General features: G+C 46.2%; 2 protein-coding genes across 2 annotated transcripts in view; one reads left to right on the forward strand and one right to left on the reverse strand.

Annotated features, from left to right (window-relative positions):
• LOC130111531 (BTB/POZ domain-containing protein KCTD12-like) overlaps positions 1-609 on the forward strand; it is a 2,636-nt gene extending 2,027 nt beyond the window's left edge. The window contains exon 1 of the mRNA XM_056278753.1: positions 1-609. This exon is cut by the window's left edge and continues 2,027 nt beyond it. The gene's annotated coding sequence lies outside the window, so the exon portion shown is untranslated.
• Positions 610-37,599: 36,990 nt separating this feature from the next.
• Positions 37,600-92,122, reverse strand: LOC130111601 (LIM domain only protein 7-like). The gene is given in 31 exon segments (XM_056278831.1): positions 37,600-37,731; positions 39,384-39,492; positions 39,877-40,152; positions 41,010-41,181; positions 41,263-41,311; positions 42,151-42,199; positions 42,877-43,086; positions 43,464-43,553; positions 46,950-47,026; positions 47,119-47,144; positions 48,794-48,898; positions 52,783-52,842; positions 52,945-53,029; positions 53,551-53,711; positions 56,385-56,546; positions 57,120-57,234; positions 58,359-58,596; positions 63,574-64,043; positions 66,155-66,158; positions 66,289-66,431; positions 66,592-66,742; positions 71,207-71,235; positions 71,237-71,504; positions 74,703-74,856; positions 75,400-75,547; positions 78,911-79,024; positions 81,317-81,347; positions 85,441-85,547; positions 87,109-87,178; positions 88,822-88,892; positions 92,054-92,122. Coding segments are annotated over 31 exon segments (3,945 nt in total).
• Positions 92,123-144,179: the final 52,057 nt, after the last annotated feature.

The following is a 144,179-nucleotide window of genomic DNA, read 5'->3' on the forward strand; positions in this document are numbered from 1 at the left end:
TCCGGTGACGTCGGCCGCAAGGCGCGGGTTACGGGCCGCCATCCACATTCTTCAGTACTAGCCACCGGTTAAGCGTGCTTGCATCTTTTCTGTTGACATCGGTGTTTAGAGTGGCTTGTTTATCCGACGAGGAAGACTATGAGAAAGGCCACGTGTCAGCTGCAGCCGAAGCAGTGCGGTCGCTGGCCCCTTGTTGTTGTTGTTGTTGTTGTTTTTTTTTTTTAACTGTTATATCACATGCTTTTTAGGCATTACTCTGCAGTGCGGCAAGAGGAGTCGTTGGATGATGATGATGATGATGATGATGAAGATGAGATTGGTTTGCTTGTTTGCCATGATATTATGATTATGAAGACCTGTTAAGTTTTTTGTTATTTTCCCTCAGCTGTAAGTGATATCTGGCTATACTTACGACGTAGCGGACACCTCGGTATTGTACGGTGTAACTTCTACGTGAGGAGGCGAGGCGCCGGGCGGTCTCCGCGCCCTCCCTCCGCTGTGTTGTCATGCTTTTCTATTCAAGCGCTTGCAAATAAAGCACGACAAAGTAGGCTGACACCATTGACCTTAATTAAACTCTGTGCTCGCCCTGAAGCTTGCTGCAGGCCCCGGAGCGCCAGCCACAAACCACAACAGCTTCATACGTGCTCTCTCTCTCTCTCTCTCTCTCTCTCTCTCTCTCTCTCTCTCTCTCTCTCTCTCTCTCTCTCTCATCCAAGTATAATGCATTATAAAGCGTCGTAATAACGCTGAAAACATACACGTCTCTGCTTTCGGGGTCGGTCGTGTCTTCATGGTAGCTTCTCCAAAAACATGGCAGAGAGACTCGGGAGGTCTCCGGCAGCTCGACTTGTGAGATAAAACCAGCTGAGCGTCACTTCCCCCTGTGATCGTTCTCTAAAATAGCTTTATATCCCTCCATCCATCCATCCCTCCATCCATCCATCCATCCAGCCAAACCGCTTATCCTGCTCTCAGGGTGGCGGCGATGCTGGAGCCTATCCCAGCAGTCACTGGGCGGCAGGCGGGGAGACACCCTGGACAGGCCGCCAGGCCATCACACAGGCCCCCCCCCCCCACACACACACACACACACACACACACACACACACACACACACACCAAGGGACAATTGAGTATGGCGGAGTCCCCTGACCTACATGTCCTTGGACTGTGGGAGGCCTGTGGCGACTCCACAGGCATCGGAGGAGGCGAGCGCTAGTGGGACTGTGGGAAACCGGAGCAAACCCCCGCAGACACGGGGAGGACATGCCAACTCCCCGACCCGGGTTCGACCCCCAAGGTTGGACTACCCCCGGGGCTCGAACCCGGGACCTTCTTGCTGTGAGGCGACCGCGCTAACCGCCGCGCCACCGTGCCGCCCAGCATTATATTTACTTTATTATTCATTTTAAAAAAAAATATCTTCCTGTCTGAATCATTTCCCCGGTCATTGTTCTAGCATGTAAGGCCTCACATAGATCAGACCACTTATCGGACCGTCATCCCGCGCGGCAGAGTATCTCCAGCATGGAGGAGGAGGAGGAGGAGGAGGAGGAGGAGGGTAGAGATGTGTCATGTCCGACTCACTGATAAGAAATGTCGGTTTTCTCCTCAACATGCTGAGCAGAAGTTCAGCTAGGGAGGAGCTGGGTGCGAATTCACACGCCGTCTCCTCGCGCCCCTCGCCTCCACAGAGGCGTCGACAAGGCGAACCCGGCCGGTCTCGGAGGTCACGCTGGGACCACCAGGAATTTCACTCGACTCCCTCGCTTCGATGTCGATAACGCCCGAATAACATTTTAATAACAGGAAGTTCATTTCTGAGCAAGTCTGCAAACAGCTGCAGTAGAGCAACACGGCGTTCGGAAAAGAAAGAAAGAAAGAAAAGAAAGAAAGAAAGAAAGAAAGAAAGAAAGAAAGAAAGAAAGAAAGAAAGAAAGAAAGAAAGAAAGAAAGAAAGAAAGAAAAGAAAGAAAGAAAGAAAGAAAGAAAGAAAGAAAGAAAGAAAGAAAGAAAGAAAGAAAGAAAGAACGAATGAACGAAAAGAAAGAAAGAAAGAAAAGAAAGACAGAAAGAAAGACAGAAAGAAAGACAGAAAGAAAAGAAAGAAAGAAAGAAAAGAAAGAACGAATGAACGAAAAGAAAGAAAGAAAAGAAAGAAAGACAGAAAGGAAGAAAGAAAGAAAGAAATAAATAAAGGAAAGAAAGAAAGAAAGAAAGAAAAGAAAGAAAGAAAGAAAGAAAGAAAGAAAGAAAGAAAGAAAGAAAGAAAGAAAGAAAGAAAGAAAGAAAAGAAAGAAAGGAAGGAAGAAAGAAAGAAAAGAAAGAAAGGAAGGAACAAAGAAAGAAAAGAAAGAAAGAAAAGAAAGAAAAGAAAGAAAGAAAGAAAGGAAGAAAGAAAGAAGGAAGGGGAGGCAGAAGGGTTTTCTCCAAAACACAAGGGTACAGATATCCCCTCCGGCTGGGAGGATTACCCTTTGGCTCCACAAGTAGTTATCAGTTGTGTTCCTGTGTGTGTGTGTGTGTGTGTGTGTGTGTGGGGTGGGGGGGGGGGGAGGCGAGGATCAGCAGCAAACCAGGATGTTCCGCGGACGAGTTCCAGCACAAAAACAGCTTTGTGCGTCCCGGGTCGGCTTCTGGGAGCTGCGTGAATGTGCACTTGTTTTTTTTTTTTTCCGCCTCGTGAATAAAACCCAAAAACCAAACCGTGTTTATTTTTTCTTCTTCGGACGTACGTTTGAATCCTACGTTTTGTTGTTACCGATTTGTTTGTCTCGCGCAAACAAACAAACCGACGCATCCTTGGTGGGAGGACTAAGATCTTGCGCAACAGTTTTCCGGTTATACCATGGATTTTCAACGGGGTTTGAACCTGTGTTCTTCATAGGCCGTTGCAGAGTACCGGCCCTCTTTCTTAGCGGTGTCGTCACCGTGGTAGTTTCCGTGGTGCGCTTTGAATCCCGGTTCCTGTTGGAACAGGAAGGCATGCAGGGGCGCCCAACTCCAGGCCCCCGAGGGCCGCGGCGTCTGCAGGTATTTGTTGTAACCGTGCCCTACACCACCCGATTAAACTACTTCCTTTCCCTCCTTGATCCAGGAGGTGGGCTAATTAGTCAAATCAGGTGGTGTAAGTGCACGGTTGCAGCAAATACCTGCAGACACTGCGGCCCTGGAGGGCCTGGAGTTGGGCACCCCTGCCCTAAACCCTGGTCTCTCTTCGTCAGGAGTGCTTCTCCGTTTAACTCCGTCCCCCTTGCCCCTGATGACAACAAGCTTTCCGCCCCCCCCCTCCCCCGGGGGGGGTGGAAAGCGACCACACGGCACGCTCGACCAGGCCGTAACGTAAACCGGGCGCCGGACTGCGTTTCGGCCCGTGCCAGACGAAGCGCTCCGCGCCCGGGCCGAAGGACTCGGCCTCACAAGTCTCATCAGACCGCAAAAATCCTCCCCCACTCGGCCTCGGATTTTGTCACGTGGCTTCCAGCAAAGTCTCCAGACATGACTTGTGTCAGTCTTCCTCAGAAGTGGCTTTCTTTGTCATTCTCCAGAAGAGGCCAGAACTGTGACGAGCAGGCAGCTTTTCTGCTATTCCGGGCAGCTCGGTGAGCTCGGTGACTCCGGGTCTCCCGCTCACCGCTGACGCAACTTCCCCATGGTGTCAAGTTCAGCTTGTTAAACTGGATGCAGCACTGCTTGTAGAGAAGTTTAATAAACCTTTCCTTCCTCCGAACAGTGTCACCGGGAAGTCTCGCAGGCTTTCCTGGTCTTCACGCCGGCAGGGCTGATCCGGTCTGCTGCGACGCCTCACGGAGGCCGCTGTCTGTTCTGCAATTACGCAATTCAACACAAGTCCTTTCAAAATCAACACTGGCGGAACTTCTCAGCGTTTGTGGTGTGAGCTCTCCAGACTACTACACACATCGCATGTGGTGTGAGCTCTCCAGACTACTACACACATCGTATGTGGTGTGAGCTCTCCAGACTACTACACACATCGTATGTGGTGTGAGCTCTCTAGACAACTACACACATCACATGTGGTGTGAGCTCTCTAGACAACTACACACATCACATGTGGTGTGAGCTCTCTAGACAACTACACACATCGTATGTGGTGTGAGCTCTCCAGACTACTACACACATCGTATGTGGTGTGAGCTCTCCAGACTACTACACACATCGTATGTGGTGCGAGCTCTCCAGACTACTACACACATCATATGTGGTGTGAGCTCTCCAGACAACTACACACATTGTATGTGGTGTGAGCTCTCTAGACAACTACACACATTGTATGTGGTGTGAGCTCTCCAGGCTACTACACACATCATATGTGGTGCGAGCTCTCCAGACAACTACACACATTGCATGTGGTGTGAGCTCTCCAGACAACTACACACATCATATGTAGTGCGAGCTCTCCAGACAACTACACACATCATATGTGGTGCGAGCTCTCAGACAGCTACACACATTGCATATGCTGTGAGCTCTCCAGACAGCTACACACATCGCATGTGCTGTGAGCTCTCCAGACAACTACACACATCGTATGTGGTGCGAGCTCTCCAGACAACTACACACATCGTATGTGGTGTGAGCTCTCCAGACAACTACACACATCGTATGTGGTGTGAGCTCTCCAGACAACTACACACATCGTATGTGGTGTGAGCTCTCCCGACAACTACACACATTGTATGTGGAGTGAGCTCTCCAGACAACTACACACATTGCATGTGGTGTGAGCTCTCCAGACAACTACACACATCGTATGGGGTGTGAGCTCTCCAGACAACTACACACATCACGTGGTGCGAGCTCTCCAGACAACTACACACATCATATGTGGTGTGAGCTCTCCAGACAACTACACACATTGTATGTGGTGTGAGCTCTCCAGACTACTACACACATCGTATGTGGTGTGAGCTCTCCAGACAACTACACACATCGCATGTGGTGTGAGCTCTCCAGACAACTACACACATCGCATGTGGTGTGAGCTCTCCAGACAACTACACACATCGTATGTGGTGTGAGCTCTCTAGACAACTACACACATCACATGTGGTGTGAGCTCTCTAGACAACTACACACATCACATGTGGTGTGAGCTCTCCAGACAACTACACACATCATATGTAGTGCGAGCTCTCCAGACAACTACACACATCATATGTAATGTGAGCTCTCCAGACAACTACACACATCATATGTAGTGTGAGCTCTCCAGACAACTACACACATCATATGTGGTGCGAGCTCTCAGACAGCTACACACATTGCATGTGCTGTGAGCTCTCAGACAGCTACACACATCGCATGTGCTGTGAGCTCTCCAGACAGCTACACACATCGTATGTGGTGTGAGCTCTCCAGACTACTACACACATTGTATGTGGTGTGAGCTCTCCTGACAACTACACACATCGTATGTGGTGTGAGCTCTCCAGACAACTACACACATCGCATGTTGTGTGAGCTCTCCAGACAACTACACACACTCGGCCCCAACTGAAACTGCTGATAGAGATGAAGGTGAACATGAAGTCAATGACTTATTTAGTTTTGACAAATATCATTATTTTTTAAACTCGATTTTTCACAAAATGAAGCCATATAAACAAAAATGAGACCATACTACACACACACACACACACACACACACACACACACGTACACACCCACCCACACACCCACCCACACACACACACACACACACACACACACACACACACACACACACACACACACACACGTACACACCCACCCACACACACACACACACAGGGCCTTTGTGGGCTTTAAATAGTGTAGAAGTTTGACATGTTGCTGCAGAAATACAGACCTATCTACTGTCAGCTGATGCAACCATCTGGACAGGAAAAGGGAGAGATGGACCTTTTCTCTTCCTCTAGGCTTCGTGTCATCAGAAACAGGAAGCTTTGTCCACACTGTCTCGACAACGCCCACTGAAGCGAGTCGAGTCAGCCTCGTCCGACAGCAGCGTATGTTGTCTTTGCATGTGTGGACACGGGGGGAAATGAAGCATTTAGGGGCATTAAGTTGCACCGGGAGCAAAAACAGCTCTGCAGCTTTCCTCATCTGTGCACATTAGAGATGTCCTGAGGGGTGGTGGTTTGGGTGGAGTAAAGAAATAACAAAATCTAGTCCTTGGGTTAGCATTACATAGCAATGCATTCTTGTAATTTTCAATTTTTTTGTGCTTTCTCATCTTCACATCTTTTCTATTTTTTATGCTTTCTTATATTCACATCTTTTCTATTTTTTGTGCTTTCTTATCTTCACATCTTTTCTATTTTTTATGCTTTCTTATCTTCACATCTTTTTTAAGGACCTCTGCTCATTTTCCGATGAAGTTAACCATTGACAATAGGATCACTGTTGGCTGAAGAGCCGAGCGGAGAAGACCTGATCAACTGGCCCGCATCCCTGTTTGGTTAACGCTTGTTATTCGGGGGGGGGGGGAGTAAATGAGGCTGGTGTGACTTTTTCTACTCCAGTCCAAGTCAGGCCTTCCACATGTATACAGTTGTTACAGGAAAGTGTTTTACTGTGTTTGTGCGAGTTTATGCACTGGTGGACGTTTGTACGCATGTGCAATGCATGACCGCAGCACAAGTCTGTTGGCAGGAAGCTGACAAAACACACACACGCACACACACACATACACACACACACATTTAGGCAACCATACAGAAGTAAAAGTAATCATGGGTAATGCTGAGTAAGTACTGTGGGTCTTGTATTTATTTACTCAAGTACTGCTGCATGTTTTGACCAGCTGTCTTTCCACTGAGCGTCACTGCATTTCCTCTCTAACAGTACCTCATCTGACTCCTTCACTAACAGTACCTCATCTGACTCCTTCACTAACAGTACCTCATCTGACTCCTTCACTAACAGTACCTCATCTGACTCCTTCACTAACAGTACCTCATCTGACTCCTTCACTAACAGTACCTCATCTGACTCCTTCACTAACAGTACCTCATCTGACTCCTTCACTAACAGTACCTCATCTGACTCCTTCACTAACAGTACCTCATCTGACTCCTTCACTAACAGTACCTCATCTGACTCCTTCACTAACAGTACCTCATCTGACTCCTTCACCAACAGTACCTCATCTGACTCCTTCACTAACAGTACCTCATCTGACTCCTTCACTAACAGTACCTCATCTGACTCCTTCACTAACAGTACCTCATCTGACTCCTTCTCTAACAGTACCTCATCTGACTCCTTCACTAACAGTACCTCATCTGACTCCTTCACTAACAGTACCTCATCTGACTCCTTCACTAACAGTACCTCATCTGACTCCTTCACTAACAGTACCTCATCTGACTCCTTCACTAACAGTACCTCATCTGACTCCTTCACTAACAGTGCCTCATCTGACGCCTTCACTAACAGTACCTCATCTGACTCCTTCTCTAACAGTACCTCATCTGACTCCTTCACTAACAGTATGTCTGTGAATGTTCTCATTCATCCAGGTCATGGTTATCCAAAGGAGTTGAATCAAGTGCAACTGGGCTTGGTATATCTCCGTGAAGACGTTTCGCCTCTCATCCAAGAGGCTTCCTCAGTTTGTGCCTTTCTGACTAGACCAAGCTAGTCTGACTGGCTGGTGATGAGACTCAGAATTTATCCTCTAGGAGTCGTTGACAGAGCTATTGATATGCGTGGCTCTTTGTGAGCCGATGTTTACCAACGCCCGTCGCTAACAGAGCCATAGATCTGAGCGGCTCTTTTGTGTCCCGATGTTTGGCCGCGCCAGCAACACACTCCGACAAAGACTGGTTCATCCCAAAGACCGTGTACCACACACCCGGAAAAGCAATCTGGTGTATGCCGTACAATGCAATGAGGATTGCACTGACCTATAGATAGGAGAAACCAAACAACCACTACACAAACGGATGGCCCAACACAGAAGGCCAAACTCCTCAGGACAAGACTCAGCAGTCTATCTACACCTAAAGGGGAAGACACACTCCTTCGAGGACAGACACGTACACATTTTGGACAGAGAAGATAGATGCTTTGAAAGAGGGGTGAAGGAAGCCATCTATGCGAAACTGGAAAAACCATCCCTCAACAGAGGAGGAGGTCTGCGACACCACCCATCTCCCACTTACAATGCCGTCCTTTCATCTCTACCCAGGAGACTCGAGAAGCCTAGCCTCCAAGAACAACAGTCGCTCACTAACGGCTCCAACGACTCTCATGACCACTGAATAATGAAGCCGAAACTAACCCCCCAACGACCGTCGCTGCTAAACAAATGCATATCAATAGCTCCGGTGGCGACGGGCGCGGCCATAACATCGGTACACAAAAGAGCCACGCATATCAATAGCTCTGACAACGACTCCTAGAGGATAAATGCTGAGTCTCATCACCAGCCAGTCAGACTAGCTTGGTCTAGTCAGAAAGGCACGAACTGATGAAGCCTCTTGGATGAGAGGCGAAACGTCTTCACGGATATATACCAAGTCCAGTTGGACTTGATTCAACTTTCTAACAGTACCTCTTCTGACTCCTTCACTAACAGTACCTCATCTGACTCCTTCACTAAGAGTACCCCTTCTGACTCCTTCACTAACAGTACCTCATCTGACTCCTTCACTAACAGTACCTCTTCTGACTCCTTCACTAACAGTACCTCTTCTGACTCCTTCACTAACAGTACCTCATCTGACTCCTTCACTAACAGTACCTCATCTGACTCCTTCACTAACAGTACCTCTTCTGACTCCTTCACTAACAGTACCTCTTCTGACTCCTTCCCTAACAGTACCTCTTCTGACTCCTTCACTAACAGTACCTCTTCTGACTCCTTCACTAACAGTACCTCATCTGACTCCTTCACTAACAGTACCTCTTCTGACTCCTTCACTAACAGTACCTCATCTGACTCCTTCACTAACAGTACCTCTTCTGACTCCTTCACTAACAGTACCCCTTCTGACTCCTTCACTAACAGTACCTCTTCTGACTCCTTCACTAACAGTACCTCTTCTGACTCCTTCACTAACAGTACCTCTTCTGACTCCTTCACTAACAGTACCCCTTCTGACTCCTTCACTAACAGTACCTCTTCTGACTCCTTCACTAACAGTACCTCTTCTGACTCCTTCACTAACAGTACCTCTTCTGACTCCTTCACTAACAGTACCCCTTCTGACTCCTTCACTAACAGTACCTCTTCTGACTCCTTCACTAACAGTACCTCTTCTGACTCCTTCACTAACAGTACCTCTTCTGACTCCTTCACTAACAGTACCCCTTCTGATTCCTTCACTAACAGTACTCCTTCTGACTCCTTCACTAACAGTACCTCATCTGACTCCTTCACTAACAGTACCTCATCTGACTCCTTCATGCTTTCACCACCGTCAGAAAGAAAACCTCAGATGCACAGGAACTTTCCATGGTGGAATGTGTGGGTACTGATCCTTTTTTTGGGGGGGAGGAATTTCCCCCCACCACCCTTTTTCTCCCCAGTTACATCCGGCCAATTACCCCACTCTCCCGAGCCGTCGCCGTCGCTGCTCCACCCCCTCTGCCGATCTGGGGAGGCCTGCAGACTACCACGTCTCCCCCGATACATGTGGGGTCGCCAGCCGCTTCTTTTCACCTGACAGTGAGGAGTTTCACCGTGGGGATGTAGCGCGTGGGATGATCACGCTATCCACCCCAGTCCCCCCCCCGAACAGGCACTCCGACCGACCAGAGGGGGCGCTATAGCGCAGCGACCAGGACACATGACCAGATCCGGCCAACTGTGTCTGTAGGGACGCCCCCACCAAGCCGGAGGTAAAACGGGGATTCGAACTGGCGATCCCCATTTTGGTAGGCAACGGAATACACCACCACGCTACCCGGATGCCCCGGGTATTGATCGTTTAATAATTCTAATAAACTGGTTTTGTGTCATTACAGACGCCCTCTTCGGGTCTCTGTTGAGAGTCACAATTTAACACATCAACAATTCAATGAAATTAACTTTTTTTCCCCATTTTCCCAGCAGTAAAAATGAAATGTGTGACCAAACAATGAACCCTGGGGAAAAAAGGAGCCTTTTCATTTCTGTCTTAAATGTAATTTGCTGGTTTCCTTCCCAATCTGGCTTGACGCAACAGGTCAATGGGGCTCAGTGTCTAGCATGACATTAGTATTAAGCGCAACACATGCGATGAGTACATGAACACAAGATGAATCGACATGCCTTTTCCGAGCACATAAATAATGTCATTTTAAAGTGTAGCATCAGACCGCAGAAGCTGATCTTTCATCACAAGCTTGCAAAAATTGGACTCTGAATGAAGGTTACTGAGGGGGCGTCAGTTTGGTAAAAAGCATGTGCAACGTGTGTGCCTTGTGGAAACTGCAGGACAGTAGAGATGGACCATTTCTCCCACTGACTACATGAACGCGTGTGTCATTTATTCTTCCATAAAAAATCACCATCTCAGCAACATGGCGCTGCTCCAACCAACCTAGTCCTCACTTTGTCCTCTCAACCCGGAAACGCTTTCTAAAGGGCCCGTATCTACCAATTATGGTGAATTGTGCCTAAAAAGTGCGCTACACCCTATGGATTCATTGCAGAGAGAGAGCGAAAGGGATCACAAGCACAGAACCATGGATGCCAGTGAGGCTAATGCAGAATGTATCCTGCTGTTGTAGTAGCTTTTCTGTATAATAGAAAGACTCGGTAGTTTGGCAAGGATTAGGGGAAGGACATGTTAGATATGCAACTATTAGGTACACAACAACTGCTAAAGCCATGCATATGACGAATATGAACTAGTCTGTCTTCAAAGTGCCTACACCCTGACATGAGGGCCCTGCGCTCTGTCACATGCATACGATGCATTTCAACACATTGACGGGACATCATTTAGGACAACGTCTCTAATTAACCGATTTAGTTCTATCAGATTAGAGATGGCTAAGTAAAGCCTGGAATACACTGGAAGATTTAAAGGCTGATTATGACCCTGATCCTAACAATTGATTCTTAAGGAAAAAACCTCTGTCTATCTACACAGGGCTATATCTTTAATTTTTCTATACTTTATTAATCCCCGTAGGGAAATTCAGCCATCGTACAGCACCTGGGGACCAACTCCAGTTCATCTTGCCATTGCCTTGGTCAGGGGCACAGGCAGGAGTATAACATGCATGTCTTTTTGATGGTGGGGGAAACCGGAGCACCCGGAGAAAACCCACTACAGACATGGGGAGATCATGCAAAATCAAAATATGATCAGATATTGCATGCTAAGGTAAGCTTTCTGTATGACTCTAAAATATAACAGAAGGGGCGTCCGGGTGACGTAGCAGTTTATTCCGTTGCCTACCAACATGAGGATCGCCAGTTCGAATCCCTGTGTTACCTCCGACTTGGTCAGGCATCCCTGCGGACACAATTGGCCGTGTCTGCGGGTGGGAGGCTGGATGTGGGTATGTGTCCTGGTCGCTGCACTAGCACTTCCTCTGGTCGACCGGGGCCCCTTTTTTGTGGGGGGGGGGGGGTGGAGGGAATAGTGTGATCCTCCCACACGCAACGTCCCCCTGGTGAAACTCCTGACTGTCAGGTGAAAAGAAGTGGCTGGCGACTCCACATATATCGGAGGAGGCATTTGGTAGTCTGCGGCCCTCCCCGGATCGGCAGAGGGGGTGGAGCAGCGACCGGGACGGCTCGGAAGAGTGGGGTAATTGGCCAAGTACAACTGGGGAGAAAAGGGGGGAAAATCGCCCCCCCCCCCCCGTAAAGAAAAAATGCAATGGAAGAAAAGAGCAAAAACACATGTGCTCTAGAACTGGCAAATTATACTTACTAGCAAGTAGCGTTAGCATACCAGCTAACGTCACAGACACGCTCAGGCAGCCTGGAACAGTGGCATCTTGTGGGAAGCTTCATTAGCAAGATTAATTGTTAGCAACTTCTGTAACTCAGGACAAATTTAATTTCTAGTATAGCTACATTTAGGGGTTTTATAGTAGCCATTCTTAATAGTTGTCAGGGAAATAGCTCATGCAGTCCTCTTGAGGATAAGGATAACATTTTACAGTGGTTGCAATGCCAGGGGATGGTCAGGTTAGTATTTATGTAAAAAAAATGCATATAGATTTTAAGAAAGTAAGTCATGTATCACATTTAAAAATGTTTCATTCTAATATTTACTCTAAAGCTAAATGTGTTCATCTTTTTGTACAAAACGTTTTGAAATATGGATTATATAGTTACTACAATTCAAAGTGAATTGACGCCATCCCTGGATAATGGTTAAATAACACATGTATGACTACATTTTAGTGTCTATTATGTGAGTTGTTAGTGTGTTTTGAATGCTGTTCGTTATAAGCTGCAACTGGTTGGCCTAATCAATTTAATGGTCTCTTTATACATTGTACTTTAGGTAGAAGTCAGTCATCTCAGGGGACGAGCGGCAATGAACCATCAGAGCCTGGCCAGGCTGGCCCATCATCTGCCACATCTGCAGATGAAGAGGCCACACCAATGCTCAGATGTGCAATGCTGGATGGGAAATACTTCCAAATAGTGAAGCAGATCCCAAACGGAGAGATAGAGGCTGAGTGTCAGCTGTGCACTAACAAAACTCTCATAACACGTGGCTCGCTTGCAGCAACATCAAATTTTAAAACCCACTTGAAACGAAGGCACCCTGTCAAAATAAAGGAATTTGAAGACCATAAAAAGGAATTTGCCAGTGGGGGAAGAAAAAAAAAAGGTTAGCACCTCATACAAACAAACTACTCTCACTGAACTTGGTCCAGTGACACAATAAAATTGACCTTCTCGTCACATCCTTTGTCGCTAAAGGCATTGTACCTGTTGGCCACTGTTGAGCATAAAGAATTTATAGACTTGGTACAGCAACTTTGCCAAGGTGCTAAAGTCATGTCCAGGAGGACACTTGGGAGAAGAATCTATGAAGACTTTAATAATAAAACAGCAAATTTGAAGGAAAGACTTAAGTGCATACAACATGTCTGCACCACTGCAGATATCTGGTCAACTAAAAAAAAAAAAACTTATATGGGAGTCACTGTACATTGGATAAAAACAGACATGCATGTGAATCGGCTGCTCTTGCTTGCAGACAATTTCCCAGTCCACATACCTACAATCGCACTGCGGAACTACTGGACGAAATCCATTCAGAATATGGACTCACAGCTGAAACTATATATTGTGGCTACTGTAACTGACAATGCATCAGACTTCTCAAAAGCATTTTGAGAGTTCAACACCACAGTCGTTTTAGAGGAACAGGATGAGACAGACAAGCAGGAATAGGATCTTTCATTTGTAATAACAGATCCAGAGGAAGAAGAAGTGTCAGAGTGTGCTATCATTCTATCAACTCACATCAGATGTTCCACTCACACACTGAGTATGGTTTCAACCACTGATGCCAAAAGGGCAATTAAAACAATTCAACTCTGTTCAGGCTGAATCATTCATCCATGGCAAAGACTTCAGCCCCATGAAATGCTTCTGGTAGACCAAAATATGCAGAAATACTCAATGACTTGACCAACCAGCAACCGACCAACAGATGTGTTTGAGTCAGCTGATATTTCTTCGGGAGAAGCTTCCTGAGATCATGCCTGCCTTGCATCTCTCACCATTTAAAGAGGTAGAGCTTGATTTTCTTGAAGGATATTGCAGTCCTCAAGCCCACTGCCAGTGCAATTGACCACCTTCAAGGTCAGACATCATGCTACCATGGTGAGCTCATACCTACCCTCTTTGCTGTTCCGACTAAACTACATGACCTGCAAGCTTCAGACCTGCGGTTCTGCTCATATATATCCTGCAACCCACCATAGCTCGCTTTGAGAAAAGGTTCAGTAGCTTCTTGCAGCTGAAGACTGATGTCAATGAAGCCATCCTGGCTGCAGCAACCAACCTGTTTTTCAAATTGAGGTGGTTGCCTCCCAAACTAGCTGCAAAGAGGATACGTTGCCTGTTTCTGCACTCAGCTGAAGAGCTTGGCCTTGTGTCAGAAAGCGAAACTGCCTCATCAAACACCGCTGAAGAGAATGAAGACAATTTCTTCATCTTCTGACCAGGGTATGGGTAAACTACTCTCACTTCAGTGTCTTAAGATTAAACAACAATTTCACGAATTAATAATCAAAAATGAATATTCATCAATTAAAAAAAATAAATGAGTAGCTAGTTTTAGGTCACATTTTTAAATATTTTTGTGATAGTAAAAATCCTTGAACTTAGTGTAAATTCATAACAAACCATGTTTGCCTCTACTGTTTCCAATCCCAACAACAGGAACTGAGAGCCAGTTGGGCAGAGACATGTTGCCCAGCCACAGCAAAGCAGAGTTGGAGACCCTTCACTTTCTGTAGGAACCCAGAAAGGACCTTTCCTTGCTGGATTCATATCCACGGAAACAACTTTTTGTGAGATTCAACACCACTTTACCATCATCAGCACCAGTTGAGTGTCTCTTCTCCTTTGCAGACATGGATTACCACTCTCCAGACGGCGATTAACACCTGAACTGATGGAGAAATTAGTTGTGTTAAAAAACAACTAAAACTGAAATGTAAAAAAAAACATTAGATATTAGGTGTGCTGAAAAACAACTAAAATGGAAATGAAATGACTGCAGTGTTATGGGGTACACAGGAGTATACTCTTTTTTTTAGGTTGCTCTTGGCATGGGGGGGTGCTTCTCTCTCTTCTACTATTTTGTACTGTATCATACTCTGCTGTAATGGTACTGTTATGTGTCTTTGGCACTCATTCAATTGGTTGCTTGCAAAGTTGGAGATCTCGGAAATTTACTTACTTCACTGTACTTATATTTATCGTTCTTGAAAAAGGCATCTGCTAAATGCCCAGTCTTATTGTCTTCTGAAAGAACTAGTCTAGTGCATCACTGTGGCCTAACTGTTTCGTTCCCCCAGTTGCATTTCAATTGGCTGTTCAGTCAGTCAGTCAGTCTGTCAGTCAACAGTCGCTTTGACTGACAGAAACCACCCAGCATGCGCCCCTGAATTCACAGCCTCCCACCTCCAAGATATCCTGATCGGCCACTTCAAATCTATGACATGGGGAAATTAGCAGAGCTCATCTTTTCAATGTAGGGAGGTTAAGGTCAGACTCATATTGATGCTACTAAATGCCTAAAACATAGTATCAGTTTGCATAGAATGTATTTTTGAATTTTCAAACTACAAATTACTTGTATTTTAATTAAATACATTTTCGCATACCAGTATGACATAAGAGAGTGGGAAAGAAATCTGGAACTTTTTTTGTTTGGTCTCTCTCTGGAACTCTTTTCTTTGACTCGGTTTCTTCAGCTATTCTTGAACAACAGCAGCACTGGGCTGGGTGAGCAAAACTGGCTGTTTTCCAGGTTCACTGCCCTTATTAATGCTCTTTCAGGCACTGTAGGGCTTTCTGACCTCCCCAAGATGGCGTCTTCAAACGGACACAATGGTATGACGTCACTTCCAGTCGGGCTTTCGCGCGACGTTCCTTTGTGGGATACCAGCGATAGCGCAGCTGGAGCGGGTAACGTTTCCCCCGTTCAGCCCAACACAGCTTCTGCCTCCACAGCGATGGTGAGTGCCGGCCTCTGTCATTGTCGAGGGACATCTGAGTTTCACCTGTACTCTCAGTTTACTGTCGTTTAGCCCATCAATAAACGGTTCTGTCATCATCCGTTGTTGCAGTTCATAATGTAAACAACTAATAAGACCCGTTAGTCCCTAGCTAACGGGTCTGACCCTTTAGCCGAGCGGTTAGTGACGTCGCCTTGTGGTGCAGTACACCGGGTATCGAATCCCGCACCGGGCAACAAAATAACCGGTTACATTGGTGGCAGCGGTGGGATCCGGAAGTGTGCAGATCCTCAGAAGTCTCTTCGGAGCGCGGGAATAACAAAGTGCGAGGGCGCGCTTCCGGGAGAGGGTGACGACTGTAAACTACTGATAAGACACGTTAGCCCCTAGCTAACGGGTCTGACCCTTTAGCCGAGCGGTTAGTGATGTCACCTTGTGGTGCAGTACACCCCGTATCGAATCCCGCACCGGGCAAGAAAATAACCGATTACAATAATAAGCCCCAGGGTAAGCGAGACGGAACAGTCCGGGGACTCGCCTTGCTCCCTCACTCCACAGAATAGGTTTTGAAGTGAGTCGTAGCCGCTGCAGCTTGGTTTTCTTCTCCATAGCGCGGGGGGGGGGGGTCTAGAGCGTCGCATAGCATGTTGTAATCACATCGCCTCTGTCTCGGTAGGCTAGCTAGCACTGACGTAGCATCCCCCGCTAAACTCACGGCCAGGTAAGCTCTTTTATCCTCATATCCCCATCTATTGAGTTCACTCACAATCTCGGAACTGCGTTCTGAAAATCTCCCAACTGGACTTACCCTCATAGGTAGGGGGGTTGTTTGCGAATGCGGTGACTTTCCGCTTCCCCGTGTCCCCTCTCCATTCCGGGACGGGCTGGCTACTCAACGGCCGCTACAGCAGGGGCGCTATGACGAGAGGGCCTCGCTAGGGGGCGTTTTGTTTCTTCTGACAGTTTATCCAGTCGTGCCCGTCGGCTGCTTGGCTGTGTTACTACTGGCTCCCCGTCCTCCTCGCCGATGTCGTCTATCAGAATCTCCCGTCGTACCTCGGGCCTCCGTATTCGTGACTGGGAATCCACGCCGGGGGAGAGAAGCTTTCGAAACGTCAGGAGCAAGCGATGGAGGCGTGGGTTCGGATCCCACTTCTGACACCAATGAAGTGTTTCGATCCACTGGGAGGTCAGAACCACGTAATCGCAGTTGAAACAGTCGAGGTTTATTGCCCCTTTGTTTACGGTCACAACCCGCACTAGCCGCTTGCCGCTCAAACCCAATCACAAGATCCCCCCACCCCCACCCACTTCCGCTAAACCCACTCCTAGTGGTAGTCCACCCCTAGTGGTCGCCTAGTTCCCATATCAGAAAGCCGATATGCTACAATACATTTGATGGGCAAGTATTTGTAATTTGTAATACGATCCATCTCGGCCTCTAATGCCTGCTTCATTATATCTCTATTTTTTCGCCCCCCTCCCCCCTTTGGACATTTTCTTGTCCATGGCTTTTGTTGGCCATCTCACTGCTGCGCGCTACTTTTGCGTCTAGAACGTTACCGCGCATTAAACTAACTTGGTTGTGATTGGCCAGTGAGCGCAGTTCCGGAACACGCACGCGGCACGCTCTCATGCGCACCCCAAATGACAGGCAATCAAGGGCCTGTCGTGGACTTTTTGATGGTTTTTCCCGGTATGCCCCGATGGCCAGTGCACCACTGGAGCCGTCACAATAATACCAAAGTTCTCCAGGAAGGGTGTGCGTATCTTAGCCCCATTTGTGACCCCATCTCTTTGTAACCTGGTACTGTGAGATGGGGTTCACATTAACTTACCATAGAGGGACATGAGGAACAAATCAACAAGGCCACTCTTTACCTATTTTCCATCAGGTATTGCATCTTTGAGAGTATACGCATGTTCCCGGAGGTCCGTGCGGTCCTACAGGCTGGGGAAAACGTTTGGCTGGCGTGAAACCAATGTTTAAATCCAATATTTCGACGGCATGTGCTGTTGGTTTTGAGTTTGAAGATGGCTCGGTCTGCTGCACTTCTTCGCTGTGTGTAATGTGCAGCGAAGAAGTGCAGCAGAAATCTTCTAGTGTGCTCTCAGTTTAAGGTTAGCCATGTGGCTAGAGATGGTCACGTTTTGATATAAGGTGAGAAATAGCTATGTTTCAATATTATGTTAGAGATGGTTAAGCCTAGGTATGGGTTTGATGTGGTTAATGCCAGGGTAAGGCTCTGGGAGGCTGGTTTTAAAGTCCACGTTGAGTGTAAATTGGGGTTTAAAGTAGGTCTGAGTGGATGCCCTCAATTATGTTCTCATTCGCTGATATGATGGCAACCAATACATTTTGGCACTTGTAAAAGTGATGGAATACGAACGTTCATTTTGTCTGCAATTAGGATCTACAGGGCCAACCACCACACATTTCATAACGTTTGGCTGATTCACTTTAAATCAGTGTGCGACAACGCTGGCAAAGCATATTAGCTACCTTTAGAGTTTCTCACCACTGTACGTCATATTATCATCGGGGGATTAAGCTCAGTGGTATTTGTCAGCTGCGATAACTTAGAGTCAAACCAGATATTTCAATTATACCTGCACTGCAGACTATTTTCAGGCCCTGATGGTATCTACTTCCTTTGATTATAGTTTCCTGCTGACATGCTCCTTGGTCGGACAAACAGACCTGATTGATTTATCAAATCACTCTCTACATTTTAGTGGTGCTTAGTATCAGCGCGCACACATAAGTGTTTGTCTAAACCCTGGGAACGTTGTACACTAATAAAGCATGGTGCACATACTGTGACAGATGGCTGACGTCCTTTTAGACAGCTTCTGTTTGGCACCACCTGAACCCATAATCAGAGCGTGTTTGTGTTGCCATTCAGAGAAACCATTAAGATGTTCAGAGGCAGGACATTCCTCCAATCATTAACGCACCAGTCACAACAGCAGCAGCTGGTCTCAACATGGAAGACTACAAGCCCCGGGACTAAGTGTTGACATGGTATGTGTGCATGTGCATTCCTTTTCAGTGACATTTGTGAGGACCAATTTGAGTTTTTAATTATACGAGCGAGGACATTTTTGCAAAGTGAGGACATTCTGGACAGCCTTCACTTCTTTAAGGGTCTATTTGAGGGTTAGGACTATGATTTAAGGTTCGAATTAGGATTAGGTTGAGGTTAGGGTTAAGGTTATACATGTGGTTTTGATGGTTAAGCTTAGGGGCTAGGGAGTGAATGTAGTCAATGAGGGTCCTCACAAGTACAGAAAAACAAATGTGTGTGTCTGTGTGTGTGTGTGTGTGTGTATGTGAGTGGAGGGTTTGTGTTATTTGTAGTTAATCTTTGCTGTCTTCTCTTAGTCTCAAACGGAATAAATTTGCTCTAAATTTGACACACAAATGAGTGCATCCTCTTTCACAAGCACTTCCTCAGTGTCTGCTGGGTATTAGAGTTGCCAAAGATGTTGTTAAGAAAGCCACAAACTGCCTTGCCATGTCTGTCTCAGCTTTTGTTTTTTGGAAATATCAAGTTGTAAATCATAGAAACATGAGAGAGATTACAGTTCAGTTATTATCATTGTCATGGATGGCAGGCCAATATATGATATCCATCAATATGTAACAACATTGCTGGATGCCAATAATGATAATAATAATTATAGAGAGAGAGAGAGAGAGAGAGAGAGAGAGAGAGAGAGAGAGAGAGAGAGAGAGAGAGAGAGAGAGAGAGAGAGAGAGAGAGAGAGAGAGAGAGAGAGAGAGAGAGAGAGAGAGAGAGACAGCGAGAGAGACAGCGAGAGAGAGCGCGTGAGAGAAAGAAGAACGGAAAGAGTGAGAGAGGAGAGGGGAAGGGAAGGGAAGGGAGAGAGTGAGGGAGAGAGAGAAAGAAAACAGAAGGAGAGAGGGGGAGGGAGAGAGGCAGGGCAGGTGATTCTGGGGCCATTGTTCTATATTTTGGCATCTCAGCACAAGGACCTAAAATACAGGAAATTAAAGCAATAACAAATTCTGTCTGGTCAGAACTTTCATCTGTAAGGTTGTGCAGAGGACAGTCTGACCCAAGCCTGGCCTGTTATGTTGTGACATATCCATCCATCCATTATCCAAACCACTTATCCTGCTCTCAGGGTCACGGGGGGATGCTGGAGCCTATCCCAGCAGTCATTGGGCAGCAGGCGGGGAGACACCCTGGACAGGCCGCCAGGCCATCACAGGGCCATGCTGTGACATATGTGACAGAAAAAAAAGTTCAGCTTGGGAAAAAAAACAAAAACCTCTTTTAACAAGACAATGAACTTTCATTCAGGGATCATCGTGACATTTCCTGTGTCTTTAATCAGAATAAAAACACGACTCTGGGAATCCCAGCTGTAACTTTCCAGGGGTTTTAACACAACATCAGGATATCTCCTGGCCTGCAAGGACAACATTAAACATTTGACTTTTTTAAAGACAAATCTGTTTCCATTGGCTTTTGCATGCCAGTGGTTATGAAACGTTAAATTGTCTTTATTTGACCCAACTCGGAACAAACAATATGTCGAGGGATTATGTATTCACATGATAGAGCAATATGTGGTAGATGATTGCATCATCAACGGGCCTGTAGGATGCAGTCATGATGCAACGTTTCTACAATTCATGTGACTGGAAAAAAGATTAGCAACCCCCCCCATAAATAAATATACCATCCTTTATTGTGTCATCATGGATACTGATATTAGGGATAATTTGGTATTAAAATCAATACACATATATATAACCTCCAGGTGCTCCGGCTTCTTCCCACAATCCAAAGACATGTAGATCAGGTGAATCCATCCATCCATTATCCAATCTGCTTATCCCAATCAGGGTCGCGGGATGCTGGAGCCTATCCCAGCAGTCATTGTGCTTGTCAGATGATTCGGCCATGCAAAATTGTCTCTAGGTGTGAATGTGTGTGCGTGTGTCGGCCCTGTGATGGACTTGCAGCCTGTCGAGGGTGTCTCCCTGCCTTCCGCCCAGTGACTGCTGGGATAGGCTCCAGCATCCCGTGACCCCCCAATTGGGATAAGCGGCTTTGATAATGGATGGATGAATGAATATTGATTTTATCTGTGTTCCTGATTTTTGACCACAGCCTTTTCTTGCTTTTGACTGATAAAATGTAATGTAATGTAATAAACAGTCCATCTTGAAAACTGCAACTGCCACTTGCATGATGGTGGATAAATGCCAGGCATTACTTACTATTCAACAGCGGAGATATTGAAATCTATAGTCCTTTATTGACCGTAGTCCTATGTCTGTCAATCACCTTTCCCCGCAGCCTGCTCTCTGTCTAAATATGGCTCTTTTGCTCTGCCGTCTTTTCTTTGTTGTATTGGTTGTTGAAAGGGAGGGCCTAAATGTCGTCACTCTCTGCTAAGATGCTCCCAGGGCCCAGTGGCAGACCGGAGACTGGTATAGCTCTCAGTGACACAGCAGAGCCATGGCTCGCTCGGCTAATCCAAGAGGTAAAGGCTGCCAGGATCAATTAACAGCAGGGAACAGAGGATTGGTGAAAGGGAGGAAGGCGGGCGCATCCGCCATCCCTGCTGTGGCTGCCATAGGCTTCCTTTCAAAGGAAAAGCAAGCCCCTCCCCCCTCAGGTCTTTCCAAAAGGCCAAGACCTGGGAGAAATCGATTCAAAGTCCCCAAAACAACCATCTTATTATCCTTCTGTCAATCTCTTTGTGTGAATGTTTATGTGTCTGAGACTATGTATTATATACAGACGGGTGACAAATGAAAGTAAACGCCTGAATGCTTGACCCCTACAGCGAGGGGGTCCGGGGGCTCTGTTATGATGTGGGGAGCATTTTCCTGGCTTGGTTTGCGTCCACTTGTCCCCTTAAAGGGAAGGGTCACTGCAGTTCAATACAAAGTTATGTTGAGTGATCACCTTTATCTTATGATGGAACATCTCTATCCTGATGGGGGTGGTCTCTTCCAGGATGACAATGCCCCCATCCACAGGGCACAAGGGGTCACTGGATGGTTTGATGAGGATGAAAATGATGTAAATCACATGCTATGGCCTTCACAGTCACCAGATCTCAACCCAGTGGAACTCCTATGGGAGATTTTGGACCGACGTGTTGGATAACACTCTCTACAACCATCATCAAAACACCAGATGAGGGACTATCTTTTGGAAGAATGGTGTTCATCCCTCCAGTCGAGTTCAGAGACTTGTAGAATCTATGACAAGGAGCACTGAAGCTGTCTGGAGACTTGTGGTGGCCCGACACCTCACTAAGACACTTTATGTTAGTTTTTACTTTAATTTGTCACCCATCTATATGTTTTTGCGTGTCTATGAAACCTGTATATCTACCTATCTATCTGCAGTCGATATAAAAAGTCTATACACCTCTGTTAAAATGGCAGGTTTTGTGATGTAAATAAACAAAACCAAGATAAATCATGGCAGAACTTTTTCCACCTTTAATGTGAAAATGCAACCTATAAAATTCAAGTGAAAAAACAAACTGAAACCTTGTAAGAAAAAAAAAACCATACAATAACCCGGTTGCTTAAGTGTGCTCACCCCTGAACTAAAACTTTACTTCAGCACTCAGTCTTTTTGGGTAAGAGTCTATCAGCTTGGCACATCTTGACTTGGCAATATTTCCCCACTCGTCCTTGCAAAAACATTCTAGATCTATCAGATTGTGAGGGCATCTCCTATGCACAGACCTCTTCAGGTCACCCCACAGATTTTCAGTTGGATTCAGGTCTGGACTCTGGCTGAGCCTTTCCAAAACATTGATTTTCTGTGGTAAAGCCGTTCCTTTTTTATTTCTATTTTTAATGTATGCTTTACGTCACTGTTGTGCTGAAAAGGGAAATTCCTCTTCATCTTTCAGCAGATGCCGTGGGTCTGCTGTTCTCCCCCGGTGATCTGTTGTGTTGTTTTTGCACCAAACATCTTCTTTCGGCTTGTTCCTCATTCTCAGGGATCGCCACAGCAGATTTTTGCCCTCCACAGCTTTATGTCTGACACATCCCCCTTCCACAGTCCAACCCTCCTCATGTCCTCCTCTATCTGGTCTCGCCATCTTTTCCTTGGTCTTCCTCATTTGCCAGGTATTTCCAGGTCCGATACTTTCTTATCTCTCTAGTATGTCTCTTCTCTGCACATGTCCAAACCATCTCAGTCTTGTCTCTCTCAACTTCTCTAGTCTTTTGATCTTTGTTTTAATCTTTTTTTGTTGTTGTTGTGCTTATCTAGTGTAAAGCATCTTGGGTTCCTTGAAAGGTGCTATACAAAACTAAGTTGTTGTTGTTCTCATCCATTCCTCTGATCTTGAACGTAGCTCTCACTTCTTCATTTCTCTTCCGGTCTTTTCTAGTCACTCCCAATGACCAACGCAGCATGTTCATCTCTGCTACCTGCAATGTATGTAGATTCTAGCCTCTCTGTTGTTGTCATTGCTTCCATACCATAGAGCATGGCCGGCTTAAACATTGATTTGTATACTTTGCCTTTTACATTCAATGGCATTCTTTTGTCACGAAGTACTCCAGCTGCCTTTCTCTATGAATTCTGCCCAGGTTGTGTCCTTTCCTTGACTCCCTTCTTACCACCACCATCTGTTTGTATTGTCAATCCTAAGTACTTGAATTCGTTAACTTCAGGGACATCTTCTCCTCCTAAGTCAATCCTGGACTTTCTACTTGCTTATTTATACACAGGTACTTAGTCTTTGTTCTGATGATCTTTAGTCCTCTAATCTCCAGTGCTTCTCCAATCTTCAAGATCTCTCTCCAACCTTTCCTTGTTTGCCAGCATGATGTCATCAGCAAACATCATTCTCCATGGTGGCTCTTAAGATGTTCTGTGAGGCTGTCTATCAGTATCACAAACAGGAAAGGGCTGCTCCTTGATGCAGGCCTACCTTTATCTCAAACTCGCTTGTTGTTCCCAATGCACACTGAACTATGGTCTTACAGTCCCTGTACATGTCCTGAATTATACTGATGTAATTTTCTGCCACTCCCTTCACATTCAGGCAATACCACAACTCCTCTCTCGGTACTATGTCATATGCCTTCCCCAAATCAATAAATACACAGTGCAATCCTTTCTGTCCTTCAATGTATTTTCAGTTAAGGTCCTGAGTAAAAATATTGCATCTGTGTTACTTCTTCCAGGCATGAATCCAAATTGTTCTTCCTCTATAGCCACATCCTTCCTAAGTCTCATGTCAATCACTTTCTCCCATAACTTCATTGTATGTCCCATCAGTTTTATCCCTCTGTACTTGTTGCAAGTTTGAGCATCACCCTTTTTTCTTGTAAATTGGTACCAATATCCCCTCTCTCCATTCATCTGGCATTTCCCCAGTCTGTGTTTACATTGTTGAAGAGTCTAGACAGGAACTCTATGCCAGTATCGCCTAAGTATTTCCAGACTTCTGCTGGTAAATTATCCGCCCCACAGCTTTTCCATTTTTCATTCGTTGCGGTGCATTTATCACCTCATCCATTGTAATCTCCCCCATGTCCTCTTCATTCCTTGGTGGTTCGTCTGTCCTTTCTCTGTTTTTCTCTTCATTAATTTGTTGACTGAAATAATCCCTCTGTAAAATATCCCTCTGTAAAATATCCTCATCTTTTGGCAGTACTCTTCCATCTGTGTCCTTGTTTACTTGTTTAACATCCTTGCTTGTTTCATCTCTCTGTTTGGCTAGTCTATATATATCCTTCTCTCATTCCTATGTATCTAGTCTTTTGTACTGGCCCTCGTATGCGCTTGCCCTTGCTATCACTACTGCTCAGTTTCTTTCTTCGCTTTCTTGTATTCATTCTTGTTTTGCTCATTCTCATTTTTGTCCAGCTTCATTTTAGCCAACCTTTTCTTCTTTATGCGGTGCTGCACTACGCCCTCCCGCCACCAACTTTCCTGTCACTTCCTTTTACCCCCCTGAGATTCTCCTGCCTGCTTCCCATAGTCCTTCTGCTGTTCTATCCCAATCTAGTGGCAGTCTATCTCCCAACAGCTCTCTTACCTGCATCCCTAAGCTTTCTCTACAAGGTTCCTCTTTCAGCATCCAAAATTGACTCTTCCACGCTGTTGGTCTTTGTACTCTGAGTTTGCTTCTTGTCTTTATTTGGCATATCAGAGGTCTATGTTGTGTTGTTACAGACTCGCTTGGTATTACCTTGCAGTTTACAGCTTCCCTCAAGTGCTGCTTTCTGTATAAAATGTAGTCTATTTGCATAGTTCTGCCTCCGCTCTTGTGGGTTGCTGTCTGATTTACCCTTTTTGAAATCTGTGTTAATAGCCATATCATACTGAATTGTCCCTAGGTATGAATGTGTAGGTATGAATGTGTGTGTGTGTGTGTGTGTGTGTGTGTGTGTGTGTGTGTGTGTGTGTGTGTGTGTGTGTGTGTGTGTGTGTGTGTGTGTGTGTGTGTGTGTGGGCCCTGTGTGATGGACTGGCGGCCTGTCCAGGGTGTCTCCCCGCCTGCCGCCCAATGACTGCTGGGATAGGCTCCAGCATCCCTGAGAGCAGGATAAGCGGTTCGGATAATGGATGGATGGATATTTATAAATATATATTTAACCACATTGGCAGCTGATGAGTATGTGACGCACGAAACAAGCTTGTTCTGCTATGTATTAAAGTTTTTTCCTACATCTATCTTTATATTTATATATATATATATATATATATATACACACACACACACACACACACACACACACACACACACACACACACACACACACACACACACAACATACATGGCCTAAGAGGTCTTCCTGCTTGTCCTTTTCTTTGGCTGACTGTCATCCTCTGTCACTCTGCTTGTCTGTCAAGTGTGCTCTGGACAAAGTCTCAGCGGTGATGTTGAACAGAGAGGAGACACTTTCCAGATATCTGCAAGGCGCAGTCACACCCACCTCTTCCTCTCTGCTTCCTGTGTCATGCAGATAAGACTTCTTTCATTGCTCAACCAATCCCTGCTCAGCAGTCTGCGGGCGGTATCACAGTGGCACCAAGGGGCCGGGGAGCCGGAGCGAGACGATTGATCCATCACCTGTGGTTGCCCTCAGTCATTTCCTCATTTCATCATGTCCACCCATAAACTGTCTGCCGCTCAGCGTGTCCCGGGCTGTTTTAACCTCATCGTAGCCTTTATATCGACAGTAAAGCTTAAAAGCGCGTCTAAAAAAAAGGCCTGGAAACGTGACCGGAGTCTTTATTTTGGATGTTGTTATTTCGTGGCAGTGAAATGTGAGTGACTGGAGGGGAAGGTGGAGTTACCAGTGTGGTTCATGGTGGATCAGCCAAGGCCCAAGAAGCAGAAGTGACCTGGCATTCTGAAAATAGATATCCAGGAGGAGTATTGTCAAAGCAACAATAAATTAACAACGAAGGAAGACTGGGCGGGTACTCCCGTGTTTTGTGGAGCGTTTGGGAACCGCCGTTTATAACTTTTAGTGGAGAATTACCGGCAGCTGGCGGATGAAATCAAGGTAGTCAGAGATTAGCATCTCCATAAAGCAACGACTGCAGGCGCTCATAAAGAGTCATTGCGGCCCTTCATTGTCACGACATCCATTTATTTGTGTGGCGGCAGAGTACTGCTGTGATTGGTCGGGCGAGTTCGCTCTCCAGACGAGTTCCCGGAGCGGCGATGAAGGATGCTCCGATGACACGCAAAACCAGCAGACGTGGCGGGCAGATCGTCGTCGTGAAGCGCCGTGGAAAATGTGCACGCGCTGAATGTGCCGGCAGGTGCTCGACGAGCTCGAGCGCTTCGGGACTCCGGCTGGCGAGCTCACGCAGCGGGCCTGCAGCAGCCTAGCTAACGGCGGTTAGCTTATTGGTTGTCGACCGGTGCTCTCGGGTCGTGTTAACGCGCTCATGTTGCCGGGTCACTCAGGAAGCCGTTATCTGGATTTGTTATAGGGAGAAACTGTATAAAACAAGACTTGTGTGCACGGTGGAAAACACAAAACTGAAGAGGAACAGAACTCTGTTTAACACGGGGGGGGAGAGGAATTTTACTATCAGCTCGGTCAAACCAAATATTAAAAAAAAAATGCTTGCATAACGCGCGCGCACACAGACACACACACACACACACACACACAGACACACGCACACACAGACACACACATACACACACACTGCTTATACAAACTGATATGTGAGCCCTTGTGGGTACACTGGCTTGGAAAATGTTTAAGCGGGTTATTTTCCTCCCTCGTCCGCGTCTGGGAGATGCCAAGACGCTCTCGTGTTTCCTGGGTTTAATGGTGAGTTGTAAGAATAATTAACTGCGGAAAACGACACAAAATGACACACACGGCATAATGTGACGAACTGACACTCCGTGCAGTATATCAATATTAGCCCCATAACGAACATGATGCGCTTCCCTTTTCGTGTGTCCTGAGGTGAAAGGTCAATCTGTCCCAGCACGGGGATGTAAACATCAGTATGTCTTCCCACTAATACACTTTAATAGACGGCATAGCTGGAAAGCCGCAGGGAAAGGGCCTTTGAATATTGCTTCCCATGGACGTCGGCTTCTCACCGGGTCAGATGGAGGGAATGTGGTATTATGTACGGGGCTTACTGGAGGGAGCGACGATGGAAATTCAACTCACGACAAAGACGGCAACTTGATCGTATAATTTATCACCGATGACGGGGGCAGTGAACAGTTACACAGCTGTGAGCTAGCCGCCGTCCAAAACACATCCCGTAAATGAGACTATACCGAAGAAGAGAAGAAAGCCGCTTTATCGCCGGTTCGAGTCTCCGCGTTACCTCCGGCTTGGTCGGGCGTCCCTACCCAGATAGCAAAATTGCTGTGCCCTGGACCCGTCCCACACCCGACACTTCATCTGGCCCACGCCCACGTGGAATGATGACACTTGGGTGGTCCGCTCCCGTTTGCCAGATCTGGGCCAGAACCAAGCCATAGCAATGCCACATGTGTCACATGTTTGCCAAATGTGGCCCGCGTCTTTGTGATATTTGGGCCTTAATCGCCATTTACCACATCCAGATTACGTGTTGCTGACAGCACCACATCTTTGCCAAAAAAGGCCCACATTTGATTTGGCATATTTGGGCCATATTTGCTACTATACATGTGGGCCACTTCGGGCTCACATCCATTTTGTCCGGGCCAGAAGAAGGCCATCATCATCATGGCCTGAAGTGGCCCACATCCGGATGCTGTCTGGGTACAGACACAATTGGCCGTGGCTGCGGGTGGGAAGCCGGATGTGGGTATGTGCCCTGGTCGTTGCACTAGCGCCTCCTCTGGTCGATCAGGGCGCCTGTTTGGGGGGAGGGGGAACTGGGGGGAAGAGCGTGATCCTCCCACGCGCTACGTCCCCCTGGTGAAACTCCTCACTGTCAGGTGAAAAGAAGCGGCTGGCGACTCCACATGTATCGGAGGAGGCATGTGGTAGTCTGCAGCCCTCCCCGGATCGGCAGAGGGGATGGAGCAGCGACCGGGAAGGCTCAGAAGAGTGGGGTAATTTCACAATTGGGGAGAAAAAGAGGGAACCCCCCCCCAAAAAAGGCTACTTTAGTTTGTCATTGTACAGTTGTACAAGTTATAATGAATTTGTTCTCTGCATTTAACCCATCCTATTGTGTAGGAGCAGTGGGCGGCTGCAGCACCCGTGGACCAGTTCCAGTTCTCCTTTCCATTGCCTTGCTCAGGGGCACAGACAGGAGTATTAACCCTAACATTCATGTCTTTTTGATGGTGGAAGGAAACCGGAGTACCCGGAGGAAACTCATGCAGACACGGGGAGAACATGCAAACTCCACACAGAAAGGGCCTGGGATGGCCCGGGGTTCGAACCCAGGACCTTCTTGCTGTGAGGCAACAGTGCTAACAACTGGGCCATCGTGCCACATCATGCTGTACCGGGATTTCCAAATGGGACGTTTCACAACTAAGGGGGCATTTTCTTGACGGTTACAATAATTTGATTCATCAAAACTGGTTTCAATGTTGAAATCCACCTGAACACTCAACTTGTTTTACAACACACATCTACTGAACCCCACGGCTATTTCTTCTGCTCACAGGTTTGACTATTTGCACGTGTGTAAAAGAGAGAGTAAATATTATGTAGTCTACGCGTTGTTCACACAATAATGACCTGAAATGACTCCTTAAAAATACCAACTAGGACAAAATAATAAAATGAAGCACACCAATGTGCTCAGGCCTCGACACCCCGAGGTTGAAATAACCGTTTACCGTTCCGTCTCTTGATGTTTCACATGTAGCACAGTTCTTCTCCCGCAGCCTCTCTGCCGGCTCATTTGCCTTTTTTTCAAGTCGGCCAGACAAGGGTCAGTGGACGGTCATCCTCTTCAGATTGTATATATATATATAGATCACGAGTTGCAAAATATTTTTGCTTGTGCTCCCTGGGAACCGTTCTTTCCCCTACAAAATTATAGTTCACGGTAAACCTTTTTCATCGTCAGGTCAAGAAGGCCGGGAGATGAATGTTCAACATTTCCGCTTGGCCATCTCTACCACCCGGGGACTCGGACGGCCCGGGGACCAATAGCCCGGGGACCAACAACATGACATGTTAAAGGTTAAAATGCCTCTCGGGGGAAGGAGTAATGGCTCATGGTCGCACTGGCCCAGCGAAAACAGCTGTGTAATTCTATTCTCTGTTTCACTTCCCTAATTTCACTATCGCACCCCTCGCATGTTGCTGCGCATCAGGAACCAGGAACACTTTGAAACGAAATATTTCCTCCAGCCCACAGCAGTAACCATGGATGGATTATAGTAGAGGATGCCGGATCTAAAAATGGCGCCTGTTCGTTCCTATGAGAACTGGGCCCAATCCCAAAACCACCCCCTACCCACTCCCACTCCACCTCCGAGTGTCACTCCAAATGAAGTTTCACTCGCAGCTGTGGGGGGCACTCTCAGTTGAGGGGGAGGGTGTATAAACGGACGGCCAACTGTGGGACGGACTCCCCACTCCACCGGAACCGACCGGAACAGGGTTAGGGTTAGGGTTGGCAACCATGGCAACAGACGCCGTGCAGCCCTTGTTTGCGCGGCTGCACTGCTTTTACACAATGTGCGCGATGCAAGAATGTCTTTGGTGTGAGTGGGCTACCCAGCCCTCTTAAGGGAGGCTGGGATAACGTGATCCACAATTAGCTTACTGTATTTCATATGACGAGTTCATTTGCAAAAACTGATAAATGGCCTTCTTATAATGAACAACGCCTGTTTGAGACTCCCTGGAGTGCAAACAGAAAAAAGATGTAGGTGATTTATGGGAAGAAATTGTTTACATTGTAGTGACCTACTTGCAGGTTACGTATTCACCATGCAGGCCAGAGACGGTCCCTTTAAGACAGTGGGCGGGGGTTAGCAAGGGGTATTGCTAACCCCCTAAGCTTTTGAGTATAATGAACTGTGGACTTAGAGTTTGTTGGAGGAAATAAACGACCCCACGGCTGTGTGATCAAAAGGAGAAGTGGTCTCGTCTCCTTTCTTTCATCCTCCACAACATCATGATTTGTAATAAAAACATGAATCAACATTGTAGAGAATTCGGGGGGCAACCACAGAAACTGCCGCAGCCGGGATGCGAACCCGTATCTCCTGCACCGCGGGAGACACCACTAACCGCTCGACTAAAAGATTCATCCCGTTAGCCAAGGGCCAACGTGTCCACTTATCCATGCACGTTACCCTACCCCCCCCCTCCTTCGGGAAGCGCGTGCGCGCCCACCCCACTTCTGACACCGATGTAGCGAATTCGGGAGGCAACCACAGGAACTGCCGCAGCCTGGACGCGAACCCGTATCTCCCGCACCGCGGGAGACATCGCTAACCGCTATTTAAGGGTTTGACACTCCACGCGCACTCCACGCTAATTGGTTTGGGACGGCTCTTAACATGGCGAACCTCGGCGTGAACGCGCAAACGGAAGGGGAGTGGTTTGAGATCGGATAGGGGTGGTTTGGCGATTGGATAGGGGGTGATTTGAGATTGGGCCTTGCTGCCCTGGCGCACCCGCCTGGCTTCTGTTACGGGTGGTATTATAGCACCACCCAGTGGATGTTAACTGTAGTTAATGTTACGTAAGGCACGCGGTCTCCTGCGTGCATCAGTTCACCTCTGTATTGTTGACACATACAGTTCGACACTAAAGCCTCTTAACTGTTAACTTGGAGTATGCCTCGTTTTTACTCACCGCTAGCTCAAACATGGTGCCAGAAGTGGACCTTTGATTCGGCGACTTGGTGGCTGAAGGGATATTGAGCCGTCAAGCGAGTTTTGCAAGTTTTTTGTTTTGCTAATGCTAGCAAGCCGTACCGCAGTAACAGCAGTGAATAGCCATGGCCGCGACCATACCTCCGCCAGCTCCGATGAAGCTCAGTGGCAACCTGAGTGCGAACTGGGAAATCTTCCGAGCAGAATATTGTAGCGAATTCGGGGGGCAACGCAACCACAGGAACTGCCGCGGCCGGGAAGCGAACCCGTATCGCCCGCACCGCAGAAGACATCGCTAACCGCTGGACTAAAGGGTCAGACCCGCCAGCCAGCGGCCAGCGTGTCTTCTTATCCATGCACGTTACACTATGAAGACTATGCTTTGGCCACAGGGCTGGTGGACAAGGACAAGAAATGTCCAGGCGGCGACCCTGAGGAGTGTCATGGGAGTTGAATGTCGACATGTCTAGAAACACAACTTAAATCTGAGCGACGCACAGCAAGACGACGCGACCGTCATACTGGACTCATTGGAAAGGTATTTCAAACCCGCTAAAAATGTGATTTATGAGCGCTACGTTTTTGGCTGTTGTAAACAAGAGGAAGGTGAAACAGTAGACTGTTTTGTGACACGGCTCAGGGAGAAAGCTTCCACATGCGAATATGGAGCCCTAAGAGATGACTTAATCAGGGACAGAATAGTCATCGGCATTGCTAAAGAGGGCACACGCAGACGGTTGTTAAGGGAAAAGGACTTGACCTTAGCCAATGCTGTTGAAGCATGCAGAGCAGCAGAACTGAGTGATTTGCAGTTGAGATCCATGGAGCAGGAGAGATCACTCGTGCACAATGTCAATGTTGTAGGGAAACAAATATTCAAAAGATCAGCCAGTACTACAGAGAAAATGAGTGGGAACCCCAGATCACAAGGCGGGGGCCTCCCCACATGCAAATACTGTGGCAGAGCACATGAGTGGGGAAGAGAACACTGCCCAGCATATGACCAGACCTGCAATGCTTGTGGCACAGCCAGTCACTTTGTGAGAGTTTGCAATAAAAATAAGAAAAAGGATGGTAAACTCCACGCAGTTGAGGGACTGAACATGGATAAAGACAACACGGTCATGGACACAAATGATGTGTATGCAACAGAAAGCATTGGTGCAGTGGGAACAAAAGGCAAGAAATGGTTTGTCAATCTCCGCCTGAATGGTAAACTACAGAGATGCCAGCTTGACTCAGGAGCTACGTGCAACATCATGAGTGTCAGGGACAAGAAGAGGCTAGCTCCCAGAGAGAAACTAAAGCATAGTAGCACCACACTGAAAATGTACTCAGACCAAGGTCTGCCTTACCACGGAGTGTGTTGTATGGGGCAGCAAATACAAGCTGGATTTTGAGGCTGTAAATACACGACAGTTGCCACTGCTGTCAGGGTCCACGTCAGAGGAGATGGGGCTCATACACTTTACCATCCCAGAGGAGCTCAGAGTAGAAGGGCTCAACGCAGTGGACGACAGCCTCACCATGCCTCTCACCAGAAGTACAGTCATCAGAGCATATCAGGATGTCTTCACTGGTCCTGTGGAGGCACTCCCCGGAGAGGTTCATTTTGACTTGGATCCGGCGGTTCAGCCGGTGCAGAGTGCACCACGCAATGTTCCGGTGGCTATGAAGGAAGCTGTGAAGGCTCAACTCGACCGATATGAAAGAGAGGGTCATATCATATCAGTCAGTGAGCCCACGGATTGGATCAGCAATATAGTCATAGTCAAAAGACCAGAAAAGCTGCGTATATGTCTACAGCCGCACCATCTCAACCAGGCACTCAGACGCTCGCATTACCTCATGCCCACACTGGAGGATGTGCTCTATAAGCTGCCTAAAGCCAAGGTCTTCACACTGGCCGATGCAAGAGATGCTTTTCTTCAGTGTAAACTGGATGAGGCTAGCAGCCTCATGACCACCTTTTGGACCTCCTGGGGCCGGAAGAGATGGTTGAAACCGCTGTTTGGTGTGTCAGTAGCCCCAGAGGTCTACCAGAGGAAACAGCATGAGCTGTTAGAAGGGCTTGAGGGAGTGGAGCCCATAGCTGACGACATCCTCATCGTTGGTTGTGGCGACAGCGAGGAAGAGGCTAACAAGGACCATGATGACAAGCTGATAGCCCTTCTGGACCGCTGTCGACAATTGAAACTGTGGCTCAGTGTCAAGAAGCTTCAGTTTAGATTGTCTGAGGTGCGGTTCCAAGGCCACAGCCTGTCGGCTGCAGGTCTAAAAGCTGACCTGGAGAAAGTCAGAGCGGTTTTGGACATGCCAGCCCCAATCCGACGTCAAGGGTGTGCAGAGACTCATCGGATTCGTCACGTACTTAACGAAGTTTGTCCCGTGGCTCTCAGAAGTATGCGAGCCTTTGAGGAGACTCACAGACAAGGACACAGTCTGGCACTGGCTGCCGAAGCACGATGCAGCTGTCAGGGCGCTACAGCAGCTTGTGACACAGACGCCTGTGCTGCAATACTATGATGTGTCAAAACCCGTCACAGTACAGAGTGACTCCAGCCAGCATGGCATGGGCTGCTGTCTGATGCAGGAGGGACAGCCTATTGCTTTCACGTCAAGGGCACTCACGCCTACGGGGCAAAACTATGCGCAGATAGAGAAGGAATGCCTTAGCATAGTATTTGCCTGCCAGCGTTTCCATCATTATCTGTACGGTAGAGACAATATCACAGCGGAGACAGATCACAAGCCCCTCGTAGCAATCTTCAGCCAGCCTCTCCTCAATGCTCCCAAGCGCTTGCAGAGCAGGCTACTGGCTCTTCAGAATTACAACCTGAGGGTGATCTACAAACCAGGACCGGACATGTTTGTGAGCGACACATTAAGCAGGGCTGTCACTTCCACAACACACCCTGGCTCTATGCATGCAGAGCACACAGTCTGCAGTATGGTGGACGAGCAGCTGGCAAGTCGTGAAGTCTACTATCCTGAAGGGTTGGTCCGCTGATCAGGATGAAACAGAGCAGGCAGTCAGAGTTGTGGCCTATCAAAGAGGAGCCAAGTGTCCAGAACGGAGTCTTGTTTAGGGGGCCAAGAGTGGTGATCCCAAAATCATTGCGTCCTGAGATGCTTGCCAAAGTACATGGCAGTCACATCGGTGGCGAGGCCTGCTACGGACAAAGCACGGGAGACCATATACTGGCCTGGAGTGCCGAGCGAAATCAAGGATTATGTCAGTAAATGCTCTACATGCAATGAGTATGCGATCGAGCGGCAAAAGGAGACAATGCTGAGCCATGAACTGCCCACACACCCCTGGCAAATCATAAGTCTGGATCTTTTCCAGACTTATGATTTGCCAGGGGTGTGTGGGCAGTTGAGTTATGACTTTCTGATGGTAGTTGATCACTACTCAGATTTCTGGGAGATTGATGTTCTGCCAGACCTTAGCGCGGAGACAACAATAAAACGATGCAAGGCTCAATTGGCTCGTTAGTGTGCATTACATTACATTACAGTCCTTTAGCCGATGCTTTTATCCAAAGCGACTTACAATAAGTGCACCATTTAATGTAGGAAATCAGAGGTCATCAGAGGTCATAAGTGCATCTAAACAAGCGTCTAAGAGCAAAACCGGTGCTAAAGTAAAAGTGCAAGAAAGAGATTTTTTTTTTAAATGAGTGAATACAATAAGTGCTAAGGGCAAGTAACAGGGTAGGGCAGTAGTTCTTAAAGAGGCACCGAAAGATGGGCAGCGACTCCGCTGTCCAGACATCAGTGGGGAGTTCATCCCACCACTGTGGGGCCAGGACAGAAAAGAGCCGTGACCGGGTCGATCGGCAACAGGGGCCTCCGAGCGACGGGGCAACCAGGCGTCCCGAGGCAGCAGAGCGAAGTGGTCGGGCGGGGGTGTAGGGCTTGACCATGGCCTAGAGATAGGAAGGAGCTGTTCCTTTCACTGCCCTGTAGGCTAGCACCAGAGTTATAAACTGGATGCGAGCAGCAGTGTAGAAGCTGACAAGCATTGATCTCAATCTGATTTTCTGTCTCGTTTTAGAAACACAGCTTCCTCATACCGTCGTAAAAAGTGCTTTATTGCACACCCCATTGTTACACTGTGCAACTAAAACACATACGCAGCAGTATATATACATATATATGCATCCTCACTAGTTTTAGAGAGTTTCACTTTTAATAGAGAATTAATGACTGAGAACTGCCTCCTTTAAAAAACAAAAACAAAACATACCTCTTTTTCTGCACAACCAAATCTTAACATTAAAACACACAACTTTATGCTGTGTGTCACAGACAGAAAGTCAAACCCTCCTTCCTCCGAGTATTTATAAATGTGTTTTGCAAGGCCAGGAAAAGTAATGTGACAATACCAGAACCTATTCTCATTAATCCATAACATAGCACTTCTCCATTTACAGGAAGTACTTGTGTAGAACCTCTGACACAGAGCAGCCTTCTTCTTCTGAAAAGGAGATGGAGGGAAAGTTAATGTGTTCTGTGTAACCCGTTAACTTTTGCATCCGCAATCTGGTTTTAATCCTACTAAACCACGTGTGGGCTGTGGGTTGTTGTTTACAGGGCAAGAATATGCATACTTATGTTGCAAAGCCATGCGAGAGCTTCTCTATGGCAAAAATCAAGTTTAATTAGCTCAGTAAAACCTGCAATCCTCTCGGAAAACTTAAGAGGGGATACGTTCATATTTGAGGGGAAAGAGAAATTACTGTGGTTTGCTGCAGACCTCGCTTCATGTTACAAATAGAAACTGGTTTTGCATGATTGTTGGCAGAGAGTCTGCAGACTCATTTTCAGGAAGTGGTCAGAACTGTGTTGCCCTCAGCAGAAACACAAGGCAAATATGAAATTTTAATTTCTAACCAACTCACTCCTTGATGGGCTTAACCAATGACCTTACAAAACAGGGGAACCATTGATTGTGTTGGGACGGGTGAAGGCATTTTTACATGCAAAGCGCCTCAGGTGTTTGGCAAAGGACCCTTTTATTTGGTGGTTTCAGGTGATGTAAAAAAATCATGACCGTGGAGTTAAAAGTATAATTAGCCTGATCTTATTCAACATTTTCCAGCCTTACCAAATGGACGGTATTAAAACATCACAAGACTCGTGACGACAGACTACATGACCAAATTTACTCATCTGGAGTCAACGGACGGTTTAATGAACGGTTTTCTTTTTTAAGTTGTGCACCAGTTTGGTTCCATGCTGCACCACAGCAGCTATACGCTGGAGCTCATTATCAAAACATATACTGTTCAAGTTGCACAGATCCTCTAAAACCTCACAAAAGAAATAAAAGTGTGTTTGCAGTGGATGCCTGCGTAGCAATTCGGAGGATTTTAGAAATGTAAAAAATAAACATATATATATATATATTTTAATCCCCTCCACAATTGTTTGGATATCCTTAAAGTATGGACAAAAAAAATAAACAAACCAAAAAAACAAAACAAAAAACACCTAGTTTTTCAACTCTTCTTCCCAAACAAAAACACTAATGGCTGCCTGTTCTTGATAACCGGATATTGTAAATACTTTTCATACACTGCAAACCCAAAACTGTTCACATAATTTGAGATCAGTGTGGTATGGAAAAAAAAAACAACCACATTCAAATTGAACCAACTTTGAGGCCAATACCGCCATCGTGTGGCGTCTAAATATATCACACAGGCAAATTATATGTCCAACTCAATTTTATTTGCAAACATTTTACAATCAATCAATGAAGTTAACCCACGTCCTGTTATCCGGTGATAAATACTACTGTAACCAGATTCACCCAAAAGTGCGCTTAGTTGGTGAAATGGAAAAGTGCTTGAAAAGGAGCTAAAATGTGCCGACAGCCTTCCCTGTACAAGTTACGCTCCAGGCATCTCAACATAAACGCTTTCCAAAAGAAAAGAAAAAAATCCCCCATCACAGACAATCAGCGACACAGGAGTGCAAGCGAAACCTGCCAACTGAAAATGATTAAAAGTAGTTAATCCTAACGTTATTTCAATATTAAATGGCAATACATTTATGTGGCTATTCAGGAGAAAAGGCAGACAGAAAATAAGAGAACAAGATCCAAATTATTATTATTATTTTTTTTTTAAAAAAGCCATTGAGAAAGCTCATTGCCAATAGGCCACAAGGACAGGGTGATGACAGTATTTCACGCCGCACCCTGTGGTCATCGGTTTTCCCAGAGATTAGGGGAGGACAGCCCTGGCCTGGCTCTCCGAACGACTCGCGGTCCCGAGATTTTCATTATAGCAATCTTCTGCGACGTCGTTTGAGGCGGCAGCTCCTTCTTCAATCTCATGCAATGCGTCCTGGTCACACGGAGGGGCCCGAGACGGCTGAAAGTATTTAGGAACACAACCGATATTATGAGAACATATATGTATTAGACATTTAGAATAAGAACCGGAGATAAGTTGGGGATGAAGTGAAGCGTCGAAGTGGACGCCATTTAAGAACCTGAGCATGTGCAAAGCGTCAGGCAGAAAATGAAGTGCCAATTGTGTGAACTTCCAAGGGGAGCGGAAGTGCTACGGGGGGGAAATTGAGGTGCCGTGTGTCACGGAGAATAGAGGGAAAAGGTCATTCCATCATACGGACTCCATACTCACACTTGAGTCGGAAATAGCAGGACTCGCAGTAGGGTCTCCCATTTCTGATTCGGACCTGCACTCCCGCCCCTCTTCCTCCGAGATGTTGGCAGCAAGCCACACACTACAGGGGAGAGGAGGTGAAACTAGGATGAGAGGACGCGTTGGAGAGGTTTCGCCAACTCGGTGACGCGGAACGCGGGTCGCCGAGTTTTAATCGGCTCGCCGCATCCTTCATTAAAGCCCAGCTCTCGTGTCGTAGGGGCACTTGTATTCCACGAGCTGCGTTCAGTCTGCGTCATTAATGTATGCAGACGAGAACAAATACTGTATTTAAATCCACTTAGGCTGTGCAAACGCCCCCGAGTCGACCCAGTGTGCGGCAGCTCTGCAAGTGAGATGTTCACAGTGAACATCTGAAGGCAAAGCACAGCATAGCGTCAGCTTCCACCACCACACCACGGCTGTAGACGAGGCTGGGAGGCTAGACGTGTCTACCGAGCCTCACGAGAGGAGAGAAAGAGGGGTGAAATGCGAATAGGGCTGTCACACTCGCAACTACTTCGGTAATCGAGTAATCTGTCGGTTATTCCGGTGATTAAATGATGCTGTTTGCCAAGTATTTAGACTGCATGGCCATTTTGTTACCACTCCATTATTTACTCTGGATCGCTGGACAAAATTTGAATAGTGGGCCAAGCGAGTGGAAAAAAAAAAAGAAGTGGTAAATAGTGATTCAGGGGTCTGGGGCCACACTAGGACGTTTTCTGTTGGGGTGTTGCGGTAAGAACGTTCCAAGTTTTGAAATGCTTGCAGACCACTGCACTCTCTTTCCATTTTAGTTGAAAACGGTCCAAAACTTGACATTTTCTTTCCACGTTTGGCTCCCGCCTCTTCTTCTTGTCCATCTTTGCTTTCCCCCCGTTTTCTTGACTCAAATGATCCGCTGTGTGTCATCTACAGCAACGGTCATCGGAGCGCTTCCCTGCACTACACGGTGGTTCTGCAGGCCCAAACCAGTTCAGACACGCATGAAGATATGAAACAAAGCTTGGAGATAGTTGATTTTGACCCTGCGGCCAAAGAATACTGCATGGAAATTAAATTCAAGTCTAACTCAATGATCCCTGTGGCCTGGCAGCCTGTCCAGGGTGTCTCCTCGCCTGCCGCCCAATGACTGCTGGGATAGGCTCCAGCATCCCCGCGACCCTGAGAGCAGGATGAGCGGTTCGGCTGATGGAAATTAAAGAAAGAAATTAATCTTTATTTAGAATTCAGTGATAATGGAGAGGTTTCACCTCCCATTCTGTGGGATACTCTGGAGGCCGTCTCAAGGAATAAAACAGAGGAATTACAAAACTAGCGGAAGGAACTAGAAAAAAAAAAAAGACAGTTTGGCACAGGATACATTAGAGGAAATTAGAAAAATTAGGAGCGAAATTAATAGTTTGGCTACACAGGAAATCAGGAAAAATCTAATGTTTTTGAAACAGAGACATTATGAAAGTGGATCTAAATCTATGAAAGTACTGGTGTGGAAACTAAAGAGGATTTAAAAAATGTTTTTTATATCAAAATAAGTTACTCGATTACTCGCGACAGCCCTAAATGCAAGGAAGGCGAGAATCCCAGCGGTGCTGCACTCTTTGCGGTGAGCTACGCCCCCTACTGAAGCATGCGCCAGTGAAGCTTGGTGAGGTTAAAGATGTTATGGCATTCACTGTGGCCGGTGACGAAACTCTTGCAGACCAGGCTAACCCTACCACGGCCTCTCACCTGGAAGCAGGCCAGGTGGAAGTTGAGGCCAAGGGCCTCGATGACCATGGCCGCCCCCCTACCCAGGACATGCTCACACACACAGCACGTCCTTCTTCCACTCACCAACCTGGGGCAGCACATGTTATAATGGGAGACCAAAACTTGTAAAATTTGCACAAATTTCCTCTCTCTCTCTCTCAAAACACACACAAGAAAATGGAGGAAGTGTAAACGGCAATGCACACAAACCCTAACTGATTCATATACAGTGGGAGTGTAAGAAAATATCAATATAATTGGGTATTGCAATACTATCTTTCACAATATTGTATTCATTTTCAAAGACTGCATCAATTCTTAAAATTGCTCGTGTTGTTTACATCTCTGACCACTAGGTGGCAGAAGCAGTATGATAACAGGGCGGCACAGAACCACCACAGGTTCCGACTTGATGAGTTTTTCTAAAAAATATATTAAATCGTATCATCAAACTCTTGCAAATCTACAGTACCTGCCGGACTGCTGAGGGCCGGGCAGTGACTGGCCAGGCAGCTTGTCTCCAGGGGCGAAGTAACCGGGAAAGGTGCTGGAGGAGTCCATGGACCAAGATGCTGGCTTCTGGGATAAACCTGCCCCACCCACACTGTATCGGGGAGAAATGCTCCTACCAGGGCCAGAGTAGCCAGCGGCAGCTGAATGGGGGCGGTAATAACTGGCCATAGAGGAGGAAGTGGCGGAGACAGGGGACTGACGCCATGAAGTGTAGAGGTTGTCGAGAGACTCGTACCTGGGAAGAGGCCAAAGTGCAGAAAACGGTTGTATAACAGTTTCTCTTTAAATCAGTGCTAGCCTTACTAAGAGATAACAAGAAAGGCGATCAATAGGTTTCATACCTGTACACACAGAACGGCCCCACTACCCAAACTGCACCAACCACTGACTCTAAATTCGTACAGTCACTTGTCCTTTACTAGAGCCAGGGCTTCAACCCCAACCCATTAACCCCAACCCTGTCCATTGGCATACATGCATATTCACATGAACCTGTCCCACAGCTTCAGTCTGTTTTTCCTCTACACGTACACACACAAGTTTATTCTCATATTAGCTACACACTTCTTGCATTTATTCCCAACTTTCAGACGGCAAACTCGTTCACTGTAGATTTTTTTTGGATCCCCCCCCCCTTTTCTCCCCAATTGTATTTGGCCAATTACCCCACTCTTCCGAGCCGTCCCGGTCGCTGCTCCACCCCCTCTGCCGATCCGGGGGGGGCTGCAGACTACCACATGCCTCCTCCCATACATGTGGAGTCGCCAGCCGCTTCTTTTCACCTGACAGTGAGGAGTTTCACCAGGGGGAGGTTGCACGTGGGAGGATCACGCTATTCCCCCCAGTTCCCCTTCCCCACCCAACAGGCACCCTGACCGACCAGAGGAGGAGCTAGTGCAGCAACCAGGACACATACCCACATCCGGCTTCCCACCCGCAGACATGGCCAATTGTGTCTGTAGGGACGCCCGACCAAGCCGGAGGTAACACGGGGATTCAAACCGCCGATCCCCGTGTTGGTAGGCAACGGAATAGACCGCCACACCACCCGTTCATTGTAGAACTTTGTCCAGTTGTAAAAACAAGATCCACCTTCTCATGGGGACCCCCATGTAGATGGGCTCTTTGTAAACGCTGGTACTGCGCTGGCGTATCCAACTGTTGTCTTTCAGAAGCTGCGTTCTCTTCTTCATCTCCTCCAGAATTTGCTGCCTTTCTTGCTCCGCTTTAGAGACACTCGGCCCCGTCTTTGTGCTGCGATCACCTGGACCGATCACACCACAGGGTTAGGCTTTCTCGTGTGACTAAGGCAGGAAATAAAGAGCGACAAAGAGACTTAACTAACCTGTAGTGTGTTTGTGGAGGCCAGACAGTGCTGGAGTTGACCTCGACTTCTTCCTGTTGGGGAAGGACACCGTTTACATTCTACAGGAACAACTGGAAAAGCGGGATTACAAGCAACTTGTGCTGCATATACAAACAGGATTTGCTAGCTAAACTAGAAGTGGCTAAGGCAATACGCCATCACATTTGGCCTGTCAGGATGAGTTATAGCTCTCTGAAAGATACAGACATAAACGCTCCTAAGATGCCAAAATTAACATTTTAACTACTTTAATACCATTTTTCAAACAATTTAAAATGGCCGCTGTCCAACGCCTGTAAATATTGCAACGCGTCGGTGGTAGTCATGGTGCGTCAGTAACGGCGTCTGTAACCAGACATGTCGGCAGTAATCAAAAATAATATGTAGACTATTTCTCTGCACTGGAGGACGCTAGTGTGCTTCTAGGACAAAGCGATGAACTTCATGAAGGAAATGATGCAACCAAACCACATCATAAATAGTGACATGACGCGCATGATCACACGCAAATTACGAGCCATCCATTTTATCGGTCATGGCCGTCTTACAAAAATCATACCTTTTTTTGTGTGCAATTGATCTAAAACTAATTTTAATGCAAATATATGCAATTTTAGGAGCATTTAGGGAGCAGCAGGTCTGTACCCCCCCCCATAAAATTATTAAACTTTGAAAATCCAAAACCGTTAAAATGATGGACTTGGTTGTTCTAGTGCTAAATATAATCAGTAGGTTCCCTAGACCATCACAGAGAGCAAACCAGTAGGATCTCTACACCCATCTATGGCCCACACAGGTCAAGACATGACAGCAGCCCCACATACTGCCAGTTTGGAAAAAAAAAAGGACACTGAACTAAGCTTTTACTGACCTGTCTGCAGGAGAAAGCTGGGCAAAACCACTGGAGCCTCTAGCCCTGAAGCAAAGCATCAGCAGCAAAAAAAGACCCGAAAGAAAAGAGCAGTAACAGCAGCAAGGTCAGTAACCCCCGTCCGTACGTGCAGCCACAACACAGCAAGTTAGAAAAAACCAAAAGTATAAAGTGCCACATATTTGCTTTGCAGAAGTTTCCCAAATCCAGCTTTACATGAAGAATTGCTGTATGTTAGCTGTAATACTGATTTGTGCCACTGTCCAGCTAATACGAATCGCTCACTGGTGAACAGTATTACTATATTGGTATTACCTGCACGTGAAAAAGGATATGGACCCTAGACTAAATGTCTGCTTTATAATATCAATCTCCAACCATTTGATATTGATCATCTGAGGTGCACTTAAAACCACATGCAGTCTAGGCTTTGATATGATTACTATGTAGCAAATGTACTACTACTAGTACTACTACTTCATGATTACTATGTTACCAAATGTACTACTACTTCAGATAGTGCTGCTCTTATACATAGTGTAGTGCTTTATGATGCCTCCTGGTGATATGAATTGTGTTCTCTTGTCAGTTGCTTTGTGTGTGCTAAATGAGTAAATGTAAATTGTGATGTGCTGCATGCATCATGGTTGCAATAAGCATAGCTGACATAAAGCGACTGCAAAATGTGACGTCAAAAGTAGTTCAGTCAAAGGTTGACTTACCAGTACTGTTCTGCCACCTTGTCACTTTTCTCATTCTGCGCCCCCTGCTCGTCCCTCTGTAGTTTTGACTCCTCTTCCCCGTTGGCGCTCCATTTAGTGTGTCCATTCTGACTCATCAGTCGGTTCGCAGGGGGCGGGTTGCTGGTCGTGTTCCTAATGCCGCCAGTTACCTTATAGGAGCTCTGCTGCAAATACTTACAGTAATTAGATCTGAAAATGGCAATGCTGTAGAGCACTGGCTCAAAGACACATGGGCCCCTAGGGGTCCTCAAGCGGTTCATAGTGAAATTCGTAGTTTCATTCCAACTCATTTAACTACTGGAATTAGCCTGTTGGCTTCTCCCTCGTCTGTGTGCTTAAAAATAAATTGATTTTGCATTAAATGAAAACTAATAGCGTTTCCAAAGACCAATGAGTCAATGTTGTGCGATGGAATGACAGCACGTAAGCCTGAACCATGTCTTCCGTTACGATCCACCATATATGTGGTTTGGAGGTCACGCCACCTCGGGCAGAAATCACTCACGAGCGTATGAATGTGTTCTCTTGCAGCGTGGATCAAGGTTCAACCAATCATAAAACCTTACCTCTGCTTTTCTGTCCACCTCTCTTGTTGCATCGTGCTGTGCTCTCCGCCACTCTGCCTCAAGCCGCTCTTGGTCTCGCTGACATTGCTCCTGAGAGAGACAGACAGGGAAAGTCAAGTCAATTTTATTTGTATGGCCCAAAATCACAAATTTGCCTCAGAGGGCTTTACAGCAACACAACATCCTGTCCTTAGACCCGATCCTTGGATAAGGAACAACTCCCTAAAAAAACACTCAACAGGGAGAAAAATAGGAAGAAACCTCAGGGACAGCAACAGAGGAAGGATCTCTCTCCCAAGAGGGACAGATGTGCAATGGATGTTGTGTGTAAAGAGTAAAACAATTTACAGAATACAACACTGAAAGAGGATAACAGAATTCTAAGATATATGAAGAATATGAGGAGGAGGATGCCAAGCAGTGTCCAGATGATGCTCAGGACCTGAGCCACACGACCACATCACCATGAGACAAGAGACAAGCAAAGACACAAGTCACACCGGAGAGAGAGAAGGATATAACACTGAAACAGGATAACAAAATTATGTGGATTTATAAGATGTATGAAGAATGTGATGGCGGATGGCAAACAGCATCCAGGTGGTGACCACCATCACCATGGGGACCTGGGAAGAGGACAGACTACACATGCACACAGGGGAGACTCACATCACACCATTCACATACATGGGAGAAGAGACAGGAAAAGACATTGTTCAGCGAGAGAGAAAGACATATGAGAGAAAAAGAGAACAGCTGCAATAGTCAATCTGTACTCACCATTCAGTACAGGTCATGAAGTATTCAATTTAAAAGGCAACTAATTGTAGCTTAAGGCAAAAAGATGAGTTTTAAGTTTGGATTTAAAGGACTCAGACTCTGATACTCTGATGGCAGCAGGCAGGTTATTTCACAAGAATGGGGCCCGATAGGTAAAGGCCCTGCCACCAGCTGACTTCTTTTTAACTTTGGGTACACACAGGAGCCCTGTCTTTTGAGAATGAAGAGCTCGAGATAGCATGTAAGGTTTAAGGAGATCAGACAGGTAAGACGGGGCAAGCCCATTTAGGATTTTCTAAGTCAGCAGAAGCACCGTTAAGTCTGATCTAACATGGATAGGAAGCCAATGAAGGGAGGCAAGAATTGCTGTAATATGGCCAAATTTTCTAGTTTTAGTTAGGATTCTAGCTGCAGCATTTTGAACCATCTGAAGACTTTTAGTACTAGCATGTGGCAGACCTCAAAACAGAACATTACAGTAATCAAGTCTGGATGAAACAAATGCATGTATTAGATTCTCTGCATCAGACATGGACAGGAAAGACCAAATTTTAGCTCTGTTACGTAAGTGAAAAAAGGCAGTCTTGGTGATTTCTTTGTTGTGCTTATCCAAGGACAGGCTGGGATCAAACGTAACACCAAGATGTTTGGCTGCCATACTTTGTGAAATCATATTGTCGATTGTTATTTTCACTTGATCAAACTGGTGTCTGTCTAGCAGGGCCAACAACCAGCATCTCATTTTTATCTGAATTTAAAAGCAGGAAATGTAGTGGCATCCAATTTTTCACAGCAGCCAAGCAGACCTCTAAATTAGTTATTTGAGTATGAGCATCAGCCCTTATAGGCACATACAGCTGAGTATCATTCTTATAACAATGCAGATTTATTCCATGACTGCATATAATTTGGCCAAGAGGTGAAATGTAAAGAGAAAAGTAGAGGGCAAAGAACCGAGCCCTGAGGTATGCCATATTTAATGTCAGAGGATTTCGATGTAATATTATTAATGCAGACACAACTGTGTTCTTCTCATTGCACATTTCACCACCACCAGTGGTAGGAATGATTATCAGATTATTGTGATTCACAAATTTAGGAGAGGAGAGCTTGGAAGCAATACCGCAGGGAGGGAGATGGTCTCAATGTTATTGACCAAGCTGTCAGTCTGATTATCTATACTATGAGGAATTCCCTGACTAGATATATTAACTAAACTAGTTGACTCCACAGCCACACTAGGTTTAAACCTAGAAGGCTCTCTAATCACCTGAAACCTGCTGAATGATAGGTCCCTAGTGTCAAACTAAACGCAGACAGTATATTGCTAGACAAAAGAACGACACCGTCCCCAATAGGGTGAATGCCATCCCAGATAGGACTGTTATCAACAAAGCCGAATCCCTGCTCATTACAGTAATGAGCCAGCCAACGGTTCATTCAGGTAAGCCTCTTGTACATGTCATCATTACCCCTCACGGGTAAGGGGCCAGAGACAACTAATCGATGCCAACATCTTTCCGGGCCAACTAAAGCATCCTGACTAGGCTAACTTTAAAAAAAAAATTTTTTTTTTATCTCCGATTGCTCCATCCTAGCATTTTGGGTGCTGACATGATTTACAATGTTGCTGAAAAGGAGTGGTGCTATGTGCCTGGGTTTCCCAATTCTTCCTCCGTGATTCCAGCACCCTAAGATTATACTCTATGTCAGAGACTCTTGCCCTGGGTAAACAGTGAACCAAGGCTGACGAAGCTAATCTGATAATGGAGTAGTGGAGTCTCCTATCATTAGCGTGCGTTGCTTTACTCTGTCGACAGGAGCGAGAGAGGGATGCTGGCTGGTAGACTACCAACAGGGCTGGTGAGTGGCGAAAACCAGTTTGCAGTTGGGAGGTGACTGCAGACCAGGCCACACGACCGGTGGCTTGCTCTTGTGAACCTTCCCACGCCAGCCAACAGAGACAAACTCTGCTGCATCTGCCAATGAGGCTGAGCTAATGCTAACAATAGCAGGTCTGCTTTCAGGCCTGGGGCTAAGACTATCTGGAGTGCCCGTCATGTCTAACATAATCCTAGCTTAAAGAAGCTGCTCCAACTGACAGACATGTCTCTCTAGTAGAGACAACCTACCAAACTGCTGAACAGTCACCACACACCATAATTTTAATGAGGCTGCTTTGACTGCAAATGCAATAAAGCTAACTGCTAAGCTAGGCTAAACTCAAAGCTAGTAAACAGAGTAGAAATGAAAGGCTTCCCACTAACGAGACTTGTTTGAGAATGAAAACTGGCAAATCTAGCGATAAGTGAACTAAAAGAAAATAGTGAAATCAGTAGCACAAATGAGTTTAGAGCAGAATATAGAGGAGAAGCGGGTATGAGAATAAATAGCTGTTATTGATCTCACGAAGCCAAATCTTATGAAGGCAGAAGCAGAAAAAAACAGGACGGAAGATTAGCAATGGGATAAAACAACGAAAAATGTTATGGATGGGTTGAAATATCACCGTCACCTGCATATTATCTGGCCAGATTTTGTTTAACAGTCTGTAATGATGTGTAAGGTCTGATGTAGCCTTCACTTTTATGCTGTTTTTAAACTGTAATGCAGAAAACTATGACCATGGATAAACAGTATTTGGCCTCAAAATGGATTTTCTGAGTGATCTTGACCTGTAGGAGGCGCTCCTGCTCCTCTTGCCACCTCTCCTGGCGCCTGCGCTCCTCTTCATGGTCCCACGACCAGCTGGATGAGGACTGGCTGAGGGATGGCACCTGAAGCTGGTCGCACACAAATGAAGATGCAAATGATACAAAACAGAGCCACACAGACAAGCATGCCCTGATTTACCCAGTAGTGATGTGTTACTTACATCAGATATGGCTGACTCTGAACCACCTAGAGAAGAAAACAAAAACAGTCAAAGAAAAAAAAGTCCAAACTACATGCTCAGTAAAATCATGTTAGTCATTTATACACCAAAGGACACTGCAAAGCCAACCCTCAATGAGCAACAGTTGATGTGAATAGCAAGCTTGCATCAGTGGAGCATGCCTTATCAGGTAAAATAAAATTGCAATACCATGCTAGGCAACATGCATACACAAGGCTGCTTGGTTAAGGTGCTGGTGATGCCCCAAAGCAAGGAGCAGCTTCAAAACTGTAGAAGCTAAATTGTATTGTGCTGCTTAATCATACACCCCAACATTTTCTGTGTAACTGCACACAATGCAAACATTTACCACATAGGTAAACCCATGCGCTGAACCCTGCAGAGCCTGAGGAGAAAGGTGTATTTTCAGAAAACACATCTGATTCATGGCCAACCTGAAAGGTCTTCATTACCATCCCACCTTCACCATATATGGCAGTGGGAGAAAACTCAATTATCCAAATGAATTACCGAGTCAAGACAGCAACCCGTTTACAGAGACAACCCCTTACATGACGGGGACCATCTGCTGTGTGCAAAATTCCATATTAATCCACACAATTAAACCATGTTCCATGCTAGGCAGCCTCGGTTCTGTGCTCTGGAGTACTTTTTCCTGTTTTTGTTTATTTGTTTAGTTTCCAGCTCTCACTCTCTGATCACATTCAGGAGGGAAGAACCTCTGACTAGCCACTGGTCAAACCTTTTTGCCATTTTTCATTGAACCAGAAAGTTTTACCGAGCTTTTAGTTGGGGGAGCAGAAGCTCTGCAGGGGCCGATAACGGGGGAAGTGAGCAGGAGCGCTCGTTAAACTGCGACAGTGGGGATTTCGAACTGCGCTCCAGTCAATCCACTCTGCTCCTCAACAGATCAAACACAGATTTTTCCAGATCTGTTGTTCCTCATGGACACCTGGCTTGGCGAGCACATACCGGACCACACACTTCATCTGCTGGGCTTTCAACTCATCCAAGTGGAGCATGAAATGTAGCTAACGGGGAAAAAACAGGGAAGCGTTATCTGCTTCAACATGAAGGAAGGTTGGTGTAGCGATGTCAGTGTTGAAGATATCATGCAGCCCTCACACTTAAGAGACCATTTTCATTGACTGTAAACCATTTTATTCACCGCGGGAGTTTTCCTCCTTTATTCTGGTTGGTGCTTATTGTTACAACACCTTGCTGACCAGATACTAAACATGGAGCACAAATATTCAGACCATCTCTTCATTATCTTTGGGGATTTTAACAGAGCAAACCTCAGCCAAAATACAGACGGTACATTAAGTGTCCCACCAAGGACAAAAACACACTGGATTGTTGCTACACAATATTAAAGGATGCCTATCACTCTGTCCCCTGTGCATTTTTGAGACTCTCTCATCATTGCTTGGTTCATCTTTTAACCTACAGGCAGAAAATAAAATTTGTAGAGCCTGTGATTAAAACTGTGAAGAGATGGACCAATAAGTCAAACTGGAGCTTCAGGCCTGCCTCGACTGCACTGATGGGAGTGTTTTTGAGGCTGCATCTACAGACCTAGACGAACTTACTGACACCGACATCTTACATCAGCTTCTGTGAGGATCTGTGAGCCCACCAAAACCTTCTGTACCTTCAGTAATAAGCCCTGATTCACACCAAAACTCAAGCAGCTTCATCAGGCCAAGGAGGAGGCCCTGCGTGGAGACAGGATCTGTACGATCAGGTCGGGAACACACTGACAAAGGAGATCAGAGTAGTCAAAAGGGGCTACACTCACGATCCTGCGTCTGTGTGGCGAGGCCTGCAGGACATCACCAACTGCAGGAACCCCCCTGTAGCTAACTCAACCACGTGCACGGTTGATTTAGATGGGGCAGCGACAGTGCCCGTTATTTTCGGGTACAAGTATTGCAGGTAAACGAGATGTCGATTGTATTTTGCAAATCAGCAAATAATCAACTGCTGATCTCCGCACAGGAGAACTGGACGAGCCGAAAATAACTTGCTTTATTCACCTTGCCTCCATGTTTGTTTAACTGACGTCATGAGGGGCATCGTATGTGGGAGTGCCAAAGTAGGATTAATCACAGTCAGAGCTGGAACTCACCTCAGAACCTACAATAAAACATTTCCCATGGCTGTACTATGTTTTCTTACCGTCTCATTGCTTTGAATGAAAGTCATTAACCTACATTTCTTTTATATCATGAAAACCGCGATGGTTAAACACATCTACTACTGCTACTTTCGGCTGCTCCCGTTAGGGGGCGCCACAGCGGATCATCCGTTTCCATGTCTTCCTGTCCTCTGCATCTTCCTCTGTCACACCAGCCACCTGCATGTCCTCCCTCACCACATCCATAAACCTCCTCTTTGGCCTTCCTCTTCTCCTCTTCCCTGGCAGCTCCATATTCAGCATCCTTCTGCCAATATACCCAGCATCTCTCCTCCACACATGTCCAAGCCATCTCAACCTTGCCTCTCTTGCTTTGTCTCCAAACCGTCCAACCTGAGCGGTCCCTCTAATATACTCGTTCCTAATCCTGTCCTTCTTCGTCACTCCCAGTGAAAATCTTAGCATCTTCAGCTCCGCCTCCTGTCGTTTCATCAGTGCCACTGTCTCCAAACCATATAACATAGCTGGTCTCACTACCATCTTGGTTAAACACATCAGAAGTCTTTTAATAAAGGCCCCTTCTCCCGATAGGCGAAAAAAGGGGTGGTTTGTCACCAAGTCTGAGCACCGGAGAAGGGGAGATATACGTCTGGTGGAGATCTGCACTCTACTGAGTGCACTCTTATAGTTGTTTTTATGACAGATGGTGTGTGCATGTGCAATCTGGTTGCTGAGTGACAGAGGAAGATCTGACGGTGATGCTGCGATAGCTTCTATAGTGCAGAGTGGTGTGGTTGTGGTTGTTGAAGATAAGCTGTCTTGTTGGTGTTGATCCAGTACTGCATCAAGTGTGTAATAGCGTATTTTGTATGTGGCTGTGTTGGCATCCTTATGAGAAATGTGTGTGTGTGTGTGTGTGTGTGCCAGGGGAGGGGGGGGGGGGTTGCAGTTCGTTACTGAAGGCCCTGACTGAAACCCCATGGTATTCCACTGCAAATCATATATTTATTCTAGCCTAAAATATAACTATGCAATACATTCCACTCACTAACCGTTTATCTGAACAGGCTGTATACTGTACATTAAAAAAATCCACATACTATATGTATACAATATCTTTTTTTTTTATTTATCCCCCCCCCCACCCCACCCCACTGTATCTGGCCAATTATCCCACTCTTCCAAGCCGTCCTGGTAGCTGCTTCACCCTTCTGCCGATCCAGGGAGGGCATACCTCCTCCGATACATGTGGAGTCGCCAGCCGCTTCTTTTCACCTGACTGTGAAGAGTTTCACCAGGAGGATGTAGCACGTTGGAAGATCACGCTATCCCCCCCAGTTCCCCCTCCCCCCTGAACAGGCGCCCGACTGACTAGAGGAGGCGCTAGTGCAGCGACCAGGACACATACCCACATCCGGTTTCCTACCCGGAGACACGGCCAATTGTGTCTATAAGGACACCCGACCAAGCCGGAGGCAACACGGGGATTCGAACCGGCGACCCCCACGTTGGTAGCTAATAGAATAGACCACTAGGCTACCTGGACTTCCCATGTCTTTCTTCTTCTTTTTTTTTTTTTAAACAGCTCATATTTATCTCAGCACTCCTTGCACTCTCTGCTCCTTTGCACTATTTGCATCCTGTGGTCATTCCTTGTATATATTCCTTAAGATTGCTGTGTTGTTATTCTGTGTCAGTGCACTGAGCGCCACTAAACTGGAGTCAAATTGCTTGGATGTGCAAACATACTTTGCTAATAAAGACGATCCTGATTAATCACAGCTATTACTAATCATGGCTGTAGAGAATAGCTTGGAGATGCACTAAAGAGTACTGGCACCAAAAGCACTGCAGCACCCGAAAACCAAGTTATCAGAGATCTTTCCAGATCCGAGGGCTCATTTTGTAGCGTTTCATGTTATAGTGCAGCGGTGGCTAACCGTGTGCCACGGAGAGCCATGTGTATGCAGGTTTTCATTCCAACCCTACTCCACACCAGGGGCCTCATGTGTCAATCGTTGCTATGGGCAAATTTGTGCGTACACTCATATCGAAGTTTTTAGCCCTCCAGATTGTCTGACGGGTGGAAGCAAAGCATGATGGTTAATTGTAATTCCTTCCTCCTAACACGTATTGTCTACCTCTTGCAAAAAAGCAATCACCCAGGCCTGCAAAGACATCAGTGTTAGCCAATCGGTGTCTAAATTCAGGGGTTACCCAGGTTCTACACTGGTCTCTGAGACAAACTTCAGGGCTAAAAACTCCCATGTGCGTGTACGCACAAATTTGCCCATAGTAACGATTGATACATGAGGCCCATGGTGATTTCACTGATACATTCTTCCTCTTTGGTTGAAGGGTTGCTAATCAGTGAAATCACCTGGTGTGGAGTCCGGCTGGAATGAAAACCTGCATACACGTGGCTCTCCACGGCACATGGTTAGCCACCCGTTATAGCGGTTTCTCATTTTGAGCCGACACTGTTTTAGTCAGCAGGTGAGAAGCAGGGGAATGGACTACTACTGAATGTACTTATTGTGATAAAGTCATGATTAAAAAAGATTAAGTAAAACTTCAAGATTATCAGTGATCCATCCATCCATCCATTATCCGAACCGCTTATCCTGCCCTCAGGGTCGCGGGGATGCTGGAGCCTATCCAAGCAGTCACTGGGCGGCAGGCGGGGAGACACTCTGGACAGGCCACCAGTCCATCACAGGGCCAACACACTCACACATAGAGACAATTTAGTATGGCCGATTCACCCGACCTACATGTCTTTGGACTGTGGGAGGAAACCGGAGCACCCGGAGGAAACCCACACAGACACGGGGAGAACATGCAAACTCCACATGACCCTCAAGGTTGGACTACCCCGGGGCTCGAACCCAGGACTTTCTTGCTGTGAGGCCACCATGCTGACCATTGTGCCACCGTGCCGCCGATTATCAGTGATAAAAAGTAAAAATGGGGGGGGGGGGGCTAATGGTGCGCATGTTGACAAATTCAGAACACCTTGCCTGCTTCTTACTGGCAACAACTAAGCCTGACTGGCATCATGATGGTTTATGATTAATATCAACTGGATCATTGAGGGGAGTGATTCTGACTCATTGCTGGCAATGTCAGCTCTGTCATGACATGGTCGGTATCCGGCATGCCATTCAAGTAGTCTTTTAACCTGAGGTGAAGACCGTTTTATTATCTGGATTGCTCAATTAGATTGACAATTTATCTAGTTTTTCATTAAAAAACACAGCCCTCAGGCTGGTATTAGTGTCACAGTTCTTGAAACCAAGCGATAACTCGAGTGCATTTTGTCTCGCCCCAACTTTTCCTGCTGCACTTCATCTTCTATCTAAAGCGCCTTTTCAACCGCGCTTCATCAATAAACTCTTTCTGAGGTGTGATGTAGAGCCGCTCAGATTTCCTGTTCCCACCAAGTCCAAGCACTGACCACCAAAAGCTTATGCAGGGTGAAAAGGTTCAACCTGGACTTTTACCTTTCTCTTTGAAAAAATCTGCTCTTCTTTCCCGATTTGTCACAACAATATGTTCATATTCTACACAAAGAGGGAGGGATTTAGAGGTAAATAATGGAAAACATAAGGTGTGCCACGACAGGAGTTATTCTACATCAAAAAGGGCTCTGTTCAGTTTCTAACTTGCGCCATTTGTGTCAATACCTTTGCTGCTGGTGGTGCTGGGGTTGTTACCCGACTCTCCATTAACGCCTGTACCTCCTGTACCCTGGAAAAACAAAACACACAAAGTCTCGTCTAATCCACATCAGCAGTACTAATGAACCCCCCCCCCCTCCCCAATTGTACTTGGCCAATTACCCTATTTTCCGAGCCGTCCCGGTTGCTGCTCCACCCCCTCTGCCGATCCGGGGAGGGCTGCAGACTACCACATGCCTCCTCCGATACATGTGGAGTCGCCAGCCGCTTCTTTTCACCTGACAGTGAGGAGTTTCACCAGGGGGACGTAGTGCGTGGGAGGATCAAGCTGTTCCCCCGACTGACCGACCAGAGGGGGCGCTACTGCAGCGACCAGGACACATACTCACATCCAGCTTCCCACCCACAGACACGGCAAAGTGTGTCTGACCAAGATGGAGGTAACATGGGGATTGAACCGGCGATCCCCGTGTTGGTAGGCAACAGAATAGACTGCCCCCCCCCCCCCCCGCAGTACTAATTAAGTTACACAGTGATAGCAAGTGGCTCCAATTACATTTTGAACGAAAGCGAATTGTCGGGTGAACTTACACTGAGCTGGGCAGATTCTGCATCCATGGTTTTTGTACCGGCAGTGCTGTTGGCATGGGGTTCTGGGTGACCTATCAGCATGGGCGCTGCAGCAGTCAGATTGAGGGCCTTCTTGCTCTGGCTCGGCAGGCTAGCATGACCTCCGTCGTTGCTGCTCCAATCTGCTGAATGCAACCAAGCATTAGAAATATGAATGGACTGCATAATGCTTATTTGGCAGCCATGCAACTCTGCTGCCATGGGGTTTTGAATCTGTTACCGCAGCAGTAGGTGTGACTCCAAATCACCTCAGACCGGACGGACTACACATTCAGAACAAGGACACAGTGTCATAGATGTGAAGCGCAACTGTTGTGTGACTGTTGTGAACGGAACAATACGGGATCATTATCTTAAGTGTGTTATTGGCAGCAGGCCTCGTACCGACTGCTCATTTTCAACAGCTAACATTGCATACATCATATCCTGACCGGATGCTTAACGTTGGCATTGTAAAATAGATCCTTTTGCGCCGTTTCAGCAGCTAAAATTGACCTCGTCTGAATCGTGGTTCTACCTAGACGACAATCCAAAGAAGCAAGCCCACATATCAGAAACACTCCAAAACTTAAAAAAAAAAAAAGACATTTGTTTGAACACCTCAAAAGGTGATGGAGCATGTGTTACTTGCATCTTTGTTTGGGGAAATCCACCCTATCTACATCTTTTTTTGGGGGATTTTTACTCCCTTTTTCTCCCCCGATTGTACTTGGTCAATTACCCCACTCTTCCGAGCCGTCCCGGTTGCTGCTCCACCCCCTCTGCCGACCCGGGGAGGGCTGCAGACTACCACCTGCCTCCTCCGATACACGTGGAGTCGCCAGCCGCTTCTTTTCACCTGACAGTGAGGAGTTTCGCCAGGGGGATGTAGCGCATGAGGAGATCACGCTACCCCCCCCCCCGAACAGGTGCCCCGACTGACCAGAGGAGGTGCTGGTGCATCAACCAGGACACATACCCACATCTGGCTTCCCTTCTGCAGACACGGCCAATTGTGTCTGTAGGGACGCCCGACCAAGCCGGAGGTAACACGGGGATTCGGTCCAGTGATCCCCGTGTTGGTAGGCGATGGAATAGACCGCCACGCTACCTGGACGCCCGACTTACGTACACTACCGTTCAAAAGTTTGGGATCACCCAAACAATTTTGTGTTTTCCATGAAAAGTCACACTTATTCACCACCATATGTTGTGAAATGAATAGAAAATAGAGTCAAGACATTGACAAGGTTAGAAATAATGATTTGTATTTGAAATAAGATTTTTTTTACATCAAACTTTGCTTTCGTCAAAGAATCCTCCATTTGCAGCAATTACAGCATTGCAGACCTTTGGCATTCTAGCTGTTAATTTGTTGAGGTAATCTGGAGAAATTGCACCCCACGCTTCCAGAAGCAGCTCCCACAAGTTGGATTGGTTGGATGGGCACTTCTTGCGTACCATACGGTCAAGCTGCTCCCACAACAGCTCAATGGGGTTCAGATCTGGTGACTGCGCTGGCCACTCCATTACCGATAGAATACCAGCTGCCTGCTTCTGCTCTAAATAGTTCTTGCACAATTTGGAGGTGTGTTTAGGGTCATTGTCCTGTTGTAGGATGAAATTGGCTCCAATCAAGCGCTGTCCACTGGGTATGGCATGGCGTTGCAAAATGGAGTGATAGCCTTCCTTATTCAGAATCTCTTTTACCCTGTACAAATCTCCCACCTTACCAGCACCAAAGCAACCCCAGACCATCACATTACCTCCACCATGCTTAACAGATGGCGTCAGGCATTCTTCCAGCATCTTTTCATTTGTTCTGCGTCTCACAAACGTTCTTCTTTGTGATCCAAACACCTCAAACTTGGATTCATCCGTCCACAACACTTTTTTCCAGTCTTCCTCTGTCCAATGTCTGTGTTCTTTTGCCCATCTTAATCTTTTTCTTTTATTGGTCAGTCTCAGATATGGCTTTTTCTTTGCCACTCTGCCCTGAAGCCCAGAATCCCGCAGCCGCCTCTTCACTGTAGATGTTGACACTGGTGTTTTGCGGGTACTATTTAATGAAGATGCCAGTTGGGGACCTGTGAGGCGTCTGTTTCTCAAACTAGAGACTCTAATGTACTTATCTTCTTGCTCAGTTGTGCAACGCGGCCTCCCACTTCTTTTTCTACTCTGGTTAGAGCCTGTTTGTGCTGTCCTCTGAAGGGAGTAGTACACACCGGTGTAGGAAATCTTCAATTTCTTAGCAATTTCTCGCATGGAATAGCCTTCATTTCTAAGAACAAGAATAGACTGTCGAGTTTCAGATGAAAGTTCTCTTTTTCTGGCCATTTTGAGCGTTTAATTGACCCCACAAATGTGATGCTCCAGAAACTCAATCTGCTCAAAGGAAGGTCAGTTTTGTAGCTTCTGTAACGAGCTAAACTGTTTTCAGATGTGTGAACATGATTGCACAAGGGTTTTCTAATCATCAATTAGCCTTCTGAGCCAATGAGCAAACACATTGTACCATTAGAACACTGGAGTGATAGTTGCTTGAAATGGGCCTCTATACACCTATGTAGATATTGCACCAAAAACCAGACATTTGCAGCTAGAATAGTCATTTACCACATTAGCAATGTATAGAGTGTATTTCTTTAAAGTTAAGACTAGTTTAAAGTTATCTTCATTGAACAGTACAGTGCTTTTCCTTCAAAAATATGGACATTTCAATGTGATCCCAAACTTTTGAACGGTAGTGTACATCTAAAAAAAAATATGCAGAGAGGGAAAGCTCCCAGTTTACCGGCCTGGACCGGTTCTCGCACCTTTGTTGCCGTAGCGTCGAAGCTCCATGGTGAGACCGCCGGTGTGCAGCGCGGAGGCCATGGTACTGTTCCACTGATCATAGCTCATGTAGGTCACTGCGAGTCCATTGACAGCTACAATCTCATCCCCCACACGCAGCTGGCACAGTTCTGCGGGACCGCCTGAGGACGGGAAGAACAAGAAGCAAAAGGACGAGCTGCGGGGTGGAAGGCGAAAGATAAACAAGTTCAAACTTTAAGACAAAAAAAAAAATCTAATTTTACAAAGACTAAGCCAGAGGGCTTGAGGCTGACAGCCACCGATTGAAGACTAAGATCACTGAGGTATACCTGTCACTCAGTGGGACACCGACTGGCAACTTATCACTGAGCAAATTCTGAAATTTTGTTTACGACGTGTGTGTTTATGTCAAATAAATATGCTCCGAGGACCTAATGATGACAATTTCACAATTGTACATAAAGGCTGCGTAGTTTGAAAGTCGTCTTTTTACCGTTTGTGGCAATAACTTATCAAGGTGTCCTGGAAATGGAAAGGTCAAGCACGACAGCTTGTATTAGATGGGGACTTGAACCAACAACCCCACGAACAAAACGACATCGCATTAAGACTGTAAGGTTTCAAGAAAAGGCCTATTCAAACTGTATACCATAACAAACAAAGCAAACAAGTTCCAGTTTATCATAAACTAAGCAAACTGTGCTGCGTCAAACAGAACGCCGGAGTTGTCTTACCGACTTGAACAGACTTGACTCTAACTCCGGTGGAGTCCCAGTGGGTTTGGAAACCGAAGTCTGGTCTACTGTTCGGTTTAAGACTCAGACTCACCCTCAAGTCACTGCGATATACCTGGGACACACACACAACGCACACACACACACACCAGGTAACGCTGACACCCTGTGATCCAATGTCTCCAGCTTCCTGGTGGAAACCAGAGACTTGTGTGGCACACTATGGGGGTATGGCAATAAACACACACACTTTAAAAGGGAAACGATGATGATTTTCAGTATTATCTCTGTATACATGTTACAGGGCTCACAGTCCGTTAGCAGCCATAATATGCAGCAGTCATCTGTGCGTCTCTAAAATGCCACCGAAACTGTGTGGACAAGTGTCCACCAGTGACAACACTGGTGTCTTTATAAAGGTATTCTGTGGTCTTCACGACAACAGCTGTATGTAGTGCTGTTATGTGCATTTTCTTACACAACGTAGCCTATTTTGATGTGGCCCAACTAAAGTGGCAGCAAACCAGGAAGTAAGGGTTGTAGTTTTCACGTTCAGTGTCCTTCAGTGACTTTTTTTTGTTTATTTTGAGATACTTTATTGATCCCCGTTGAGAAATTGCGCTCTGCATTTAACCCATGCTAGCTGTGTAGCTCGGAGCAGTGGGCAGCCGCTGTGCAGCAGCCGGGGACCAACTCCGGTTCGTCTTGCCGCGCCTCGGTCAGGGTCACCGACAGGAGTACTAACCCTAACATGCGTGTCTTTTTTGATGGTGGGGGAAACCGGAGCACCCGGAGAAAACCCACCGCGGACACGGGGAGAACATGCAAACTCCACACAGAGGACGACCTGGGATGACCCCCAAGGTTGGACAACCTCGGGGTTCGAACCCAGAATCGTCTTGCTGTGAGGCAACGGCGCTAACCACCGCGCCACCGTGCCAGACACTTCCGCAAAAGTTCATCAGCGTTTCAGAGGCTACATAAGACTGCTCAGTATTATGGCTGCTAATGAGTCTTATCCCTACAATATACATATATCACTATCTATCTATCTATCTATCTATCTATCTAGCTAGCTAGCTAGCTAGCTAGCTACCTTTAAGTGCTTGATTATCATCCATTATGTGAAATTCAAAGCTTTATATAACATAAAAGATCGATGTGGTTTGAGGAGACATGCGCAAAAACATAAAAGACACTTAAAGCCTACTAGATCGAACGGGGGGGGGGGGGGCATACCTCCGCCATCTTATCTTGCCCTCCCAGAGACAGGCTTTTGCTGTGGAGGAAGTGTTTGTTGGCGTAAGGCTGATGGTGAAATCCGCTGGTCTGGCGAGACGTCCGGCTGAAGGAAGTAGCACCATCCTCCACCTGCCCACCACCTTCTCCCTTCGCCTTCTGTTTGCCACTCTCTTTCTCTCTCTCCTGTTTGACTCTAGCCTGTTGCTCAATTCTTATCTGCGAGGATGCAACCTGCCTTTTGAGAAATGGTCGAGTAGATGGAAGGGGTCTATCCCTGTTGCAATCCAACAGCAGGCTCAGGTCATCCACCTAGAACGTAGTTAAATAAATAAATAGATAAATAAATAATAAACAAGCTGAGCTCCAGAAGCTAGCGAAAGAAAATGAAGATATGCAGTAAAAAGAAATTCAGGTATACTTCAGAAATACTTGCAAAATGACTTGCTTGTCCCGTACTGACTGCCGTACATCAACGAAATGTCGCCATAAGACCAAATATTAGGAGTCATTAAAATAAGGCTTTTAGGAGTTGGACCCTTTTTTTGCAACTATAAAGTCTGAAACTGAATTTCCATAATTTCCACAGCTAATGGAAGAGAGTGATAATTTGTGACCCCCTAGTGAGTCGACACTGGGAAGGTACACATCTCCTCCATTATTAATAGGTAAGGCGAGCCGGGAAAAAGGGTGACACCAGACTTCTCACACGTCCAGAGACACACAAAGGAAATTTGCTCTTCACAATCCTTGCTTACAAGAGTTTACGTAAGCTGGTGAAGTTTCTTTACATAGCCCCCAATCACACTTACAATCTCAAAGGGCCTTACGTGCCCACAGTGAAAAGAGGTAGACACAGTAAATGGCATCCCTTGTTCTTGGACCCTTAACTTGGATGAAGAACAACTCAACAAAGACAGGAAACCGCGCTCACACTTATCACATTTGCTGTCCACTCCAAATCACGCGTTTATTTTTCCATCGAACATTGTAAAATGTGATGAGGCCGCATTGTTAAACGAACGTGGACCTTCTCTCTAAATGACTTTGTGGCGTTTCTCAGCCGAACAGATCAGATATGCCGAGTTGTACGGTGGCAATGATGAATGTGAACTCACGCTTCTCAGCCTGGACCGTGAAGGGAGCATGGAGGACTTGGTACCAAAGGGTCTGGCAGTGAAGACAGCAGACACGTGGGATGAGCCCTCGGACTGTCGGTATCCCCTGGGGAGGCTGGCTGAACCTGATCGGGATCCAGTTCTGGAGCTGAACCTGTAGCAGAGACTGGTGTTACGGTATGACTTTTACCCCTAGCGTCACATGGTTTGACAAATTCCTGACAAAGCCTCGGTAATTACCCCTCCAAAACTTTCTTTAAGAGCAATTAAACCCTATTGCACTTTAGTGAGTTTGCCACCACCTCAAGGTGAAAACCATCTACGAGTGCTGGCTGTTCTTGAGACCAAGAGATGCAAGTATAGTGGCATAAACAGCTGCAGCTAATAACATTAAAGACTGATCCGTTTGATTGATGTGCTTATGAGCAAGCACTGTCAGCCTACTACTTAAAGTTAGTTTTTCATCCTTAGATTGTAGCAAACTCACAAAAGTGGTATAGGGCTTAGCTGATCTTTAGTATCAGACGCAAAAGGGCGTCCGGGTATCATAGCGGTCTGTTCCGTTGCCTACCAACACTGGGTTCGCCAGTTCGAATCCCCGTGTTGCCTCCGACTTGGTCGGACGTCGCTACAGACACAATTGGCTGTGTCTGCGGGTGGGAAGCCAGATGTGGGGATGTGTCTTGGTCGCCGCACTAGCGCCTTCTCTGGTAGGTCAGGGCGCCTGATCCTCCCACGCACTATGTCCCCCTGGCGAAACTCCTCATTGTCAGGTGAAGAGAAGCGGCTGGTGACTCCACACGTATCAGAGGAAGCATGTGGTAGTCTGCAGCCCTCCCTGGATCGGCAGGGGGGTGGAGCAATGACTGAGACGGCTCGGAAGAGTGGGGTAATTGGCTGGATATGATTGGGGAGAAAAAAGGGGGATCCCCAACCCCAAAAAAAAAAAAAAATCAGATTCAAGTTTACCCATCTACTACTACTACTTTTGATAGTAGTAGCCACATCAACAACAGCATAAAGAAGCAATTCTGCGCTGGAACTAGTTTGGAATTTTAAAGAAACAGAAGTGTGTTGGGAAACAAGATTTTAAGCGGCTTTTCAAATCCTTGAGGCATAGTTTCAGTTTTGTTGGGAAAACAAGTGAAAGTCATCTCTAAATGATGTTCAGGTAGTGTGTCCTGGCAGTTGACTACAGCCTTCATCCACTAGTGGTCATGCATCAACACAGCGTAGGGATCATGGAAGGCCGAAGTGGTCCTTTAGACGTAAGTGGACCGGAGCAGTCACCGCAATAAGACAACATAAGATAAGTTTATGCAAGGGAAGAAGCCCCTCCAATATGGAAAGCATTTATTGCAGCATATTTTAAACCTGAAAGAATGCCTCATTATAAATGTCTCTCAGACATCACACCCCAAATTCAGCTAGCGCAAGAACTATCAGCAACCTTACACACACAGGCACGACACAAAAAACAGCTGACATCCAACTTTTATATGGCAAGGTGGGAAATGGTATTTATATATTTCTCTCAGACAGGAGTTCACAGTGCAATGGGACCTTTCCTCGAGAGACCTCCTGGTAGGGAAGCTCCTTTCACCATTGCAATGGGGGAGTGAATGAATGCCATCGAGTGGTGACGAGATCTGTTACCTTGCTTCACAACTGCTGTCGCCTTCCTTTAGAGAGGCAAAGCACATCCTAACTATGGGATATAAAGATTTACATCAGGCTTTATCTGTTAAGATTGGCTATATAAAGTGTCCTTATTGTACGATTCTAACTTGACAGTTAGAATTCTTAGAGGTAGAACGAGTAGGATTTTCCTAAAAATCAAAGTATATATTCATACAAAAATAATTCCTCTGAATCACCACGTATGACCCACTAGATGTGTGTGGTGGTGTCTGTATCTGCAGAGACCCTGTCCTCCGTCTTTATTTTCTTATTTTGCCGTGTACGGGACGTTTCTGGGCGTTAACCTTTCAGCAGCGGGACTGTATAAAAATGTAGCTACCAGGTCCCAGATCGAGATCATAAGCACACATCCAAGAGGAAGCTACGACAATGGCGGACACAGCGCCGAAAAAGACGCACAAATAGCGAGGCGAAACGCCAAGCGGACAAAGCTCGTTCCAAAACGAGAGTGAATCTGGGGTTGGCTTTCACCCAATGGTGAACACTGAAGGAGAGGATGGAGATGAACAGCGACACAGAGTCTGCCTGTACACTAGGAGTTGTCCTGGTAACTGTGGTCAGGGGGCGTGTCCTTCTGTTGACGTTGAGCTGGGGAGGAGGGGCCAACTTTGAATGTTGTGTTTACATACTACAACCGACAAATCCTTCTCATTGTGCCTTTAAGGATGACAGCATCTAGATGTAGTAATTTTAGTGTAATAATGCAGTGAGAAGGTAAAGATCCTAAACCCCAAATACATCTTGAGATAACGGATTTAAACATTTTGATTCCTTCCTGAAGATATTCAACCAGGATTCGAGCGGTTTGGATTTGATGAAATCCAAATGGAACCCAACCCTATCCAAAAACTATTATCTACATCCCACAATTCATTTTTGTCCTAATTACTTCCCACTCTATTTCCTTTGATGCAAGCATGTAGCGAGTTAGCCCAACTCAACGAACCAGCTCCGAGTGAAAAACATGACACTACATTTTCCGGCTACGTGGAATTGCAGGAGTCCTACTCAAGGATGACAAATATCAAAGCTATTGGGTTAACCTGTCCTGCTCATTCAGGCAAAGGCACAGAAAATGAAGATATCGTTCCTGAAGGCAAGAACAATTATGAAGGTCATAACGATGGACAAATTCCCTCTCACTGTGATTACCAGGTAACTACACTGTATCTAAAATCAGTTAGCATTAATGAGTAAAGCACGATTCTTGTCCATTTTCAAACTTAAATCCCAGACTTTTTCCCAGACCTTGTCTTCAAGACTCAAAGATACACTACTTTTATCCAACAGCTTCAGTGAGCAGTACTTACTTTTCATAGTTGGCAATTGGGGCCAGTAATGCCAATTGTGCCGGATGCCGGCTTAATTATTAATGCTGTAGTATTATTCTATCTTCATCTCTGTGTAACATGGTTAAGAAAAGTGCTCTACATATAAAGTTATTATTTTTTTATTGTGGATATCTAATTAGAATGTCGAATCTGTCTCACTTTTTCTGGAAATTTATTATCCAACGAAACTAACTTGTAATTCCCTATGACTGCAGACGGACTAGTCACCTATAGTTTCAGAATTCAACCTGCTGTTGGATCGATCCTGTAGTCTACATCTCCACCGACTCATAGAGAGGAAACATGCACGCAAGTTAAAGGAATACCACATACACTGATCTAGTCCTATTTATTATGAAAAGACTGATTAAGCTTTTCAAAAAAGAAAAAAAGATTTAAACTCAAATAGTGAAAACTTTTTTCTCCACACTATTAATCTCCTTTTTCCTGGTAATTTCCGTACCTTTTCGGATCTGGAATGTAAGAAACTAATTTCCCATTCTTTATATACTTTCCAGAACCTGCAGAAGAGTGTCAGGAGTGATTTTCGACAGAAGGGGAGGTTTAGAAGATGGTTGTGAGACCGGCTATGTTGTATGGAGACAGTGGCACTGATGAAAAGACAGGAGGCGGAGCTGGAGGTGGCAGAGTTGAAGATGCTAAGATTTTCATTGGGAGTGAAGAAGAAGGTCAGAATTAGGAACGAGTATATTAGAGGGACAGCTCAGGTTGGACGGTTTGGAGACAAAGCAAGAGAGACAAGATTGAGATGGTTTGGACATGTGTGGAGGAGAGATGCTGGGTATATTGGAAGAAGGATGCTGAACATGGAGCTACCAGGGAAGAGGAAAAGAGGAAGGCCAAAGAGGAGGTTTATGGATGTGGTGAGGGAGGATATGCAGGTGGTTGGCATGACAGAGGAAGATGCAGAGGACAGGAAGAGATGGAAACGGATGATTCCACTGTGGTGACCCGGGAGCAGCCAAAAGTAGTAGTAGTCTACTACTACATACTTTCCAGAACCTTGGTAAGACCGTCCTATTGAGTAACAAGTGAAACACCGACCTGTAGAGGCCTGCGGGCTGCTGGCTGGATCTCGTCTGGGCCTCTGTCGGGGAATCCTTGTTCTGGTAGGACAAGTCTGTCACAGAATCCACAGTTACATGGCTGACTGGACTGGGCTGTGGTGTGGACTCGATGGAAGATGAGAACGCCTGGCGACTAGAACCACTGGACACAGCAGAAATGAGCGTGTCGGTGACATCTGCTCTAGAGCCATTAGTGGTTGATGTTACGGGCTTGTTATGCAGCATATCTGGATAAGCAATCTGGTCGACAGTAGCAGGCTGGCTCAACACGAATGTGGTTTCGAGAGGTCCTAGGTTGCCGCGGGCCTCGACTTGGGCCTGAGAGCTCAATGGGCAGTCCAGAGAGGGTGTGGTGACCTCTCCTCCATCTGAGGCTAGGGTAGCCAGGTGGATATCTTCCCCTAAGAAGGTGGGATTGGACGCAGGCATGGCTCCTATGAGGGCTCCCTGGGTATAAATAATTCAGCAGATATTAGGAGATAGCCATCAAATACAGCCTCAAAGGTAAAAACTCTAATAAGCCTACATTTGGCTCCTGTTGCACTTCACATTTTTGTGCTCTGGTGGCACAATTTGTCTGTTTTTCTGTTTTGTGGCAATATTGATTGATTTGTTCTTTGTCAAAGAAGGTTGAATCAGTTCATCTGGATACAACGTTTACTGACAGATACATTTCATCACTCAGCCAAGTGACTGAAGATGCAACTTAGTTGAGTGATGAAACGTATCTGTCAACAAACGTTGTATCCAGATGAACTGATTCACCCTTCTTTGATTTTCTTACCCGGGTTGAGCATGCATCAAGACATTTTGATTCTCCAATTCTCCGCCTCTTGATTATCTAAGGTGCACCTACACTAAACACCCTCGACTTGACTGTTTACCTTTATTACTATGATGATTGCTATACTGTATATGCAGCAAATGTACTACTGCAACTACATAGAGTACTACTCTGATATGATTACTATGTAATGCTCTGATGCCAGTTGGTAACGCTCAAATTTTGTTTTTTTTTTTTCAGTTGCTGCCTCTCTTGTAAGACGCTTTGGGTAAAAGCATCTGCCAAATCATTAAATATAAATGTAGCTGCAAAACTCAATGCAAAAACTGTCTGAACTCGTTGGGGGGAAAGTTGTTTCTGCTCTCCTATTTAAAGGCTGTTTTCCATTTTTAGGTCTGTAAAAATAAAAAGCAAAGCAGAAAAGTTACCCGAGTTTGGGCTTGGGGATGGGGGGCTGTCGGGAGCAGCAGGGCTGAAGAGGGCCTCAGTGGCGTAGCTGCGTGTCAGGACAGCTTGAGTGCTGGGCTGGAGTCCGGAGCAATACGATTTTGTCGGCGGAGGGATGAAGGAAGGATGGGGGGCAGGGTTGCAGCTGCTTGGTGACTGCTGGTCCTGTGGAATTGGCATGTAAGGAAAGAGGGGTAGATGTAAGGGAGGGGAGGAGTGGGCATACAAAGAGGTGGGAGGAGGACTGTGTGTCACATTTCACTTGACAACAGTTTACTGCAGCACTTTCAGCTTAGTAGTGGCTCAGGTCAGCAGATCTCTCTCTCTCTCTCACACACTTGTATTTTTCTTTCCGAGGGCTCCCGTTGACTACATGAATTCCCAGCTCTTAACCTTAAGCACCAGAACTACATGCCTGACCTTAACCTTTATCTAACCTGAACCTAATCCTAAATTTAACCCTAAACCCAAGTCCTAAACCTCAAACCCTTAAAGGTAGGGGGGACCCGGCCAAAATGTCCTCATTCTGATAGTTAAAAACTCAAATTGGTCCTCAAAGATAGAAGAAGGCCCTTTACTGTCATTGTACACAGAACAAAATTCAAGAACACACACACATTCGTTTATACATCTTCAAGGGGACAAAAAAAATACATTGGGAGTCAAACTCCTATTTCTTGAACCCTGAAATTAACCCAAACTTTTTTTTTTTGCCCCCCCCCCACCTTTTCTCCCCAATTGTACCCGTCTAATTATCCCACCCCCTCTGCCAGTCCTGGGAGGGCTGCAGACTACCACATGCCTCCTCCAATATATGTGGAGTCACCAACCGCTTCTTTTCACCCGACAGTGAGGAGTTTCACCAGGAGGACGTCGCACGTGGGAGGATCACGCTATTCCCCCCAGTTCCCCCTCCCCCCCAAACAGGAGCCCCAACCAACAGGAGGTGGCGCTAGTACAGCGACCAGGACACACACCCACATCCGGCTTCCCACCAACAGACACGGCCAGTTGTGTCTCTAGGGATGCCCGACCAACCCTGAGGTAACGCGGGGATTCGAACCAGCAATCCCCGTGTTGGTAGGCAATTAACCAAACTTTAACCCTTTCCATAACCCTAACCCCATGCTGAACCACAACTAACCCAAATGTAACCCTAACGCAACCTTACACCCAATTCTTCCATCTTTAATAACAGACCTAAGCCAAACCCCAAATGTGACGAATGTAAACGGAGCCCGTAGCTCAGAGATAACCATTTTCTGAGGGAACAAATAAATAAATAAAAACAATTGTCTCCGCTAGACAGGGGGGTTTGTGATTTTACCATCCTTAGCAGGAAATTTGTAGTTTTCATTTATCAGCACTTGAGGACAAAACACACGCATACACCCTACGTAAAGGCATTTGGCGCAGGAGTATTTTCTGCCGTCTCAGATCTCACACCGAGTGGGGACATACCTCTTCAGCGGCCCGCCCGCCGTCTTCCTGGGGCTAGCCATGGCCCCGCTGATCATCTGATTAATGACATGCTCCCGCTCTTGCAACTTCCGACGGAGGTCAGAGGTGGTGCTCCTGCGACGGTTCTTCCACTTTGTCAAGTCCTATCAGGAAGACAGGCGTAAACAAACACGACACTGCGTATACGCACAATCATTTTACTTCGCACATAACTATCAGAACATAATCGACTGATGTATTGATATTAACTGAAAGCGGATGACTGTTTTTATGGTGATGTCGACTTTGGCCGCCCAGACTCACATCCTGCCACTTGGCCTCACTGTCCTTGAACCTGGTGCTGCTCCTCACTAGCGGTTCCCGCTTGCTCTCCCGTGCCACGCTGCCGTCACGGGCCTTGCCATCAGAGATACGCGCGGGGGACACCATCGGGATGTCACTCAGAGATTTACTCCTGACAGGTGGAGGCGGGAAGAGAGCGAAGTGTCCATCATCATTATCAACATGATCACATGATAGTATCGAGTTGTTCTGCTTACTCCAGTGGTTCTCAACCTTTTTGGGGTGCTGGACCCCCTGCGTATTTTTGATCTACCCTGAGGACCCCTCCACCTGATCTTGGGGGAGGGGGGGTTGCAATTTGATAGAAACAGTAGAAACTGCCTTTTAAATTGCATTATAGCATTTATTCACTCTTTGGGGCAAAAATAAGAGCTTTCAGTTGTAACTTAGATATAGTTAACACAACAGAATTCTTATGCAGTAAACTTTCAGATATATGTAACAAAACAGAATATGTATTCAGTAACTTTCAGATATATGTAACAACACAGAATATGTATTCAGTAACTTTCAGATATATGTAACAAAACAGAATATGTATTCAGAAACTTTCAGATATATGTAACAAAACAGAATATGTATTCAGTAACTTTCAGATATATGTAACAAAACAGAATATGTATTCAGTAACTTTCAGATATGTGTAACAAAACAGAATATGTATTCAGTAACCTTCAGATATATGTAACAAAACAGAATATGTATTATTCAGTAACTTTCAGATATATGTAACAAAACAGAATTCTTATGCAGTAACTTTCAGATATATGTAACAAAACAGAATATGTATTCAGTAACTTTCAGATATATGTAACTAAACAGAATATGTATTCAGTAAACTTTCAGATATATGTAACAACAGAATTTTTATGCAGTAACTTTTAACAATGCAAACGGGAGGGAGATCTCTTATTAAAATACAATAAATTACACTTGTGAAACAGATGTAATTAGAGAAAAAAGTCCTGTTACCCTTTATAGTTTAGGTAGATAAAGGTCTCAGTCACATTTAAGTAAAATAATCCTATTTCTATAAATGTCGTAGGATCTTTTTTTTAAAGATATTTTATTTTCACGGACCCCTTGCAATTACACCACGGACCACTAGGGGTCCGCGGACCCCCGGTTGAGAAACACTGGCTTACTCGATACTGCCGTAAAACTGTTAATGAGAGGAGTGCAATGTTTTATGGCACGAGAGCACCACCTTCTGAGAATCAGTAGCATAGCAAGCAAAGCAAAATGGAGTCATCTCTCTCTCTCTCTCTCTCTCTCTCTCTCTCTCTCTCTCTCTCTCTCTCTCTCTCTCTCTCTCTCTCCTCTCTCTCTCCTCTCTCTCTCTCTCTCTCTCTCTCTCTCTCTCTCTCTCTCTCTCTCTCTCTCTCTCTCTCTCTCTCTCTCTCTCTCTCTCTCTCTCTCTCTCTTCTCTCTCTCTCTCTCTCTCTCTCTCTCTCTGCACATTTTTTTATGCCAACCTTAAAAAAAAAAAGAAAGATGCTGCCCCGGCCAACCCACAAAGCATGCCATCTAGCACACAACAGTTACAGCACAGCACATTTTTACATTCAAGCTACACAAGCCTTGGCCCTGTGAGAACAGGGGTGTACAGTAAGCACACACCGGACGCCATGCAGTTGCACCCCTAAGCAGCACAATGCTTGACGTACTGTAATAAATGCAGCCTGCGCCGTTGCCATCCCAGACAACAACAGCCGTGACTCCCGACACACGCCGTTGCCGTGCGCAGCAGAGCGTGCCAGACTTATGAAATTCCCGAAATCCTAGAGCGGCATTTAGCAATTAGGTGGCACATCAGCACACTGACATCATCCGAGGCGAGGTGCTGTGAAATTACAAATACTCGGGCTGATTAAAATGGCAGCTGTCAAGCCGTCTCGCCCCGGAGATAATTTATCGTACGGCGGTCGACTAAACGAGCCAGGATGTACGCCGTGTCGGACTTCCGCACAGATAAGCTGAAAGCTCCATCACAGCCGAGCGCGGGAGGCGAGGCAAAAGCGGCTGAAGGCTGGGCCGGGGTCTCCGGGCCCGCCACTAGGTTCCTCGCACGACCTGTGCTCAGTGCCTTCACCACCGCCGGTCGAGGCGGTGAAGTTCCTCACTTCCCCAAAACGTACTTTGAGAAGGAAATAGAGAGATGTGAGGAGTAAAAAGTATGTCGCTCAAGGGACTTACCAGATCCAGCCAGGATTGACCTGAGGTGGTCTCCCAGGTCTGACCTGAATTTGACATGGTCTACAGAACCAAAGAGAGACATCTCAGATATGTGGGCTGATGAAGGACAGCATCGAAATACAGAGCTTTTCTTTTTTTGGGGGGGGTGGGATTCCCCCCGGGATTCCCCCCCCCCCCCCTAATTGTATTTGGCCAATTACCCCACTCTCCAAGCCGTCCTGGTTGCTGCTCCGCCCCCTCTGCCGAGCCGGGGAGGGCTGCAGACTACCAAACGCCTCCTCCGACACATGTGGAGTTGCCAGCCGCTTCTTTTCACCTGACAGTGAGGAGTTTCACCAGGGAGGACGTAGCACGTGGGAGGATCACCCGACTGACTAGAGGGGGCGCTAGTGCAGCGACCAGGACACATACCCACATCCGGCTTCCCACCCGCAGACACGGCCTCTGTAGGGACGCCCGACCAAGCCGGAGGCAACACGGGGATTCAAACCGGCGATGCCCCGTGTCGGTAGGCAACGGAATAGACCGCTACGCTACCCGGACGCCCTGAGCTCGTGTTCTGAACAGAACCATTATAACACATATACATCATACAAGCCATTACTACATGATGAGAAGAGAAAACACTGTACATCAGTATATGTGTAGGCAAAACACATGTTCTGTGCTTCATCTAGATCATAAAAGCCACACTGTATAATTCAAATACTTTATTGTCCCACAGTTACACAGCTTGTTTTTCCTACACAAAGCAAGTCCACACAGGCCAACACTTGATGAGACTAGTGCCGGCACAATAACAAACCTTTTTAGGCTACGAAGACGTGACACGTGAGTCATTTGTTTGGCTATCACGAAACGGTGACTTCGTGACTCAGCACGCCTTATTTGAAGACGGCGAAAAGCAAAGAGCCACCACGTCACCGGCGCTCGATACAGAGCCCTAGATAAATGCCAGGTAATGGCGTGCACCGCCGGGGAAAAAGGGGTTCCGATGGGATTCAACTGTAAAAAAATGCAAGAGACAATTTCACTTGCCTGATTGCAGCGATTTGTTAAAACGCGGCCAAATGCACTCGATATTTGCACGTCTGAGAAAAAGCTACGTAGCCGATGAGTCAGGACTGCAAATCAAGCACCCCAGGGGTTCTTTGCCGCCTTGCTACTGTAACAATGAATGAGGGTCGAAGTAAGATATGGGTAAGGGAGATTGGAGAAGTCCATGTATGAATGGTGGGTGGGTGGGGTGGGGTAAAGGTGGAGAGTTTGCGTAGGTAACAGTGCGTTGGTGGGGTAAGTGGTGGGAAACGGCGAGCACGCTCAGGAGGTGCTCGGGAGGACGGCTCCTCAGACATGGTTCAGAGGCTCTCGAGCTGAAGGGGAGGCGTTTCGCGCGGCAGAGGGTGCGATGAGCCGGGAAAGGACGTCGCAATCAAAGTCATCCTCACAGGGAGATGAAGCCTTACGGCTGCAGCCAAAGATGGAAGGAAAAAAAGGAAATGAGTAACAAGATGAATGGAGAGAACAAGGCCAACAATAACGGGAACCACACACAAGACACAAACTCACACCAATATAGTCCATCAACATAGTCCATTAACAGTGATGGGGGGGGGGGGGGAGTGAGTGTTTTCAGAACACCGTGCAAAATAACGACGAGCAATGTGGCTTTTTTTCCTATTCGGGTCATCTTGCAAACTTTAGTAAGCTGGTGTGGTTAGGCTGTCCAACACGTTAGCACTGCAAACCAACAAACACGGAGCCAGACGACAATGTTACGCAGGCACACCCAGTAAGAAATGACCGCAGCTTCTCACTCGTGGGGACTCTCGAGTTTACTCAAGGCTCAGCGTTTTTGGCTTTTACCGATTTTCACTGAAAAACACCCAGATTTTTAAACTGATTTTCACCTCGGGTTTTATGTTTCCCCAGATCCAAAAGTTGTTCCTGTTCGTGTGAGGTTATGCGACAGTGTCCTCTTGTGGCGAAATCCGGCACGCTGGATGGCTTTGAAAAATAAAAACCGAAAACGTTGAGCCTCGAGTATATCATCCATCTAGTAGGTGTAGTTTTCATGCACGGCTGCACATTTTGGCGTTACGTCGAAAGCAGGAATGCATGACTCACATCTGCAGACCGAGCCTTTGCATATCCCTCATTAGTTAACTAACAAGAGCTCTCACCACCCTCAAGCGATGCATTCACATCTGTGCAGAAATACACTGAGCATGTGTTATATCTGACACGCGTACGACACTGCACTCCTGCATTCGAGTAAATAAAAAAAAAAAAAAGGGTTAAGGAGATCTGCTTCCACAAGCCGCCTTCTTAGTACTGCCTTGCAGAGCAACTACAAGCAGAATGTTTAGACTGGACAGACCTTAAGCGCTGCAATTTGCGATACCAGGGTTCTCCTCTGGGAGCCGAGGTAGATCCTGCGGACGCGGATCTCCTCCTCGGGTGTCCAGTATTGAGGCAAGAAGTGGTCATAGTGGAGATTGGAGGATGTCTGGCGAAGGGTCTGCCGCACTCTGCGGGCATATAGGTCATCTAGGACGGGGTCCGCCTCTTTATCGTCGTCCTCAGAGTCTTCCTCACAGAGATCTCTCAGGAGAAGCTCGTCAGTGGGAATTAGAGCCAGTTGGGGTCGAGGGAAAATGGAAGCGCCTGCATTGCTGCTGCGAAGGGCGGTGTATATTGATTCAGGTTGGATGGCGCCACATCTCGTACACATCAGTTTCGGCCAACACATTATGAATGACTGTCTCAACAGGTTAACTGACGGAACAAAGTTGTCAAGCGGAAATCATTTAAAATAGAGATTCATGCAAAGTCTCACCGGATTCCCGGTGTGGGCTCTCAACATTCAAACAGTAAACAGGTATTCATTAAGTCATGGGTTAGGATGGCCAGATATAGCACAGATGTTCACCTGGTATCTGCAGAGCCAGGAGTCCTCTTTTCAAGACAGCGTCTCCAGACTGACATGCTTGGTTAGTAGGATGAAGTGGGAGCTCATTGTCAAGACAGTGACACGGGTACATCATGTGCTATCTCGTCCTTCACAGACCATAGCAAAGCAATGCATGAGAAGTGTTATTTCAGGTACAGTGAGTAAGCCTTTATCTGATCGACTGGCTATTTCATCCACCACCAGGTACAGCTCCTGCAAACCTCAGTCCTCAAACTTGTCAATCAAGTCCTATTAGAGGAATTCCTTCAGAGCATCACCAGAACGAACTGAGCAAAAAGTTCTTTTGAAATAAGTTTAAAATCTTTTTCTTATGGATCCCCGCCCCCCTTTTTTTTCTCCCCTATTGTACTTGGCAAATTACCCCACTCTTCTGAGCCATCCCGGTCACTGCTCCACCCTCTCTGCCGATCCGGGGAGGGCTGCAGACTACCACATGCCTCCTTCCGATACACGTGGAGTCGCCAGCCGTTTCTTTTCACCTGACACTGAGGAGTTTCGCCAGGGGGACGTAGTGTGTGGGAGGATCCCGCTACCCCCCCCAGTTCCCCCTCCCCCCCCTGAACAGGCGCCCTGAACGACCAGAGGAGGCGCTAGTGCAGCGACCAGGACACATACCCACATCCGGCTTCCCCACCTGCAGACACGGCCAGTTGTGTCTGTAGGGATGCCCGACCAAGCCGGAGGCAACACGGGGATTCGAACCGGAGATCCCGGTGTCGGTAGGCAACGGAATAGACCACTACACTATCCGGACACCCTTCTTTTGAAATCTTAATAAAAACTGCAGAAGCATAGGTCTAACAAGTCAAGTTTAAACCATGGCCAGGGTCAATGTGTCACAAAACCTGCCAGCTAGCATAAGCTGTTTTTGTTGACTGAATCAATAACTGTCATTTCTAAAGCACTGTCCTTGTCCTGCAACACAAAGCTCCTTACAATGGAATGACTGCCACAGTTGCTAAAGCTGACCTCTTAAACACAAAGGACTCAAAGGGTGGGGGTGCTAGTCAAAAGTGACAACGTATATCTATCCATCGATCTCCCTTTTAGTGCATTGTCGAAAAGTGCCATCGTGCAAAAATAAAATGTTTTACAAAACTAGTGGAGGATTGGTGAAGATACATATAGGGCTCCAGCCTTGAGAAAATATGAAGAAATCAGACGTCAAAGAATCAGAGGATAAAAGAAGCTGCTAGGATGCCAAAGTATGGTCAGGTATTGGAATTGGTAGCTGGCGTTGTAGAGTCCATTGTTCATGACTGGGGGTTACGTGAGACAAAAACGGATTTCATATGACAGTACAAGTTAACGCCACACCCAGAATGTGAACTATAAGGGGGAAAGACAGGCGCTCGCCTAAATATGATGTTAGGAAATTTTGGGGAGTCTCTAAAAATCAAAAATTAGCATTGTACATGCATTCTTGAATTAAAAAAGAGTGAGTTTCATGGGGGGGTGGGGTGATTCATTTACCATGAAATCCAGCCGAGTTATTCCTACAATGATCAAACATGATGCCACAATAGAAAATGGACCATAAGATGAATTTCCTGGTTACTGCATTACTGCATGGCCTTTGTATTTGACCTATGCGCTTCTTAATTGCCAAGAGATAATTGTGTTCTGTGCTTCAGAGACAAATATCAAAACAAACATCACCTGTGATACAACATGGCCAAATAGAATAGATATAGAGCAAGTGTGTGTATATCATATCTACTACTACTACTTTCGGCTGCTCCCATTAGGGGTCGCCACAGTGGACCATCCATTTCCATTTCCTCTGTCACATCAGCAACCTGCATGTCCCCTCTCACCACATCCATAAACCTCCTCTTTTCCTCCTCCCTGGCAGCTCCATATTCACCATACTTCTCCCAATATACCCAGCATCTCTCCTCCACACAAGTCCAAGCCATCTCAGTCTTGTCTCTCTTGCTTTGTCTCCAAACCGTCCAACCTGAGCTGTCCTTCTAACATACTCGTTCCTAATCCTGTCCTTCTTCGTCACTCCAAGTGAAAATCTTAGCATCTTCAACTCTGCCACCTACAGCTCCACCTCCTGTCTTTTCATCAGTGCCAACGTCTCCAAACCATACAACATAGCTGGTCTCACTACCATCTTGTTCCCTTGAGCTCTTACCCCTCTGTCACAAATCACTCCTGACACTCTTCTCCACCCACTCAACCCTGCCTGCACCCTCTTCTTCACCTCTCTTCTGCACTCCCTGTTACTGTGGGGAGTATATATATATATATATATATATATATATATATATATATATATATATATATATATATATATATATATACGTATATATATGTATATATATATATATACACTTAGCACAAAAAGCAAGGAAATTTGTGTTTGCTGGATTTCTTTGTTGCAACAATGCTTCTTGGCAATAAATCTTATACCGTTGGAAAGCCTGTTTATTTCTCTTTTAAATGGGGCCACATTTGTAAGGAACATTTGTGGTATGAGCAGCAGAGCTGAGTATGTGGGTTGTGCCCATGAACAATTTGCCAAATCTTCTCTGCCAATGCCAAACAGCTTATTTTGCTGTTGCTATTGACTCTTGTTTTGAGCGTCTGGTACCCAAGGTGCTGACAATCAGCTGCCTGATATAAGATTTATTGCCAAGAAGCTTTGTTACAACAAAGAAATAATCTACTAAATACAAATTTCCTTACTCTTTGTGCTAAGTTCATATATATATATATATATATATGAATGTTTTAGTATGAATGACTCGTTGCAAGTCCTGTCTGAGTCATACCCCCCCCCCCCCCAGTACAAAAAATGAGCTCCTCAGAATGCAGTTAGACTCCATCAGCTGTAAACTGAATGAGTAAGCAGCAGCGTGTGAACGGTCTGTGGCTGACATGATAAGAGTACCTGGTGAGTGGGCTGGGATAGCCCGTTCCATTCTCCTGCCGTGCAGATGTCCTCCCGAGGCGTGACGGTGGGACAGAGCCTCTGTCTCCGGGAGATGTGGGCTGCGTGGTCTCCATCTGAAACACCTGATCTGCCTCTGTGTCACTGCCACAGCCTGAATGAGGCCCATAGAGAAACAGAAGATGACAGACAGAGAGGAAAAGTCACTGGGAGAAGAGGGATGGACACTAGCTTTAATAAAAAGTAAAAAAAAAAAAAGGTAATTCACATGGAGAAAAAAAAGGGTTATGGTATAAACAAACAAGTCAAAATGGAGAAATCGACTTGGCTTTTGAGTCGGTCTTCACACAGCCCAACCTTCACAGTGCTCTCTGCCAGGCATCTCTCACTCTCTCCCACCACACACACACACACACACACACACACACACACACACACACACACACACACACACACACACACACACACACACACACTTTTATCACCACTGTGTGAAACCTGCCAGAATCTCTCACTTCGGTTTCCTGAGGGGCAGAAGCAAGAAAGGGGTTGCATTTGAAGAAATGGGAACACAACATTCAGATAAAGGGATTAGAAGGAATTCCGGATCGTCGAATAGTAAATGAAGTGAATCTGAGCAGGGATCACACCGGTGCACCCGGAATGGCAAAATAAAGTGAAGGTTAACCTTCCCTACCTGAGTGGAGGGTCGGCGAGTCGACGCAGTCCACGGAGTACTCTCTCCCGTAGCCCGGTCTCACACGCAGCTGGTCTTCCCTCGGCAAATACCAGGACTCGCCGTGTCCGCTGCCCTTCAGAGACACACTGCCGCCCTCCTCCAGAGCCTGTGGAAGGGAGAGGGGCGGCGGAAGTGAGGTTTACACGGGTGTGTCGAGCCTAAAAAATTTACACGTCGGTTTGAATTGTGATTTTGAGGCCACAGTCTTGAATTATAGCGAAAAACCAGCTGTTTCTTTTTTTTTCATTTCTTTATTTGTAAAGACTGACTACACCTTGAATTAAAGAAAAGAAAAAACACGTCAAGGTACATTTGCCTTTAAAAAGAATATAGTTGTAAATCCGGGGCAATGAACCTTCCGACGGCATGGATCTGAATCAGCATTAAGAGTAACTAAACCTTACACCACTTTACAGTGTGTGCTGCCATTTACAGGTTAAAAACTATGTAAAGGGTAAAAACATGGCTAGTCTTGGTTTGCTGTGGTGCTGGCATAGCAGGATAAACACAGCTGCAGCTAGTAACAATAATGTGTTTAATGGATGTAGATGTAATAAAGAACTAACCTTGACAGTATGTGGTGTTGGCATAGCAGGATAAACAGCTGCAGCTAGTAACAATAATGTGTTTGCTGGATGTAGATGTGATATATAACTAACCTTGACAGTATGTGGTGCTGGCATAGCAGGATAAACACAGCTGCAGCTAGTAACAATAATGTATTTGATGGATGTAGGTGTGATAAAGAACTAACCTTGACAGTATGTGGTGTTGGCATAGCAGGATAAACACAGCTGCAGCTAGTAACAATAATCAGTTTGATGGATGTAGATGTGATAAAGAACTAACCTTGACAGTATGTGGCGTTGGCATAGCAGGATAAACACAGCTGCAGCTAGTAACAATAATGTGTTTGATGGATGTAGGTGTGATAAAGAACTAACCTTGACAGTATGTGGCGCTGGCATAGCAGGATAAACACAGCTGCAGCTAGTAACAATAATGTGTTTGATGGATGTAGATGTGATATATAACCTTGACAGTATGTGGTGCTGGCATAGCAGGATAAACACAGCTGCAGCTAGTAACAATAATGTGTTTAATGGATGTAGATGTGATAAAGAACTAACCTTGACAGTATGTGGCGTTGGCATAGCAGGATAAACAGAGCTGCAGCTAGTAACAATAATGTGTTTGATGGACGTAGATGTGATAAAGAACTAACCTTGACAGTATGTGGTGTTGGCAATAGCAGGATAAACAGCTGCAGCTAGTAACAATGTGTTTGATGGATGTAGATGTGATAAAGAACTAACCTTGACAGTATGTGGTGCTGGCATAGCAGAATAAACACAGCTGCAGCTAGTAACAATAATGTGTTTAATGGATGTAGATGTGATACAGAACTAACCTTGACAGTATGTGGTGCTGGCATAGCAGAATAAACACAGCTGCAGCTAGTAACAATAATGTGTTTAATGGATGTAGATGTGATCAAGAACTAACCTTGACAGTATGTGATGTTGGCATAGCAGGATAAACACAGCTGCAGCTAGTAACAATAATGTATTTGATGGATGTAGGTGTGATAAAGAACTAACCTTGACAGTATGTGGTGTTGGCATAGCAGGATAAACACAGCTGCAGCTAGTAACAATAATCAGTTTGATGGATGTAGATGTGATAAAGAACTAACCTTGACAGTATGTGGTGTTGGCATAGCAGGATAAACACAGCTGCAGCTAGTAACAATAATGTGTTTGATGGATGCAGGTGTGATAAAGAACTAACCTTGACAGTATGTGGTGTTGGCATAGCAGGATAAACACAGCTGCAGCTAGTAACGATAATGTGTTTGATGGATGTAGATGTGATAAAGAACTAACCTTGACAGTATGTGGCGTTGGCATAGCAGGATAAACAGAGCTGCAGCTAGTAACAATAATGTGTTTGATGGATGTAGGTGTGATAAAGAACTAACCTTGACAGTATGTGGTGTTGGCATAGCAGGATAAACACAGCTGCAGCTAGTAACAATAATGTGTTTGATGGATGTAGATGTGATAAAGAACTAACCTTGACAGTATGTGGTGTTGGCATAGCAGGATAAACACAGCTGCAGATAGTAACGATAATGTATTTGATGGATGTAGATGTGATAAAGAACTAACCTTGACAGTATGTGGTGTTTGCATAGCAGGATAAACAGCTGCAGCTAGTAACAATAATGTGTTTGATGGATGTAGATGTGATAAAGAACTAACCTTGACAGTATGTGGTGTTGGCATAGCAGGATAAACACAGCTGCAGCTAGTAACAATGTGTTTGATGGATGTAGGTGTGATAAAGAACTAACCTTGAAAGTACCATTGACAATTATTAGTGCTGGCTCTGTCTGTCTGTCTGTCAATGCTAATGGGTGTGCTGGCACACCAAAATCAAATGGGCCCATTCAATGTTATCAGCTGCAGCTGTGTTTATCCTGCATCTCTGGCGGCAGTGAAACCAAAATTTTTCCGGCCTCCAACTGAAGTAACGTGACGCAAGTTGGCAGCCAGAAAAACTAAATACAGTGCAACAGGGTTTCTAATACTCTAACCTACTCTCAATGCACTGTTCAAAAAACATCCTCCGTGGAGGTCTCTGGGTGGCGTGGTCTATTCCATTGCCCAACAACATGGGAATCGTCGGTTCGAATCCCCGCATTGCCTCCGGCTTGGTCGGGCGTCCGTACAGACACAATTGGTCGTGACTGCGGGTGGAAAGCCGGATGTGGGTATGTGTCCTGGTCGCTGCACTAGCGCCTCCTCTGGTTGGTCGGGGCACCTGTTCGGGGGGGTGGGGGAATAGCGTGATCCTCCCATGCACTACGCCCCCCTGGTGAAACTCCTCACTGTCAGGTGACAAGAAGCAGCTGGCAACTCTACATGTATCGAAGGAGACATGTGGTAGTCTGTAGCCCTCCCCGGATCGGCAGAGGGGGTGGAGCAGCGACCAGGACGGCTTGTAAGACTGGGGTAATTGGCCGGGTACAACAGGTTAAAGCAGGCACGGAAAACTTCTTTGTCTACAACAAAACATTATGTCTAATCCTAAATTGACAGGGGAAGTAAAACACTGGCAGACTTTGCAAGACGGAGGATTTTCAAGCTCCATCTTTTCATTTCCAGCAGCTGTCATTTCTTTACTTAGTTTCCTCTCTGATGGGTGTCCCACGTGATGCTCCCGCCAGCTCGTGCGGGCAACTTCACTGTCCGACAAACGAGCTGGAATTTAGGGAAACAAGCACACGTGTGTGTATGGTGTGTGCATAAGAGAGAGGGAGAGCATCCTCATTACCAGTTTCAAAACGTTGAATCGGACGCCATTTTTTTGTCTATTTCAAATACAAAACGGGACACCCTCTAAGGTCCAATACAACTGAGGAGAGAGAGCACGTGACCGTGCCGAGTCTGCAACGACAGCCTACCCTGGACAGGGCCAAACCCAGCAGCCCCTCCAAGGCCTTCAAGTTAAGCTGAGGTCCGCTGTAGAACGGGTCGAGCTGAGCCTTGCGGCCCAACCAGTAGATTGTGATCAGAACCTGAGGAGGGAACAGATGGAGAGGTATGAAGACGGCTGCGCATTACAACTCTTTCAGCCTTCACGTGGTTCATCCCATCTTTGTTTGAATTAAACTGCCTTTAAAATGTACAGTAAATAACAGAAATTATTACATTTTCTAATATTACCCAGCTGTGTGTGATGGATCTAAATGTCATGTACTCAACTTTGTGCGCATGTTTAATAAAGAGGCACGTGATGTGCCGTGGCAGAGAGGCGGATGGTGATTCAAATGGTCAATTACCAAATCTTATCTTAAATGAGCACATTGAAAATGGCAGGCTTAGCCCTTTTTGGATAGTTTTAACTGGTAAGACCAGTCTCACATTTAGTCAAGTTGCAGCTTGTAAGTTTACATGGAGCGATTTATCAACAGCAGCATCAGCAAAACGGCTTTCAGTTCCTAGATGACCAGGGTTACATGCAGCAGACGGGGAGAGAGTCAAAGCACACCACAAAAAAAGGTAGGAATCAAAAAAGCTTTGGCGTCTTGGGTAGCATAGCGGTCTACTCCGTTGCCTACCAACACGGGGGTCGCTGGTTCGAACCCCCATGTTACCTCTGGCTTGGTCAGGCGTCCCTGCAGACACAATTGGCCATGTCTGAGGGCAGGAAGCTGGATGTTGGTATGTGTCCTGGTCGCTGCACTAGCGCCTCCGCTGGTTGGTCGGGTCCCCTGTTCGGGGGGGGGTGAGGGTGGGGGTGGGATAGCGTGATCCGCCCACGTGCTACGTCCCCCTGGTGAAACGCCTCACTGTCAGGGGAAAAGAAGCGGCTGGTGACTCCCACATGTATCGGAGGAGGCATGTGGTAGTCTGCAGCCCTCCCCGGATCGGCAGAGGGGGTGGAGCAGCGACCGGGACGGCTCAGGGGTGTGGGGTAATTGGCCGGATACAATTGGAGAAAAAAAAAAGGGAGGGGAAAAAAATCCCCAAAAAAAGCAGCTTTGGCAAGAGCTAGGAACAAGAGATTTTTTTTTTTACCCAATTTCCCCTCGGGGATGAATAAAGTATTCTGATTTTCTTATTATATTGAAATACTACAAATATCCCAATGTGTGTTAACACTTGACTGACATAACCAAGTCTGTAGTTCTTATTTGTGCATATAATAAAATAAAAGAAGTAATATACAACATAAAAAATGCACAGACGGGATGGAAAAAAAAAACCTTGGGGGCTTGTAAAAAGAACCTACCAAACATTGAAATTATTGACAGCCGTATATGCTTACCACCGATGTACAAAGAGATTTACATTTTAATATTTAAAAGAGAAGAAAAATACAATTTCCAAACAAATGCATAAAAATGTGCATTTGCATGGCTTTCATACACGGTTATCACGCCTCATGTATACATAGTACTGTACTCTTTCAAGAGGATCTGTTGAAGACCTTCTTTAAATATGTGAAATGAGGAAGTGCTGCAGACAGGAAGAGAAGCCGTTCCACATGACTGGACCTCTCTGTACCCGACTGAACACTGGCCAAGGCTAGTTCTGCAGAACTGTGTGGCGACTAAAGCCCCTTTTCCACTATACAGCACCGGCTCAACTCGATCCGCTTCAGTGTCGTTCTCCATCACCGTGACCAATCAGAGGTCTGCGTTGACTTTGGGTACCCGCACCAGCTTTGTTGGAACCGTGACAAAGGCGGTACCAGAAGAGTGGTAACGGTTACCAAAATGCCGGTACTTTCCAGTTATGGAAAACGAAAAAAAAAGGGCGAGTCGAGTCGAGCCGGTACCATGTCGTGGAAAAGGGGCATAAGTCTGAAACCGTGTTCTTAAATAAATAAATAAATGAAACTCGAGTGACAGAATATAGAAAACGTGCTAAATAACCTCAGAGTAAAGTTATATTCCTCTGAAAAACATTTTAATTGCCCCTCAGTCGGGTGCGATTTGGGGTGCAGGCGGTAATTCCTGGGCGAGTTGCTGTGAAGTAAGAGCGAGGCAGCGTCTCGCGCTAGCGGGGAGACGGTGTGCATGCGACTCTTTTAACATGGATCAGCCAACTCGACCGCGGGTCTATTTTGAGTGGGAAACCACACAGAAACGCGGACTGGATTTCACCAGAGGGCACAAACTGACTTCAATTGTTTGACTCAGAAAGACAGCGCTTAAAAAACAAAAACAAAAAAAACAACCTCGTTACTGGTGCCAAGTTGTCGTGTCAAAATAGATGTTCCCAGAGACACCCCCTTTGGGATGGAAGCATTAAAACGTGTCAGCGGCATAAACAAATGTGTACACACACACACCGGTACTTACATTTTTAAGTCTCCTGTTACTTTCTTCTCGCCTGCAATGACAAAACAGACCTAATTAGTTAATTATCTGCCATGGGCTTCAGCCAGAGGTCACGCAGAAGAGTTTACCAACCAGCGGAAACCCGCAGGGTTCAGCGTGCCGGGACTTGAAACGCTTCGAGGTGCGACTGATCTTCCACAGCAAATTGAAAACTCCAAATATAAAAGCGTCTTTGAAAATTGTGCATGTAGCGCATGTATGGCTACGACGGCTGAACTGCCAAATAGAGCAAATGAGGGGCTTCAAACACTGCACACTAGTCTTCTGTGATACATACCATGTAAGCAGGGCTGTGTGGTCGTTCAACATCATCATTTTTCATCTTTCAATGGTGTTGTATCAGGATAAAATTCAGATATCGTCATTATATTGTGACACTATTTTGTTGTCCAAGTTAGTGAGAATATATCGGCTAAAATTGCTCGCAAAATGAGGTGTGAAACTTCTGAGGGATTGTGATTTGATATTTTTCAATATGATGAACCTCAGCTGGATTCTTAAGCATGGCATTTTTCCATATATATAAGTAGATATTGTGATATACAGATAGTGTAGAATTCCCTATAATTATCATCCATCCATCCATCCATGCACTGCCCGAGCCGCTTATCCTGCTCAGGGTCGCGGGGATGCTGGAGCCTATCCCAGGAGTCATTGAGCAGTAGGTGGGGAGACACCCTGTACAGGCCGCCAGTCCATCACAGGGCCGACACATTCATACATTCAATTTAGTATGGCCGATTCACCTGTCCTCCGTGTCTTTGGACTGTGGGAGGAAACCGGAGCACCCGGAGGAAACCCACACAGACACGGGGAGAACATGCAAACTCCACACAGAGGACGACCCCAAAGGTTGGACTACCCCACGGCTCGAACCTAGGACCTTCTCGCTGTGAGCCGACCGCACTAACCACTACGTCACCATGCCGCCATAGGGTTAGGGGTTGTGTCAGGAAGGGCGTCCGACGTAAAATGCTGCCTAATCATTACGCGGATTGACAAGACCGCCATTGATGCTAAACTGTCAAAAACTATAAAATTATAAAAAACTAAAAAAAATCATGGAAAACCTATAATTACCATGAGAAATATTTTCCATAGGCACTTCATCCAAGTATACAGCCTGTGAGCCAGGCAAGTCAGGAAGGACAGCCTCGCCAACACTCCACGCTCTGCCTCCGTTTTGCCGAACTGTTGTCGCACAACTACGCTTCTCTTGCCCCCCGTATCAACGAGTATTTTCAGACTTCGTGTCCTTGGGGTGTCTGCATGCTCGGAGTCGGTTTTGTTAAACACTGCCTCAGTATTACGCAGTTGTTTTTCCTGTACTGTGAAGCAGCACAACCGTAAAATATGCATCATGATTTAACAACAGAACAGCCATCACCTAGGCAGCTCTGTTCTTCTGACTGGGAAAAAAAAAATCTTGTGAAGATTACAAACTGAAAAGATAAAATAAAACCGTCTCTCAAATGAAACAACGCTTGGCGTTAATTACGCCATTGCTCAGATATCACAGTAATTGCTTGGCGTGCTCTTCCTCGTCTGGTTTGGACAATGCTTTTGATAGCATACGTCAGAAATAAGAAGGCGACTGCCTTATAGTCTCACAAGCTAGACAAATCCTACAGGCCGATCACATCCTGGTCAGGCTAGGTGCCTTGTGATTTCTATGGGGGTTGGAAACCGTCTGGAAATACCCGTGGGCCCGACTGCCGACCAAAGTTAGCTCAACAACATCTAAACCCCGCACCTCTCTTTTGGCTTTAATCATTGCCATGACATACACTTCAGTGAGTGCCACCATTAAATGCATATTTCAGTGCACTATTAAAGGCTGATTTCAGTATTTTTAAACCTGGGTCCTATTTTTCCCATCGTCCATCCATTATCCAAACTGCTTATCCTGCTCTCAGGGTCACGGGATGCTGGAGCCTATCCCAGCAGTCAATGGGCAGCAGGCGGGGAGCCACCCTGGATAGGCCGCCAGGCCATCACAGGGCCGACACACACACACATACACACCTAGGGATAATCTAGTATGGCCGATTCACCTGACCTACATGTCTTTAGACTGTGGGAGGAAACCGGAGCACCCGGAGGAAACCCACACAGACACGGGAAGAACATGCAAACTCCACACAGAGGACGACCCCCAAGGTTGGACTACCGCGGGGCTCGAACCCAGGACCTTCTTGCTGCGAGGCGGCCGAGCTAACCGCTGCGCCACCGTGCTGTCCTTTTTCCATCATTTGGTGGTCTAAATGAGTTATTAGGGACAACATTTCCGAAATTGGTCCAGTATCGAGCGAGAACGCTTCAGCCAGCAGACACAAAACAGGGCTGCAATATGATCCGCCGGGGCAAGTGTTCGCGTCAAAGTACGTCCACTAAAAGTGCTTGTCACTGACAGGTTCAGATTGTCATACATTTCTGGCAACATTAGGGAAAGGATCCTTACGGAGATAGACCTTTTAGGAGAGAGAGAGGGGCAAAAGGTAGAGGGGGGTGAACCAGCTTCTTTGGCTGGCAGTAGTCATCCTGGTCTAAATGGTCACTGCAGACCCAACGTCCAAGAAAGCTGAATCAGTTCATCTGGACACAACGTTTAGCGACCTTGTGGGTCTCGGCCGACTGCAGGTATCCCCCACTTTTATAAACGGCACAGTTGCGTAACGACAGAAACTGGCGATCTCAGTCGTCATGCAACCATGCATGACGACGGTTTCATATGCAAATTGCATATGAAACCGCTCTCCGGCCGGCCATCGGATTCGTATGCCCCATCCACATTGTTGAAATCAGCTAAATACGGAGCCGTGGCTTCGGAAATGAACGACTGCTAGCGGTTCCTCTGTGTCTCGGGCTACGCCAACTCAACTGAATGGCCAGGTCTGATAAGATCCGGCGTGACTTCTTCTGTACACATCTGAAACCACGCCATCTGAAACCACGCCCCCCACACACAAACAGCAGCACGTTACACCAGAGACCTGAAGAAGTGAAACAAAGAAAAAAGGTCCATCGCTGTAGGGATCCTTCCCGTAATGTCTGTCAGACACACAACAATCTGAGCCCGTCAGTGGCAAAAACAAACACTTCTACGAGATGTACTTCGACGGCTGCAATTGCCTCCAACGATTACACGCAACACGCTTTGCAATTTAATTCTGTCAGGGTAACATTTGTGCAACAAATGGAAAAACATTGCCATCGGCGGGGAAGCGAAGGATTAACGCGACACGAGCCGTTACAAACATCACATGACAAGGGAAGCCAAGAGGAAAAAGAAGGATCTGCAAAAGGAAAAATAAGAAACATGGAAAGCTGGAGCATCTCCCCTATTTTGTTTTCCTTTCGGGCAGCACGGTGGCGCAGTGGTTAGCGCGGTCAGCTCACAGCAAGAAGGTCCTGGGTTCGAGCCCCGGGGTAGTCCGACCTTGGTGGGTCGTCCCGGGCCGTCCTGTGTGTGGTGTTTGCATGTTCTCCCCATGTCTGCATGGGTTTGCTCCGGGTGCTCCGGTTTCCTCCCACAGTCCAAAGACATGTAGGTCAGATGAATTGGTCGTACTAAATTGTCCGTAGGTATGAATGTGTGTGTGTATGTGTTGACCCTGTGACGGCCTGGTGGTCTGTCCAGGGTGTCTCCCCGCCTGCCGCCCAATGACTGCTGGAATAGGCTCCAGAAGCCCCACGATCCTGAGAGCAGGAGGAGTGGTTCAGATAATGGATGGATGTTTTCCTTTCCAAGCCATCCAAGACAGACAGACAGTCAGATAGATGGATGAACGGAAAGACAGACAGGCAGACAGACAGACAGACAGACAGAAAGACAGACAGACAGACAGACAGATAGCCAGAAAGCATTACCCCAAACGTTACACTGTCCTGCTGTCCACAGTTGATTTACATACCAGTCACAGATGTGATAAGAAAATTGTAAAAGTCTTGCAGGGTGTGTGCAATCGGTCGGTGAATTCACAGGGTATGTTGATTAGTTTTCTGAGCACGATGGGTCTCACACACACACACACACACACACGTTTTCCCCATCGGACATAGCTGCTTGCTGAAGGAATGTGTACCTGAGTGTTACTCGAGTGGATAGGTCCTGCAGGTCCCCTGGGTGGAAGAGCTGCGCTTCATGCAGTCCCAGTTTTCCACAGGCTTTAAGGAATACACTCACATTATCCTGGGGAGCAGAAACGAGGGAGGAGGAGAGGGATTTTGGGGGGGGTGCAGAGACAAAGCAGCGGAAAATAAGGAGGAAGAGCCAGAGACACGATATTACAGGAGAGAGGAGAGACAGTCAGGGCCCTGTCTCACGCCATTATTTCTCCTAGACTTTCACTATCAGTCACGCTGTAGCTTGAGTTTGATCATCTCTCAAAATCACTTCAACAGGAAACCACACGATGTGCCAGACTTCCTGGCGAGCAGGTGTCCTCCTGCAACGCCACTTACTCCTTGTCAACCACCTAAAGTGAAAGAAAAGGGGGGCTGATTTAAATGACCTATAGCAAAGGGTGTAAAGCGCATGGCGCAAGTCCTTTTAGGGCGTGTCCAAATCCACTTCTGCTGGATAAACGGCACATAACCTGGGCACAAAGTAAGGCACAAAAGGTTGTACTTAGTCTCTTAATTAATTAATTAGGTGTGTTCGGGCACAACTTGAATCAATCACAGTGTCATCTCCCATTCACAATAAATTGGCAAGTTGGACAAACAAGTGGTTTCCTCATGCGTGAAGTGAAAGCGCGTGAGCACCCCATCTACGGGAGCAGCAGGAGTCCACCAAAGCTCCCCGCGGTGAAGCAGGAGGTGGCGGTGAGCGCGTCCTCGTCTTCTGGCATCACCAGAACAGCCACACAGTGCCGAAAGCAGTATAATGATGTAAATTTAAATACCCATGTGTATTGCCACGACTGGTCATAATTAGCCAATTTCATCCCTCATTGCTGCGATTAGCTCATCCTGATAAATAACCGCTTTGACATTTTCTAAATAGCGTCTTCTTTCCGCTTGTTCCCCGTTTCTCGGAGGTCGCCACAGTGGATTTCACAGTTTCCATCGGTACCCTGTGATAGCACAGCACCAATGGCTGTTGTTAACCCAGGCCTTGCCCAATCCGGGTATGGAGCCTCAACTGATCCGGTATGGTCTTTTCAATCCGCATACTGATTTGGCAAAATTTTATGTCACATGCCCTTCCTGATATCGCCACTAACCCTATGGACGGGGGCACGGGTAAAGTGTTGGACGCCATCCCAGTATTCACGGACCCACGCCTGTCGCTGCACATTTTTTAAATATTGTGATGTACACAATAAAACTCTCACCGTTGTCATGTCTTTAGTTGTAATCTTTTGCATGTTTGTGCGCTGCTGTGCGACCCTGTGTGTGTAACAAGCAGAGTGTATGCGCGTTGTGCACCCGGCTATGTAGGCGCGTCTTGCTAGCTGAACAAGGCGCCCTTTAAATAGCACGAAAATACTGCGCCGTTGACTTTAGACTAGGTTTTTGTTGGGACAATGGCGCAATCGCTTCCCGCTGCCTCAAGATGGGTGTGACCGCACCCCATTTTAAGACCAACAAGCCTATGGGCGCTCAGATGGGCACGATTACATTTGCTATTTAAACAACATGGGCAGGAAAATAACGTCGGTCTGAAACCAGCGATGACTCTTGCGCTGCCCTTTGTGCCGGCTGCAAGACAGAGCCCACGATATCTGCAGAAGAAATGGAAACCTTACCAGTCCTGCGATGGGAGTTGAGAGCCTGTTGACTCGCTTGATAAGTCCAGGTTTCAGCTGGTTGATCAAACTAAAATTAAATATAAAATCAAAACAATAAGCAAAAAAAGCCAAGATTACCCCCCTCCCCCCCCGCCCCAAGGTTACAAATGTGCTCTGTATACCAACAGAGTAAGCGTATGAATACTGCGCTGGTGTCAGTTAGGGCTGTTGGAACGAATTTACATATTCGAATATATTTCCAATATTAAAAATATCAATACTATTCGAATGCTAGAATTGCCATTCGAATGTGTAATAAATAAATAAACGTGTTAGCCAAAGGAGTTGAATCAAGTGCAAGGCTTCCTCAGTTCGTGCCTTTCTGACTAGACCAAGCTAGTCTGACTGGCTGGTGATGAGACTCAGACATCGGAGCACAGGAGAGCCACGCATATCAATCGCTCCGATAACGACGGGCGCGGCCAAACATCGGTACACAAAAGAGCCACGCATATCTATGGCTCTGTTAGCGATGGACGTTGGTAAACATCGGAACACAAAGAGCCATGGACATCTATAGCTCTGACAACGACTCCAAAGAGGATAAATATCTGAGTCTCATCACCAGCCAGTCAGACTAGCTTGGTCTAGTCAGAAAGGCACGAACTGAGGAAGCCTCTTGGGTGAGAGGCGAAACGTCTTCACGGATATATACCAAGTCCAGTTGGACTTGATTCAACTCCTCTGGATAACCATGACCTGGATGAATGAGAACATTCACAGACATATAAATGCGTTGGCTAACGTTAGCGAATCTCGCTCTTCTCGCCTGCCTACCCACGTGGAAATGCTTTTGACGTGTCATGAACAATATCTGGGGGAGTAGGAGTGTTTCTGAGCCTTGAGAAAGTTGATAAATAGCTTTTATTCAAACCTGGACTTTCTGAGAGCTCATTCGTCTTTCTAGACGTTTCGAGTGGTTGGAATGCCCTCTAGCGCAGTGTTTCTCAACCGGGGGTCCACGGACCCCTAGTGGTCCGTGGTGTAATTGCAAGGGGTCCGTGAAAATAAAATATCTTTAAAAAAAAGATCCTATGACATTTATAGAAATAGGATTATTTTACTCAAATGTGACTGAGACCTTTATCTACCTAAACTATAAAGGGTAACAGGACTTTTTTCTCTAATTACATCTGTTTCACAAGTGTAATTTATTGTATTTTAATAAGAGATCTCGCTCCCGTTTGCATTGTTAAAGGTTACTGCATAAAAATTCTGTTGTTACATATATCTGAAAGTTACTGAATACATATTCTGTTTTGTTACATATATCTGAAAGTTACTGCATAAGAATTCTGTTTCGTTAACTATATCTAAGTTACAACTGAAAGCTCTTATTTTTGCCCCAAAGAGTGAATAAATGCTATAATGCAATTTAAAATGCAGTTTCTACTGTTTCTACCAAATTGCAACCCCCCTCCCCCAAGATCAGGTGGAGGGGTCCTCAGGGTAGATCAAAAATACGCAGGGGGTCCAGGACCCCAAAAAGGTTGAGAACCACTGCTCTAGTGGACAGAATGTACTTAATAACCACATGCCCATACTGCAGACATTGACATAGGCTAAATTGGAGCTTTAAAAAAAATCGAATATATTCGAATATTAAAAATAATAATGCATAGACATTCGAATATGATTATATAGGAAGACAGCCTTAGTGTCAGTACTCACTCGCACAGCAGCACCCCATTTTCTAGAGCAGCACGGAAATGTCTGCTACCGAACGGCTTCCCGGTCACTTCCTAGGAAAAAAAATGACCATTACATTTAATTCAGCATTTCTCAGCGGGTTATATCTACATTTGAACAAAAACAAGTCTCAACGTGCACTATGAAAAGGATTTTCCCCATTTCAGTGAAAACCTTTAAGGCAGTTTTGAGAGGCAAACAAACCTTACAATAAAGTAATATCTTTTGCAAGTAGTCTCAAAATAAATTTGTTAAGCAGGACCCATAAAAACAATTTACGGAGACGAGCACGTCCGCTAACACGGGAGACCTCTTTCAGGCGCGGCACAACAATACACAAAAGTGACAAAACACAATTACACACAAACCACTTTAAAGTTATGGAGGCGGAGAAAGCAAAGAGCGTTATTAATGAGAGAGAAAAAAAGGATTATTAATGTTCTGCCTCGTCGCTAACAGAGGGCCCCAAATGGCTATTCTCTCAGCAATTAGTCGCCCCCCCCACCTCCAGGATCCACAATCACAGGATCTTTCATAGACTTGGTATTCAGGCATGGAACGGATGCTTCTCAGTGGAAATAATGCAGAACCCCCCCCCCCCCCCCACAATATCAAGTTAGGGCACCACAGTCACCCTGTCAGGCCCTTTTTAAACTACAGCCGGCAACACCACAACTCGTTATTGGCCATGTGAATAACATTTAGCCAAAATGAAACCAGATTACAACTTCTGTGGCTTATTCATTCATTCATTTATTTATTTATTTTGAAGAAGACGTGCAGAAAGCTCCATTTATATAAAGTCACTGAGGTGACTGTGTTATCCTAACTAAACCACATTTCCAACAGGAATGTCTCACTATATATTGGCACATAGAAAACAATAGACAGCCGAAACAAGTCGTTGATCTACTAAATACAGTACAAGTATTGATCCAGGACACAAGGGAAAATATTTTCCCTGAAATTAGAAGAAAGCCACTTTATTTTGTCACTGTACAGTCGTTCAGTTACATGAACGTGTTCTCTGCATGTAACCCATCCTATTGTATAGGAGCAGTGGGCGGCTGCAGCATCCGGGGACCGACTCCAGTTCTTCTTTCCATTGCCTTGCTCAGGGGCACAGACAGGAGTATTAACCCTAACACGCATGTCTTTTTGATGGCGGGAGGAAACCGGAGCCCCCCGGGGAAACCCACGCAGACACGGGGAGAACATGCAAACTCCACACAGAAAGGACCTGGGACGGCCTGGGGTTCGAACCCAGGGCCTTCTTGCTGTGAGACAACAGTGCTGACCACTGGGCCACCCTGCAGCCCCAGCTGATCACGGAAATTGGTCACAACAGTGGCTAAACCATGAACAGAGTTACAACGGTGAGGGAAGCACGCAAACACTTTTTACTTGAGCTTCAACTCACACAAAGTTGTATCCACCTGTTGACAATCCTGCGGGTAATGGGGAATATGTTTTAGGGCCGCGGCTCGAGGCCAAACATGCGGACACTGTGTTCAGCAGATCACCCGAAAGGTCAGGCACACTTCCCTCGGGCCAGTTAGTGAATCCAGCAAACAATCATTATTGATTGCTTGTATAAAACAATCTGAAGTGAACATTTGACACATGTTCAACAAACTAAACAATGCAATGATCCAAAAAAAAAAAAAAAAAAAATCAATGATTATGACCAAGTGTGGAAAATGCTATTTTTCAAGTCTCTCTGACAGAGCTGAGAAGGAGCAACCTTTAAACCGTATATCGATTCCCATTTAAAAATACACCAGGGCCCTAGTAGGATAAACTCCATCAGCAGCTGAGACTGGGTTGCTTACTTGGCACAGGAGACTAACTCTTATATCCCGCTTATGTGTTTTGTAGACGCCCAAACTGAAAGTTTTACACAATTAAGGAATTAGGCTGATGCGGACTACTGCGGAGAGAGAGAGAAAAATTCTTGGGTTGCTTAAAACTGAGTTGTATGAATAATTCAGATATTCCAACGCAGATTACTCTCCACAAGGGTTTGTTGCCAATTACCATTCCCTCAATAACAACAAGCAACCCCCCCACAATACACACAGGTCATCCATTTTCAGCTTCAGCCCTGCTCCTACAGCATGGGGAAACACCCAGGGGTCAAACTGGAGCGGGCCCCCTGCCAACACAGTGTTGCGCAGGCTCACAAAACTATGCACAATTGGCAACAAAGGCCCCATTTAGACGCTGGACAACGTTTAGTTCCCACATTCAACAAGCCGTGCTCGTTAATTGCAATTATAAAACAAACAGCCTGCAGCACTACTTCAGAGAGAGAGTTCACAACACGGACAGAGCTGGCTGGCAAACTTCTGAAAACCCATTTTTCCTCAAATGCTGATTTTCCAACTTTGCGTTGCACCCGCTGTGACGTCATCCCCCTCCACGGCATACACGTGGAGCTGTGCAGTGGCCCGCTTCTGCATGGATAATGTACAGAAAAACAAGCACTGTTACACTGAGGTGGAAGGTTAAAACGAAGGAAGGGTCTGGAGGGGAGAATGTGGACGCACGGTATCTTGTGCTCAGCTGCAGCCTTACTTTTAGAGTTAGAACCAAGTTTAGCAGTCGGATGGGTGAATACGTTGGGGGTACGTCACAGAACACACAAGACTCGACCTCATTGTCAATTCATGGGCCCGTCTTTCTCCCACAACCGCATCTATTCAAATGCGTTTTATTCCTCCATATACATACACATATATATATATACATATATACAGCTAGTCAAATGATGCCTATGCAAATCCGGACACTCTTGCACAGAGGCGACATGTGAAGACACGTTAAACGTCTACCAGGCTTATCAAAGCCCATTTGCATTTGAGGACCGGCTGCTTCGCTCCAGCCAGGAGGACCAGGCTCGTGTGGGCGCCCACTTCAACTTCTGGGTACGTCATTTTAACTCGTTTCCAGACTCGCCAGAACTGCGTGCATGGTGCACCAGAGTGGACGACTAATTAAGAGAGGACGAGGGGGAGGAGGGGGGGGAGGTGGGATCAGGGGTGTTTGGTGGTGCCCGAAAAGTCGTCCAATAAACAATTCACTCTACAAAACATGAAGTGGCACAGCCGAGGCGGCGGCCAGGCGTTGCCCCGCGGTTACGACGTCCTGAACGCACATCGCCACCCGATTCACGCGGAAGCGGGCGAGCCGAGCGCAGCTCCTCGCGGCTTACCTCCATCCAGCGCCGAGCCTCCCGGAAGGCGTCCTCGCAACTCACGCTGGTCTGCTCGCGCCACTCCATCAACCCCCCCTCCCCCCTTCGAACGAGCCGCCAAACGATTCCGGGAGTGCAGACGACGGCACCGTGAACCTCCTCCCCGAGCTCCGTTACCCGGGACTCGTTACCCGCTCCACCGCGCGTCAAGCCCGGTAAAGTACAACAGCACGAAGTAGCGTTAATGATCAGAAACCTGCCGACGGAGCCGCGTTCACCCTGTGTCGCCTAACGACGGCCTCCGGCAGAGCACTCCTCGCTAATTGACGCCGGCTCCACTCTCTGGGCTTGACACGTTTGCCCCCCCAGTTCGCCATGATTGAAGAGCGTCGCTGATTGGTTGCCTCTCCCGCGAAGGTCTCCGCCCACTTCGTCTATCTTGAGCCGCAGATAGCAGCGCGCGGACGATCAGAAGGGACCAAACAAAGATGAAAACGCAGCCCCTTTATGTCAGCATGCAAACTTTGCCCATATTTGCATTTTCATGCTCAGCTCACTTGGTGGTGGAAGAAACATAGTCTAAACGTTAAAAAGGGCCCACTTTTGTCAAATACTGCTCCAGTATAGTTAGGTCTACAGTTCAGTTATGTTATGGTTTTAGTTCCAAAAATGCATATTTGCTTTGTGTTTTAGAAATGGGTCATGGGGCACACCGGCTCCTCATCACGTGATAATTAATTGAGACATGATGACCTGGGCATGTGTACTCTCGCCGTGTGTACGTTTGCTTCCAATGTGGTTGTGGGACTCAAATGTGATGCACCTGCCCTGTCATGTTTGTTATCTGCTGGAAATGCTATTTTTCACAATTACAGATATGTCCCATTTGTTTTTGTTTTTTTAGACAGACCTGTGAAGAAATAGAAGTAGAATGAGTAGTATGGCAGAATAATAACCCAACTAGGAACAGATAGTGTTATTAACTGCTCCAGAACCAAAACTGGAACCAAATCCAAATATCACCACTTTAAAAAAGTAATTGCAGAGGAAACAATAGATGACAGATAATCATTTCTGCCACAATAAGCTGGGACACCATGTATGGGCTATTCACAATGTGGTCGTGTTTTTACCATCTATGATCGAAGAAACACAGACCGTCTGCTAATCAATAACCTATTGTTCACTCCTTGTTTAAGGGAAAAACAAAACTTTAAAACACTACTTTAGAAACCCTTCTTTTTTGATTGGGAAGCATCTTCATTGTTGAGTTTTGATCAAAATACGCAGTTTTGACTGGACATTTATGAGTCCGGTTGACTTCTAGGACCGGACCCGGACGAGCATTTGAAAACCAGACTGTTCGATCAAAAACCTGTGCCAAAAACCAGTGCAGACAATAAAAGTTTGCGTTCCTTCCCACAAGATGCTGATGCTTGTCATAGATGTACAGCAAACATAAGAAAACATAGAAATTGTTATTATTATTGTTGTTAAAACACACAACTGTTGCACAAGATTACCGAGGAGAGGCTTAAAACCAACCACAGGGTAGGCCCAAGTCAGACCGAAACTGATTAGCATTTAGCATCCATCAATTATTAACAGTTTCTAGCATTACTTATTTAATCATTACATAAATTGAAACTTTTATCTATTTTTTAGCCACAATTTTACACTATACTTTTAGATCCTGGTTGTTTCACCTATATATTTTAACAGTGAGAAAACGAGTACCAGTCGGATGATAGAAGTATACAGTAGTAGAAGAGACGAGTCAATGTTTCTTGATATAATAACAATAAAAGGGAGAGTTATTTCCGACAGTTTGCATTACAAACATGCACAGGAGGGTGATAAATGTGGGTGTCTGCTATAGTGTGAAAGGTTGGGTGGCATAATGAAATCTAAATTTAACTTGACATATCTCACTTTTATGTCAAGGCTTCTTCCAGATCCGTCATGGCCAGTGGGGAGAAACTTCAAGACATCCGTCCACAACCATCCATCCATCCATCCATTACCCAAGCCGCTTATCCTGCTCTCAGGGTGGCGGGGATGCTGGAGCCTATCCCAGCAGTCATTGGGCGGTGTCTTCCCGCCTCACCCTGGACAGGCCGCCAGGCCATCACACAGGGCCAACACACACACACACACACATTCATACCTAGGGACGTCTTTGAATGTCCCACAATAACGTCACGGGGACGTTATTGTGACAAAAACCTTACACAATTACATTTACCGGACGTTCGGAAAGGACCTGTAGGGGACGTACTGGGGACATTTCTTTTGTTTGCTGGGTACAAGCAACAATGCCACTTGGAGAGCCTAAAGGTGTCACGGGTGATCTCTGGCAGAATCCCGACAGCAGTCAGATGGCCAGCTGTGGCCCACAAAACCCGACTTACTGCCAACAGATTCCATGAAATATGCCATGTTCACGGCGAGCCTTCTGCCAAAGCCTTGGCAGCCTGCATTCTGAGAGGAACTCCTCAGACCGGCACTATGAAAAGAGGGCTGGATCTGGAACCTGAGACACTGAGGCAATATTCAAATTTTTTTGTGACGTCTCTGTGACACAATGTGGGATCATCATCCATCCTGATGCACCTCACTTTGGAGCCAGTCCTGATGCTAAAGGTCTTCAACTCAACAGAAACACCGCCATTTGGGCTGGCTGAGGTGAAGTGTTGCCATGTTGAAAATGTTGCACAAGTTAAATACCTGATCACCGTTAAAGGCCAGGTCAGCCTTAAGAAGAGCCACAAGTACTATTATTGAGTTCAAGGCCAACTGGCCTTAAGCGGACTTCAGTGGTGTGATTTCATTACAGATACCCATACTGACTTCACAGTTGAGAGAATCTCTTGGGGATGAGATTATCCTCTCAGTGTGACAGAAGCTTGATAATTTCTATCATAACATCTAAATGGGTGTCTACTTAAGTTGTAAGCCTTGAGGCAGAATTTTAGAACATGTTAATAGTCTTTGGTAAATGTGGAAGTGAACAAGTGATAACCTATGAAATTGATATAAGCAATTCCTGTTGTGAACACAATGTTTCTTTCAATGTAAATTGAACTTGTAAACTGCAATGAGAATTGTATATAAATATGTCATTGTTCCCTATGTACCATGGTACTAGTGAAGCTTTATTAAGTGTGTTTGCAAACAGCTGCTTCCAACCTTGTTTTTAGATTATGCGTTGAGCCACTATGGAAGCTTTTTATTAGTTTTTTCCTTCCCCCCGCTTATATTTTATTACCAAATTAGTAAATGAAAAAGATGCAAGTTAAAAAAAAAGTTCTTTTCCCTTTAATTTCAAAGGAATTTTACTCAGTATAAACTTAAGTTACAAAAGCTTTTACTTAATGTTTCACAAAATTAAGTTCATTAATAGCCATGAAAGAGTAATTACCCTTACCTTCATGAAAAATATAACATTGGAAAAACTTACAGAATAATTTCATATATATTTATTTTCAATGTAACCAATGAGCATAACATTGACATGGCACTTCTATTTACCGTCCATCTACACAGTGCCAAACACAGCTAATTGCAGCAATGAATTAGGCTCATCCAAGAAATATGTGACTTGAAGGGGAGAGGAGGCTTCAGACTGGTTTCCATCCCTTCATTATCTAAACCGCTTATCCTGCTCTCAGGGTCGCGGGGATGCTGGAGCCTATCCCTTTATTATCAAGAGGTTCCTGATAGTTTGATATTAGGCAACAGATGACCCACAGCTGATTGACTGAACCTACCATAGAAAGAGGAACAAGCCCATCCCAAATATGGTACTTCTTCACCCTGTGTATGGCCCTCTCTAATAAAATTCTCAGTGAGCAATAGCCTGGGTCTTCTGGGTGCCCTCCATTCTTCAGTGGAGGGATGATAAGTGTTGCCCCTGGCACCTCTGACAGCATCTTCTCAATCAGGAAACCCTTGTCGGCCATTGCTCCGTTTCTGGGGTTGAATTAACTAAGATCTGTGACTACCGAGTTACTTCTACATCTGAGAATGGAGCCTGTGTATAGTTTGGCTACAAATGTGATAAGCCCATACGGAGTGATGTCAATCAGATCTTTAAAGTTGGTGTGATTTTTATAGTTAGAAAAAGTTTCCGACTGTAGTGAGAGGGAAGACGCTGTTTCACAGCAGATCTCGGTGCAATCTCTTATCACTCTCACATGAGGGCAGTAGAGCTTGAACTTGTCAGGCATTGTGGCCTACACTTGCTCTTGTCATCCACAATGGTAGTGAGCCAAGAACCTGGTAAAGGTAGCTAGTCCATGTTAAGATGGTGTGACTAACTGTAGACAAGCTGACCTCAAAGATGGATGACAAGGTTTTCTCCTGAAGCCCAGCTGCAACACAACAGAGAAACATGAAGAATTCAACAATGAGTGGAAGTTTTCGTTGAGGGCTAGGGGTCTCTTGTGCTGTTCACTGTGCCTTAGACCAGTAAACAAGCCTTGAAACAGAGGGTAAACTGACTCCCAAAACACATTGAAGACCTCCTTTGAGCTGAATCTTGTGTAGTAATGAAAGTCCTCATCTGTGATACAAAACCTCTTCTTAATTGTCAGCTGCTGGATTTCAATTTCAAGTGACAAAACTAGCAGCTTTAACTCTTGAATTCTCCAAGTGGCACCGCCCAGTTTACCTTAAGGGAAAGAAAGAGCATGCCAGTAGCCATACCAACACGTGCCCTGGTTCTGCTGGTGAGAGAAGCTAAGCAGGTATGGGCTTGGCTAGTACTTCGATGGGGGACCTCCTGGGAAAACCGAGTTTCTGCTGGAAGTGGTGCTGGTGGGCTAGTAGGGGTCAGTCTTCTCCATGGATTGTCACCTTGTCGTGGTGCAGAAGCTTGCGTTGGCCTGAGATCCCAAGAGCAATGTTGTCTGGAACTATGCTCCTGGTAGGCTCACCCATGGCGGTAAGGTCAAGAATGAGGTCCCTGACAAAGAGCAATTCAAGCAAGACCTCAAAAGTTGAACAGGTGGAGGATGATGGCTGACTTTAAGGTAGCATCACAACGGTTGGGAAGGCAGATAAAGGCTGGAGCAGAAATGGGCCCCCAGTCGTCTTGGACTCCATGCCATTGGATCCTGACCCAATTTATTTGTGCCACCACACAGATAGTTACAATGTAAGTCACTGCCATATATTTTTTTCTGCAAGACAGAATAAGCTGTTATTCATTTTTGCAATACTAACCAGGAGAACAACAGCAGGCATAGTATGATGGTTTGCCACTGCACCTGCAGGCAATGCGTCCTTCATACCGTCCCCTGGGACAGGCATCTCCTGAGAGTCATCCAGGACAGCAGCACTGAGATGCTTTCTTGCTCGCTGGTAAACTGACTCTCGAGCCTGTGAGTCTCTTCCTAGAAGTGTAAATATGTTGATACAATTGTCATGATACATTTTTCTAATCCTTTTTCAGTATAAAAAATATAAAAAAAAACCTAATGTCACAAATGCTTTATATGACAACAGCACAATTTATTATGCTTTTATTTTTGTATGGCTTAATACAAGCTGTATTAAAATTAAATTTATGTATTTCAAACAAATATTTTTAATTTTAAGGCACTGCAATATTTATCACTTAACAAAACAACTCATTGTGACCTTTACTGTCAAACGTAATGTATTACCAGGTTTAACATTGTCCTACCTGTACCCCAGTCATATCAGTGGAATCTAGAGTGCATTGCTCCTGAATTAATCCAGATTCGTCCACTGGCTGATGTATATAGTATATCCTCTGGAGCAGAGTTGGCTACACATATAGGTGCTCCTATGAAGGATTTTGAAACTCTGCCCCTTATCTCTCTTTTTTTGTGTGTGAAAATTTCCCCCCTTTTTCTCCCCAATTGTATCTGGCCAATTACCCCCCTCTTTCGAGCTGTCCTTGTCTCTGCTCCCCCCCTCTGCTGATCCGGGGAGGGCTGCAGACTACCACATGCCTCGTTCGATACATGTGGAGTCGCCAGCCACTTCTTTTCACCTGACAGTGAGGAGTTTCGCCAGGGGGATGTAGTGCGTAGGAGAATCACACTACTCCCCTCAACCCCCCCCCCCAAACAGGCGCCCTGACAGACCAGAGGAGGTGCTAGTGCAGCGACCAGGACACATGCCCACATCCGTTTCCCGCAGACACGGCAAACTGTGTCTGTAGGGACACCTGACCAAGCCGGAGGTAACATGGGGATTTGATCCGTGTTGGTAGGCAACAGAACAGACCGCCATGCTACCCGGACACCCAGCCCCTTATCCTTTTTGATTGGGCACGTATTTCTGTGTCCAAGGAAAATCATTAAAACTCAAATAGGGAATTTTTTGTTTGTTATTAAAACAAGGAAGATTGAAATACCATCCTCTTGATGACTGTGCCATGCTTGTGGGTGGGCTGTTGTTGAGAGATGGACACAAGGAGAAAGGAAAGAGCAAAATGATGAATCACATCAGCACATGGAAATGGTTTACCATTTAACTTTAAGAGTCAGTATCTATCAAGCCATTCTAAACAACTGAAAACAGCTGTGACTGCAACTATTCCCCAATTTTTTGTGAACAGTACAAATTGCCATGGTAACTCTAGTTAATGGTCACAGTGATTTGCATATGAAACCAATCATTGTTTTAGGTCGTTATGCAACTTTGCTGTTTATAAGGGTGGGGATACCTGCAGTCAGTTGAGACTGAAGATCAGAATCATTTTTACTGTTCATGTAGGTTTGCACATACATGGAATTTGACTCCGGTTTTGTGGCTCTCTGTGTACTTAACATAGAATAACAACACTACAACACAACAATCTTCAAATATATACACAAGGATTGACTTATACAGGTGAAATAAGAGGTGATAAGTGGTGCAGAGAATATATCAGAGATGTTGAAATACATGTTAGCAGGTTACAGGTTACATGCCTGAGGTACATGGACATGACAGAGCGTACAAGTATACAAACAATGTAAAGTACAGTATATACAAAATGGTTGGATTTATTTGACCGCGTTAAGCATTCATTTGAATGACAGCCAGCGGAAAGAAGCTGTTTTTATATCTGGTTGTTTTGGCGTACGGTGCTCTGTAGCGCCTGCCAGAGGGGAGAAGTTGGAACAGGTGTGTGATGCACTGCAGAGCCATCACACCAGGGTGTGGTGGCTATGCAGTGATATTTCATGGACATTTCCTGGGTCTGGAAGTGTAGAAGTCCTGAATGGAGGGCGGGTTGGCACCAATGATTTTCTCTGCAGATTTAATGGTCTGTTGTAGTCTGTCTCTGTCATGTTTGGTGGCCGACCCAAACCAGACAGTGATGGATGTGCAGAGGACAGACTGGATTATTGCATGGTGGAACTGAATCAGCAGTTCCTGAGGCAGTTTGAATTTCTTGAGCTGCCAGAGAAAGTACATCATCCTCTGCTGGGCTTTTTTGATGATTGTGTCTATGTTGGATGCCCACCTTAGGTCCTGGGAAATTGTGGAGCCCAGAAATCTGTAGGTTTTAAATCTGTAGGTTTTCACCATAGACACCGTGCTGTTGAGTATGGTGGTGGTGGGGGGCAGTGTTGTGGGACTCCTCCTGAAGTCCACTGTCATCTCCACTGTTTTGAGCGTGTTCAGCTCCAGGTCATTATGACCGCACCTGAGGGCCAGCTGATCAACCTCCCATCTAGTATATATGCAGACTTGTCACCATCTCAGATAAGGCCAAAGAGATGGTTGTGTCATCTGCAAACTTCAGGAATTTAACAGACTGGTCACCTGAGGCACAGTCATTTGTTTAGAGCAGCACTTCTCAAAGTGTATGGCGCCCCCCTCGGGGGGGGAGGCATCATGACAGGGGGAGGGGGGAGAATGTCCGGGGGGAATGTAGTGCGGAACTACTGTTATGATGTTGGAATCTTTTTCACTGCGGAAAAATCCACAAAATGTGCTTTCGTGAGACAGAGAGTCTGTAGGTTCACAGAATGGACAGATATTTGACAGGGATGAAAAGAAAGACAGGCGATGCTTCCGAGACAAAAAGACAAAGTGCTTAGCTGACGGTAATCAACTAAAAACCAAGTTAAGAAAACATGACGAAGCCTATCTTGCTCTTGGGTTCACAGTGAATGTGGTGGGAGATGATGAGAGACCAGTGTGTAGTTTATGTCTGAAAACTCTTGCGGCTGATAGTATGAGACTAAACAAATTAAGAAGACACTTAGAGATAGTACATCCCAGTCACGTCAATAAGCCACTCAAGTTCTTTCAGAGAACACTTGGTGCATACCATCAGCAGGAACATTGCTTTGTAAAAGCTGAATCAGTGAACAACAAAGCACTAATGGCATCACACAAAGTTGCATACAGAATTGCCCAGTGCAAGAAATCACCCATAATAGCAGAGGAGCTCACACTTCCCAGGGCTTTTTAAATGGTGTCAACTATGATGAGACAAGCGCCGCAAAACTGAAGGCTGTCCCTCTGTCCAATGATACAGTTGCAAGACATATATGTGACATTTCAAATGACCTTGGAAGAACAACTCACTGAAAAACTGAAAGACAAATGTTTCGCCTTACAAGTGGACGAGGATACCGCCAGCAATAAAGACTGCATGTTTATTGCGTGTGTTCGCTTTGTCACGTCAGAGTCACCGTGTGAGGATTTGCCATTTTGCAAGTGCGTCCCAAGTAGAGCGACAGCTGATGAGCTTTTTAGGCTTCTTGACTGTTACCTGACAGAACATGGGCTGAAATGGGAGAACTGTGCAGGCTTTTGCATGGATGGTGCACAGACCGTGGCAGGGAAAACGAAAGGATTGCAGGCACTAATCAAGAGGGTCTTGCCAAATGCGCAATGGACGCACTGTGCCATACACAGAGAAGCGCCAACATCAAGACAGATTAGCTCTGACCTAAATAAGGTTTTGACCGATGTTGTTAGCGTGGTCAATTTCATCAAAACAAGACTCCTGGGAGCGTGGTTGTTCTCTGCACTTTGTGAGGAGATGGGAGCTGAACATTCAGCTGTGTTGTTTCACAGCGAGGCTAGGTGGTTCTCGTGAGGTAAAGTGTTGTCGCAAGTCTTTGAGTTTAGAGAGGATATTCCAATGTGTCTGGAGGAGGAGCGTATGCATGAAGTTGCAGGCAAGTTTAGTGATGAACAATTTCCGATGAAACTGGCCTATCTCAGCGATATATTTGAAAAGCTGAATGAATTAAATCTTGAGCTTCAAGGCAGAGACAAACACCTTCCTCACCTGGCAGACAAGATCAGTGCATTCACTCGAAAGCTTGAGATGTGGGGCAGGTGACTTGATCAAGGAAATACTGATTTCTTTGAGAATCTGAGTGAATTTGTTAAAACCAGTGATTCTGGAGCCACCACAGTGATTTCATGTCTTAAGGAGCACATCTCTTCCCTGACAGGATTCTTTCAAAAATACTTCCCAAACAACAGTGTTCAGTATGACTGGATGACAGAGCCATTCAATGTATCAGCACCTGCTCGTTTCAGCTCTGCTGAAGAGGACCAGTTCATTGAGATGACATCTGACTCCATTCTGAGGCTGAGCTTTACAGCTCAGACACCGAGTGAATTCTGGCTTGGTGTGGAGAGGGAGTGTCCACCCATAGGACAGAGGGCTGTGGGCATTCTGCTTCCCTTCGCCACATCCTATCGCTGTGAGATGGGCTTTTCTGCTGTTGCCTCACTTAAAACAAAGTACAGATCTAAGCTCAACATTGAGCATGACTTGAGAGTGGCAGTATCAAGCCTGCAACCCCGTTTTGAGAAGATGTGCCATGCAAAACTGGCTCATTGCAGCCACTAATGCAGTGATAAGACTTGAGCTCTCACAAATTGACTTGCCCATCATTTGTCCCAAATATCTGCATTTGTTCTTTTTTTGTACAGATTGAACTTTATTGTTATTGTTCTAGCAAAGTGATTTTTAAATTTTACTTCGTTTTCCTGTTTTTGAAAAAGCACACAGACTAATAGAGAAATATAGTGACAAATGTCACAAAAAGAGGCTTGTTAAAGTTGAAGTGGAACTTATGTTTGTTATTTGCGCAACAGAAATTACTGAAAGAAAAGTGAATGTTCACGATCTTGATGTTATTTTAAAAAAGTTAAACTTGGCCCTTTTTGGCACCATTTTGTTGGGGCGGGGGGCATGAAAATGTTTCTTCCCCCAAAGGGGGACATGACAGAAAAATTTCGAGAACCACCGGTGTAGAGGGAGAAGAGTAGAGGGGAGAGCACACACCCCTGGGTGATGCCAGGGCTGCTTGTCCAGGTGCTGGACATGATTTTCCCCAGCACTCACCAGCTGCCTCCTGTCTATCAGGAATTTTTTAATCCACTGGCAGATGGGGGCTGGTACAGTGAGCCGGATGAGTTTGGAGTGGAGGATATCTGGGAGGATGGTGTTGAATGCTGAGCTGAAGTCCACAAGCAGGACCCTTGCATATGTACCTGGGGAGTCGAGGCGTTGGAAGATGTAGTGCAATCCCATGTTGACTGCATACTCCACTGACCTTTGCTCGGTAGGCAAACTGCTGGGGGTCGAGCAGGGGGCCTGTGATTTCCTTCAGGTGGGCCAACACCAGTCTCTCGAAGGAGTTCATGACTACAGATGTTGGGGCAATGGGCCTGTAGTAATTTAATTATGTGATACAGGGTTTCTTGGGGACTGGGATGATAGTGAAGCTCTTGAAGCAGGAGGGGACTTCACATAGCATCAGTGATCTATTGAAGATCAGTGTGAAAATGGGGGCCAGCTGGTCAACACAGACTTTAAGAAATGAGGGTGACATGCCATCCAGGCCTGGTGCCTTCCTGGTCTTCTGTCTAGAAGAGCTGGCGCACGTCCTCAACACAGATCCTGAGTGCAGGTGGGGGGTTCAGTGGGGAGGGAAGAAACCGGAAGAAACCCATGCAGACATGGGGAGAACATGCAAACTCCACACAGAAAGGACCTGAGACGACCTGGGGTTCGAACCCAGGACCTTCTTGCTGTGAGGCAACAGTGCTAACCACTAGGCCACCATGCCAAAAAAAAAAAGACATTCATATAAAAAGTAAACAGACAAAAGTAAATCGTAAGTAAACTTGTTAAAGCCCAGGCAGGCAGCAATGCGTATTGGTTTATGACAGATGACGTAAAACTCATGAAAATCGAAGTGGTTAGCACAGCCGCCTCACAGCAAGAGGGTCCTGGGTTCAAGCCCTGGGGTAGTCCAACCTTGGGGATCGTACCGGGTTGTCCTCTGTGTGGAGTTTGCATGTTCTCCCCGTGTCTGCTTGGGTTTCCTGTGGGTGCTCCGCTTTCCTCCCACAGTCCAAAGACATGTGTTGGTGTGCATGTGTCGGCCCTGTGATGGTCTGGCAGCCTGTTGAGGGTGTCTCCCCACCTGCCGCCCAATGACTGCTGGGATAGGCTTCAGCCTCCCCGCGACTCTGAGTAAGGATAAGCAGTTTGGGATAATGAATGAATGCTGAATGGACATGTCAAAGCATATAACAGGAAATAACTTAAGGATGCTTAAGTAATTATTTTATATGAAAAAGGGATAGGATTAGGTCATTTTTACTTCTTCATACTTTTTTGAACTTGTGATTTCTTTATCATGATGCACTATTCATGACTCATGTTCATGTTCAAAATAAACAAAACAAACAAACCATAATCATGGTATGGGCTCCATGCTATGTGCTGTAATATACTGGTTTAATGGGGGGAAATTAGGCAAGTGAAGGCACGTTAACTGGGTACACCTTGGACCCTGGCTGAACTACAAGGGACTCGGAGGAGGTCCGGCCCTTAGACGTGCAGTACGCAGGCCCCACCGGTGTGTGGATATTCCCTGATGCCCATCAACCAGCCCCCCAGCTATGGGGTAAATAGTGCCACTGCCTAGTGGATACCTTGGGAGAGGAATAGGCTATGGGAGTATACTCCAGAAAATCAACGTCCACGGTGCTGTTTTTTTCTTTTTCTTGCCCTTTTGCATCTGTTTAAATCGGAGAGTACTGCTGGCATCATGTGCGGCTGCCACTTCTCCCTCTCGTAGCCCCCCCTTCCCATCCATCCCTGTATGTTTGTGCTATGCTCATCCGTAGTCTTGTTTCCCCCCATTTATTGTAAAGCAACTTTGAGTGTTAGAAAAGCGCTATATGAGATTTATTTATTATTATTATTATTATTATTAAGCACAAGTTTCTTTGATTACAGCCAACTTCGCTTACCTTTGCTGTTAGGACTGGGTTGTCGTAGTCCTAAAGTCGAAATGTCCATGGACTTCCGAGGGATTTATAGGTTCTGAACTGTTCACAGGTATACGCACTTATACCGTAAACAAGACAGTTGATAGGACGAGGTTGGAGGCAGCAATGTGGAGCCAGCATGTCAACTTTTTGCTGTGAGGTCGTATTGATCATTGTTGTTAATAGATGACAATTTAGCCAAATAACGGTCCCTGTCATCCTTGCCGAGTTTGTGCGTGTGTGGGTCCTGTGATGGTCTGGCAGCCTGTCCAGGGTGTCTCCCCACCTGCCGCCCAATGACTGCTGGAATAGGCTCCAGCATGCCCGCGACCCTGAGAGATGGATAAGCGGTTAAGATGATAATGGATGGATGGATGGATGGATGGACGTTAACTGGGAAGCCGGATGTGGGTATGTGTCCTGGTCGTTGCACTAGCGCCTCCTCTGGTCAGTCGGGGCGCCTGTTCGGAGGGGAGGGGGGAACTGAGGGGAATAGCGTGATCCTCCCACGCGCTACGTCCTCCTGGCGAAACTCCCCACTGTCAAGTGAAAAGAAGCGGCTGGCGACTCCACATGTGTCGGAGGAGGCATGCGGTAGTCTGCAGCCCTCCCCGGATCGGCAGAGGGGGTGGAGCAGCGACCGGGACGGCTCGGAAGAGTGGGGTAATTGACCGGATACAACTGGGGAGAAAAATAAAAACCAAAGAAGAAAAAGACATCTTGTGTTGTTACCTGTACCGCTCCCCTGTAGCTATACTTTCAAAATGGCGCCTCGATGTCGTGGGTCATACACACGTAACCGAGAAAGGCCGATTGATTGTACTTGGCGCTGAAGTGTCTGCGAGCTAGCCTATGTAAACTACTAATAAGACACGTTAGCTCCTAGCTAACGGGTCTGACCCTTTAGCCGAGCGGTTAGTGACGTCGCCTTGTGGTGCAGTACACCCCGTGTCGAATCCCGCACCGGGCAAGAAAATAACCGGTTACATTGGTGGCAGCGGTGGGATCCGGAAGTGTGCAGATCCTCAGAAGTCTCTTCGGAGCGCGGGAAGAACAAAGCGCGAGGGCGCGCTTCCGGGAGAGGGTGACGACTGTAAACTACTAATAAGACACGTTAGCCCCTAGCTAACGGGTCTGACCCTTTAGCCGAGCAGTTAGTGACGTCGCCTTGTGGCGCAGTACACCCCGTATCGAATCCCGCACCGGGCAAGAAAATAACCGGTTACACCTACTTTCACAACCACGCAGTTACAGAATGGTGCATTGGAAATGATTGATAACGTTACCAAGAAGGAAAAAAAACCGATTATAAATACGTTAAAATTATTAGAGTTACCTTTCGAAATTACTTCGAGTTGTTGCTGAGCATTCTTCCGAGAAGTTTCCGGTGTGAGGGTAAAACAGGAAGTGAAGATAAACTGCTTCGCGGAAAAGCGGAAGTTAACCGACGTCATGGTGAAACCGGCCTATTACAATGAACCAGGAAGCAGGGACACGTTTTGGTCATTGCATCTAATATAATGCACCACGTACACAAAAGCAACGGAGTTCCGTCCAGTCCTCCCCTGAAGGCAAGGCAGCGGTTCGTTTTGAGACTAGACTGGCGAGTCTACCAAAGGGTAGTCTTGTAAAGACTGAGAAGCCTGTCTGTACGCCCTGCGAGTTGTCTATATTACATGAATATGCAGGTAAGACTCCTGGTTAATTTTCTGTCTTGTGTGTGTGTGTGTGTGTGTGTGTGTGCTGCTCTAGCAAGGCGTCATAGTGAACATGAAATGCCAAAAACAAAACATACCCACCTCAGAACACTCAAACGCATGCTGAGTCATATTCAGAAAGTAGTTTTTGGGTTTAGGTTTCCCATCTTCTTACAGCATGTAAAAAACAAAACAAAATAAAGGCCTAACAATCTTCACAAATAGAAAAAAACAAATCTGAAGGCTAAGGAGTATCATTTACTCGGCCCATAAAATGAGTAGTAGGCTATGTAGTGTTTGCATACAGATATTAAACTAGACCATATTCTGCCACCCGCCGTTGGTCTTATTCCATCCTTTTCTCTATCCTCCCCTCCACCGATTGGACGGGTCTTACACAGTATGCATAGATAAGTATATACATTTCTTGGTGACATATCAGAGTAAATGAAGACCATGTGTACTGCAGCATCTCCATTCTCTCAAATGGAGTGGACGTGTCTATGAAACACACATCATTTTCTTCTCTGGCTTATGTTATGATCTGAAAGCAGAATGAGAATGTGCTGTCTACTCAGATTTAACATCCTGCCAAAAAAAAAATCTAAGCCGGGTGCAGTTGGGGTCAAGGCAGTGATTGGATTGCGGAAATCAAAGTAAAAAAACAGCCGTAGCGATAATGTGCAAAATAAATGAGCTGCTTACTGTGAGCCTAAAGAGCTCAATGTGACTCAGTAATTGACACAGACTGGCAACTCATTGGTATAACTAGGCAAACTAAAAGATCATTTACTGCACCATCTGGTAGTGTTCGCCATCAGAAGAAGTAAAGGGACGTTCTGGTTTTTTTTTTTGTATTCTCACCCAGCTTGTTTGGCTCTCTTTCGGAAACAACAGGTGGAAGCCCACAAGTCGTTGGCTGTAGTGACAACAGAAAAAAAAAATCTGTGCATGAATTTGGTAGTCATAGTTCCACCAAAAAGCTGTCTTTTATCTGCACATCTGATTTGAAGTGTGCCAGCTTCTGTTTACCTTATTGTGGTTGACGGCTAAAAGTGCAGCAGTGTCGGTCTTTCGTAGTTCCAACATATCCCCCCTTGGATGAACTGTTTGTATTTACAGCTGGCTAGCCTCTCAAATCATCTTGATTGTACTCGAAAGAATATGTCGGTGAATCTGAAAAACCAGTATCACCGGCACAACTCAACCCTCCGAGTGAAACACACCCTCCTGCACACTCAAAGTGGAGATGCTCCAGAAGCCCTGCCAGTGTGATGCTAATTGATTTTATTATTCAAGTGTGACACACTTGAGAAGACAAATAGACTGAGGCTCATTACTCTTAGTACAGGCCCAAGGGTTCTCTGTGCATACTGATCAACCAAAATGAGCCGGGATTAGGTGATATATGAAATAATAATCACTTCATGGTGGCTTACAAGATCTGCTCAAGTATTCACCGTATGTAAACCACACCTTCAGCTATCAAGTTTACTGTAATTATTCAGAGAAGTTTCGTCACCTCTACTTCATGTACATTCTGTAAAGGAATTACTGTATAAAGATGTTTACTAAGCATAAACAGAGTTTTATACGGTGGCTAGATGGATCGATATTAAGATGTAGTGGATATAAAACATCTACACTGTTAAAATGGCCGGTTTTTGTGATGTAAAAAGTGACACCAAGACACATCATGTCAGAACTTTTTCCAACTTTGATTTGAAATTTCAATCTATAAGATTCAAGTGAAAAACAATCAGAAACCTTTTAGGGAAAAAAAACAAAACAAACAAAAATACAAAACTTAGAATAAGCTGGTTGCGTAAGTGTGCACTCGCTTTTATAATTGGGGATGTGGCTGTGTTCAGAATTAACCAATCATATTCAACCTCATGTCAAATAGTGGTTAGTATACACCTGTAATAAATTACAGTCACCGTGATTAATTCCAAATAAACTTCAGCTGTTCCTGCAGGATTCTCCTGACATCTGCATCCAACCGCAACAGCCACGGCCCACTAAGAGCTTACAAAGCATGGACGGGATCTCGTTGTTGAATGGTAACGACCAGGAGAGGGGTACAAAAGTATTTCCGAGGCATCAGATATACCATGGGACACGGTGAAGAAGATCATCAGCAAGTGGAGAAAATATGGCACAACAGTGACGTTACCGAGAACAGGACGTCCCCCCCTAAACTGATGAGAAGACGAGGAGAAAACCGGTCAGGGAGGCTGCCGAGAGGTCTACGGCAACATTAAAGGAGCTGCAGGAGTTTCTGCCAAGTCCTGGTTGCTCCCTACATGTGACCACCATCTCCTGTATTCTCCACATGTCTGGACTACGGGTTAGGGTGGCAAGACGGAAGCCTTATCACATGGGAAAAAAACAAACAAAACAAAACAAAAACATCCAGGCCCAGACACATTTTGCAAAAAGATACAGCCAGTCTCCCAAAACCATTTGGACAAAATGTGTTATGGTCTGATGAGACCAAGGTTGAACTTTTTGGCCATAAGGTATGTTTGGCACAAAAACAACACAGCACACCACCAGAAGAACAGCAGACCCACGGCGGAGCATGGCGGCGGCAGCATCAGGCTTCGGGGCTGCTTTCCATCAACTGGAACTGGGGCTTCAGTCAAGGTGGACAGAATCATGAGTAGCTCCAAATACCAGTCGATTTTGGTGCAAAACCATCAGGTGTCTGCTAGAAAGCTATATACATACATACATATATATATATATATATATATATATATATATATATATATATATATATATATATATATATATATATATATATATGGACAGACAGAGAGAGAGAGAGAGAGAGAGAGAGAGAGAGAGAGAGAGAGAGAGAGAGAGAGAGAGCATCCTTAAATGCATACATGGTAATAATACATGATACACCCCAGCAATCAAGGATGAAAATAATTATGAAAACATTACTTTGAGTTATTTATGTCTAAGAAAGGGACTAAACAAAGGAAACGTAATTGTTATTTAATCAGTGGGTTTGAGTTTTTCAAACGGAAACGTCCCCATGATAGCCGGTGCCGTTTTTGCATTTATTCAAACTCGACGTTAGGTGTCGCTGTTCCACTGCATGTGCATGGATGCAAATACTGAGTGGGAGGAAAATGATGTTTGAGGGTTTGATGGCTGTGTATTGAGGGAAGAGACTGGTGGGGGAGGGCGCACATAAAGTGAAATGGACAGTGATGATAATCTGACTCACCAGAGTATGAAGCAATTATTTCCCATGTAGTCTTGCCTATCCTCCCGGGTCTGGTCCGGCGTTGGAGGCGTGATCTGCCTTAAAGCTGCTGTTTAGAATACCCACTCCTTCAGTGACATCCACAACTACATCCCCATTATCGGCGGCATCAATGGCTAATCAGATTTTCATTACTTACCCCAAATTGAATTTGAATTGAAACCCGAGAGTGGCATATATTTTACCCCCGAAGCAATTATTACGGCATGTGATTCCCACAAGTGGAATTGTGGGAAAGTTGGCTGTTGAGCACAATACAGAAAATGAACGAGGCTAATGGAGAAGTTCATCTAAAACGGCTCTCATAGTTTCCCATTTTGTTTGGACTGCGAGGAGCCGTGTCTGCATTCAAACCCCTCTCGCGCCTTTACACCAAACCCAAAACTCCTCCACGAACGCCGCTGACGTGAACGAGACACGGATGTCCGCTGTACTCAACCGCCGTTCTTTACTTATGACAGTTATAACAGATGACACAGGGAATAAAAGCAGTTCTGAGAGACCCAAAAGAATACGGAGACCCCCGCATCTTTCCATCGTTAAGGTATCTGCTGTAGCTGTGGCACGGCCACACAATATGTCACTGCACACAGCCTCCAAGGAGAAGCGAAGGACAAAAGCATTCCTTTGCAGACACAGATGAGAGGACACAGAATATACAGGCGCTATGCTAATTGTGGCATCAACCCCCCCCCCACCACCACCACCACCACCACCACACACACTTTGAATCCTATCGACAAACTCATGACTATAACCAGAAGTAAAGACTGCCTATAGCCAGAGTAAAGCCGTCTTGCACACCAATTGCACTGTGAGCGTGCACGGTAGGGTCAAACAATGCTGGGGGGGGGGGCAAAAAATCAACATTGCAACCTTTTATTTCTGTGATATGTTAAATAAAAAAGGGGGGTTTTGTAATTTCACAGACTACATGCAGCTTTTCTACCTTTTCATACCTTCCTGGAATCTTGGAATTTAACAGATCGGTTTCTATCGTTTTTGAGCCGCTCTCCGAGCCTACATCTGCACCCTCTCGGTATCAATGTAGAATTTCACATCAAGCAGAAACGGATAAAAAGAATTTAGAAAGCACGCCACGAGGCTCAGCTGCTGCTTTTTTTTGTTTTTTTTTGCTGCTTTGCTTCCCAATCCCCATTGCCTTCTCCTCCCTTTTGGCTGGTGTGTGTTGTCCCTGCCACGGTCTGAAACATTATCACAACAGGATGTGGGCTGGGGCGACTCTCAGAGTGCTTCCTCTGCAGTGCCAGTCACCTGGGAGCTCCTTCGACTATCCTTGCATTTTAATGGAAGCTCCTGAACCCGAGCTGTCCTGTAAATCGCAGGAAGCCGAGAGAGCTGGCGACACGTGCGGCGAACTAGTCTTTTGGGGAAACCGGCTAAATTGATGTTGTTTGGCCTTACTGCTGCTGAATCAGTTTGCACCTTCTGACATTAGACGGGAAATTTGCTTCTTCCGTTGTAGAATTTGAATATGCCACTCTGGGAGTCCGGGCGAGACCGCTCCCCATTTGTGCTCATTAAGTATTCTCCCTGAAAGCACAAAGAGAAATAACTTTGCATTAAACCCGCCACAAACCACATCGCCGTGCTGCTGTCCAAAGGCAAATTTGAGCCTGTTGTTTGCTGTAGCAGCAATACCGCCGCAGCCGTATTTGGACATCTGACCCCGACGTTCAGCTTCAGTCAGTTTTTCTGCGTCATCAATTTGCAAAATGTGATGACCACACTCGGCGACGGCTGAAGATGTACTGGTCATGGTAAACGACTGGTTTGTTGGGCTGCTGGCGTCTATTGACAGCTATTCTCATCCCTGTGCTGTCAGACGGTTTACGGTGTGGAGCTGTAAACAATTAAAGTGACTAACACTGATTTTTTTTTTTTTGTGGGCCTACAAATCATATTGTGGATTTCAGAGCTAATTGATCACAACTCTGTAGAGATATTGTCAGTATTCACAGCACATCACATTAGATGCTCTGATAGCCGCCTCGGGTACGGTAACTTTTATTTATCAGTTATCAGTATCAGAAACAAATAGTTTCTTCTAAATTAACATACATCTTCTAAATTAGTATACATCTTCTAAATTAACATACATCTTCTAAATTAGTATACATCTTCTAAATTAATATGCATCTTCTAAATTAATATACATCTTCTAAATTAGTATACATCTTCTAAATTAACATACATCTTCTAAATTAGTATACATCTTCTAAATTAGTGTCCAGTGTGGGAAGATGACGGCGCAAACTCACATTTGCAACGACTTGTAGGTTATTCAGGTGTGCTATTAGTGTACTTATTTTAAACTAAAAATCAGTGAGTTTACTTTCAGTTTACTTTTTAACTACCTGTCAGAGATATACTAAACAAAATTATACTTAAGTATACCAACAAGTATACTACTATATACGTGAACTTTACTTGAACTTGCACTTTACTTGAAGTTTACTTAAGTTTACATGATAAAATAAACTTCAAGTATACCATTTTTTTTTGTAAGGACAGTACCGACTATGCAGTGTCTTTGTCCATGTCCAAGTTTGTGTCGTCGCGTGAAGTTTTTATTTTGATCTTTGCTTATTTTTATCGTTTAGTGGCTGGGAGAGCCGGCGTTGGATCGGCTGAGGGAGCCTGGTCTGCTGCGTCCGGTGGGCCCGGGGACCACGGCCCTGCTCGGAGCTGCTCCCGAAGGGGAAACACCCAGGCGGTCTGGCGGCGGCCTCGCCTAGCGTTGACTGTACAGTGTTTGTGTCGTCATGTGGAGTGCGGGGGAGGTGTGTCGAGGGTGTCTGGCTGGGAGAACTGGCGTTGGATCGGCTCAGGGAGCCTGGTCTGCTGCGTCCGGTGGGCCCGGGGACCACGGCCCTGCCTGGCGCTGCGCCCGAAGAGGAAGCACCGAGAGGCGGTGTGACAGGATGCGGGAGCAGGGCAGGCTAAGCTAACCGCTAGCCCATGCAGACCGGCAGTTCTGACAGTCATCCTGGCTGCTGTTCGTTCTCTGGACAGGGGAGTTTTTGGACTGTGTTGCACTGAATGGACTGTGTTGTTAACTGATTTTTTTTGTTGCTTTGTTCGCTCTGTTTTTGATGGTGTTGTTTTTGGAAATTTTGGCCATCCATCCATCATCCAAACCACATATCCTCGTGGGGATGCTGGAGCCTATCCCAGCAGTCGCTGGGCAGCAGGCGGGGAGACGAGACACCTTGGCCTGGCCGCCATTTTGGATGTGTGTGTTTTTGTTTTTTTTATCGTTTGTGTTGCACTGCTGTAGGCTGGATGAAACGACATTTCGCTTCTTTTGCGTACGCAGGTACACGACAGAAATGAAGATAAATTGTTCTTAACGGTTCCATTCCAGAGGAAGTTTGGACAAAATCTTGCAAATGTCAAGATTCAAGAGTTTTATTTGTCACGTACACACAAGTACAAGTCCCGAGTGCAGTGAAATGAAAGGTACGAGCTCCGAGATGTGCAAACAACGAAGTACGACAGGTACACACGCACTCCAATTTGCAATACACAATTTACAATCAGCAGTTAAGAACTCTCTGTAAAAAGACAGCACAATATATATATATATATACAGTAAAAGCACTTAAAAATAGAAATCTGAGGTATACGTACTGAAATATGAGGTATGCATGTACATAATATGAGTTATGTGTATATATCTCAACGGAGGAGAACAAGCTCAGCCTCATGGAGAGTGTTTGGCCGGAAGAGGAGAAACTGTGGCCTCCAGGAAGTCAATCACCACCACTTGTTTTGGGCCTGCCCAAAAGTAAACACCTTTTGGCGTAAGATTTACATAGAACTATATTTGGGACAAAAATTACTCTTAATTGGAATGAACTCCTCTTTGGTCTGTTACACGCAACGCCCACAAGCATTAATACAAGTTGCTTATTTGGAATATTGAGTGTGGCTGCTAGAAAAGCAATGACAAAGAAATGGCTTTAGCCAGACAGCCCATCTATAGAGGACTGGTATGATAGCATTTATGACAATTTTATGATGGAAAGAATTATTTTCTCCATCAGGCTTGAGGAAACTAAATTTGAGAAAATTTGGGAGAAGTGGAAATTGTATATTTCCCCCAAAACGTCCTGCTTTTGTTTAAATGTGTTTATGTAAATATGGTTTTTGTGCTTTTTCTTTCTTTTTTCTCAAATGGAAAAACACCCCATGTTCTGTTTTTTGTGTTCTTTGTATTTACTCTGTAAAAGGCGGAAAAGATGGACCCCTTTATTAAAGCATCTAACTAAAGATGATTATGTAAAAATGCTGTTGATTTGTGATTCCAAATTTTTTTAAAAATTTTTTCTTTTTTATTTTGCTCCTGATTCCTGATACATACTTAAGGAGTCAGTAAACAGGAGCAAGCATACTGAGTAGCTCATCTGGACTAAAAGGAGTTGGCGAGCTATAAAGCATCGCTATCTGTACAATACTGTGTGTTGACTATCCGTGTAGCTTTGTTTGATTAAAAGAAAAAAAAAAACACAATTATAAATTCTGTTTGATTACAACTACACTCAATCTCTTTGTCTTTGTCTCTCTGTTCCACCTTCCAGAGCTTTGTAACATCAGTTTCTGACGCTGAATATTTGCCACTCTTGACACTGTGATGCGCACTTGAATTATTTTAACTTGCATAGTTCAACCCCCCCCCCCCCCAGACCTCCACCCAGACCGGCACATCTTTCATCCAGCACATCTTTTGAAGTTTTGTTCCATGTATTTTTTAGATGGTTGAAAAAAAAAAAGAAAAGAAAAAAAGACTCATGCTCCCATTGACGAATAATGACGCGTATAACATTTTTATCTAATTTAGTATTTTTGTTTGCATCATTTACTCAATCCTCTTATTAATGAAACGTGGACACTTTAATCCCCTATTTGGCTGGTGGGCTCGCGGTTCAGTCACCAGCTCCACTCGTTTCACTGAGATCAGACCTGTCATCTCACTATCACCATCTGCTAGTTCTGCCCTTTCCAGTCGCCGCCGCCGCCGAGTCCGCTGTCATTTCCGCTTGTCATCTGCCCACCCAGCCCTTTGGAGTAGGGGGATGTCATGCCATTCATTTATTCATTTGATCGTTATCTTTAAAAAAAAAAAAAAGTAGTACTGTTGTGAGTTTTTATCCCAGTGGTGCTTTTTTTTCCTCCTTTTTAAAGTTTGGGTTGCTTTCTGCTGATGACTCAAGTGTAAAAGGGAAGACCAGCACATATACTGTAGACTCTAATTAAGAAAATTAGAAATTCAGTTTGTGCGGGGTATGTCATTATCCTCCATGTTTGTTTGAAGGGAATATTGCTTCCATTCTCCGTGTCATCTCAATCCAATCCAGGGGAGGGGGGGGGGATGGAGTCTTTCCCAGTAGGCATTTCATTTATTTATTTATTATTATTTGTTTTATTTTGAGATACTTTATTGATCCCCGTAGGGGAAAGTACACTCTGCATTTAACCCATCCTAGCTGCGTAGCTAGGAGCAGTGGGCAGCCGCTGTGCAGCACCAGGGGACCAACTCTAGTCTGTCTTGCCACGCCTCGGTCAGGGGCACAGGCAGGAGTATTAACCCTAACATGCATGTCTTTTTGGTGGTGGGGGAAACCGCAGCACCCGGAGAAAACCCACTGCAGACATGGGGAGAACATGCAAACACCACACAGACGACGACTTGGGATGATGCCAAGATTGGACAACCCCAGGGTTTGAACCCAGGACCTTCTTGGTGTGAGGTGACAGCGCTAACCACTGCACCACCAGAGCACCAGAGAAAACATGCAAACTCCACACAGGGGACAGCCTGGCATGACCTCCAAGGTTGGACAACTCCGGGGGTTCGAACCCGGGGCCTTCTTGCTGTGAGGCGACAGCGCTAACCACTGCACCACCAGAGCACCAGAGAAAACATGCAAACTCCACACAGGGGACAACCTGGGATGACCTCCAAGGTTGGACAACTCCGGGGGTTCGAACCCGGGGCCTTCTTGCTGTGAGGCGACAGCGCTAATCACTACACCGCCGTGCCACCATTGGGTGGAAAGCAGGGAGACATCCTGGAAGGATCGCCCCCACATACAGCCACTCAGACATCAATCATGCAGACATCACCTATGGGCACCTCAGACACTCCAGTGCACTTTAACATGCATGTTTTTAGACCGTGGGAGGAAGCCCATGCTAATGCGGGGGAGAACATACAAACTCCACACAGATGGACTGGGATGAAACCCAGGACCTACTTACTGTGAGACAACAAGCCACCGCGCTGCTAGAATATTCTACTGTTGCCAAATATTCCCCTATTAGAATTCCCTTGTATTTGGTTCAGCGTTGTGCCGTCTGAATCTCTCCGGCTGAATGAAAGGAGAGAGTCGTGAGAAACAAACCTAAAATATAAGCAGCCATTCCCCTGCATTTTTCCCCGGAAACCTCCTGCAACTCTGTCAAGGACTCCTGCGGCATCCTAGTTAGAGAGCATCTACAAATTGCATTACCTTTAAAAAACTTTCAAATATGCATCAGGTGGGCCAAGGCCTTGTTGTATCGATTCCGGTTCTGGAAACATATGTGTAATGATGGTGAGGAAATCAATGTCAACATTGCTGGAAAAAAAAAGGGGGACAAGATTCAAACTACAACGTTTTAACAAACTGTTGGTAAAAGGCCATATCCTCAAAAGGAAATATGTTGCGCCTCAAAAATTTAATCCGCATATTTTGGGATTCGTTGCAGAGGCATCACATAAGAAATAGAGGTATCACATTAAGAAAACGTGGCGGGCCAAGTTGGGGAATAGTAGAAAGCGATACAGCATGAAGAGAAATCTTCAAAAAAAATAGGAATGCAGTCATCCTGAGGGACAGGCTTGCATGCAGCCATCTGGCTCCTTTTTCTAAACTGAATTGGCTCCACTTGCCGGAGGAGTCTGCCTCATGTAGTCGCTATCAACATGGCCGGGGCGTGATGAAATGCGGTGTTTTTATGCATTCGCAGAAATAAAAATCAACCAAAATGTTTGCTCCCTGTGACAAAACAACAACAAAAATGAAGAAATACCCATATGATGTAAAAGTCGACGTACCCGTGCAGATGATGTAATGTCGGGAATCCAAGCGAGCCCGGCACAAATACGCGGCTGAAGAAGCAAGCAATAAAGATACGGAGCTCGTGCCTGACATTTTACAAGCTACCCTGTTTTACTGTGGCGTTTGAATTCAGACACAGGCCAAAACACAATGGTGTTCCTTTTTTTAATCTAAAGCCTATAGTATTTCCACAATTCAATATATATATATATATATAGATGCTCATTTTGGGATTTATTCTAGCATCTGTTCTACTGTGGCTGTTATATTTCTAGTATTTCTCCTTCAGGATGGTTTCATTTTCTTTGCACGGTTCGCTTCTCTGGTGTCTGTACAAAGAATCGGGTGATTGCGAAGATAAATTGGCCGCACCAGTTCAGTCAGGAAACCGTTACCGACCGCTGACCTTGTTGGCGTCAGCCGGATATCAGCCGTGCCGCAGTCACAGGGATGCTGTGGGGCGCGGGCGGGCTGATTAACTGGAGGAAGCCCAGTTTGCGTGTTTCACTGGTGCCTTGGCCGCAGTCACTGTAATGAATGCTTGGCTGCTGCTCGCCTGTGAGGTACAGTTGTGTGTGTGTGTGTGTGTGTGGGGGGGGGGGGGATTGTTCCATAATCCTGATAGAATAAAGACTCACTAAGTGTAATCAGATCCGTTTCAACACCGAAGCTAAGAAGTCACCCTGACATTCTAATGTAATGACCTTAAGGAAATTGTTCTGGAACTTATCCTGCTTTTTTTTCCTCCTCCTGTGTAGAGTTTTGAGTTGAGGAGAGTAGCATGAGGTCCGTGTACAGGAAGAGCACCTCTGAGCCGGCTTCCACAGATTAAAGCGAGGATCTGCTGGCAAGAAAAGGACATGCGTGGAATGGTAAGAAAGGCGCGCTGGTCCTCTGTTGGGACAGCAAAGAGTTAATGCAGATTCAGTATGATAATCATGGATCTATGCAGGCCGGTAAAGGAGGCATTAGAATGCATCAGCACCTTCGGTTCTCCTCCGCAGACGGAGGGGGAAGCAGAGTTCGCGTGCACGTGGTGCAGAAACAATACTGCTTGGGGTTGTATTTGTATTACAAAAAAAAATATTAAAAAAAATAAATAACAGGCCTTATCTCGGTAGTTTGTTGTCCTCTGCGAAGTTTAAAGGATGTTAGAAGTTAGTATCAGATTGTCGTCCAGAAAATGTATGGACAAGACAGCATGGCACCAGTACATACCAGTGCATAGTACATACATAGTACAGTACATAGTAGTCCTGAGGGAATTTTAGCCAGCACACAAAACATCATACACAACAGTTTGAAGATAGGACACATTTGCCAGTTAACGATGTTGACGGCCGAACAAATCAAATTATTCATTTAAAGCTTTGACAAAATTCACATTTTTTCCCCACTGAATTTTATGTCTCCTTTATTTTCATCAGGAAGTCCCGTTAAGATCAAAATCTCTTCTGCAAGGTAGACCTGTTCATACACGTGTCAGGACCCCTGCCTGAGCTCTCTCTCTCTCTGCCTGAGCTCTCTCGCTCTCTCTCTTTCCATCTCTCTGCCTGAGCTCTCTTTCTCTCTCTCTCTGCCTGAGCTCTCTCTCTCTCCATCTCTCTTCTCTCTGCCTGAGCTCTCCCTCTCTCTATCTCTCTCTATCTCTGCCTGAGCTCTCTCTCTCTCCATCTCTGCCTGAGCTCTCTCGCTCTCCATCTCTCTCTCTCTGCCTGAGATCTCTCTCTCTCTCTGCCTGAGCTCTCTCGCTCTCTCTCTCTCTCTCTCTCTCTGCCTGAGCTCTCTCGCTCTCTCTCTCTCTCTCTCTCTGCCTGAGCTCTCTCTCTCTCTCTCTCTCTCTCTCTCTCTCTCTCTCTCTCTCTCTCTCTCTCTCTCTCTCTCTCTCTCTCTCTCTCTCTCTCTCTCTCTCTCTCTCTCTCTCTCTCTCCCTGAGCTCTCTCTTCTCTCGGCCTGAGCTCTCTCTCTCTCTCTCTCTCTCTCTCTCTCTCTCTCTCTCTCTCTCTCTCCATCTCTCTCTCTCTGCCTGAGCTCTCTCTCTCTCCATCTCTCTCTCTCTGCCTGAGCTCTCCCTCTCTCTATCTCTCTCTCTCTGCCTGAGCTCTCTCCCTCTCTGCCTCTCTCACTCATTCACTCTCTGCTGTCTTTCTCGCTCTCTCAAATTTTTTTCGAATTTGCTTTTATTAGCATGACAAATATACATTTGTATTGCAAAGCTCACTCACTCTCACTCACTCGCTCTCTGTCTCTCCTCTCTTCTCTCTGCCTGAGCTCTCTCTCTCTCTCTCTCTGCCTCTCACTCATTCACTCTCTGCTCTCTCTCGCTCTCTCACTCAATTTTTTTTCCAAATTTGCTTTTACAAAGCTCACTCACTCTCACTCACCTGCTCGCTCTCTCACTCACTCTCACTCACCTGCTCGCTCTCTCACTCACTCTCACTCACCTGCTCGCTCTCTCACTCACTCATTCTCTTGCTCTGTTTCTCTCACTCACTCACTCTCTGCATGAGCTCTTTCTCACTCACTCACTCACTCGCTGTCTCTCTCTCACTCACTCACTCTCTGCATGAGCTCTCTCTCACTCACTCGCTGTCTCTCTCTCACTCGCTCTGTCTCTCTCTCACTCACTCATTCTCTCGCTCTGTCTCTCTCACTCTCTCACTCACTCACTCACTCTGCATGAGCTTTCTCACTCACTCACTCACTCACTCACACTCACTCACTCACTCACTCACTCGCTCTGTCTCTCTCTCACTCGCTCTGTCTCTCTCTCACTCACTCATTCTCTTGCTCTGTCTCTCTCACTCACTCGCTCTCTCTCTCTCTCTCTCTCTTGCTCCCTCTCTCTGCCTGGGCACTCTCTCTCTCTCTCTCTCTCTCTCTCTCTCTCTGTCTCTCTCTCTCTCTCTCTCTCTGTCTCTCTCTGTGTCTACTCACCTGCAGCTCATCACCTCATTACTCTCTGTTACTTATTCTCTGAAGTTCGTTGGTTGTTTGCCAGATTGTGCCAGTGTATTATTACCTGTATTCTGTTATTCTGTCCCAGAAATTCTGCCAGTGTTCCCGACTACCAAACTGCCTGCCGTCTTGGACTCTGTTTGTTGGGTTTTCAACCCTGCCTGTTACCCGACCTTTTCCAGCTCTCACTTTTGAGTCTTTGCTAAGTCTGGATTTTTCTGTGTAATAATCTACACAACTATACCGCTGTTTTAAATTGTTTAATAAACAGCCCTTTTCTTTTTTTTTGTCAGTTTTTGTCCATAACCCCTTGCCTGACAGCACGTACGCACATAACAGATACAATTAAGAGTCTACAACAAATTCAGAATCATAGGTCACTGTTAAATAACAAAGCGGATGCAGGACTCACAATGAAGTGAATAAAGTAAAAAAAGCCAGCAATGGGAACAGGTTCCTGAGGTAAACCTCCTGCTTGCAGCTGCTTTCTGCAGCATTGTGCATAGTAACTACAAGCCCTCTTTCCAAATTCAGAGGCAGCACGAGGGATACGCAAAGGGCAAAGCATAAGCAAAGCCAAGTTACTAAAACAAAGCCTTGAGGTACTTGGGCTCCAATTAAAAGAGCACCAGCAGTTATTGTAAATTCACTTCCAAATGTTTTGATTATTTCTTTTTCCTACCAGCCCCAACTTCTCAGTGAAATGCTCAGTCTGTCACTGTGAGTGTGAGTTGGTGTTGGCTGACTGACTGACATGGCCATCACTCACACAACCCTCCTCCCCTGCCTGCCTGCGTGATGTGACACACACAGCATGCAACCAATAGATGCCGAACCACATTTCCTTTCCTCCAGTCCACGATTCACAAGCCACTACCTAACCCTAACCCTAAACCTAACCACTGCCTAAAACCTTAAACCTAACAACTGCCTAAACCTTAACCCTAAACATAACCATTGTAACTGTAGTTGCCATCGCTACTGTGTGAATATCGACTTTTGCATATACATTGCACGACATTTGCAGGTGGTTTTATTTGGACACCTCTGGCTGAGATTGTGAGTCAGTGGTCCTAGCCAGTAACTACAGCACCAGGACAGTGGAAAGTGTCGCTCTGGTTTTGGCAATTTGTTCCTGGTACTCCCGCTCCAACGGCCCTCGGTTCGCCTCTCCTCCCACCCACCCAGCACATGGTTAGTGAGGGAGGGATTAGGCAGAACTCTGGTTTGAAAAGTTCTTGGTGTGCAGGTCTTGACATCAAGACATGACGAAGGTTAAAGACATCTTTGAGGTGTATTGATTTTCATGTTAGAATCTACATGGCAGCATCAGATGGTGGTCTGTAGGATGACTTCGGAGACCAAGAAGAGGAAGAGAGTGTAGGCAGAGCCAAGGATCAAATAGTGGAAGTTGAAGAAGGAAGACTGTCGTGTTGCGTTCAGGGAGGAGTTAAGACAGACACTGGTGATAGTGAAGAGTTGCCAGATGACTAGGCAACCACTGCAGAAATAGTGAGGGAGACAGCTAGGAAGTTACTTGTGGATCATCTGGACAGAGGAAGGAAGACAAGGAGACAGCAAAGTATACAGAGGAAGAGGTTGGCAAAGAAGAAGTGGGATAGTCAGAGGGATGAAGAAAGTAGACAGGAGTGCAAGGAGATGCAGCGTAAAGTGAAGAGAGAGGTGGTGAAGGCAAAGGAAAATGCGTATGGTGAGTTGCATGAGAGATTAGACACCGAGGAAGGAGAACATGACGTGTACCGATTGGCGAGACAGAGGACCCGAGCTAGGAAGGATGTACAGCAGGTGAGGGAGAGATGGAAATGGATGACCCATCGTGGTGACCCCTAACAGGAGCCGCATGTAGTAGTCGTAGTTTTAGCTGTTAGAATCATAGATGTAAAACCATCGCAAAGTAACAGTACATTTTCAATGCGTCATTGTGTTTATCGACTTATAGTGACAGGCATGGGAATACCGGGATGGCATCCAGCGCTTTACCTGTGTCCCCATCCATAGGGCTAGCGGTTGTGTCAGGAAGGGCATCCGACGTAAAATTTTGCCAAATCATGCCGATTGATAAGACCATACCAGGTCACTTGAGGCTCCATACAGGACTGGCTGAGGCCCAGGTTAACAACAGCTACCGATGAAAAGTGTACAATCCACTGTGACGACCCCTGATAAACAAGGAACAAGCTGAAAAAAGAAGAAGACTGTGTTTATCATCTCAAAGAGTAACTAAACCCTAGACAATTTTGGTGAGTTTGGTGATATATACAGGTTAAAAACCGTGTAAAGGTTAAAAACATGTAAGGTTGGTCTTGGTACTCGGCTATATAAGCATAGCAGGATAAACAAAGCTGCAGACAATAACGTTAATAATAGCTCTGTTGGGTTTAGGTGTACCAGCAAAATCTATCAGCACTGACAGACAGACACTAACAACTGTCAATAGTACTGTCAAAGCTGTTTCTTCAACACCCTTACATCCAACAGATCCATTGTTATTAGCTGTAGCTATGTTTATCCTGCTATGCTAACATAACAGAGTACCAAGACCAGCCTGCTATGTTTTAAACCTTTACATGGTTTTTAACCATTTAATGCAAACCAAAACCAAGATCCTGCATGCATGTGCTTGTTAAGAAAACGAGACAAATATTATGGAAGTAAATTAATAATGGCTTTATAATTAATTAAAAGCATGCCGGTGAAACTATCTATTGAGAATGTCTTTATGCATGCTCAATAATCCAGGTAAGGAAATCACAGAAAGTTGAATCAGTTCATCTGGACACAACGTTTATTGAGTATTTATCTCACTCAACTATCTACTGAGAGTCAAAGAGAGTAGACCTGCCTTTACATATAGTGCACAATGGGGTTGAGGGACCTGGACCATAATGCACCATGGTAGACAGTATCTAGGCACCCGAAGAGGAAAAAGATACACGCAATGTATAAAACATCACCATAATCTAGTCCAGGCAGAAAAGGTAGAAAAAACAAATCTTTTCTTGTACTCGGAAGTTAAAACAGGATTTGTTTCTAAACTAAAAGCAGAGTTTTACTTGCAGCTTCTTAACCAACTTGGAAGGATGGATTTTAAACGACTGTTTTCCAGATAAAGTTATAGCAAATAAGTATCTAACGAGACCAGGTCAAAACCTAGTGAATGGCTGGACCGGGTATGGTCAGTGTTCGAAATTGTGGCCCATTTGTTACAGATATAGTCAGTGGCAGTGTCTATAATGTCAATTCCTGGATATTAAATGTTCATCCGCAATTTTCTATAGTGGTCCCAGTAATATTTGTTGTTAAAGTGTACTGAAGTAGCATATCACATGACACGGTTAAGCTACATTCGAGTAAAGACAAAGGTTATAAGTGCAGTTGCAAGAACACTACTTTCCACTCATATCTTGGGATGGTTGATTTGAATTTAATTTTAATTATAACTATTCTAAGTATCTGTTAACTTCCCCTCCTCTTTCATCTGTTTCTATCTGCGGATATCTCTTGTTCTTCTAAGACTCACTCTGTATTGATATAGTGCTAATGACATTACAGTGCAAACACACCCATAAAGTTTTGCATAAGAGTGCAATTTTTTTTGTTTTTGGATTTCCCCCCCCTTTTTCTCCAAATTGTACGTGGCCAATTACCCCACTCTTCTGAGCTGCCCCGGTCGCTGCTCCACCCCCTCTGCCAATCCGGGGAGGGCTGCAGACTACCACAGGCCTCCTCTGATACATGTGGAGTCGCCAGCCGCTTCTTTACACCTGTCAGTGAGGAGTTTCGCCGGGGGGACCTAGCGCGTGGGAGGATCACACTATTCCCCCCAGTTACCCCTCCCCCCCTGAACAGGCGCCCGACCGACCAGAGGAGGTGCTAGTGCAGCGACCAGGACACATACCCACATCCGGCTTCCCACCCGCAGACACGGCCAGTTGTGTCTGTAGGGACGCCCGACCAAGCCGGAGGTAACATGGGGATTCGAACCGGAGACCCCCGTGTTGGTAGGCAATAGAAGTATACATGGTGGCTTTGCACCAAGAACACAGTAAGCAGGTTCAGTGTAGTCCTTGTTGTTATCAAGTATAGCAAGAACTGTTTGACCTGCCAACCTGTATCTGCGAATGATTTCGGCCTAAGTTAAATCAGAAAGCGATGTTCTCCTCCGAAATATCCGCCCACGAGCGTGCCTGGTTATGATGATGCCTTCAGCTGTCTGCCATCACTGCTCTGCCACGATGACTGGAAAGTCTGGGCATCAGTTACCCGCCACCAACTGTCTGAAGAGGCCAATCACTTTCGCTCTAACTGCGTGTAACTATCGGTGCTGGTGTTTTGCAATGGAGCACATTTGCTACATTAGCCAGTCGGCTAAAGGGTCCGTTAGCCAACTGGCTAGCATGTCTACTCATTCATGACCGCTGCATATACATGTTATTTAATGTAAATAGGTGCAAATAGCACCGGAGCGCCGAGATGCTATTCGCTTGGCAGCGCAGCCAGGGGTGCATTTCCCTCTTTGCGGGTGTTTTGAGCATTACATGGTTTCTTTTCGTGTTATTTGTGCAGGTTTAATGGCCGCAAAAGCTGCACCATCCTTTTGTGAATTCGTCAGGGAGTGTTTTGTCAGAGTGGTCGTTAAACATGGTCACTCACTCTGACATGATCAGTCAGTCAGTCAGCGACTTTGTAGGGCTGGCCCGCTGGTCAGGTCCCGCCAAAAACGGGTTGTTATACTACCCGGCTAATTATCTCAGTGTACAAGACGCTCAATTTTCAGCACATCTCTATACAATAAAATTGGAGTGCCCTTTACTAATGGAGCTCGAGATGCTTGAAAATAATTACCTGGCAGCTTGATAAGAGCACATTTTCCAACGAGCGTCACCTTCTGCAAAGTAGCTCAGTCATAATTACCCCACTGAGACAACCCTAAAACACATGAATTGGGAGCTCTTACACCTGCTACTCCTGAGCTGCCATTAGCAGTCTCTAATATGCAATACTTGCCACCATCATAGCCCAATAAGTTCAAAGGGACTGTATCTTAAACCCGCCGCCATTTCTTGTTTCAAGGCACAATGGAAAGTGAGACCTTTGGGACATTCACCCTCTGAATCAAATCACCACACAGTATTTAATTTCCTCCCCTACAAATGGGCTACGACTAGCGAGAGAACTCACAATGGTGGGCCTGATTGCTCACTCTGTACAGCTGTCTCAAAAAGCATCAGAGTGGAAAAACGATCAGATAACCAATCGTGCTAATAAGCCCATTTAGAATATACAACAAGATAAAGATAAAGGATATGTACGTTGTGCTAAATACAATAATTCATGTTTTTCGTGAAAGTGTTTGATTCTGAGTGTGTTTTCCATATAAAAGTGTTTTCCATATAAATGGGTGGTGCAAGGGCAGGGGTCACAAAAAGAGGGGTCCAAGGAAAATGTATGGGTCTTAACAGTCTTAAGACAAGGCCAGAAACAATCCAATGCAGTGCAACTCAGAACAGGGATGACTACCAGAATCTGAACAGTTTACTGCTTATAAATGTTCAACCACCGTCTTCCCTCATATCATCATCATCATCAACAGCATCATCTGTGGTCACTCGAAGCGAGTATGGCTGCTCTCTCCCTTGGGTTGCCACTTGTGGGTCACTGTTTGCTGTAGAGTCCGAGCCGCGATCCACATACTTTGATGCAGTGTGGGCTGTGGAAAGTGGTGGTGGTGGTTAGTGGTTGAGCGTTTTGCTCTCTCTCTCTTTGTGGTGCTGTCACTTTTTCTCTGTGGCACCGTGGACTCCCATTTCATGACGTGCGGCTCCTTCCTGTACGGATTTCTTCCAGGAGCACCTATCCAGCGCAAAGTATTCCCAGTTGCTTGAAGCGATGTTGAATTTCTTCCGACCGGTCTTAGTACTGTCCTTGAAACGTTTCTTTTGCTTGCCAGGAGCTTGCTGACCTTCTTTCCGAGGCGGCATGGCTTAGGAGGCAGGGCGAGTCGTCTAGTAATTGGAAGGTCACTTGTTCGATCTCCGGCTCCTGCAGAGAGTGTGTTGAAGTGTCCTTGAGCAAGACACTGAACCCTTAACTGCTCCTGATGAGCAGGTTGGAGCCTTGCATGGCAGCCTCCGCCATCAGTGTATGAGAATGTGTGGGTGAGTGTGAGGCATACGCTATAAAGTGCCTTGAGTGGTTGGTAGGCTAGGAAAGCACTATATAAATACAGTCCGTTTACCATTTACTACCAAGCTGGGATGCTGGATGTTTAGCATCTGGTGGTTAGCTGCCTTTTATATTGTATAAAGAGTGGTCAGTGGGAAGAGTAGGGAAGTAGGAATGTTTTTGTTTCAGGAAAGTTCTCTATTCTGTAAGTATCAAGAAAGTGAGCAAGGCAGATGAAAGGGGGCCTTTTCCTGAGGACAGATTGAACCTTCTTTATCAATATACATAGATCTTCAACTGAACACATGCTTTTCACCTTCCAGTTGTGCAAACATATCATGAAACTGCAGCTGAAATACTGGTGAAAATATCAAGAACGCCGCTATCTTAAAAGTTAAGAGGAGAAACTCTTTTGATTGATGATTTGCAAATAAACAAGTGACACGGTATAAGAAAGTATAAAGAGTTAGCGGCGCTCTTGCATACGGAGGTAGCCCACGCTGTCATTCCGTTGATGACGATTAATTATGCAAAGCAATAAATATGCAACGGGTGTCTGCATGCGATCTTGACCCTTCTCCAAACTAAGAAGGTCTGTGACTGTCTGGCTGTAGATACTGCTGAGTGTTTTTAATCAGTCTTTGCAAACTGGATGTTTTCCAGCCACTTTTGAAACCACAATTGTGCGCCCACTTCTAAAAAGAAAAACACTCTGGATTGAACTAACCTGATATGTTGCAGACCAATCTGAAATCTCGCTTTTAATAGCATTCCCGAAAGGAAACAAAAACATCCAGTCTGGTTTCAGAACGATGCACAGCACTGAAACTGTTCCAAGTAAAACTTCTAAACAGGACTCCAACATGGTTCAAGTGACGAAAAAATTGAGAAAATGAGAAATTGAATTTGTCTTCATCTGCAATTTAGATTTCACAAGATGTATTATCTCTGTTTTACCTCCGGACTCCCAGATGTTTTTTTGGCTCTATATCACATCTCAACATGCCTTCATTCAATAAAATACAAACTGTCTGTGTATCCTCTCACTGCCATAGTCTTCCTCAGCCAAACACTGAGTCCAGCTTTTTCACCAGCATTGTCCATGGTCCATGTCTTAAGTGTGAAGTTTAGGTATGGGTTTGCTGTGGTAAAGGTCAGGGTAAGGATCTGGGAGGCTGATGAGTAAAAGTAATAACTCATCCATCCATCCATTATCCAAACCACTTATCCTGCTCTCAGGGTTACTGGAGCCTATCCCAGCAGTCTCTGGGCGGCAGGCGGGGAGACACCCTGGACAGGCCACTAGGCCATCATAGGGCGCCCCCCCCACCACACACACACACACACACACACACACACACACACCTAGGGACAATTTAGTATGGCCGATTCACCTGACCTACATGTCTTTGGACTGAGAGGAAACCAGAGCACCCGGAGGAACCCATGCAGACACGGGGAGAACATGCAAACTCCACACAGAGGACGGCCCAGGAGGACCCCCAAGGTTGGACTACCTCGGGGCTCGAACCCAGGACCTTCTTACTGTGAGGCGACCGCACGAACCACTGCGCCGCCATGCTGCCCACATAATAACCCATAATGACTATAAATCAGGGCCAAAATTAGAGCTGAAAAATGTCTTCAACTAGGTTCTCATTCATCGATGCGTTGCCATGCTTCATATGCACGTGACAGAACATTACCGAATATTTCGGGAAATGCAAATAAGTTTGAATACATATGTTTTGTCTGTGGCCCGCTAAAAGGCAGGGAAATGGCAGGCTGTTCTGTCCTCCGTCGAGCGGTCTTTTAACCGTACCATGATTTTTATTATTTCTTTCAATTACACTGAACATAACCCACAAATGCAATATGCATGAGGGTTACAGACAGCATATTAGATGAAGGCCTTACGACGGGACAAAGCAGAGAGGGAAATAAGGTTAACCCTCTTTACATCTGTAGGATTAGCCTTTATCTTAATATTCTGCAGGTGACCTTCCTGTGCAGTGTCACTTAACTGTCACTGTGGGTTACTGACACTTCTTGCAGAAGGAAACAGGATCGTGTTTAAAAGTAACTCAACCCACATTGCTGTGCATGAGCAGTTTCGATCCACAATATTTGGACCTTTGATATTAATGTGTAACAGATGCATATCACATGTGATGTCCTCCGCTAGCAGTAGATTGGTGCAGTCCAGGAACTCTGCTGGACATCAAACACCCAGGCCCTTGTGGATAAAGGCCCAACACCGCCTGCATTTCCTGAGGAGGCTGAGGAGCGCCCGTCCATCCCCCAAAATTCTTCCCAACTTCTACCCCTGCACCACAGAGAGCATCCTGACCAGCTGCCTCCCCGTGTGGTACGGCAGCTGCACCTCAGTAGACCAGAAAGCTCTGCAGAGGGTCGTCAAGGCGGCCCAGCACATCACCGGTACCCAGCTCCCAGCCACATTTATCACAAACGCTGCCTTCGAAGGGGTCTCAGCATCAGCAGAGATCCCACCCACCCCAACCATGGACTGTTCCCCCCCTGGGCTCTGGGAGGCGCTACAGGAGCCTCAGAGCCCGCACCACCAGGCTCAAAAACAGCTTCTTTCCCCAAGCTGTTGCCCACCTGAACCTGGCTACCCACTGAACGTCTGCGGATATCTTTAAATATTTTCGTACTCGTGCTCTTTTTTTTTTTAAACTTATTTTTAGCTTTTGGTCTTCATCCGTGTACATCTTATACTGTGCTTGCTGTGTTTGTCTTGCACGGTTTGGCGAAGCCGTGGCCCTTATTTCATTTTTAACATGTGCCTGCACATTTGTGTTTATTGACAATAAATTGAACTGAACTGAATTCTTGTGGATGCAGCGAGTTTAACTCGGCGAATTCAGCCCCCTACCGAGTATCAAAGACCTGCCTGCCCAATTCTTCCCAACAGCCATCGAATAGCTGTTGTTTTAATTCACAGAGGCGGCTCGTGCCAAATCAGGCAGACAAAGAGCCCTTTTGATTTCTCTGCCGAATGTTATTCAGAATGCCATCTTGGACAGATCAATGAGCTGGATAACTTGCTATAATTCAGTTTAGACATGTGCCAGTAATATCTGTTTACCTGATAGTGTCTATTGATTGTCTGCTGGAGATACAAACAGTCCTGGAATAAATCAAGGGCTTCTCGAATGCGTTTTCCAGTGGCCTTGGGATATAAAACACCATGGTCTGCTTTTATTACAGTAAAAGGAAAGTTGAAACTGAAGCAGAACGTTTGAAATTATAGTCCTTTCTATATTCGAGTGTCCTACTAAGGAATTTAATTTATTGTAGGCTGTAAGAACTCAACAGCAAAAGAGAACGGCGTCTATCAAGGCGAGCTCATTTTCTCTTCGGAATGATAATGAAGGTTTCCAAATATTCCTGCTTTTAAATTACAAATACGTTGTGGTGGACTCGGACGGGCCGAGAATACCGATCGTGAAATGAACTGAAAGCTTAAAGTGGAAAGTTTCTCCACTAATCATTTACCGGTTTCAGATTAAAAAGCGCAACTCAACCCCTCGACCATTGTAGTGGGTTTGCTGACGTCTACGGTTTAAAAAGCATCTAAATGTTAAAAACATACCAGGCTGGTCTTGGTGATGTTTGTAAGTCAAATCGAGTCAATTTTATTTGCATAACAAACAAATTATAAATCTGCCTCAGTGGGCTTTACAGCAACACAACATCCTGTCCTTAGGCCCTCTCATCGGATAAGGAACAGCTCCCTAAAAAAAAAAAACCCTTTAACAGGGAGCGAAAATAGGGAGAAACCTCAGGGAGAGCAACAGAGGAGGGCTCTCTCTCCCAAGACACACGCCGTTCAATGGATGCTGTGTTTACACAATTTACACAACACAACATTGAAAGAGGATAACAGAATTATAAAATGTATGAAGAATATGATGCACAGGATGCCAAGCAGTGTCCAGACGCCACCGGAGCAGCCCAGCACCCAAGCCATGTGACCACCATCACCATGTAAAAAAAAAAATAGTCCCACATCTTAGTGAGAGACGGGTATAACATTGAAACAGGATAATTAAATGATATGGATTTATAAGATAGACAAAAAGAAAATGTGGGAATGCCAAGCAGCATCCAGGTGGCGACCACCGTCACAACCGAGACCTGGGAGGAGGACCGACTGCACGTGCACACAAGGGGGAGACTCATTTGACACCATGCACACACAGACAGAGAGAAAGGAGAAGACATCATTCAGAGAGAGAGAAAAGACATGTGAGAGAAGAGAACAGTTTGCAATAGTCATTAGTCATAACCAATTAAGTCATCAATTAGTCATAATCTATACGCTATAATCTCGTCGGCAGAAAGTGCTTGGTAAAGTCACTGAGACAGAAACCGACCCGCCATGCAGTACAGGATGTGAAGCACTCAACTTAAAGGCAACTAATTGTAGGCTAAAGCAAAAAGATGAGTTTTAAGCTTGGATTTAAAGGACTCAACAGAATCCGATTGTTTGATGGCAGCAGGCAGGTTATTCCACAACAACGGAGCCTGACAGGAAAAGGCCCTGCTGCCACCAGCTGGCTTCTTTCTAGCTTTAGGTACACACAGGAGCCCGGTATTTCGAGAGCAAAGAACTTTAGATGGAATTGATGGTTTAAAGAGCTCGTGGAGCGGGTGAGGTGATGATCTGTCTAGCAGTCATCTACATCAATCATGGTCCTCGTGATGTTCACATCACAGCGGTCCGTGGTTCGTACAATGACAGTCAAGGAGATGCCATTGTTTGAAGCAGGGGTGTCTCCGAGATGCCTTAAATTTGTTTTTCTGGCGAAACAGTGTCAGTGATGGTGAGGTCATACCAAGCACATTTGCTAAGAAGCAGAGCTCTGTTGGAGTTGATGTTCCCGATGCCTTCCCTTCCTATAGTGCCTTTCCAGAGGTGTTGATCCTGGCCAACCCTGGCATTGAAGTCTCCTGGGAGATTAATTTTATCCTCCTTGGGAATTCTTGACAGTTTCTCGTCTAAGCAGGCATAGAAGGTCTCTTTTACTTCTTCTACAGAGTCTACAGTAGGGGCATAGGCAGTCACAACTGTTGCCATCTGGCTGTTGGCAAGCACCAAACGGATGGTCATGAGATACTCACTGATCCCCACAGGAAGTTCAGACAGGTGGCTGATGATCTGGTTCCTGATGGCACATCCCACGCCATGGATCCTGGGCTCATCAGCAGCTTTTCCTTTCCAGAAGCAATCCGGCATCTCTTCAGTTCTCTAGCGATGATCGTGGTTCTCCTCTCAGGTCTGTCACTGGCTGCACTATCCATCAGTGCGCGCACATTCCAGGCTCCAAAGTTCATGTTTCTATGTTTCTGACCACATGTGGTGATCCACTTGGATCAACCTCCAGTCAGGAGGTTTGAGGCAGGATATTTTGAGGGTACCTTTTCTGGCTCCTTTCCCAGGTGAGGTGAGCAGAGTGGATCGTAAAGAGGGCTGCGCAGTCGTGGGTGTAGCTACTGAAAGGCTCTTTCTACCTTGTTCCAAGACCCCAGTGACAGAATCTAGCACCCACTGCCTGATGTGCTGGCTCATGACTAGGGGCATCCAGATCTCAAAATCATGCCCCCATTGTCACTTGCTGGTCACCATAGGACTCAATCCGGGATGGTAGGGTAGGATTCCCTTTATGGAGGACACCTGTGCATGACTTTGTTTAACATGGGGAGACTGGTGCACAGACAGCCACCACACAATCCTTCACAGATCTTGGTCAGGATCCAGTGGTATGGAGTCCAAGACAACTGGGAGCCCATTTCCGCTGAAGCCAGCCACCACACAATCCTTCACAGATCTTGGTCAGGATCCAGTGGTATGGAGTCCAAGACAACTGGGAGCCCATTTCCGCTGAAGCCAGCCACCACACAATCCTTCACAGATCTTGGTCAGGATCCAGTGGTATGGAGTCCAAGACAACTGGGAGCCCATTTCCGCTGAAGCCTTTATCCGTCTTCCCAGCCGTTGTAATGCTTCCCTAAAGTCAGTCATCATTCTCTGCCTGTTCCACCGCTGAAGTCTTGGTTGAATTGCTCTTTGTCAGGGCCTGCCATGGGTGACCCCAGCATAGCTCCAGACGGCATTGCTCTAGGGATCTCAGGACCAGGCAAGCTTCGCCACCACAACAAGGTGACAATCCAAGGAGAAGAACAACAACCCAACACACACATACACACCAACCATGTCACCCTATACTTGTGGGGACTACTATTAACTACATTCCTTCCCTAGAACTTAACCCTAACCATCATAACTACATGTCTAACCGTAACCGTTACCCTCACCTTAACCTAATCCTAACCTTCCTAACTCTAAAACGGACCATTTTCCTCATAAAATGTCCCTACGAGGTAGGTGGTTTCAGGTTTTTCTGTCCTAATGGGGGATAGAAAAATCACACACACACACACACACATACAAAAGATGTTGCAGAGGGTATTTTGCATCAAAAATAGAACAGACCTATTACTTTAGGCTTGATATAATGCCTGCGCTTCTGTGCAACTCAACCGAGAAACGGCAAATTTGGAAACACTTACTAATCTAAATTACTCCTTCAAATACCCGCAGTGCACCAGTGCACAGCACATATTACTTTGTAGTCTGAGCACCGAGCAGGTGGCAGTGGGTGATTCAGATATTAATTTGTGTGTTCACATCATTAAAGAAAGAAAAAAAAACACAACACAAACCCCCCCCCACCCCACTAAATTGAAGATAATTTTTGACAACAAACAAACATGATGAAGAGGTGGTTTTATGTCTCTGTTCTTGTGAAATCCACTGAATGGATGATCCAGGTGCAAGTACCTAAAGTGTTGTTTTCTGTACTGTCCAAAAAAAATGTTTTTTTTCCCCCCCAAAAAATTGTATCATTTGAATACAGCTTGTTTGTCATTTTGGAAGTTGTATGCACTCGAATAGTTGATTTGATTCGCTAAATTGCCATAACGATGACAATGAAAGAAACAGCATTGAATTGAAAAAGAAAATACAACCCCCCCCCCAAAAAAAACAGAAAAACAAAAATCCATCTGATGTGCTGCTGCACAATAACCTCTGAATGATAAGAAGTCAATCTGAACTCCAGCTCGCAACACAAGTCGATCGCTTACTTCAAAGTCCGTAAAACTTTAAAAAACAGCCAACTGTAGTTTGGAGGTTTGACGTTGGTGCTACTCCTACATTCACATTCATGAGGCACTCTGCATTTATTCCAGGGATGACACCAGGGAAACACTCCTTCCAGAGCACCAATTAATATTTAAATGACTTTTGAAAAAGCTGACAACTCCTTGTTGGCTTGAAATTTGAATTGTACACAAATCATGAGGAAAGGAAATAAATATATTTTTTTTACCCTCAGTAACCCTTGAGTGCCTTGTCCTGTTAAAATGCAGTAAAGCTACGGGATTAAATAGAGAGTGTTATGGGGGTGCAAACAAGCTAATTAAAAAAAGGGGAAAATGAAAAAGAATAGACAAAAAGAGAAACATACGTGTGTGAAATGCTAAAGCTTCCTTCATATCACAGAGATTTAGAGGTCATTTAGAGGCCTCCCATGGCTGCCTTCCAGCCAGGGTGGTGCTGGGTTGATGCAAGGGAAGAAAAGGCATTATTGAGACTATACGTATTGAGTATCAGCAAAGCCACTTTTCTATCTTGCCCCAAAATCTACTGGCACTTCCTGTCTTTCTTGTGACTCTTCTTTTGCAGACAATACTGCAGGCTGAACAGACGGTGGAGAACATGAACAGAACAGGACAGAACATAGCGTGACCCCTAACTCAGTTTTTTCCCCTCTTATTATGCTTTACTGTAGTTTACAAGAATTTCTAGACAACCAAATGTCAAACAGCGTCAACCATTCTCGGATGACTACCTAAAATAGGGAAGGAGATTGACGGCATGGGAAATAACATCTTAATGGAGGAACAAATGTAGGCTATAAAGACAAACCTTCTCATAATTAACTTGTTTTGGGCATCTGGATGGCGTGGCGGTCTATTCTGTTGCCTACCAACACGGGGATCACGGGTTCAAATCCCCGTGTTGCCTCCGGCTTGGTCAGGCATCCCTACAGACACAATTGGCCGTGTCTGTGGTTGGGAAGCCGGATGTGGGTATGTGTCCTGGTTGCTGCACTAACGCCTCCTCTGGGCGGTCAGGGTGCTTGTTCGGGGGGGGGGGGCATGGGGGGAAACAGCGTGATCCTCCCACGCGCTACGTCCCCCTGGCGAAACTCCTCACTGTCAGGTGAAAAGAAGCGGCTGACGACTCCACATGTATCGGAGGAGGCATGTGGTAGTCTGCAGCCCTCCCCAGCTAGGCAGAGGGGGTGGAGCAGCAACCGGGACGGCTCGGAAGAGTGGGGTAATTGGTCGGACACAATAGGGGAGGGGGAAAAAAAGGGGGGGGGGTAACTTATTTTGGCCATGGCCCTGTCAGAAACACACCCATCTACCATATTTCCTCGTTGTTCATGCATTTTGACCTTTTCATCACACGGATGGTGTACACACTGCTAAAATCACTTCCCGGTATCGAGACTTACTGGGCCATGCTTCTATTAAAGCCTGTTTATTAACTCCTACAAGGATGAAAAATTTGAAGACAAGCAGAAAATAGACAAGCTGTTTGGCCAAAAATGAAGAATAATGAGTTGTCACTTTATTTTCCTTTTAGGTGTGCATTAAAAGTGTTTTGTGACTCATTTCCAAGTGCTCTCTGATGCTCTGTGTGTACTGTGGTATTAGTCATCATGACAGATACATGTGGGTATCTGTCATTTCATGTGATTAGAGTGACAAGCAATTGTGGCAAGAAGCACAACGCCATATAACAAGGACGGAAAGTTAGTAGCAGATAATTTTGTTTATGCTCAAAGGTAGGATAAGTGACACTCCATTATGTAAGCGTAACCATTATTATGCAGAAAATAGTAGTAGTACCGGTAGTAGCAGCATATCAAGACTGTCAAAGGGGGATGATTGAAGACATCCTAACGTCATCATTGCGTCGATAGGCTCCTGCTCCACCAATATATCCTGCTCAACAAGGTCCCTCATTAAAAGCAGGACATTGACTGACGCAAGCAGATTGGTTCACTAGATTTCACCCAACACAACATGCTCACAAATGGCTCTGCAAGAGGCTCATTTAGGAAGCAAAAGATTATTCGCTGCAAGATGGGCGAAAATCTATAAGAAGTTTGAGGGTTAGCGGCTATTTATCTTTACCGAAGCAGATGATGACTCGGCTCTATCTGGGCTACGTGAGATTCTCACTTTGCACCCAAGCTTGACAGCAGCAAATACACCAGAGTCCTCTTGATACCTTTTGAATTACACTGGCTACTACGTCGATACGTGAAACGAGTGACTGGTGAGGAGGGGAAAAGTTACCCTGCACCGGCAATCTGTTTTACCACCCGCTCCCATGCTTTGATCACAGATCCCAGCAGGATTTTTTTTATATACTGTTGTCACACATCCCTTGTCAGTTTTTGGCAGATGTATGAAAAACCCCAAAAAAAGGATCGATAGAGTACTCCTGCATGCAACCCTCCACCACACTAGTCGCACCACTTTTGCTTTTCTACTTTCAGCCTTTGAGACACATTGCTGTCATTGATGTGCTGTCCTATTGTGTCGACTGTGTACCACACACTCCCACTGTCGACCGTTCTGATTCTGTGGCTCCCCCCAGGACCAGGAAACACTGTTGTCCACCAGCGCCACGGTTTTCTGATGCATCCCTGCACTTAAACTGACCCGTGGACAGTTTTGAGCGCAAGGGACATGCTAAGACGCTTTGACGACTGAGGTGAACATTTAAAAAACTATATATGTGCACTTTCAGCAGCCAAGAGTGCTTACGTCTTGCACTTAATTAACATCAATTAAAAACAACCCACGCTTTTCTTTGATAGGGTCACTAAAAATGCCCATGTGAAAAGTTCCTTGCTTAGTGCCAACTTATTTTACCCGTCAAATTGATCCGATGATAAATAAAGTTACTTGGACAGGCTCACTGTACCGCCCGGGTTACCCTCAACCAGTGTTGTGCTTCACACCAGCAAAGAAGGCCACTCTCCCCCAGCTTGAAAGCGTTTCTCTTCGGATATTTCTGAAGCTCAGGACTGCTTCTGAAGCCACTAATAATATGCTAGATCCCAACCCTGCCAAACTATTTGTAATGAAGGTTTGCTAACTCGGACTGTAGCTGTAGCTGGTTGGGAGGATGTGACCGCTGTGGTGCATCGGCGAGAATGCAAAGATGGCATCTTCAAAGATGTTTGTTGATAACAACTGGTGGGTGTGTATTACTCCACAAAGAGAGAAACAATAGAGGGATTACTTCTACATTACTATTTCTTAAAGGTAAATATATTCGACCACTACCAATTCCCTCCATAATGTGCTGCCATTAACAGTCAAGGAAACACAACGTGCACCGCAGCATTAACTAAGCAACAGCACCACGGTGTGGCGTATTGAGGCACAACAGATTAGACGCTAAGTACGGTTAGCTAGCCTCCTGCGAAGCAGTAGGCTAATCATACTTAGCGGTCAGCAATTAGCACATATCAATACGATAGTTTCGGCGAGGCCTCGCACATATTACAGTTTAATTGTCTGTTATTAGGGTTCGCATATGTGACGTTTCGTTCACTCTTTCCCTACTAAATTACACCAGCTAATTAGTGAGCTGGCATCGTGACGCAGTAAATACCGGCGTGGCTAACAGCATAGCATCAACGTGGGCAAGTGCAACTATATCTTAAACCAGTGTTTCTCAACCGGGGGTCCGCGGACCCCTAGTGGTCCGTGGTGTAATTGCAAGGGGTCCGTGAAAATAAAATCTCTTTAAAAAAAAGATCCTATGACCTTTATAGAAATAGGATTATTTTACTCAAATGTGACTGAGACCTTTATCCACCTAAACTATAAAGGGTAACAGGACTTTTTTCTCTAATTACATCTGTTTCACAAGTGTAATTTATTGTATTTTAATAAGAGATCTCGCTCCCGTTTGCATTGTTAAAAGTTACAGCATACATATTCTGTTTTGTTACATATACTATCTGAAAGTTACTGAATACATATTCTGTTTTGTTATATATATCTGAAAGTTACTGAATACATATTCTGTTTTGTTACATATATCTGAAAGTTACTGAATACATATTCTGTTTTGTTACATATATCTGAAAGTTACTGAATACATATTCTGTTTTGTTAACTATATCTAAGTTACAACTGAAAGCTCTTATTTTTGCCCCAAAGAGTGAATAAATGCTATAATGCAATTTAAAATGCAGTTTCTACTGTTTCTATCAAATTGCAACCCCCCTCCCCCAAGATCAGGTGGAGGGGTCCTCAGGGTAGATCAAAAATACGCAGGGGGTCCAGGACCCCAAAAAGGTTGAGAACCACTGTCTTAAACGACTAGTGGCAACGTGTACTTACGATTTGCTGCACGCACACACACACTTTAGAATGGGAAGAGCTTCATAACCGGCTTGAAAGACTATTTGTAAAGTCTTCCTCGAATCCTCCAACTCCTCACGGCAGCCTGACAGCCCATTGTATCGCATGAGTTTCCTTTGTCATCCGATCCAACAACAAGGGCGCTGATCGGCTGATCCCCACCACCCCACCAAGTGACCAAACAGCTACACTACGCAGTGAACAAGTCCTTCATCACACTGTTTAAAGAGCTACTTCCAACACCAGGAAGTCCGATTCTTTAATATTACTGTAAACTACTAATAAGACACTGTGGTGGACACGTATTGGGGACAGAATTCAACCCAGGAACTAAGGGTTAAGTCATGGTTGCCCTGGCAGGTTAACGCAGGGTTAAGTTATGGTTGTCCAGCCAGTTTTCTGGGGATTCTTGCCACCTCCGCTCAGTCGAGGTGTGGTTTGGTTGTCTCTCTGATTTACCGTGGATTAAAGAAAGTTGCCTACACGGCTAAAGTGTGAACCTACGGTCTTCTCCGTTACTTCGGCTCTACACTGGTGACCCCGACGTCGGTTTTCGGATAAGTTTTCTGAAACCACACACATTATGGCTACGAACGCCGTTGCAATGAAACTGCCGGAGTTTTGGGAGTCTTCCGCGGCTACATGGTTCGTGCAGGCTGAGGCACAGTTCGTGCTCAGAGACATAACAGCGGACGAGACCAGGTACTACTACGTAGTGGCAGCGCTGGGGGGCGCTACGGCTTCCAGGATAAGCGGTTTCATAACCGACCCACCGGCCGATGGTAAATACGCCGCACTTAAACATCTCCTCCTTGAAACTTTTGAACTGTCAACAACGGAGAGAGCACGTCGCCTCTTCGCAATTCAGGGCTTGGGAGATGGCAAACCATCGGAGCTAATGAGCAGGATGTTAAACCTACTGGGTCAAGAAAAGCCATGTTTCCTGTTTATGGAGCTGTTTCTGCGCAACATGCCGCCCCACGTCCAGACTGCGCTCGCTAACTCCACCATCACTGATCCCCGTGAGCTGGCAAAGGAGGCTGACCGATTCTTCGTCGCTACACAACGTTCCTCCCATGCCGGGGTGCTGGCTCCTACCTTCACTGGCCCCCCGCCGACATCGCGGGCGTGGCCCGACGGTGGCGCCACAGCATCAGACCGCTACAAGCCCTCTGGACTCTGTATGTACCACGCTCGATTTGGTGCGAAAGCTAAACGGTGCCGTTCCCCCTGCAACTACAGGCCGACGGGAAACGAGAGGGCCAACACTCAGTAGTGGCCATGAGTGTTGGCGATACGAGCAGGCTACTCTTCATCCTCGACACCATCTCCGGTCGGCGATTTCTTTGTGACACGGGCGCACAGAGAAGCGTGCTCCCTGCTACTGACGTCGACATCATGGGCGGGGAGCAGGGCCCCCAGTTGGCGACGGCTGACGGCAGCCCTATCCACACCTACGGCGTGCGGTCTGTAGAACTGTGTTTTGGTGGACAACATTTCACGTGGGAGTTCGTCATGGCCAATGTAACGCTTCCCCTCCTCGGAGCTGATTTTTTGTGCGCTTACGGTTTGCTAGTGGACATTCAGAACAGCCGTCTGGTCGATGCCTTAACCTTCTCCTCCTTCGCATGTACGCGGAGGGAAGCGGCCTATGCAGGTCTAGCCAACTCTCTCTCAGAGGCAGACAAGTTCAACCGCCTCCTCGCTGAGTTCCCTGACCTCACCCAGCCTACCTTCTCTGCACCTACCGCTAAGCATGGGGTGGAGCATCACATTGCTACGAAGGGGCCCCCGGTCTACGCCAGAGCCAGGCGTCTCGACCCCGCCAAACTCGCCATTGCCAAGTCTGAGTTTGAGCACCTGGAACGCATGGGGATCATCCGCCGCTCTGACAGCCCGTGGGCGTCCCCACTCCACATCGTCGCTAAGCCTGATGGAGGTTGGCGCCCATGCGGGGACTACCGCCGACTAAATGACGCCACCACGCCCGACCGCTATCCTGTCCCGCATATCCACGACTTTTCTGCAAACCTGTCTGGCAAATGCGTCTTCTCAAAAGTCGACCTGGTCCGTGGTTATCATCAAGTTCCCGTGCACCCCTCAGACATCCCCAAGACAGCGGTGACTACCCCATTCGGCCTATTTGAATTCCTACGAATGCCATTTGGACTCAAAAACGCGGCCCAGTCCTTTCAGCGGCTGATGGATTCAGTGCTCCGTGGCCTTCCTTTCATCTTTGTCTATTTGGACGACATACTCATCGCCAGCGCCTCCGAGGAAGAACACCTGTCCCATCTTCATGCCCTCTTCACACGCCTCAGCCAGCATGGGCTGATCGTCAACCCGGCGAAGTGCCGGTTCGGGCTGACAGCCATTGATTTCCTCGGGCACCGCATCACTGGGGACGGGGCAGTCCCCCTGCCTTCAAAGGTGGAAGCGGTGGCGGCCTTTCCGCGCCCCCAAACAGCTCGTGCGCTCAGGGAGTTCATCGGGATGGTGACATTCTACCACCGCTTCATTCCCCGAGCCGCCTTTATCATCCGGCCACTGTACGAGGCGCTGAAAGGCATGTCCCCCAACCAGGCGGTCGACTGGACAGCAGAGCGGGACCGTGCGTTCACCGAGACTAAAGCTGCGCTCTCCCAGGCTACCCTGCTAGCGCATCCTTCACCTACAGCGCCTATTTCCATAACCACGGATGCATCGGACTATGCTGTTGGTGCGGTTCACGAACAGTGGGTGGGGGGGGCTTGGCAGCCTTTGGCCTTTTTCAGTCGCCAGCTTACACCCCGAGAGCGCAAGTATAGTACTTTTGACAGGGAACTCCTCGGTCTCTGGCTCGCCGTCCGGCATTTCCGTTTCCTGCTAGAGGGCCGCGAGTTTACTGCGTACGTGGACCACAAGCCCCTCACGTTTGCCATGTCCAAGACGGCCGAGCCATGGTCCGCTCGCCAGCAGCAACAACTCTCCTACATTTCGGAATTCACTACCGACATCCAGCACGTCGCTGGTAAGTCTAACCAGGTAGCTGACTGCCTCTCTAGGGCAGTGATTGGAGCGGTCCACCTAGGCCTGGACTATGCACAGATGGCCGCTGACCAGGCCACGGACCCGAGCATCCTCCGTCTCCGGGCCTCCGACACGGGGCTCCGCCTGCAGGACGTTCCTTTCAGCGACACAGGTGTCACCCTCCTGTGTGACGTCTCCACAGGACAGCCCAGGCCCATCGTCCCGCACAGCTGGAGACGCCCCGTATTTGAAGCTGTGCACGGCCTCTCTCATCCAGGCAGTAAGCCATCCGTGCGCCTGACCTCTGCTAAGTTTGTGTGGGAGGGACTTAAGAGAGACGTGAAAGCGTGGGCCGACTCGTGTGTTGCCTGTCAGCGGGCTAAGATACACCGCCACATTAAGGCGCCCCTGGAACGCTTCGCAGTGCCGGAGAGACGATTTGACCATGTCCACGTCGACCTGGTTGGTCCCCTACCCCCCTCCCAGGGGTTCACCTACCTCTTCACTGTGGTGGACAGGACTACGCGCTGGCCTGAAGCTGTTCCCCTGGCATCCACGACGTCTGCTGATGTGGCCCGGGCTTTTATTGGGTCGTGGGTCTCACGTTTCGGTACGCCTTCCGACCTTTCATCTGACCGCGGGCCACAGTTTACCTCAGAGCTATGGAATGCTGTGGGTGAGGCTCTGGGCGTCAAGCTTCATCGCACTACCGCCTACCACCCTCAGGCGAACGGCCTATGTGAGCGCTTCCACCGGTCCATGAAGGCTGCGCTTCGGGCTACTCTCAAGGACTGCAACTGGGTCGACAAGCTCCCATGGGTCATGCTGGGCCTGCGGACCGCCCCGAAGGAAGACCTACAAGCCTCCTCTGCGGAGCTGGTGTACGGCACGCCGCTGCGAGTCCCAGGCGATTTCATGCCCAATGCAACGCGTCCCTGGTCAGCTGTGGACCAACGAGCCTCCTTGCTGGACGGGGTCAGAGCTTTCACACCCGTCCCTACCGCCCAACACGGCGCGCCGGTGTCCCAGGTGCCCCCAGGTCTGCAGTCAGCGGACTACGTGTTCATCCGTCACGACGCACACCGCCCCCCTCTGCAACCCCCTTATGACGGCCCCTTCCGCGTCCTGGAACGGGGAACTAAGCACCTGGTGGTGGATTTTGGGGGCACGGCCGAGCATGTTTCAGTGGACCGAGTTAAACCCGCACACCTGGACTTGACGCAGCCGTTGGAGTTAGCCCAACCTCCTCGTCGCGGTCGTCCCCCGGCTCCGCCTCCTCCCCCCGTGGAGGCCCGAGCTGCCTCTTCTGCTCCTCAGGCCGACCTCCACAGGCCCGCGTCAATGCCTCCCGGAGACACTCCGGCCCCTGTTATCCGGAGCCGCCGCGGACGGCCTGTCGTCCCCCCGCGCCTGCCTGACTTCGATTACTAGGGCGGAATTCTGGGGGGGCTCATGTGGTTGACACGTATTGGGGACAGAATTCAACCCAGGAACTAAGGGTTAAGTCATGGTTGCCCTGGCAGGTTAACGCAGGGTTAAGTTATGGTTGTCCAGCCAGTTTTCTGGGGATTCTTGCCACCTCCGCTCAGTCGAGGTGTGGTTTGGTTGTCTCTCTGATTTACCGTGGATTAAAGAAAGTTGCCTACACGGCTAAAGTGTGAACCTACGGTCTTCTCCGTTCCTTCGGCTCTACAACACATTAGTCTCTAGCTAACAGGTCTGACCCTTTAGCCGAGCGGTTAGTAACGTCGCCTTGTGGTGCAGTACACCCCGTATCGAATCCCGCACCGGGCAAGAACATAACTGGTTATATTGGTGGCAGTGGTGGGATCCGGAAGTGTGCAGATCCTCAGAAGTCTCTTCGGAGCGCGGGAAGAACAAAGCGCGAGGGCGCGCTTCCGGGGAGGGTGACGACTGTAAACTACTAATAAGACACGTTAGCCCCTAGCTAACGGATCTAACCCTTTAGCCGAGCGGTTAGTGATGTCGCCTTGTGGTGCAGTACACCCCGTATAGAATCCCGCACCGGGCAAGAAAATAACCGGTTACATTACTAATATATGTTGTGTCCAGCAAAACTCGGACCACGACTGTGAATCAAACTGTGTTTACTGCTGCCACAGTAAACGTTATATACACGTACAGTAGAGTATCAACAACGTCTTGTGTTACTTCCGTAAACCGACTGCCGTAAACCGGCTGTAGCAAAACTTAAAGCTGCAGTGTCCTAGACTACAGTCACACTGTTGTGACTTATACACAACAAGATATTGAATCCTACTGGTCTTGTTCCCTGCAGCCTTCAGAAGAGCGTCATCGGGGCGTCCGAGTAGCGTAGCGGTCTATCCCGTTGCCTACCAACACGGGGCCCACCGGTTCGAATCCCCGTGTTACTTCCGGCTCCGTCGGAGCCGTGTCTGCGGGTGGGAAGCCGGGTGTGGATATGTGTCCTGTTCGCTGTATTAGCGCCGCCTCTGGTAGGTCGGGGCGCCTGTGGGGAGGAGGAGAGAGGGAGGAGAGAGGGAGGGAGAGAGAGAGGGAGGGAGAGAGAGGGAGAGAGGGAGGGAGGGAGGGAAGAGAGAGAGAGGGAGGGAGGGAAGAGAGAGAGAGAGAGGGAGGGAGGGAAGAGAGAGAGAGAGAGGGAGGGAGGGAAGAGAGAGGGAGAGAGGGAGGGAGGGAAGAGAGAGGGAGAGAGGGAAGAGAGAGGGAGAGAGGGAGGAGGAGGAGTAGCGTGATCCTCCCACGCGCTACATCCCCCCTGGCGAAACTCCTCACTGTCAGGGGAAAAGAAGCGGCTGGCGATGTATGGGAGGAGGCATGCGCTAGTCTGCGGCCCTCCCTGGATCGGCAGAGGGGGGTGGAGCGGCGACCGGGACGGCTCGCAGAGTGGGGTAATTGGCCAAGTATAATTGGGGGGGGGGAGAAAAAGGGAGGAGTTTCAAAAATAATAAATAAAAAGATAAGAAATAAATAGCTGTTATCAAACATCACTAAATCTGAATTTTGAAGTTTTAAGTCGGCTAACTATGGCCCGACATCCTCCAACCTTTATGTCTAAATCGTTTAAAAGGGTCGTGGCGAGGCCAGTCCGCTGCATGTCATTTGCTTGATAACAGTCTTTTTGATAAGTTTCAGTCTGGTTTTCTGTCTCGTCATCTCACCCAGAGCGAACTGACCGGGGTGATGAATGATCCGTTGGCTGCTGCTGACTCTGATGTAGCATCAGTGTTATTGTTGTCTGATCAGACAGCAGCTTGCAATATGTGGGCCGCAGCACACATTTGGACCGCCTGGGGAATTGCATTGGGATTTAAAGGTCAGCACTTTCATGGTTTAAGTCACACTCATCAGACAAAACACAACATTTGACCATTATAATGCTATGTCTGGTATTTCCGGAGTAAGACTCGGCGTTATCTCTGATTCCTCTCTGTCCTTTGAGCATCTCATTAGAGCCATCACCAGGACAGCTTCCTTCCGCCTTCACAACATTGCAAAAATCCAATCTTTTCCCCGTACGGTGAAAGCTTGATCTTTATCAAATGTGTTTGTGTCTAGACTAGATTATAGTAATGTCCTGCTCTCCAGCCTGCCTGACTCAGCCACCAAAAGCTTCTTCTTTTTCTTTTTCTTTTTTTTTGTGGGTACAAAATGCCGCAGCCCAAATCCTGAGCAGAATTGCTCCGATCGTGTACTGTAACACCTGTAAGGGCCTCCACCCACTAGCCGCCAGTACGAGCTAGAGCCGACTTTAAATAATCTGATTACCCCATTGGTACACCCAAATGACAAGTGTGGCAATTTTTGTGCTTTTCTGCGTCTATTGTTGTTTAAAATCTGTGGACTTCTTCAGAATGGATCTTTTTGCTTCTTAGGTATACAGTGCCTTGCAAAAGTACTCAATCCCCTTGACAGTCATCACTCATTTCTGGACTATAAAAGATACTCACACATCTGTTCCTGAGCAATATTATTTTGGCGAACCCATGAGCTCCAACAGCATGTTCCCAAAGCCAAAATAAGTTATGTTTTCTATGAATAAATTAAACACT

Source organism: Lampris incognitus, chromosome 4 (genome assembly GCF_029633865.1).
Source record: "Lampris incognitus isolate fLamInc1 chromosome 4, fLamInc1.hap2, whole genome shotgun sequence".
Taxonomy (NCBI): Eukaryota; Metazoa; Chordata; class Actinopteri; order Lampriformes; family Lampridae; genus Lampris; species Lampris incognitus.